Source organism: Ranitomeya imitator, chromosome 1 (genome assembly GCF_032444005.1).
Source record: "Ranitomeya imitator isolate aRanImi1 chromosome 1, aRanImi1.pri, whole genome shotgun sequence".
NCBI classification, from domain to species: Eukaryota; Metazoa; Chordata; class Amphibia; order Anura; family Dendrobatidae; genus Ranitomeya; species Ranitomeya imitator.
The window spans coordinates 892,051,845-892,196,023 of NC_091282.1; the positions used below are offsets into that span (position 1 = coordinate 892,051,845).

The 144,179-nt window shown below is 44.4% G+C and overlaps 1 protein-coding gene across 1 annotated transcript; it reads left to right on the top strand.

The window, feature by feature from the left end:
- Positions 1–13,973: 13,973 nt before the first annotated feature.
- CNOT6L (CCR4-NOT transcription complex subunit 6 like) lies at positions 13,974–119,313 on the top strand. The gene is made up of 12 exons (XM_069743216.1): positions 13,974–14,327; positions 45,901–46,022; positions 50,397–50,583; positions 51,507–51,592; positions 51,665–51,754; positions 69,252–69,320; positions 88,453–88,610; positions 94,064–94,218; positions 94,587–94,738; positions 95,225–95,449; positions 114,207–114,409; positions 115,934–119,313. The coding sequence occupies exons 2-12, from the start codon at positions 45,911–45,913 to the stop codon at positions 116,144–116,146; spliced, it is 1,650 nt and encodes a 549-aa protein (XP_069599317.1). The 5' UTR covers positions 13,974–14,327; positions 45,901–45,910; the 3' UTR covers positions 116,147–119,313.
- Positions 119,314–144,179: the final 24,866 nt, after the last annotated feature.

A 144,179-nucleotide genomic window follows, 5' to 3' on the forward strand; every position in this document is an offset into this window, starting at 1 on the left:
CGTCGGGCCGACGTACCGACGCATACTGTGGAAACGCTGCAAAACGGGGGCAGCGGATGCATTTTTCCAACGCATCCGCTGCCCCATTGTGAGCTGCGGGGAGGTGGGGGCAGAGTTCAGACCGCGCATGCGCGGTCAGAAATGGCGGACACGATGCTCAAAAAAATGTTGCAAGCAACGTTTTTTTGTTCGGACGGTCCGCCACAACACGACGGAACCGTCGCACGATGGTTGCGACGTGTGGCAATGCACCGCAATGCATTGCTAATGTTAGTCTATGGGGAAAAAACGCATCCTGCAGACAACTTTGCAAGATGCGTTTTTTCCCCAAAACTACGCATTGCGACATATCCCAATCGATGCTAGTGTGAAAGTAGCCTTATCTGTGTGCATATCCTCATCTTCTCCCATTTGGTTTTCCTTCCTTTTCTTCCCAGTGTTCCACTGTTTTTCAGTGCATATTTGTATTAGTATTTTCATTTACCCCTGTACATCGTCCCTTCTTAGTCTGGTTTGTGTATTCTTATACACTACAACTCTCCACTTCCCTGGGTGGGGGAGGGGACAGATAAGGGCAGATTTAGGAGTTCAGCAAGGCACGTGGCCCCAGTGTCTTCACCATCGGAAGTAATCTGGGAAGCAAGGATAGCTAGGGCATCTCTAGGCTTGGGATACTCCAGAACAGTGCTGTGACAGATGGGGTTGGAAGTGACCACATAGGAATAGATTGTTGATTAGCTGTGCTGCCAGAACAGAAACAGACTTCCGGGAGAAGTCACTGTTCGGGGTCCTGTGCGGACACCAAACTTTACCGTTTAGTTTATGTTTGCACATCACTAATCCTAATAAATTAATAATTCAAACAATTGAAGTGAAGACGCTGCTATCAAGTGCTTACAAATATGGCTGCCTCAAGAGATAAAACTGCTGGTATTGTATAATGGACCAGCCATATAATATATAACAAGGTAGTACACAAAGCTGCATGAGCCAGTGAGCAACCTGCATCTGCACATTTACAGATCTAAATTACATTCGAGAGCAAAGACTAAGAAGATAAGGTCGTATTCACACAGCGAAAAAGTCAGACTGTCCGTACCAATCGGAACACATAGGCATATATTAGACTGTCAAATTTGGGTCATAGGACCCGCAGCAAGTTCATACATCATGGTCTGTACCCTGACCGCAACCAACTGACATGAATTCAGCAGGCTTCAGGATTAGGAATTATTCCAGTTGTCCGGGACAGGTACAGTATGAGCAAAGTCTTGGAGACAGAAGTGGACGGTTTGGATTTTGGAACATTGACAGAAAAGAGGATTAATAGGCAAAGATGAGAGAAAATATATGGGGAGGTGCAGTATTGGGAAGAGCCTTGTGGGTGAGAATGATATGTTCAAATAGTTTTCTGGAATAACTGGTATAATCATCAGTGCAGATGTTCATGTCTGAAGTACACATGGCCTATTTTTAGGGCCCAAAAAGGGGCTTGCACATGTGTGCTTTGGAACCAACATTTTCCAGTGCAATATGGTTTATCCCTTATGCCTCATTTACACAGAGATGCATTCGGTCTCTACTACAAACAACCAATTTCAATTTTTTTTATGCAAAAGGTAATCACATTTGTATATTGCTGGGGAAAGCAGACTATTTTTCATAGTTCAGTGTATCTGTTTTAGACAGTTTTTATTCCACGATGACATGCAGATACCATTCTCATGCAGCAAGTTATTTTTGCAGACAGATTCACTTGCATGAGAAAGTTCGCCCAGCAAATCGCAAAAGAGTAGATCATGCATTATTTTCATGCATTATTTTTTAATTTACCAAATTATGACCATCAGTCCACAAAGAAACATGGTGGTGTGAAAGCCCCATAAAAAATACAATCTGCCTTGAAAAACAAGGACGATAGGTTCTGCCTTGTGGTCGATGCCTAGTTAATTACTGTATACAGAATGTGTAAATAGAGGCAAATATCTAGGTATAGCTCACATAGAAAAAACTCAGAAAAAATACATACCATGAGATACGGCCTTCCCAAAAAGCAAGTGCTAAGTGTGAATTTGTCATCAGACAGGGTTTTCGGAAAGCCGTTGTAACGGGGAAACGGGGTCAGTGGGTTCTCTCGTTCGCTGGCCCAGCTGTCTTTAGCATGACTGCATGTACCACGCCTCATACCACTGAACGCCTGCTCTATCTCCCAGTGGGCAATACACTACACAGACAACACAGGGTTAAGGTAAAACAGTGTGGCAATACTTTATTGAACCACAGCACACAATAGGAAACAGAACAATCCCAACATGGCTGCAATTGCTTGATTACATGGGCGCATATAAAATATCACTGCATCTCCACGTATTTCCAGTATGACATGATGTCAGAGCTCCCAGGGTCTCTGCTCCATCTGTGGATGCACGCACAGAGAAGGGGTAACGACAAGCATAGGGAGATCGCCAAGAACTGTCCATAGAGTCCATACAAGGTCCAAAGCCAGTTAACATGATGTCAGAGCTCCCAGGGTCGCTACTCCATCTGTGGATGCACGCACAGAGGAGGGGTAACAACAAGCATAGGGAGATCACCAAGAACTGTCTATAGAGTACATACAAGGTCCAAAGCCATTTGACATGATGTCAGAGCTCCCAGGGTCGCTACTCCATCTATGGATGCATGCACAGAGAAGAGGTAACGACAAGCATAGGGAGATGACCAAGAACTGTCCATAGAGTCCATACAGGGTCCAAAGCCAGTTGACACGAGAGTCACCACCTGGCTTATCTGACCATCTCCATGGAACAAGGTGACCAGCGGGTCCCAGACCTGGCTTTCTCCAAACATATCCATGGTTCAGAGATGGTCACTGTATCAGATCTGTGTCCTTCCAACCGGAGCCGAAAATAGAATTATTCTTACCGTTAATTCGGTTTCTAGGAACCTTCCACGACGGCATATGGACGGCATATGGCATATGGAGGTTGTCTCTTTGCCCTAATGGGGAACAGGAAACACAGAGAGGTTTAAAAGGACCTCCCACCTCCCACCTGCCAGTGACTTACAACTGAACCCATAGCACCGGTTTACCTTCCGAATCCCAGAACTAATCCAGGAATATATATCGGGTGGGAAATTAGTGCCGTCGTGGAAGGTTCCTAGAAACCGAATTAACGGTAAGAATAATTCTATTTTCTCTAGTCACCTTCCACGACGGCATATGGAGGAATACCAACTAATTTGGCACTAGGGAGGGACAACGGCCTGCAGAACTTTACGGCCGAAGACTAAGTCCTTATTGGACAATACATCTAATCTGTAATGTTTAGAGAAAGTATGAAGTGAAGACCACGTTGCTGCCCTGCAGATCTGCTCTGGGGATGCACCTGCTCTTTCTGCCCAGGAGACTGACGTAGATCTTGTTGAATGGGCCTTGATCCCTACTGGAGGTATTTTGTTTTGAGCAAGGTAGGCTTCCGTTATAGCCTTTTTGATCTATGTAGCAATGGTACTTTTAGCTACTTTTTTACCCTTATTTTGCCCAGAGGAATGGACAAAGAGGTTATGATCGATTCTGAAAGCACGGGTCTGATCTAAGTATTGCAGCACAATACGTCGGACGTCCAGAGTGTTGAATCTTCTTTCTTCCGAATTTGCAGGACTATGGCAAAAGGTTGGTAGAACAATCTCTTGGGAACGATGAAAATCAGAGACTACCTTCGGAAGAAAAGAAGGATCTAGACGAAGTACTATTGAGTCATCTCTCACTAGAAGATACGGCTCTCTTATAGATAAGGCTTGTAGTTCACCCACTCTTCTAGCCGAAGTTATGGCTACCAAAAACACAGTTTTGTATGCAAGATTTTGAAGAGAGCAGGAGGAAAAAGGTTCAAAAGGCGGGCCTGTAAGACCTTGAAGCACCACATTTAGATCCCATGGGGGAACTATTATCTGTTTTCTAGGATTCATCCTAGTTGCTGATGTTAAAAATCTTTTGATCCAGCGATGGCCTGCTAGATCTTGATCAAAAAAGGAGCTAAGTGCCGAGACCTGGACTCTGAGAGTACTGGGCCTAAGACCCATTCCTAAGCCTTTTTGCAAAAAATCTAAGATGTTAGGTATATTAGGCTTGAGAGGGTCTGGAAGGTTAGGTAAACAAAAAGACGAAAACTTTTTCCAGATTTTGTTGTAGATGGCGTTGGTTACTGGCTTTCTCGATTTTTGGAGAGTAGCTATGACAGAGTCCGATAGTCCTTTTGCTTTCAAGACCTGGGCTTCAGTAACCACGCCGCTAAATTCCATTTCTGAGGGTCTGCATGGAGAATAGGACCCTGAGAGAGAAGATCGTTTTTTAGAGGTAACATTACTGGTCCATCCACTTGTAGTTGGATGATCAAGTTGAACCAACTTCTTTTGGGCCAAAAAGGGGCTATCAGGATAGTCGGAGTTCCTTCTATTCGTATCTTCCTTAGAACCTTTGCCAGGATTGGGATTGGTGGAAATGCGTAGACAAGCTGGAAGTGCCAATCTTGGACTAGGGCATCCACTCCTCTGGGATTGCCTCTTGGGTTCAAGGAAAAAAAGGTTTTGACTTTTGCGTTCTGGTGAGAGGCAAAGAGGTCGACTTCTGGAAGACCCCACTTTTGTACTAGCATATTGAACGTTTGAAGGTCCAGGCTCCACTCGCCAGGATGAATGTCCTGGCGACTCAGGTAGTCTGCTTGAATATTTGCAGTCCCTTTTAGATGAATTGCTGTCAGTGACAGTAAGTGTTTCTCGGCCCAATAAAAAATTCGAGCGGAGATCTTTTTCAAACTGAGGAATTTTGTGCCGCCCTGACGCCTGATATGCGCCACCGTGGTCATGTTGTCTGAATAGATCTGGACATGTTGACCGGAAATCTGACGGCTTGCTGCTAACAGGGCCTCTTCCACAGCTTTGAGTTCTCTGAAATTTGACGATTTCTCGCTGATCGACTGGTTCCAAAGACCTTGGTAAGGAACATGATTTACTATGGCTCCCCAGCCTCTCCTGCTGGCATCTGTCTTGATCGTAGTTATCGGGAGCTGAATCCAGCTCACCCCCTTCAGGAGGTTTCTGGAATTCATCCACCATGTTAAGGATGCTTTCACTCGACCTGGTGTGTGAATCCTTCTTGTTAGAGTGCCAGGTTGACCATCCCACCTGTCTAGAATGTGGGTTTGGAGAATTCTGGAGTGAGCTTGAGCCCAAGCCACTGATTGTATACAGGCTGTCATGGAGCCTAAGAGAGACATTCCTTCTCGAAGAGTAGGACATCTCATCTCCTTGAATTTTCTGACTTTTGCTACTAATGGTAGCCTGTGATCGTCTGGGAGAAAGGACATCTGTTTTGTTGAGTCCAGAACCACCCCCAAGAACTTTCTGGTTCTTGAGGGTTGAAGCTGAGACTTCTTCATGTTTGGAATCCAACCCAGAGACTTCAATATCTCCAAAGTGGTTGACACATGGGATATCAGGGTCATCTCGGTGGGGGCAACTACCAGTAGATCGTCCAAGTAGGGCACTATACAGACACCTTGACTCCGGATAAATGACACTGCCTCTGCCATGATCTTGGAGAATACCCTTGGTGCTGAGGAAATGCCGAAGGGAAGGACTCCATACTGATAGTGCTCCACTCGATGACTCCCCCGTATCGCAAACCTGAGGTATTTTCTGTGTCTCGGGTGGATAGGAATGTGAAAATATGCATCCCTTAGGTCGATGGTTGCCATAAAGGACTGATGTCCTATCAGAGGAATTGCAGATCTTACAGACTCCATCTTGAACTTGCGATATTTCACATGTCGGTTTAGACCTTTTAGGTTTATAATAATTCTTACGTCCCCTGAGGGTTTGGGTACTAAGAATAGACGGGAATAATGTCCTTTTCCTTGTTCCAGATGTGGAACTGGTGAGATCACATTTGATTTCATAAGATCTCTGAGACCCAATGTCAACAAATTGTGATCTCTTGAAGACGTAAGGGTAGTAACTTTCAGACCCTGAGGGGGGGGAAGAAATTAACTCTATTAATAGGCCCTCCTTGATGACATTGAGGACCCAGTGGGAACTGGTGATATTTTCCCACTGACCCACATATTTTGAGAGTCTCCCCCCTACCGGGTCGGAGTCATTGCTTGTCCTGTTGGGACTGTTGTTGCTGCTGCTGGGGGACAAAAATATTTTTCCCTCTACCTTTGGCGTAACTCCACCTGCCGGTTTTGCCTTTCCCTCTTTGAGGGGGCTGAGACTGTGGGGCACGAATAAAACGTTTTCTCGGTTGTTTTTGCTCCGGGAGTGCCTTTTTCTTGTCAGTAGCCTTGTCAAGAATATCGTCTAAGGCTGGACCGAAAACATAATCTCCCTTAAAAGGTATAGCACACAACTTGGCTTTTGAAGTGATATCACCGCTCCATATTTTAAGCCAGAGGGCTCTTCTAGCAGAGTTGGAGAGTACGAGAGATCTGGCGGCCACTCTAACAGATTCCAGAGAAGCGTCAGCCAGAAACCCAGAGGCTCTATGCAGGATGGGAAGTGAATCTAATAATTCACCTCTCGGGGTACCCTGAGATATATGAGACTAATTTCTCCAACCAGCAGGAGAGGGCCCTGGCAACACAAGTGGAAGCGACATTGGCCTTAAGGATAGACGTTGAAGTTTCCCAAGACTTTTTTAGGAGGCTTTCAATCTTTCTGTCCATAGGATCCTTTAATTGTGAGGAATCCTCAAAAGGGAGTGCTGTTCTTTTGGCGACTCTAGCCACCTGCACATCCACCTTTGGAATGTCCAATTTGATTACTTCACCCTCTAGAGGAAATCTATGCTTCATTTCTGCAGGGGTAGTGAGGCGTTTCTCAGGCTGTTCCCATTCCTGATTAACCATACTAACAATGTTAGCGTGCACCGGGAACCCCACTCTTTTCTCCGATCTGAGTCCGCCAAACATCTGATCCTGTACGGACTGTGGCTCATATTCCTCTTCTAGGCCCATAGTATTACGGACAGCAGATACTAAATCCTCAATGTAATCTGAGGAAAAGAGGTATTTCCTGACCTCAGCTTTAGGTGATACAGGATCTTCCCAGCCCACAGATGAAGTATGGGAGAGGTCTGAATCAGAGTCTGATTCGACCGCCTGAATTTTTCTCTTTTTAGCTGGGGAATGCGGCGGCGGAGGTGGAGGAGTAGTAAAAGCTGCTAACGAAGATTGCACCTCCTGTTTTACTAAGGAGCGAATTTCATCCAGCAGAGATGGTTGCTCAGCTTTTACAATCTTGTCAGTACATGGCTGGCAGAGTCTTTTGTCCCAGTTAAGAGGGAATTTAGTAGAACAGACTGGGCACTTCTTTTTAATAGTGGCTTTAGGGGCAGACTTCTCTCCCTGAAATGACAAGGGAGAGGGGAGTGAGGACATTAAAACCCCCTATAGGTACTACCTCCCGGATCCTATCTCTGCAAAACACTTACTGTAGCAGGGGTAGCGCTGGGCTCCGCAGATGCAGGGCACAAGGAACCATCCATACTGGGAAAATTAGTCTTACCTCAGTGGTGGTTCAGCAGGGTTTAAGAACGCTGTCCGCACCTGCCTCCAGCAATCAGCAGTTCCCCCTCCCCCTCCGGGATCCATGTGAGGGGACGCCATCAGTCCGACACGCCGGCCGGCGAACCCGGAAGAAGCGGCTTCCAGGAGAACGAGGGACCGGAAGTGATGCGCGAGACCGCCGACGTCACATCCGGAACGCCGAGCCGGCAATGGAGGGGGAGAACGCTGAGCAGCTCATGGAGGAGCCCGGCGAGGGATCCCAGGCCTGCTTTGCCCTCGTGGGGGCGCGGGAAGGCCGGGAGGGGGTCCCTGAGGCACCTGCATAGCAGGACGACGGGAGCAGCAGGGGAGGAGGCGGAACGCGACCACCAGCTGCCCGGCTACAACAGGCAGAGCCTGCACAAAGGTACCGCAGTCGCCGGCCAAAACAGCACCTGGAGACCTCTCCCTGTCCCATGGGGAACAGGAAAGACACTGGCAGGTGGGAGGTCCTTTTAAACCTCTCTGTGTTTCCTGTTCCCCATTAGGGCAAAGAGACAACCTCCATATGCCATATGCCGTCCATATGCCGTCGTGGAAGGTGACTAGAGAAAACCCCTAGGTTGTTTCCTATAGAATCATAGATCAGTGTCCCTCGTGATGGTGCCATGATGAATTGGCTGCAGTCCGTTCTCTTGTCTGTTGGGGTGGTTTGCAGAATGTCTGGCTGGTAGCTCTGTGTTACTTCAGTCCCCCACAGGATGTGATCTCTGAGTCTTTTTATACCCAAGGCATTAAGCTATTCTTAGAATTACCCAGTGTCCTTTAGTTCAACATCAAGATATGGCAAACAATGGTGATGAGATTACGTAGTACTACTTGACCATTCAATCTATTTGCACAGTCACTCCTTTAAGGTACCGTCACACATAGCGACGCTGCAGCGATACCGACAACGATCCGGATCGCTGCAGCGTCGCTGTTTGGTCGCTGGAGAGCTGTCACACAGACAGCTCTCCAGCGACCAACGATCCCGAGGTCCCCGGTAACCAGGGTAAACATCGGGTAACTAAGCGCAGGGCCGCGCTTAGTAACCCGATGTTTACCCTGGTTACCATCCTAAAAAGTAAAAAAACAAACGCTACATACTTACCTACCGCTGTCTGTCCTCGGCGCTCTGCTTCTCTGGTCTGGCTGTGAGCGCCGGGCAGCCAGAAAGCAGAGCGGTGACGTCACCGCTCTGCTTTCCGGCTGACCGACGCTCACAGCCAGAGCAGGAGGAGAGCAGAGCACAGCGATGGAGGACAGACGGCTGTAGGTAAGTATGTACTGTTTGTTTTTTTACTTTTAGGATGGTAACCAGGGTAAACATCGGGTTACTAAGCGCGGCCCTGCGCTTAGTTACCCGATGTTTACCCTGGTTACCAGCAAAGACATCGCTGAATCAGTGTCACACACGCCGATTCAGCGATGTCTACGGGGAGTCCAGCGACGAAATAAAGTTCTGGACTTTCTTCCCCGACCAGCGATCTCCCAGCAGGGGCCTGATCGCTGCTGCCTGTCACACTGGACGATATCGCTAGCGAGGACGCTGCAACGTCACGGATCGCTAGCGATATCGTCTAGTGTGACGGTACCTTTAATTCCAAAGACGAATAAAATCCACAGACATGGAATAACCAAGCTCCCTCCGGTAGGTGCCCCTGCACATGAAGGGCTATATGGCAACGCGTTTCGATCTGACGATCTTTTTCATAGCCATGGCTTGGTTATTCCATGTCTGTGGATTTTATTCGTCTTTGGAATTAAAGGAAAGACTGTGCAAATAGATTGAATGGTCAAGTAGTAGTGTTGAGCGATACCGTCCGATACTTGAAAGTATCGGTATCGGATAGTATCGGCCGATACCCGAAAAATATCGGATATCGCCGATACCGATATCCGATACCAATACAAGTCAATGGGACATCAAGTATCGGAATGTATCCTCATGGATCCCAGGGTCTGAAGGAGAGGAAACTCTCCTTCAGGCCCTGGGATCCATATTAAAGTGTAAAATAAAGAATTAAAATAAAAAATATTGTTATATTCACCTCTCCGGCGGCCCCTGGACATCAGCGGGAGGATCCGGCGTCCGGCACGGCTTCTTTCTTCAAAATGCGCGCCTTCAGGACCTGTGGAATGACGTCCCGGCTTCTGATTGGTCGCGTGCCGCCCATGTGACCGCCACGCGACCAATCAGAAGCCGCGACGTCATTCCTCAGGTCCTAGAAGGCGCTCATTCTAGGACTTTAGCTGAGGAATGACGTCGCGGCTTCTGATTGGTCGCGTGGCGGTCACATGGGCGGCACGCGACCAATCAGAAGCCGGGACGTCATTCCACAGGTCCTGAAGGCGCGCATTTTGAAGAAAGAAGCCGTGCCGGACGCCGGATCCTCCCGCTGATGTCCAGGGGCCGCCGGAGAGGTGAATATAACAATATTTTTTATTTTAATTCTTTATTTTACACTTCCGATACCGATACCCGATATCACAAAAATATCGGATCTCGGTATCGGAATTCCGATACCGCAAGTATCGGCCGATACCCGATACTTGCGGTATCGGAATGCTCAACACTATCAAGTAGTACTACGTAATCTCATCACCATTGTTTGCCATATCTTGATGTTGAACTAAAGGACACTGGGTAATTCTAAAAATAGCTTAATGCCTTGGGTATAAAAAGACTCAGAGATCACATCCTGGGGGGGACTGAAGTAACACAGAGCTACCAGCCATGGCTATGAAAAAGATCGTCAGATCGAAACGCGTTGCCGTATAGCCCTTCATGTGCAGGGGCACCTACCGGAGGGAGCTTGTTTATTCCATGTCTGTGGATTTTATTCGTCTTTGGAATTAAATAAAAATTACCGAATTTTAGGAGCTGGATCTCAATCCCTTTTTTTTTTTTCTTCGGAGGACTTGTTCGTATACCTGCAATGGAGATCCGTGCACCTGTGATCGCCATCGGTGAGCTGGCTAATTTCTTTTCTCTTGTTGTATTTACAGTCTTTCCTTCTCTGCTTTAGAAGTCACCAAGCTAGTTCTGGAATTCAATGCACAATTAGCATATCAGCACACATCAATAAGCAAAGATAAACACACACTATGTACAAGTCACTATTACAGACTTAGGCCATGTGCACACGTTCAGTATTTTTCGCGTTTTTTTTGCGTTTTTTTCGCTATAAAAACGCTTACATATGCCTCCTATTATTTAGAGTGTATTCCGCATTTCTTGTGCAAATGTTGCTTTTTTCCGCGAAAAAAATCGCATTGCGGAAAAAAAAGCAACATGTTCATTAAATTTGCGTTATTGCGGGGATTCCGCACACCTAGGAATGCACTGATCTGCTTACTTTCCGCATGGGGCTGTGCACACCATGCAGGAAGTAAGCAGATTATGTGCGGTTGGTACCCAGGGTGGAGGAGAGGAGACTCTCCTCCACGGACTGGGCACCATATAATTGGTAAAAAAAAAAAAAAGAATTAAAATAAAAAATAGTGATATACTCACCCTCTGATGGCACCGGAGTCTTCCCGCCTCTCATCGGTGCACGCGGCCGGTTCCGTTCCTATAGATGCTCTGTGTGAAGGACCTGCGATGACGTCGCCATCTTGTGATTGGTCGCGTGACCGCGACATCATCGAAGGTCCTGCACTCACACACCACCTATAGGAACGGACGCCACTGAGGAGATCGGCTGTCTGCAGATAAGTATAACCATTTTTTTAATTATTTTTAAACATTCTATGTTTTACTATTGATGCTGCATAGGCAGCATCTATAGTAAAAAGTTGGTCACACTTGTCAAACACTATGTTTGACAAGTGTGACCAACCTGTCAGTCAGTTTTCCAAGCGATGCTACAGATTGCTTGGAAAATTTTAGCATTCTGCAAGCTAATTTTGCTTGCAAAATGCTGAAAAAAACAGGAAAAAAAACGCAAAAAAAAAAAAAATGCGGATTTCTTGCAGAAAATTTCCGGTTTTCTTCAGGAAATTTCTGCAAGAAATCCTGACGTGTGCACATACCCTCACACTGTATGTTAAATTGTATCAGTTTGCAAGTCTGTCTTCTTGAACCACCAGACATAAACACTTAAATCCACAAGCCAATATACAAATGAAAAGTCAGTTCTTATTGGTTTGCAAAAAGGTAGCTGTCTGGGTAATTAAGATACAATCTGGTTTCTTCACAGCCATATCTCATGTTATTTAGATATCTAGGTATGTAGAATATAATGCAGCACATGGATTCTGTCGCTTTCATTGAGCATAAAGGGCTGGTACGGGACAATCTTTTACAATTTAATTGAACAATATTACATATACAGTGGTGAAAAAAGTAATTAGTCAGCCACCAATTGTGCATGTTCTCCCACTTAAAAAGATGAGCGAGGTCTGTAATTGACATCATAGGTAGACGACAACTATGGGAGTCAATATGAGAAAACAAATCTAGAAAATCACCTTGTCTGATTTGGCAAGATTTATTTTGCAAATTATGATGGAAAAGTATTGTCATTTACAAAAGTCCATCTCAATATCTATATACATAATTGTCTAAGGGGTACTTCCGTCTGTCTGTCTGTCACGGTTATTCATTCGCTGATTGGTCTCGGCAGCTGCCTGTCATGGCTGCCACCACCAATCAGCGATGGCCACAGTCCGATTAGTTCTTCCCCTACTCCCCTGCACTCACTGCCCGCTCCATAATCCCCTCCACTCACACAGGGTTAATGGCAGCGGTAACGGCCCACGGTGTAACGCACTCAGTTACCGCTCGCTATTAACCCTGTGTGTCCCCAACTATTTACTATTGATGCTGCCCATGCAGCATCAATAGTAAAAATATGTCATGTTAAAAATAATAAAAAAATCAAAAACCTGCTATACTCACCCTCCGCCGCCTTTCCCGCTCCCGGGACCGCTCCATCGCAAGCGGCAGCTACCGGTCCCAGGGCTGGTGTGCGACAAGGGCCTGCCGCGCGACGTCACGGTCATGTGACCGCGACGTCATCATAGGTCTTGCTCACACCAGCCCTGGGACCGGAAGCTGCCGCTTGCAATGGAGCGGTCCCGGGAGCGGGAAAGGCGGCGGAGGGTGAGTATAGCAGGACTTCAATGGGCCTTCGGAAGGTGAGTATATATATTTTTTTTTTTAAGTCTCTATACTACGTGGCTCTGTGCTGGGCAATATACTACGTGACTGGGCAATATACGTGGCTCTGCTACATACTATGTGGCTGGGCAATATACTACTTGACTGGGCAATATACTACGTGACTGGGCAATATACTACGTGCCTGGGCAATATACTACGTGGACATGCATATTCTAGAATACCCGATGCGTTCGAATCGGGCCACCATCTAGTTTTGTAATATATATCCTTTGTTGGCAATGTCAAACATTTTCTGTAAGTCTTTACAAGGTTGGCACACACTGTTGGTGGTATGTTGGCCCATTCCTCCATACAGATCTCCTCTAGAACACTGATGTTTTGGACCTGTTGCTGGGCAACACTGATATTCGACTCCTAAGGTTTTCTATGGGGTTGAGATCTGGACACTGGCTAGGCCACTCCAGGACCTTCATGTGCTTCTTACAAAGCCACTCCTTTGTTGCCCTGGCGGTGTGCTTGGGATTATTATCATGCTAAAAGACCCATCCAGGTTTCATCTTCAATGCCCTTGCTCATGGAAGGAGGTTTGCATTCAAAAAGTCAAGATACATGGCCCCATTCACTTTTTCATGTACACGGATCAGTCGTCCTGGTCCCTTTGCAGAGAAACAGCCCCAAAGCATGATGTTGCCACCCCCATGCTTCACAGTAGGTATGGCGTTCTTTGGATGCAACTCAGTATTCTGTCTCCTCCAAACACGAGTTTTGCGTCTACCAAACAGTTGTACTTTGGTTTCATCAGACCACATAACATTCTCCCAATATTCTTCTGGATAATCCAAATGCTTTCTAGCAAACTTCAGATGGGCCCGGGCATGTACTGGCTTAAGCAGGGGGGCACGTCTGGCACTGCAGGATCTTAGTTGACCCCCTTCCCTTATGTCCTCATGCTGACAGGTGAGAGTTGTCCCCTTGCCTCATGCTGACAGGTGAGAGTTGTCCCCTTGCCTCATGCTGACAGGTGAGAGTTGCCCCCTTGCCTCATGCTGACAGGTGAGAGTTGCCCCCTTGCCTCATGCTGACAGGTGAGAGTTGTCCCCTTCCGGTATGTCCCACGCTGACACGTGAGTTGCCCCCATGCTGCCGCCCAGGACCCACAACCTGAGCACTACGTAACCCCAGCGCCTATAAATAGAGGCGGCAGTGCGGGCCGGCCATGTCTCCTCCTCTTCCTCTGTCATCATCACCTCCTCATCAGCAGAGCCCGCCTCGGCCTGTGAACGCCCCTTTTATCCCTTAGTGTACACACACAGCCTCCTCAGCCTGATTATTCATCTCAATATTTATATCCCTGCACTCTGCGGCCATCGTTTATAAGCTGCCGGTGACGTGAGCAACCGAGTGCGGTGTGTGGAGCAGAGCCCAGTATCACCGGGAGCTAGCGAGCTGAGCGCGGCCAGTCCCCGCACCTCCTGCCGCCGTCGCTGCCTGCATGTATTTACTGTCTAGTGGCTCCCGCTTAGCCCCTAGCCGCCGCCAGCAGCCAGGCCCGAAAGGACCGCGACCAGAGAAGCGACTGAGCCCGTGCTGTGAGGCGCTGAATGCAGGTGAGGGGGATGTGCTGCTTTGTTTGGCACGCTCTTATGTATGTGCACATGTGCCCGGGCCCTACCAATTTGTGCTCTCCCCGGGTAAGGCCCCGCCACGCTTTACTTCCCGTGCAGAGGTGTGAATGGAGGTGAGGGCCCCACCGCCCACCCCCGTCTCCATACGGCGAGCTCCCCATTGTCCCCCTCCCCGCATAAGTTTTGTGCCTTTGTCTGCACACGTCAGTATGGCAGCCTCCATCAGGCGGCCTGTATGTGGGCCCCTCTTCCCTCAGGAGCTCTTCTCTGGTGGGCCCCCCCCCCCCCTTCCCTCAGGAGCTCCTCTCTGGTGGGGCCCCCCCTTCCCTCAGGAGCTCCTCTCTGGTGGGGCCCCCCCTTCCCTCAGGAGCTCCTCTCTGGTGGGGCCCCCCCTTCCCTCAGGAGCTCCTCTCTGGTGGGCCCCCCCCCTTCCCTCAGGAGCTCCTCTCTGGTGGGGCCCCCCCCCCTTCCCTCAGGAGCTCCTCTCTGGTGGGCCCCCCCCCCCCCCTTCCCTCAGGAGCTCCTCTCTGGTGGGCCCCCCCCCTTCCCTCAGGAGCTCCTCTCTGGTGGGGCCCCCCCCCCTTCCCTCAGGAGCTCCTCTCTGGTGGGCCCCCCCCCCCCCTTCCCTCAGGAGCTCCTCTCTGGTGGGGCCCCCCCTTCCCTCAGGAGCTCCTCTCTGGTGGGCCCCCCCCCTTCCCTCAGGAGCTCCTCTCTGGTGGGGCCCCCCCCCTTCCCTCAGGAGCTCCTCTCTGGTGGGCCCCCCCCCCCCCTTCCCTCAGGAGCTCCTCTCTGGTGGGCCCCCCCCCCTTCCCTCAGGAGCTCCTCTCTGGTGGGGCCCCCCCCCTTCCCTCAGGAGCTCCTCTCTGGTGGGCCCCCCCCCCCCCTTCCCTCAGGAGCTCCTCTCTGGTGGGCCCCCCCCCCCCTTCCCTCAGGAGCTCCTCTCTGGTGGGGGCCCCTTCTTCCCTCAGGAGCTCCTCTCTGGTGGGGGCCCCTTCTTCCCTCAGGAGCTCCTCTCTGGTGGGGCCCCCCCTTCCCTCAGGAGCTCCTCTCTGGTGGGGCCCCCCCTTCCCTCAGGAGCTCCTCTCTGGTGGGGCCCCCCCTTCCCTCAGGAGCTCCTCTCTGGTGGGGCCCCCCCCTTCCCTCAGGAGCTCCTCTCTGGTGGGGGCCCCCCCTTCCCTCAGGAGCTCCTCTCTGGTGGGGGCCCCCCCTTCCCTCAGGAGCTCCTCTCTGGTGGGGGCCCCCCCTTCCCTCAGGAGCTCCTCTCTGGTGGGGGCCCCCCCCTTCCCTCAGGAGCTCCTCTCTGGTGGGGCCCCCCCTTCCCTCAGGAGCTCCTCTCTCGTGGGCTCTTTGTTCCTCTTCCCATTCTGACCCATGAGGAGATTAGTGGGAGTCTGACTGGGGGCTGTAGTGTATGGTGGCAGTATAGCTACACATGGCGGATCCAAATCTACAAAGTATTTCTCTGGGTCTTCACACGTGTACATCGCAGCGGAGTATGTTGTGCGATTATATCGTGTGCTATAGGTTATAATCAAGGAGCCCGTGGTATCAGTGACCATCTGTACATCACAGCGGAGTATGTGGCCGCTATGTGAATAATGTGCACTGTATGGGGTAATCACTATTATATGGGATATCATTGACCATCTGAGTACATCGCAGAGGAATGTGTCCGTACGTATGTAACTCATCACCTGTGTACGGCACATCAGACTATGTTGTCGCTATGTGTATAACTTGTGTACTATATGAGCGAATGCCCTCGGATAAGGTGCTAAGGCCGGTTTCACACTAGCGTTGTGTACGCAGCGTATGACTGCGTACGTCTTTCCTTAAGATCCGCATGCATCTTTCATACCTATATTTAAAATTAGGTACACAGGGACATGCGTGGTATGTAGATGCATCCCCGTGCGTTGACATGCCCACCAAACGTACGGGGGTGCAACATGTTGTGTTCGGCGGGCACGTCAAAACGAAGCACAGGGGCGCATCCGCATGCAACGCATGTCCCTGCGTACCCAATGTTAAATATAGGTACGCAAGATGCATGCGGATCTTAAAGAAAGAAGTACGCAGCCATACGCTGCGTACACAACACTAGTGTGGAACCGGCCTTAGCAACTGAGCATACTCAGATAGCACCTTATCCAAGCACGATCGCTCATCACTAGTTATAATCCCTATGTAGGATATGGCTGAGCACCTGTGTACAGCACAGCAGACTATGTTGTCGTTATAATCCCTATGTAGCATATAGCTGATCGCCTGTGTGCAGCACAGCAGACTATGTTGTCTCTATAGGTTATAATTCCTATGTGGGATATGGCTGATCACCTGTGTACAGCACAGCAGACTATGTTGTCGTTATAATCCCTATGTAGGATATAGCTGATCACCTGTGTACAGCACAGCAGACTATGTTGTCGTTATAATCCCTATGTAGCATATAGCTGATCACCTGTGTACAGCACAGCAGACTATGTTGTCTCTATAGGTTATAATCCCTATGTAGGATATAGCTGATCACCTGTGTACAGCACAGCAGACTATGTTGTCTCTATAGGTTATAATTCCTATGTAGGATATAGCTGATCACCTGTGTACAGCACAGCAGACTATGTTGTCGTTATAATCCCTATGTAGCATATAGCTGATCACCTGTGTACAGCACAGCAGACTATGTTGTCGTTATAATCCCTATGTAGCATATAGCTGATCACCTGTGTACAGCACAGCAGACTATGTTGTCTCTATAGGTTATAATTCCTATGTAGGATATAGCTGATCACCTGTGTACAGCACAGCAGACTATGTTGTCGTTATAATCCCTATGTAGGATATAGCTGATCACCTGTGTACAGCACAGCAGACTATGTTGTCTCTATAGGTTATAATTCCTATGTAGGATATAGCTGATCACCTGTGTACAGCACAGCAGACTATGTTGTCGTTATAATCCCTATGTAGCATATAGCTGATCACCTGTGTACAGCACAGCAGACTATGTTGTCTCTATAGGTTATAATTCCTATGTAGGATATAGCTGATCACCTGTGTACAGCACAGCAGACTATGTTGTCGTTATAATCCCTATGTAGGATATAGCTGATCACCTGTGTACAGCACAGCAGACTATGTTGTCGTTATAATCCCTATGTAGGATATGGCTGATCTCCTGTGTACAGCAGACTGTTGTTGCCATATGTATAACGTGCATGCTACAGGTTATAATCGAGCACCTTACAGTGCACATGGCGTTTGGTCTCTTGTATACATTAGTTTGCCAGCTGCTAATAGTCTTAATGACCAGGGGCCTGTATTTCGGCGTCATCCCTGGCTGTTATGGCGCTGTACACCGGCAAGCTATGATCCATGTGTGCCGAGATCCCTTTCTATCTGCCACTGTGTTGTGCCCCTGCTCCCATATAGTAGCAGCACTTAGTGTTGCATTGTATTCCAGGCCTACATTCACTTCCTGGTCCTCTGGAGTTGAGGCCTTTGGAAAATGCCTGAAGTGCAAATACAAAATATTTTTCTCGTGGTGATTGCATAACATGAATGCTATTGTCTATATATAATCACATGGTGTATATGTGGGAACTGTAGGAAGGAAGAGGAGGTGGCTGAGACACAAACACACAGCCTTGGCCTAGCAAGCAAGAGAAAAACAAAACCAGCGGTGGGATTATTCAGCCAGCAGTGCATTCTCTTCTATTAGCCCTCACTTTATTCTCCACTGGAGGATTTAGACTTCTCTCTTCGGTTTCTTACCCACCTTGTGCATGTATCCCTATTGCTGTGCCGCTTGTCGTATGTATCTGTGGGTGTGGGATCACACAGGTTGCCAGTGGCGCTTTTCCCTCTATCGGTTATTTTTCTTTCGTAGCTAACTTTCCAATTTTTTTTTTACTTTAGAGAAGGTAGGTGTTATATATGGAACTTTAGCCTCTAAAATGTAGTACTCTGCTCTGTCTTGTTAGGCCTTTTTCACGCATCAGTTTTTTTTAGAATCGGTCACAATCCATCAGTGTTGAAAAGACGGATCCTGTGCAGATTGTAAAATAAACTGATGCTCTGGATCCATTTTTTTTGACTGATCCGTCGAAGCAGCTGCCGTAGGAATTTACTGGAACAAAATTCGAGAGATTTTTTTTTATTTTTTTATTCAGTCTTTTGACGGACAGCGACGGGTCCATAGGCCTCCATTATAGCCAATAACGGACAGCGTAGGATCCATCACTGGCTGATTTTTCGACGTACACAAACGTTACAATGTGTGTCTGGATGGACACAGAATTTACGACGGATCCTTCAAACGACGGATGAAACGGAAGGCCATCCGTCGCTAATAAGTCTGAGGGGAAAAAAACGGATCCAGCAGCAATATTTGCCAGATCTGGTTTTTTTTTTTTTTTTTTTTTTCTTTTTTTTCACAAAATGGATTTTGACGGAAGCAAAGACTGAAGTGTGAAAGGCCTTAGGCTACTTTCACACTAGCGTCGGACTCGGCCCGTCGCAGTGCGTTGGGCTGAGGTTCCGACGCTAGCAGTGAATGCGCCGCACAACGGAGGCAGCGGATGCATTTTTCCTGCGCATCTGCTGCCCCATTGTAAGGTGCGGGGAGGTGGGGGCGGAGTTCCGGCCGCCCATGCGCGGTTGGAAAAAGCGGTCCGTCGGCAGCAAAAAAACGTTACATGTAACGTTTTTTGCTCCTGGCGGTCTGCCACAACACGGCGCAATCGTCGCACGATGGTTGCGACGTGTCAATGCGTCGCTAATGTTAATCTATGGGGCAAAAACGCATCCTGCAAACTACTTTGCAGGATGCGTTTTTTCCCACAAACGACGCATTGCGACGTATTGTGAAAGTAGCCTTAGTTGGAATAATGGTTGATGTTAGAATACTAAAATGATACAATTTAGAAAGCCTGTATTGAACAAGTAAAAACTCCTTAACCTGTCAATTTCAGTTTCTAAAGGCAACAATGCTTATGATGGGGGTTTTCATGCCACCTGCTGGCTAAGGCTACTTTCACACTGGCGTTTTTGCAATACGTCGCAATGCGTCGTTTATGGGAAAAAACGCATCCTGCAAAGTTGTTTGCAGGATGTGTTTTTGCCCCATAGATTAACATTAGCGACGCATTGACACACGTCGCAACCGTCGTGCGACGGTTGCACCGTGTTGTGGCGGACCGCCGGGAGCAAAAAACTTTACATGTAACGTGTTTTGCTGCCGACGGACCGCTTTTTCCGACCGCGCATGCGGGGCCGGAACTCCGCCCCCACCTCCCCGCACCTTACAATGGGGCAGCGGATGCGCAGGAAAAATGCATCCGCTGCCTCCATTGTGCGGCGCATTCACTGCTAGCGTCGGAACCTCGGCCCGACACACTGCGACGGGCCGAGTCCGACGCTAGTGTGAAAGTAGCCTTAGACTAAACTCGTACTTTGTCACTTCAAGCTTTTGTGATCTAGTACATCTGATGTTAACCAATCCTATTGACATCTAATAATGTGTTGGTTCTATAGAGAGTTTAGTGGGATCCTATGTCTTATTCCAGAGAAATCCACATTTTCTTTCCCCATTATAGCACGATAGAGTATTCACCACCAAGGACAACCTACTGATTTTAAGAGAGCCCCTCCTCCCATTTCAGTGACTTTCTGTCCTTGGAAGGAGGTCTACAGTCCTTGGTGATGCCAGGGATAGTCAGGACTTGACTAATTTTTTGGTTAGGGGTGGATTCCACAGGTTGGCACAGTCACGGAGATTTTTGGCAGAATGCTCAGCTGAGACTATATGGCTTGCATGCTGCTGAGCCAGTGTCTATTGAGGCCTGGCTCAGGAGGATGCAGCAAAGTCTTCTTTGATGGCCAGTGATGGAGTCCAGGGTAATTGGCACTCGTGTGAAGATTGTGACCAGGTGCTGGAGAGTCTGACGTAACTTCTGGTTGATGTGGCCTACTGTGTGGTCTGTCCTAAGGGCAGGAGATTAAAAATACTGGTAAATAAAATTTCAGAAGGCGGAGTAAAGTGGTATGAGGTGCATATCTTATACTGTTCCTTGCCTGCAGAATGGAAGAAGAAAGCCAAGCCATGGATCATGTTGCAGAAGCAGCCCCTCTGCATTGTGGTTCTGGCCTACTGGGGTGGGCAAGTCAAAATTCCCTTCTTGCTTCAGGACGTGCCCCAGGTAGATAGGAGGCTAAAACTTTTCATCTTGTCTGGTTAGGCTACGTTCACATTTGCGTTGTTGGGCGCAGCGCCGTCGACACTACCCACAACGCATATACACAACGCTGCATTTTTTGACGCATGCGTTGACATAAACTAGTAATGTTCATGCATTTTCCCTGCGCCAAAATTCTACAAGTGGCATCGTCCGTGCCCTGTCTGGTGCGTCAAATTGACGCATGCATCGTAAAACGCAATACAACGCATACCGGCGCAGGTCCATGCGCCCTCCCATGTTAAAGATAGCTGCACATGACGTTTGTGTCGATGACGCTGCGCCCAACAACGCAAATGTGAACGTAGCCTTAGAAAGCTCATGAAATGAATGGATTTTAAATACAGTAGGTCATGGTTTAAAGTTAGAATTCAGATCCCATCCGCCAGAAAGTATCTTGGATAAATCCAGTCCTGGAAAGTGAGGCACCAGACCTTAACAGGAGATTTTGTCCTTGGTGACTTGGGGTACCGTCACACACTGCCATTTCGATCGCCACGACGGTACGATTCGTGACGTTCCAGCGATATCGTTACGATATCGCTGTGTCTGACACGCAGCAGCGATCAGGGATCCTGCTGAGAATCGTACGTCGTAGCAGATCGTTTGGAACTTTGTTTCGTCGCTGGATCTCCCGCTGTCATCGCTAGATCGGTGTGTGTGACACCGATCTAGCGATGCGATGCGTTCACTTGTAACCAGGGTAAACATCGGGTAACTAAGCGCAGGGCCGCGCTTAGTAACCCGATGTTTACCCTGGTTACCAGCGTAAATGTAAAAAACAAACAAACAGCACATACTTACATTCCGGTGTCCGTCAGGTCCCTTGCCGTCTGCTTCCCGCACTGACTGCCGGCTGTAAAGTGAGAGCAGAGCGGTGACGTCACCGCTGTGCTCTGCTTTCACTTTACGGCCGTCAGTCACAGTGCGGGAAGCAGACGGCAAGGGACCTGACGGACACCGGAATGTAAGTATGTGCTGTTTGTTTGTTTTTTACATTTACGCTGGTAACCAGGGTAAACATCGGGTTACTAAGCGCGGCCCTGCGCTTAGTAACCCGATGTTTACCCTGGTTACCTGGGGACCTCGGCATCGTTTGTCGCTGGAGAGCTGTCTGTGTGACAGCTCCCCAGCGACCACACTACGATTTACCTACGATCACGGCCAGGTCGTATCGCTGGTCGTGATCGTAGGTAAATCGTATAGTGTGACGGTACCCTTAGGTTCCAGAATCGGGGGGGGGAACTGGTTTGAGTATTTTACAGGAAAGTTTACAAATGCACAGCTACACAACTTTGCTAGTTTGGCTAAGGTACAAAAATAGCCTAAAACCCTTAATAGATGTGATGAAATGGTTTTCTAGTAATTAATAATATGCAGAGAAACAGTCACCATGTTTGGCAGATACGCGTTAAGGCCATCACTTTTCAGGGCTTACATACAGCATTCTATAATGCCGTATATCTGCCCCCAGCCCGACCTGTAAGAAGAATAATAACTTCTATTATATTCACCTGTGGGGTGGTCCAATCTGAGGGGTGTCACTCTTCTTGGTCCGGCGCCTCCTATCTTCTTGTGATGGCGCCCTCCTGCCTGGTTCGTGTAAATGACGCGCGTCTCTGCATCATCCAGTCTCCCCGGCATCGCGCTCCTGTGCAGGCATACATCTCTGCCCTGTTGAGGGCAGAGCAAAGTACTGCAGTGCACATATGTTGGAAAAGGTCAAAGAGCCCTGGCACCTGCTCACTGCAGTACTTTGCTCTGCTCTCAGAGCAGAGATGTACGCCTGCGCTGGAGCTCAGTGCCGGGGAGACAGTGGATGATGCAGAGATGCATCTTCCACATGAAGCAAGCAAGAGGGTGGTGATCATAAGATGGGAGGCCTGGACCAAAAAGAGCGATACCCCTTGGACCGGACTGCCCCGCAGGTTAGTACAAAAAAAAAAAAAAAATTCTTGCAGGTTGGGTTAGGGGCTTATATACAGCATTACAGATTTCTGTATATAAGCCCTGAAAGGTGTTGGCTAAAACTGGTGACTGGTTCTCTTTAGGCTATGTGCACACGTTCAGGATTTCTTGCAGAAATTTCCTGAGGAAAAACCTGAAATTTTCTGCAAGAAATCTGCATGCGGTTTTTGCTTGTTTTATTGCGGATTTTTCCAGACATTTCCCAATGCATCATATAATCCACAAAATTAATGAACATGCTGCGTTTTTTGCCGCGATGCGTTTATTTCGTGGAAAAAACGCATCATGTGCACAAATTGCAAAATTAATTCTTCTGTAATCGGCCATGGAAGTTTTGTGCCAATGAGGCTGGAAGTTGCACTTTGGGTTTTCTCCTTGTAGTCTGGGTATCGTGCACCCCTCTGGCCTTCCTCCAGCTTATTCATTGATAGTTCACAGCCTTTTCAGCAACCTGCCTCCTGTACCTCAAAGTTTGTGCAGGCGCTAGAATTGTCTGGTTTGATGCATGGGCAGATTAGTTTTTCAGCGTAATGATGTCATTTGAAAGTTACTGAATAGACCCCCCCTCAGAAATGGCTGCAACTGCATGAGTTTTCAGCCAGACTGGGCAGTGACCTGTCAGCAGATCTTGCTGACAGGTCTCCCATAAGTCAGTTTCTTGTGTGTGATCAAGGGTAAAGGCACTACTAAGCTGCCTTCTATTCAGTTCTAGGAGTAGGTCACCTGTAGCAGTTTTCAGCTTAGGCTGCTTTCACACATCAGGTTTTTGGTTTCAGGCTCAATCCAGCAAATTTGCTAAAAAAACGGATCCGGTGTAAATAGTGAAAAAACGGATGCAAACTGATGCACCGGATCCATTTTTTAGCTGGATTCGGCTCTATGTACTGCACATGTTTTTTGAGTTCCCGGGCATGGTTTTTTAGGAGAGAGAGAGATTTCTCCATGCTAGAATCAAAAACAAAGCTTCTGGGCATGCTCTGTGTGTTAAAAACTGATTCGGTTGCCGAAAATGTTCTTTAACACATCAGTTCCATGCGTTTATTGCCAGAAATGTCCCTTCAGGCTTTTTCGCTGGACACAAAAAACTTTGCAGGAGACGTTTTTTGTATCCAGCAAAAAAGCCTGAAGGGACGGATCCGGCACAAAACGGATGAAACGCATGTCCTTCAGGCACAATCCGGCAGTAATACAACTCTATGGGGGAAAAACGGATCAGGCACCAGAAAAAAACTGATCCAGATTGTGCCTGAAACCAAAAACCTGATGTGTGAAAGCAGCCTTGCAACCTGGGAATTGTCCATATTGTCATTGTATCATAACATGCTTCCATACTATGTTTGCTGATCAGATCATAGTGACTGGTATGAGCAGGTTTGCACGAATGGGATGTAAATGATTCCTTTAGAACTTTAAAGTGACAGTCAGGGACATAATGTTGATGTATAATATTTATTATTATTATTCCTATATATTCATAGACTAAAATACCAGTCAAATGTTTGGACACTTGTTCATGCAGTGGTTTTTTGTATAGAACCATGTACCTACACTACTGGAGTTAAAATCACCTGATGATTGCAAACTTTGTAAAAATTGATGGCACAAAATAAAAATCTTGACGAGACCTACTTGTTCATTGGAAGCCATTCAAGGTGACTACCCGTTGAACCTGCTAGAATGCATAAGTAAAACTGTCATCAGGAGGGGAGTACTGACACTGGTATAACCATATTCTGGTGTCTAAAATGAGCTTAATGCTTTGTTTCTATGTCTTCCTTGCTTTTGTTGCCTTCAGTCTGAATCCACAATGTGCTCTTTCGCTTAAACAAGGCCATTGCATGAACAGCTCTGTAAAGTTTTGACCTGTACTGAAGCTTGTTGGGCTGAATACCTAAGCCCATCGACTTGCATATATTATGTGGATTTTTAACCACACTTTATCTTTGGGCATGGTAGGAACTGCTAACTAGACTAACAGGCAATCCCTGCATGTGTTACGGCTGTCAAACAGATGTGGGACATGCAGCTGTGGGGTCTTGAGCATATACACTGCGTGCAGAATTATTAGGCAAGTTGTATTTTGATCACATGATACTTTTTATACATGTTGTCCTACTCCAAGCTGTTCAGGCTTGAGAGCCAACTACTAATTAAGTAAATCAGGTGATGTGCATCTCTGTAATGAGGAGGGGTGTTGTCTAATGACATCAAAACCCTATATAAGGTGTGCTGAATTATTAGGCAACTTCCTTTCCTTTGGCAAAATGGGTCAGAAGAGAGATTTGACGGGCTCTGAAAAGTCCAAAATTGTGAGATGTCTTGTAGAGGGATGCAGCAGTCTTGAAATTGCCAAACTTTTGAAGCGTGATCACCGAACATACGTTTCATGGCAAATATCCAACAGGGTCGCAAGAAGCATGTTGAGCAAAAAAAGGCGCAAAATATCTGCCCATGAATTGAGGAAAATCAAGTGTGAAGCTGCCAAGATGCCATTTGCCACCAGTTGTGCCATATTTCAGAGCTGCTGGAGTAACAAAAAGCACAAGGTGTGCGATACTCAGGGATATGGCCAAGGTAAGAGGCTGAAAAACGACCACCTTTGAACAAAAAGATAAAACGTCAAGACTGGGCCAAGAAATGTCTTTAAAGGGAACCTGAGGGAGGAGGCGGTGCCCGGCGCCAAGAAGACTTGAGTGACGGCTGTGAGGAGTCTGCGGCACAGGGGGAAAGACCTGCCTCCAGGACTGAAGACAGGTATTTCAGACAAATTACAAAACGGATTATTTCTGCATTTACAGCACCAATAACTAAAAGCCACCTTGTCAGAATACAGCATTACTGCTGCACAAGGTGGCTCTTTTAGTTTCAAACGCCCGGGGGAGGGGGGGAGGCAGACAGATTATGGGACAATTTGTCTGTATACAATGCATAATACTGACAGATCAAAGTCTGATTTGATGCACATTATTTTCCATACTGAAGAAAAAAAATCGCTTAATGTGGTCTCATTAATTTTGCAGACAAAGTGCTACTTTTAGTAGCCGCGCCTGCCACCTTGTAGACAAGAGGACAAAGCTGCACATGAGCCTGGCTTCTTCCACAACTTGTGAAATGACTGGTCTGGGAAGAGCAATGAAGCTGCCTCTGGAGGTTCTGATCTGCATATCTGGTCCCCACTGGTGTTAACTTCCTGTTAACTCACACCTAATTCCCACTCTGCTCATCCCTCCCTGTAGTAAACATCTGTGTCTAGACAGGGCCTAGAAGTAAATGCCAATCAGGACTTATAAGTATCAGACTCCTAGCTGCAGGATTCTGGTAAGGGTGAAAATAGATACACACACTGCTTAAAAAAATATTCCAAGTAAATCAACCTTCTGTGAAATTGAACTGTCCACTTAGGAAGCAACACTGTTTGACAATCAATTTCACATGCTGTTGTGCAAATGGAATAGACAACAGATGGAAATTATTGGCAATCACCAAGACACACTCAATAAAGGAGTGGTTCTGAAGGTGGGGGCCACATTTCGGTACCAATGCTTTCTGGCTGATATTTTGGTCACTTTTGAATGTTGGTTGTGCTTTCACACTTGTGGTAGCATGAGACGGACTCTACAATCCACACAAGTGGCTCAGGTAGTGCAGCTCATCCAGGATGGCACATCAATGCGAGCTGTGGCAAAAAGGTTTGCTGTGTCTGTCAGCATAGTGTCCAGAGGCTGGAGGCACTTCCAGGAGACGTGGAGGGGATTGTAGGAAAGCAACAACCCAGCAGCAGGACCGCTACCTCTACCTTTGTGCAAGGAGGAGCACTGCCAGAGCCCTGCAAAATGACCTCCAGCAGGCCAGATGTGCATGTCTGCACAAACTGTTAGAAACCGCCTCCATGAGGATAGTCTGAGTGTCCGATGTCAAAAGATTGGGGTTGTGCTCACAGCCCTACACCATGCAGGATGCTAGGCATTTGCCACAGAACACCAGGATTGGCAAATTCGCCCCTGGCGCCCTGTGCTCTTCACAGATGAAAGCAGGTTCACACTGAGCACATGTGACAGTCTGGAGATGCCGTAGAGCGATCTGCTGCCTGCAACATCCTTCAGCATGACCGGTTTGGCAGTGGATCAGTAATGGTGCGGGGTAGCATTTCTTTGGAGGGCCGCACAGCCCTCCATATGCTCGCCAGAGGTAGCTTGACTGCCATTAGGTACTGAGATGAGATCCTCAGACCCCTTGTGAGACCATATGCTGGTGCGTTTGGCCCTGGGTTCCTATTAGTGCAGGACAGTGCCAGACCTCATGTAGCTGGAATGTCAGCAGTTCCTGCAAGATGAAGGCATTGACGCTATGGACTGGCCCGCCTGTTCCCCAGACCTGAATCTGATTGAACATACCTGGGACATGTCTCGCACCATTAACCGTCACGTTGCACCACAGACTGTCCAGGAGTTGGTGGATGCTTTAGTCCAGGTCTGGGAGGAGATCCCTCAGGAGACCATCTGCCGCCTCATCAGGAGCATGCCCAGGCATTGTAGGGAGGTCATACAGGCGCGTGGAGGCCACACACTACTGAGCATCATTTCCTTGTCTTGAGGCATTTCCACTGAAGTTGGATCAGCCTGTAACTTCACTTTTCACTTAGATTTTGAGCATCATTCTGACTCCAGACGTCTGTGGGATATTAGTTGTGATTTACGTTGACGATTTTTGGTTTTATTATTCTCAATACATTCCACTATGTAACGAATAAAGATTTACAACTTGAATATTTCATTCAGTGACATCTAGGATGTGATTTTAGTGTTCCTTTTATTTATTTTTTTAATACATAATTTTTTTTCCCCCTCAATTAACCCCTTCATGACCCAGCCTATTTTGACCTTAAAGACCTTGCCGTTTTTTGCAATTCTGACCAGTGTCCCTTTATGAGGTAATAACTCAGGAACGCTTCAACGGATCCTAGCGGTTCTGAGATTGTTTTTTCGTGACATATTGGGCTTCATGTTAGTGGTAAATTTAGGTCAATAAATTCTGCGTTTATTTGTGATAAAAACGGAAATTTGGCGAAAAGTTTGAAAATTTTGAATTTTTATTCTGTTAAACCAGAGAGATATGTGACACAAAATAGTTAATAAATAACATTTCCCACATGTTTACTTTACATCAGCACAATTTTGGAAACAAAATTTTTTTTTGTTAGGAAGTTATAAGGGTTAAAATTTGACCAGCGATTTGTCATTTTTACAACGAAATTTACAAAACCATTTTTTTTAGGGACCACCTCACATTTGAAGTCAGTTTGAGGGGTCTATATGGCTGAAAATACCCAAAAGTGACACCATTCTAAAAACTGCACCCCTCAAGGTACTCAAAACCACATTCAAGAAGTTTATTAACCCTTCAGGTGCTTCACAGCAGCAGAAGCAACATGGAAGGAAAAAATGAACATTTAACTTTTTAGTCACAAAAATTATCTTTTAGCAACAATTTTTTTATTTTCCCAATGGTAAAAGGAGAAACTGAACCACGAAAGTTGTTGTCCAATTTGTCCTGAGTACGCTGATACCTCATATATGGGGGTAAACCACTGTTTGGGCGCACGGCAGGGCTTGGAAGGGAAGGAGCGCCATTTGACTTTTTGAATCAAAAATTGGCTCCACTCTTTAGCGGACACCATGTCACGTTTGGAGAGCCCCCGTGTGCCTAAAAATTGGAGCTCCCCCACAAGTGACCCCATTTTGGAAACTAGACGCCCCAAGGAACTTATCTAGATGCATAGTGAGCACTTTGAACCCCCAGGTGCTTCACAAATTGATCCGTAAAAATGAAAAAGTACTTTTTTTTTCACAAAAAAATTCTTTTAGCCTCAATTTTTTCATTTTCACATGGGCAACAGGATAAAATGGATCCTAAAATGTGTTGGGCAATTTCTCCCGAGTACGTCGATACCTCATATGTGGGGGTAAACCACTGTTTGGGCACTCGGCAGGGCTCGGAAGGGAAGGCGCGCCATTTGACTTTTTGAATGGAAAATTAGCTCCAATTGTTAGCGGACACCATGTCGCGTTTGGAGAGCCCCTGTGTGCCTAAACATTGGAGCTCCCCCACAAGTGACCCCATTTTGGAAACTAGACCCCCCAAGGAACTTATCTAGATGCATATTGAGCACTTTAAACCCCCAGGTGCTTCACAGAAGTTTATAACGCAGAGCCATAAAAATAAAAAATAATTTTTCTTTCCTCAAAAATGATTTTTTAGCCTGGAATTTCCTATTTTGCCAAGGATAATAGGAGAAATTGGACCCCAAATATTGTTGTCCAGTTTGTCCTGAGTATGCTGATACCCCATATGTGGGGGTAAACCACTGTTTGGGCGCAGGGCTCGGAAGGGATGGCACGCCATTTGGCTTTTTAAATGGAAAATTGGCTCCAATCATTAGCGGACACCATGTCACGTTTGGAGAGCCCCTGTGTGCCTAAACATTGGAGATCCCCCAGAAATGACACCATTTTGGAAACTAGACCCCCAAAGGAACTAATCTAGATGTGTGGTGAGGACTTTGAACCCCCAAGTGCTTCACAGAAGTTTATAACGCAGAGCCATGAAAATAAAAAAAAAAAAATTATTTTCTCAAAAATGATCTTTTAGCCTGCAATTTTTTATTTTCCCAAGGGTAACAGGAGAAATTTGACCCCAAAAGTTGTTGTCCAGTTTCTCCTGAGTACGCTGATACCCCATATGTGGGGGTAAATCACTGTTTGGGCACTTGCCGGGGCTCGGAAGTGAAGTAGTAACGTTTTGAAATGCAGACTTTGATGGAATGCTCTGTGGGCGTCACGTTGCGTTTGCAGAGCCCCTGATGTGGCTAAACAGTAGAAACCCCCCACAAGTGACCCCATTTTGGAAACTAGACCCCCAAAGGAACTTATCTAGATGTGTGGTGAGCACTTTGAACCCCCAAGTGCTTCATAGAAGTTTATAATGCAGAGCCGTGAAAATAATAAATACGTTTTCTTTCTCCAAAAATAAATATTTAGCCCAGAATTTTTTATTTTCCCAAGGGTTACAGGAGAAATTGGACCCCAAAAGTTGTTGTCCAGTTTCTCCTGAGTACGCTGATACCCCATGAGTGGGGGTAAACCACTGTTTGGGCACACGTCGGGGCTCAGAAGGGAAGTAGTGACTTTTGAAATGCAGACTTTGATGGAATGGTCTACGGGTGTCACGTTGCGTTTGCAGAGCCCCTGGTGTGCCTAAACAGTAGAAACCCCCAGAAATGACACCATTTTAGAAACTAGACCCCCCAAGGAACTTATCTAGATATGTGTTGAGCACTTTGAACCCCCAAGTGCTTCACAGACGTTTACAACGCAGAGCCGTGAAAATAAAAAATCATTTTTCTTTCCTCAAAAATGATGTTTTAGCAAGCATTTCTTTATTTTCACAAGGGTAACAGGAGAAATTGGACCCCAGTAATTGTTGCGCAGTTTATCCTGAGTATGCTGGTACCCCATATGTGGGGGTAAACCACTGTTTGGGCACACTTCAGGGCTCGGAAGTGAGGGAGCACCATTTGACTTTTTGAATACGAGATTGGCTGGAATCAATGGTGGCGCCATGTTGCATTTGGAGACCCCTGATGTGCCTAAACAGTGGTAACCCCTCAATTCTACCTCCAACACTAACCCCAACACACCCCTAACCCTAATCCCAACTGTAGCCATAACCCTAATCACAACCCTAACCCCAACACACCCCTAACCCTAACCACAACCCTAATTCCAACCCTAACCCTAAGGCTATGTGCCAACGTTGCGGATTCGTGTGAGATATTTCCGCACCATTTTTGAAAAATCCGCGGGTAAAAGGCACTGCGTTTTACCTGCGGATTTCCAGTGTTTTTTGTGCGGATTTCACCTGCGGATTCCTATTGAGGAACAGGTGTAAAACGCTGCGGAATCCGCACAAAGAATTGACATGCTGCGGAAAATACAACGCAGCATTCCCGCGCGGTATTTTCCGCACCATGGGCACAGCGGATTTGGTTTTTCATATGTTTACATGGTACTGTAAACCTGATGGAACACTGCTGCGAATCCGCAGCCAAATCTGCACCGTGTGCACATAGCCTAATTCTAAAGGTATGCGCACACGCTGCGGAAAACGCTGCGGATCCGCAGCAGTTTCCCATGAGTTTACAGTTCAATGTAAACCTATGGGAAACAAAAATCGCTGTACACATGCTGCGGAAAAACTGCACGGAAACGCAGCGGTTTACATTCCGCAGCATGTCACTTCTTTGTGCGGATTCCGCAGCGGTTTTACAACTGCTCCAATATAAAATCGCAGTTGTAAAACCGCAGTGAAATGCGCAGAAAAAAACGCGGTAAATCCGCAGCGGTTTAGCACTGCGGATTTATCAAATCCGCAGCGGAAAAATCCGCAGAGGACCAGAATACGTGTGCACATACCGAAGCCCTAGCCCTAGCCCTAGCCCTAGCCCTAGCCCTAACCCTAACCCTATTCTAACATTAGTGGAAAAAAAAAAATTTCTTTTTTTTTATTGTCCCTACCTATGGGGGTGACAAAGGGGGGGGGGGGGGGTCATTTATTATTTTTTTTATTTTAATCACTGAGATTATATCTCAGTGATCAAAATGCACTTTGGAACGAATCGGCCGGCCGGCAGATTCGGCGGGCGCACTGCGCATGCGCCCGCCATTTTGGAAGATGGCGGCGCCCAGGGAGAAGACGGATGGGACCCCGGCTGGATCGGTAAGTATGATGGGGTGGGGGGGGGGGGATCGGAGCACGGAGGGGGGAATCGGAGCGCGGGAGGGGTGGAACGGAGCACGGGGGGCGTGGAACGGATCACGGGGGGGCTGGAATGGAGCACGGGGGGGTGGAACGGAGCAACGGGGGGGGGGGGAGCGGAGCACAGGACGGAGGGGAGCCGGAGCAGTGTACCGGCCAGATCGGGGGGCTGGGGGGGCGATCGGTGGGGTGGGGGCACATTAGTATTTCCAGCCATGGCCGATGATATTTCAGCATCGGCCATGGCTGGATTGTAATATTTCACCCGTTATAATAGGTGAAATATTACAAATCGCTCTGATTGGCAGTTTCACTTTCAACAGCCAATCAGAGCGATCGTAGCCACGAGGGGGTGAAGCCACCCCCCCTGGGCTAAACTACCACTCCCCCTGTCCCTGCAGATCGGGTGAAATGGGAGTTAACCCTTTCACCCGGCCTGCAGGGACGCGATCTTTCCATGACGCCGCATAGGCGTCCTGGGTCGGATTGGCACCGACTTTCATGACGCCTACGTGGCGTCATGGTCGGGAAGGGGTTAAAAAGCTAAAAAAAAACTCAATGTTGGAATCCTCCTTTTACAGTTTCATAGAAATCTTTAAAACTCCTTTATTCCATAAATGGGCCAGACAAGGTTGTTGGCATCTTCAGCTTAGTATTTGGTTGTATACTCGTTGGAATACATATTTGTAATGAAGCACTTCCCAAAACAATCAACAAGCTTCTTAACCTCTGTACTGGAATTTTGGACCATTCTTTTGCAAACTCTTATTTGAAGGGTGCCTTCTCCCAACAGCTATTTTAAAGGCAATCTATCACCCCATTTTTCACCTATAAGCTAAGGCCACCGCCATCCGTGGCTTACCTACAGCATTCTGTAATGCTGTAGATACACCCCCAATGTAACCTGAAAGAAAAGAAAAACAAGTTGGATTATACTAACCCAGGGGCCGTCTGGGGCCTCCCATCTTCATACGATGTTGTCCTTCCTGTCGTGGCTCCTGCGCAGGCGTACTTTCTGTCCTGTGAGCGCAGAGCTAAGTACTGCAGTGCGCTGGGCCTCTGTCCTTTCCCAGCACCTGTGCACTGCAGGACTTTGCTCTGCCCTCAACAGGACAGATAAGTATGCCTGCGCCTGAGTGCGATTCTGGGGAGCCTGTGTGGATGACGAAGGGACACGTCATACACCTGAAGCAAGCAGGAGGACAGGGATCGTAAGATGGGAGGTACAGGACCAAGAGTGACACCCCTGGGTCCAGACCGCCCCGCAGGGGAGTGTAATAAGTTATTTTTCTCCTCTTACAGGTCGGATCGGGGGGATTATATACAGCATTCTATAAATCTGTATAAGCCCTTAAAGGTGGTAGCCGTAACTCGTATTGGTCAAAACTAGTGACAGGTTCCCTTTAAGATCTCTCAACAGGTGTTCAATGGAATTTAGATCCGGACTCATTGCAGGCCACTTCAGAACTGTTGTGCCAAGTCAGAAACATGAACCACACTTTCAGACTCATTGGTATATGGACTATTGACAAGTGTTGGGACTACAGTGTTGACATCACATTCTAAAGCTATCTTATATATAATTGTCTAAGGGTCACTTCCGTCTGTCTGTCCTTCTGTCATGGTTATTCATTCGCTGATTGGTCTCGCCAGCTACCTGTCATGGCTGCCGCGACCAATCAGCGACGGGCACAGTCCAGAAGAAAATGGCCCCTCCTTACTCCCCGCAGTCAGTGCCTGTCGCCCGCATACTCCCCTCCGATCACCGCTAACACAGGGTTAATGCCGGCGGTAACGGACCGCGTTATGCTACGGGTAACGCACTCCGTTACCGCTGCTATTAACCCTGTGTGTCTCCAACTTTTTACCATTGATGCTGCCTATGCGGCATCAATAGTAAAAAATGTAATGTTAAAAGATATATATATATATATATATATATATATATATATATATATATATATATATATATATATATATATATCCTGCTATACTCGCCCTCCGTAGTCGCTCGCACTGGCCACCATCTTCCGTTGCAGGTTCCGGTGGCAAAGATGGTATGGGAGAAAGACCTGCCATGACGTCACGGTCATGTGACCGCAATGTCATCACAGGTCCTGCGCTCATACCAACCCTGGGACCGGAAGCTGGCGTGGACTACAAGGGGCCCTCGGAAAGGTGAGTGTTTATTTTTTAACCTGTGACAAACCGGGCTGGGAAATATACTACGTGGCTCTGTGCTGTATACTACGTCACTGGGCAATATACTACGTGGCTCTGTGCTGTATACTACGTCACTGGGCAATATACTACGTGACTGGCCAATATACTACGTGGCTCTGTGCTGTATACTACGTGGGCTGGGCAATATACTACGTGGCTGGGCAATATACTACGGGGACATGCATATTCTAGAATACCCGATGCGTTAGAATCGGGCCACCATCTAGTACATACATAAAGGGGTTGTGCACTGCTAGGACAACCCCTTCTTGAACTACATGTTCGTCCCCAATAAAACAAACCCATACTCTCCCGTGCCAGCTCTGTTCCAGCGGTGACTGCACTCATGGTCTCTGGGCTGTGATGCGGTGGAATGAAATGTAGTGCCCAGCGCCCAATCAGTGCTGGTGTCGCTGTCCCTGCCTCCTATCGAAATGAAGGTCTGAAATTGGCTGCAGCCTGGACTTCCAATTCATGTTCAGTTTATACGAAGGCAGGGACAGTGATGCCAGCGGTGATTGGGTGCCAGTGTCACAACACCGTATCTCAGCCTCAGGGCCGCGAGTGCTGACATATCTGGAATGGTGCTATAGCTTTGTTTTATTGGAGCTGAACATTTTAGTTTAAGAAGCTGTTGTCCTAGTAGTGGGCGACCCCTTTAATATCTTCTGTTTTTCTAGATCTGATACTTGCAGATGCAACAATAGTAATGTCTATTCTTTAATCCTGCCAATACACCTCTTTACTGATGGGAGGCAATTCCTCCGATGGGCTAAAATGCAGTGTCCTTTGTATACTTCAGCGAACTCCCTGCTTCAATTGCCACAATCATTCATTCTAGACACAAATTAAGGCCATTTAACTCCCTAGATGTTGCTGTGAATTGAAAAAGGTGGCATCTAGATGGTTAACAGAGGGAGAGGGCACCCTGTAATCATGAGGGTATGGTCCTAATGGTTGCCATGGCAACTGAAGGCCAGGTAATGGTGTCCTGCTGAAGTGTTGGCAACAATGAATATTTTTTTTTTTTGTATAAAAAATTTAATTCTCTACTTAACCCGTCTAGAGCTTTACATGTGAGTTAACATTACTTGAAAGCAGTTTAATATTTGAGGGGTGCGATTCTTAATGAGATATATATATATATATATATATATATATATATCTTTTTTTTTTTTTTGTGTGTGGTGGGTTTTTCTAATATAGGCTCCTCAGTCATTTTAAACTGAATTATTTATATAGCACCATTGATTTCATGGTGCTGTACATGAGAAGGGGATACATACAAATTACGGATATCACTTACAGTAAGCAAACTAACAATTACAGACTGAAACAGAGGGTTGACGACCCTGCCCTTGCGGGCTTACATTCTACGGAAAATGTCCCCTTAGAAAAAAAAACAAAACATAAAACTTTGTTTTTGTTTTTTTTTTAACACTAGCCTTTAATCCTTGGAATGTCCTAACAAAAGGATATTTTCATAATAACATATGGGAAATATTGAAATAACAATAGACTGACTGGCACATCCAAGGTAGGGTGAATAGGTGCAGCCACCTCCATACACAATATACAAAAAAAGAATGTCTGTATGAAATAGTTGTGGCCAAAAGTATTGACACCCATGCAGTTCTGTCAGATAATACTGTTTCTTCCTGAAAATGATTGCAAACACAAAATCTTTGTTTATTATCTTCATTTGATTTGTCTTAAATGAAAAAAACACAAAAAAAATTGTCCTAAAGCCAAATTGCATATAATTCCACACCAAACATAAATTTGTGTAATTAACAGCACTTGTAACTTACCTGTGGCAACTAACAGGTGTTGGCAATAACTAAATAACATTTGCAGCCAGTTGACATGGATTAAAGTTGACTCAACCTCTGTCCTGTGTACCACATTGAGCATGGAGAAAAGAAAGAAGACCAAAGAACTGTCTGAGGACTTGAGAAAACAAATTGTGAGGAAGCATGAGCAATCTCAAGGCTACAAGTCCATCTCCAAAGACCTGAATGTTCCTGTGTCTACCGTGTGCAGTGTCATCAAGAAGTTTAAAGCCCATGGCACTGTAGCTAACCTCCCTAGATGTGGACGGAAAAGAAAAATTGACAAGAGATTTCAACGTAAGATTGTGCGGATGTTGGATAAAGAACCTCGACTAACATCCAAACAAGTTCAAGCTGCCCTGCAGTCCGAGGGTACAACAGTGTCAACCCATACTATCCGTCGGCATCTGAATGAAAAGGGACTGTATGGTAGGAGACCCGGGAAGACCCCACTTCTTACCCCGAGACATAAAAAAGCCAGGCTGGAGTTTGCCAAAACTTACCTGAAAAAGCCTAAAACTTTTTGGAAGAATGTTCTCTGGTCAGATGAGACAAAAGTAGAGCTTATTGGGCAAAGGCATCAACATAGAGTTTACAGGAGAAAAAAAGAGGCATTCAAAGAAAAGAACACTGTCCCTGCAGTCAAACATGGCGGAGGCTCCCTGATGTTTTGGGGTTGCTTTGCTGCCTCTGGCACTGGACTGCTTGACCATGTGCAGCATAATGTAGGGCTCAGTGTGAGAAAGCTGGGTTTCCCTTAGAGGTCATGGGTCTTCAAGCAGGACAATGACCCAAAACACACTTCAAAAAGCACTAGAAAATGGTTTGAGAAAAAGCACTGGAGACTTCTAAGGTGGCCAGCAATGAGTCCAGACCTGAATCCCATAGAACACCTGTGGAGAGATCTAAAAATGGCAGTTTGGAGAAGGCACCCTTCAAATATCAGGGACCTGGAGCAGTTTGCCAAAGAAAGGTCTAAAATTCCAGCAGAGCATTGTAAGAAACTCATTGATGGTTACCGGAAGCGGTTGGTCGCAGTTATTTTGGCTAAAGGTTGTGCAACCAAGTATTAGGCTGAGGGTGCCAATACTTTTGTCTGGCCCATTTTTGGGGTTTTGTGTGAAATGATCAATGTTTTGCTTTTTGCTTCATTCTTTTGTGTTTTTTCATTTAAGACAAATTAAATGAAGATGATGATGCCAAATTTGTTTGCATTCATTTTCAGAAAGAAACGGAGTATCTCACAGAATTGCAGGGGTGTCAATACCTTTGGCCACAACTGTATGAATAGCAATACTGCTTCTGAATGCTAGGAAAGAAGTGAGACGCTTGGCACTTTTTTTGTAGGCACTTCATCACAGGAACATTACATTATCTATGAACGGTATCTGCTATATGTGTATCACACTTGCTGAACATCTATGGACTACAGACTTGTAATCAAAGCCTCTCTGTATGCTGATAACAGATTAAGCAACATGGTCATAGGTTTGCAGTGTTGTCTCTTGTGTAGAGTCTGAGTACTGGTACAGGTGAATGCTTTGTATTCGGGCCTTCTACTTGGCTTAGGGTACCGTCACACTATAACATTTCGATCGCTACGACGGTACGATTCGTGACGTTCCAGCGATATCGTTACGATATCGCTGTGTCTGACACGCAGCAGCGATCAGGGATCCTGCTGAGAATCGTACGTCGTAGCAGATCGTTTAGAACTTTCTTTCATCGCTGGATCTCCCGCTGTCATCGCTAGATCGGTGTGTGTGACACCGATCTAGCGATCTAGCGATGCGATCCAGCAATGCGTTCGCTTGTAACCAGGGTAAACATCGGGTAACTAAGCGCAGGACCGCGCTTAGTTACCCGATGTTTACCCTGGTTACAAGCGTTAAACTAAAAAAAAACAAACAGCACATGCTTACATCTGGTGTCCGTCACGTTCCTTGCCGTCTCTGCTTCCCGCACTGTGACTGCCGGCCGTAAAGTGAAAGCAGAGCACAGCGGCTGTGCTTTCACTTTCACTTTACGGCCGGCAGTCACAGTGCGGGAAGCAGAGACTGCAAGGGACGTGACGGACACCAGTATGTAAGTATGTGCTGTTTTTTTTTTTTTTTTTTTTTAGTTTTACACTTGTAACCAGGGTAAACATCGGGTAACTAAGCGCGGTCCTGCGCTTAGTTACCCGATGTTTACCCTGGTTACCCAGGGACCTCGGCATCGTTGGTCGCTGGAGAGCTGTCTGTGTGACAGCTCCCCAGCGACCACACTACGATTTACCTACGATCACGGCCAGGTCATATCGCTGGTCGTGATCGTAGGTAAATCGTATAGTGTGACGGTACCCTTAGTGTCTCAGATCTCTTGGCAAATTTGAGTCGCTTATCCAGTTTGCACAGCATGTACAATAACTGTATTCTACAAGTTGCATTGTTCTGGCCATGTAGACAGCACGAGCTGCTGAGCTCAGTCTGCAGTGATCATTCGCTCCAGTGACGTTATGTCCCCACTGCAGCCAGAGCAGTGGTGTGGAGCTGGTGCTGGACCTGGGGAGGGTGAGTACCTGATGTCTTATGTTGGGTACATGTTTTTGGGGTCCACTTAATGAATCAACCCCTTTTGACACAATACAGATTACAAACCTCATCCACCATCTTGGGTTGGCTCCTGTTCTGGTGATCTCACTCTGTGGAGGTGTATGTCTACAGCTACAGGGGAAATGCCTGGATCACCTGACTGGTTACACTTCCTAAACCATTAGTCTCACTAGAGTAGAATTAATTTGTCATTACACTCCCAATATGCTCTCAATGTCTGTAGATTAAGATGCTTTCTGGTGGCTGTCTTCTGCACTGCTCTTCTCTCATACATGTAAACGCTCATTGTGTGCTATCACTACCCTTTCTTAATGGATGTCTGAGAACATTGTTTTGAGTATCATTGACTTGCATTGCAAATGTGACTTTGTCCTTACAGTTGGGCCAACTTGTAATGATGCTGCAAGTTTAGGATGCACTTTAACCCCTTAATGACAGCCAATACGTCTTTTAACTGACCTGAGATATAAGAGAATAGCCTCCCCACACAGGTGACAATCCAGCAGCTGTCGGCTGTATACTATAGCTGACAACTTGCTGTATCAGCCACGATCAATGTTGGCACTGTCCATATCTGTTTAACCCCTTAGATGCTGCTGTCAATAGTGACTACATCATTATAAATGGCTAACAGTGTGGGGGCTCCCTCTTCATCCCAATTGGTGCCCTCAGATCATGATTTTGTGGTCCTGATGTTTGCGATGGTAATTCACAACCAAATAGTGGCCTTGGAGTCTGTCGGCTGTTGTAACCTGTTCAGAAGCTACCGAAATTTAGGCGATAAAAATACTTTCATTTCTGTCATACCACTTTGCATTAATTCCTGTAAAGCACCTGAAGGGTTAATAAACTACCTGAAAGCAGTTTTCAATATGTCAGGGGGTGCTGTTTTTAAAATGGTATCACGTTTGGGGGTTTCCCAATATGAGACCCCTGAAGTCACTTCAAACATGGATAGTTCCCTAAAAAAATTAATGTTGTACATTTCCTTGGAAAAAAAATAAAATTGCTGCTACATTTTTTAAACCTCCTAAAGTGCTAACAAAATGAAAGAACATTTTACGAATGGTCCTGATGTAAAACCGACATGTGGGAAATGTTGTTTATTAATGGTTTGCTGTGGTATGACCATCTGCGTTAAAGGGATTATCATTCAAACTTTGAAAATTGCTAATTTTTTTAACATCTTAATCAAATTTTTGATTTTTTTTTTTATAAACACAAAACATATTGACCTAAATTTACTATTGTCATAAAGTATGTGTCATGAAAAAACAATCTCAAAATCACTGGGATTTGTTGAAGAGCCCCAGAGTTATTACCACATAAAGTGACACTGGTCAGATTTCAAAAATTTGGCTCAGTCACTAAGGGGTTAAAAGAAAATAAGCAAAACTCTACTGTATGGTCTAAAGATAAATTGCTGCACCCAGTTTCTCCTTCCTATTATTCCTCCCACTTTACTGACTGCAGGACAGCACATGCTAGTAATGATACAGGTGCGGACACTGGCTCGGTGTACTGTAGGGAGTAGCAGTGAGTTAGATGTAGTCATTTATGGTAATCTAGTACTCTGGAAAGAAGGGATGGAGTTGGCTTCCAGAGGTGTTCGGTGAGCCTGCAATGTGCTCCTTCCCTGTGAATCCAAGCCATGCCTCCCATGACATCGCTGTTCAGAAGAGGCAAAGCACAGACAGGAAATCTGTTCTGTGCTTTGAGTTCAGCAGGAAGTAAAGGGCTGATCACATGACTACATGTGACATCTCTGGAACAGAACTTAATCTAAATAAATCATGACGTTTCTGATAATGTGTACTCCTAAAACAAATTTAAAGGCATTCTCTTCCCATGGAATAAGAGTAAAGGAAATGTAGTAATTGCATATAATTTTAGGTGATAACTATAGAATTAAAAGGGCTGCCACCTTGATACATTGACAGACCTGCCCTAGAATGATTAGTACAATTGCCTGTAAGCATGTGAATTTGGAAGTTCCACAAATGTGACTTGGGTGGGGGGGTGGTTACCTAGAACACTTTTTGGCATGTTGGACAGCAGTGCTGTCATAACCCAGCACCCCTGGTATCTCCTGTGTTCTATCAGAAAGACATGGCAGACAGCAGTGTGAGCAGCCTCTTGTACTGTAGGTCCCAGGGGAGCTGAGGCTAATGGGCACTAGAAGGGGCAGACAGCAGTGTGAGCAGCCTTTCCTCGGCACTTCTAGTATCTCTGGTATTCGAGGAGAATATCTACTGGGAGTATCTCTTCATACATGTGACGAGATAGATGGCAGAGCTGCTTGTGGCAAATGTCCTATTTGCACGGACAGTAACCTATCCTTGTGTTATTAGGCAGTAGCCATTTTAACTTTCATATAGCCTATGAAGGCAATCACTATAAAAATATTCTGACAAACTAAAGGTATTTATGAACTTATACAAATAGCTAAAGGAAATATTATTTCTTGATAAGGTGTTTGCGGTATATTTTAACAGATGCCTGTTTATTTTTTTTAACCCCTTTCTGACATATGACGTACTATCCCATCGAGGTGGGGTGGGCCCGTATGACCACCGACGGGATAGTACGTTATATGCGATCAGCAGTGCTCACGGGGGGAGCGTGGCCGATCGCGGCCAGGTGTCAGCTGCCTATCGTAGCTGACATCCGGCACTATGTGCCAGGAGCGGTCAGACGTCCCCCGGCACATTAACCCCCGGCACACTGCGATCAAACATCGCAGTGTGCCGGCGGTATAGGGAAGCATTGCGCAGGGAGGGGGCTCCCTGCGGGCTTCCCTGAGACCCCCCCGCAGCAACGCGATGTGATTGTGTTGCTGCGAGGGTCTCCCTAACTCCCTCCCTGTAGCAGGCCCGGATCCAAAATGGCTGCGGCATCCGGGTCCTGCAGGGAAGGGAGGTGGCTTACCAAGTACCTGCTCAGAGTAGGCGCTTGGTAGGCCTGCAGTGCTTTCAGACAGATCGGTGATCTGACAGTGCTGTGCAAACTGTCAGATCATCGATCTGTGATGTCCCCCCCTGGGACAAAGTAAAAAAGTTAAAAAAAATTATTTCCAAATGTGCAAAAAAAAAAAATTATTCCCATAAATACATTTCTTTATCTAAATAAAACAAAACAATAAAAGTACACATATTTAGTATCACCGCGTCCGTAACAACCCGACATATAAAACTGGCCCACTAGTTAACCCCTTCAGTAAACACCATAAGAAAGAGGCAAAAAACGCTTTATTATCATACCGCCGAACAAAAAGTGGAATAACACGCGATCAAAAAGACAGATATAAATAACCATGGTACCGCTGAAAACGTCATCTTGTCCCGCAAAAAAACGAGCCGCCATACAGCATCAGCAAAAAATAAAGTTATAGTCCTGAGAATAAAGCGATGCAAAAATAATTATTTTTTCTATAAAATGGTTTTTATCGTATAAAAGCGCCAAAACATAAAAATGCTATAAATGAGGTGTCGCTGTAATCGTACTGACCTGAAGAATAAAACTGCTTTATCAATTTTACCAAACGTGGAACGGTATAAACGCCTCGCCAAAAGAAATTCATGAATAGCTGGTTTTTGGTCATTCTGCCTCACAAAAATCGGAATAAAAAGCGATCAAAAGTCACATGCCCAAAAATGTTACCAATAAACGTCAACTCGTCCCGCAAAAAAACAAGACCTCACATGACTCTGTGGACCAAAATATGGAAAAATTATAGCTCTCAAAATGTGGTAACGCCAAAAATATTTTTTGCAATAAAAAGCGTCTTTCAGTGTGTGACGGCTGCCAATCCTAAAAATCCGCTAAAAAAAAAAAACCCGCTATAAAAGTAAATCAAACCCCCCTTCATCACCCCCTTAGTTAGGGAAAAATTAAAAAAATGTATTTATTTCCATTTTCCCGTTAGGGTTGGGGCTAAAGTTACGGTTAGGGGTAACATAGTAACATAGTTAGTAAGGCCGAAAAAAGACATTTGTCCATCCAGTTCAGCCTATATTCCATCATAATAAATCCCCAGATCTACGTCCTTCTACAGAACCTAATAATTGTATGATACAATATTGTTCTGCTCCAGGAAGACATCCAGGCCTCTCTTGAACCCCTCGACTGAGTTCGCCATCACCACCTCCTCAGGCAAGCAATTCCAGATTCTCACTGCCCTAACAGTAAAGAATCCTCTTCTATGTTGGTGGAAAAACCTTCTCTCCTCCAGACGCAAAGAATGCCCCCTTGTGCCCGTCACCTTCCTTGGTATAAACAGATCCTCAGCGAGATATTTGTATTGTCCCCTTATATACTTATACATGGTTATTAGATCGCCCCTCAGTCGTCTTTTTTCTAGACTAAATAATCCTAATTTCGCTAATCTATCTGGGTATTGTAGTTCTCCCATCCCCTTTATTAATTTTGTTGCCCTCCTTTGTACTCTCTCTAGTTCCATTATATCCTTCCTGAGCACCGGTGCCCAAAACTGGACACAGTACTCCATGTGCGGTCTAACTAGGGATTTGTACAGAGGCAGTATAATGCTCTCATCATGTGTATCCAGACCTCTTTTAATGCACCCCATGATCCTGTTTGCCTTGGCAGCTGCTGCCTGGCACTGGCTGCTCCAGGTAAGTTTATCATTAACTAGGATCCCCAAGTCCTTCTCCCTGTCAGATTTACCCAGTGGTTTCCCGTTCAGTGTGTAATGGTGATATTGATTCCCTCTTCCCATGTGTATAACCTTACATTTATCATTGTTAAACCTCATCTGCCACCTTTCAGCCCAAGTTTCCAACTTATCCAGATCCATCTGTAGCAGAATACTATCTTCTCTTGTATTAACTGCTTTACATAGTTTTGTATCATCTGCAAATATCGATATTTTACTGTGTAAACCTTCTACCAGATCATTAATGAATATGTTGAAGAGAACAGGTCCCAATACTGACCCCTGCGGTACCCCACTGGTCACAGCGACCCAGTTAGAGACTATACCATTTATAACCACCCTCTGCTTTCTATCACTAAGCCAGTTACTAACCCATTTACACAATTTTCCCCCAGACCAAGCATTCTCATTTTGTGTACCAACCTCTTGTGCGGCACGGTATCAAACGCTTTGGAAAAATCGAGATATACCACGTCCAATGACTCACCGTGGTCCAGTCTATAGCTTACCTCTTCATAAAAACTGATTAGATTGGTTTGACAGGAGCGATTTCTCATAAACCCATGCTGATATGGAGTTACACAGTTATTCTCATTGAGATAATCCAGAATAACATCCCTCAGAAACCCTTCAAATATTTTACCAACAATAGAGGTTAGACTTACTGGCCTATAATTTCCAGGTTCACTTTTAGAGCCCTTTTTGAATATTGGCACCACATTTGCTATGCGCCAGTCCTGCGGAACAGACCCTGTCGCTATAGAGTCACTAAAAATAAGAAATAATGGTTTATCTATTACATTACTTAATTCTCTTAGTACTCGTGGGTGTATGCCATCCGGACCCGGAGATTTATCTATTTTAATCTTATTTAGCCGGTTTTGCACCTCTTCTTGGGTTAGATTGGTGACTCTTAATATAGGGTTTTCATTGTTTCTTGGGATTTCACCTAGCATTTCATTTTCCACCGTGAATACCGTGGAGAAGAAGGTGTTTAATATGTTAGCTTTTTCCTCGTCATCTACAACCATTCTTTCCTCACTATTTTTTAAGGGGCCTACATTTTCAGTTTTTATTCTTTTACTATTGATATAGTTGAAGAACAGTTTGGGATTAGTTTTACTCTCCTTAGCAATGTGCTTCTGTTTCCTTTTTGGCAGCTTTAATTAGTTTTTTAGATAAAGTATTTTTCTCCCTATAGTTTTTTAGAGCTTCAATGGTGCCATCCTGCTTTAGTAGTGCAAATGCTTTCTTTTTACTGTTAAAAAGGGGTGTGTCAGGGTTAGGTGTGGTTAGGGTTACTGTTGGGATTAGGGTTAGGGGTGTGTTTGGATTAGAGTTTCAGTTATAATTGGGGGGTTTCCACTGTTTAGGCACATCAGGGGCTCTCCAAACGTGACATGATGTCCGATCTCAATTCCAGCCAATTCTGCGTTGAAAAAGTAAAACAGTGCTCCTTCCCTTCCGAGCTCTCCTGTGTGCCCAAACAGGGGTTTACCCCAACATATGGGGTATCGGCGTACTCGGGACAAATTGGACAACAACTTTTGGGGTCCAATTTCTCCTGTTACCCTTGGGAAAATACAAAACTGGGGGCTGAAAAATAATTTTTGTGGGGGAAAAAAAGATTTTTTTTTTTTTTTCACGGCTCTGCGTTATAAACTGTAGTGAAACACTTGGGGTTCAAAGTTCTCACAACACATCTAGATAAGTTCCTTGGGGGGTCTAGTTTCCAATATGGGGTCACTTGTGGGGGGGGTTTCTACTGTTTAGGTACATTAGGGGCTCTGCAAACGCAATGTGACGCCTGCAGACCATTCCATCTAAGTCTGCATTCCAAATGGCGCTTCTTCCCTTCCGAGCCCTCCCATGCGCCCAAACGGTGGTTCCCCCCACATATGGGGTATCTGCGTACTCAAAACAAATTGGACCACAACTTTTGGGGTCCGATTTCTCCTGTTACCCTCGGGAAAATACAAAACTGGGGGCTAAAAAATTTGTGGGAAAAAATTTTTGTTTTATTTTTACGGCTCTGCATTATAAACTTCTGTGAAGCCCTTGGTGGGTCAAAGTGCTCACCACACATCTAGATAAGTTCCTTAGGGGGTCTACTTTCCAAAATGGTGTCACTTGTGGGGAGTTTCAATGTTTAGGCACATCAGTGGCTCTCCAAACGCAAAATGGCGTCCCATCTCAATTCCTGTCAATTTTGCATTGAAAAGTCAAACGGCGCTCCTTCCCTTCCGAGCTCTCCCGTGTGCCCAAACAGTGGTTTACCCCCACATATAGGGTATCGGCGTACTCAGGACAAATTGTACAACAACTTTTGGGGTCCATTTTCTCCTGTTACCCTTGGTAAAATGAAACAAATTGGAGCTGAAGTAAATTTTTTGTGAAAAAGTTAAATGTTCATTTTTAAACATTCCAAAAATTCCTGTGAAGCACCAGAAGGGTTAATAAACTTCTTGAATGTGGTTTTGAGCACCTTGAGGGGTGTAGTTTTTAGAATGGTGTCACACTTGGGCATTTTCTATCATATAGACCCCTCAAAATGACTTCAAATGAGATGTGGTCCCTAAACCAAAAATTGGTGTTGTAAAAATGAGAAATTGCTGGTCAACTTTTAACCCTTAGGAAGTTGTTACAAAAAAAATGTTGTTCCAAAATTGTGCTGATGTAAAGTAGACATGTGGGAAATGTTACTGATTAAGTGTTTTGTGAAATATCTCTGTGATTTAATTGCATAAAAATTCAAAGTTGGAAAATTGCGAAATTTTCGCCAAATTTCCATAAAAAAAAAATAAAATAAAATAAACGCAGGTAATATCAAAGAAATGTTACCACTATCATGAAGTACAATATGTCACGAGAAAACAATGTCAGAATCACTGGGATCCGTTGAAGCGTTCTAGAGTTATAACCTCATAATGGGACAGTGGTCAGAATTGTAAAAATTGGCCCGGTCATTAACGTGCAAACCACCCTTGGGGGTAAAGGGGTTAATGGACAGACATGACAGCGTAGTTGAAATAAAATTGCATTTTTATTTTTTATTTTGTGCGTGTATTAAAACATTTAAAATATCTTAAGAGTTTAAGACCTTAATAAAAATCATTGAGGGGTAAAATATCTGTCTGCAGTTGTCACCCTTCATATTTTCTGGATCCTGGAAATAGATTTTGACTTGCTTTTCTCTTCACTCTTGTTTTTTAGATTAACAGGGATGCCCAAAGAAAAATATGACCCTCCTGATCCTCGTAGAATATATACCATCATGTCAGCAGAAGAGGTGGCCAATGGCAAGAAGTCTCACTGGGATGAATTGGAAATTTCTGGTGAGGTGGTTTTGCTCCCATTTGCTTTAATTTTGAGTCAAATGAAATATATTTAGTGAAGTCAATCACTAGTCTTCACAGATTTGTATGTGTATTAAAATGCCTTCAGGTAATACCAGCTGAAATTTTTGTACTTCCTCTGTTTTGGACATTGCATGGTGTAACTTTCAGTTAAGTCATGGGAACACGTGGTGGCTCCACAGGAATTCACATTTTGTTCTCTTCATGGGGTCACCATTTAACTTGCCACAACTTCCTATGATATTGGATGGGAAGTTCCCCCTGTAGTTAACATGTGAGAAACAGTTGATTGTTGGTATACAGTAAGGGAGGTGAAGTGTGACACTTAGGAGCATATAGAGGTGAGGATATTACCACAGCAGGCAGAGGTGGTACTGGCGCGATCTGCCCTTGTGCTGCTTTGCTGATGCAACATGGGATTAAGAGTAGATAGGTTTTGATAGAGTGGAGTTGACCAGTGTAACAACCCTGCCGACATCGCTGCATGGCCCCCCATCCCCAACCTGCCTTGCACACAAACTTACTCTCTATCCCAGGCCATGCTGTGAGTCCTGTCTTTTGCCGGCTCCATGATGTGTGCCTCATGTCTCCTGCTTGCTCTGTGCACGCTTCCTGGCTGTGTGCATAGGGAGGCGGCGCTGGCAATTCCTGCTTCTTAGTCAATGTGCACCTTCCTAAGGTGTCCCCTTTCCAATGGCCAAGAGTTCTCAGGTACTTAAATCATTCCCACCCTTAGCGGAATGCCTGAGCAACTTACTCCCTTAGTCAGTGTCTTGCTGCTGAGGTGTCAGGTCCAGTCTTATTTCCGCCTTCTCTGGGGGCTGCATTCCCAGACCTGTTACCTTGTGCATTGTGTCCTATGTTCCACCTCCCTGACGGCTGCATACTCAGGCTCGTGTCCTTGTCTTGTATCTTTTTAAATGTCTGTCCTTTTCTGTACTGTTTTATTCTTGTATCCTATATCCTATCCCTGTACCTGAACTCAGTCCTAACCTATATCTGCTTGTTTCTCAGTGGCTTTCTTTCCCTGCTTGGTGTATCGTTGTCTTCTACGTATGCTCTGCGGTTACCACTCGCTCCTAGCGGTTCTACCCTGCTCCGCTCTCGTTTAGCACCTCCTGGGTCTTTGTCCTAAGTCTGAACAGGTCCCTACCTATTCCCATATACCACTCACATCTGCCACCGTCGTAGCCGTGCCCACCTGCCTGTCAGTGTTCTGTCCCCCAGTGGGATCAGCAGCCACAGCCAGACACCACCCTGGAGTGTTACCTGGCAGCTACCTGCCGCACAGTGAGCACCAAGGAAGCTGCTTAGTCATGCCCCTTCCAGGGAAGTCTGGTTTGTGGCACAGTGGGGCCACACCCCCGCATGTGCCAGCCAGTCAGGGTGCGAGCATTACAACCAGTGTAGGATATCAAGCTCGTATACGGATCACAATATTTCAATGCTCACATCTGACAATATAAGTTGGTTATCTAAAAATTAACAACCCAGAAAGTTAAAGGGGTACTCCAATTTGTAGTAGGTGTAATGAGAATAGCAAATACCTACAATTAGAAATGTAGCATAGTTCTTCAGATTTTTGGTCACTTAACCTATGTGAGGGGGTTACAGTAGCTTAAGTATCCACTGTTACAACCGTTCAGTGGGTTAGTGGCTGCAATCATGGATACATAAGCTACTGCAATGCCCTGCACTTGGGACAAGTGATGCAGCAAATCGGCTCTATACTACATCTCTAATTAAAGGTATTTGCTAATATTACACCTACTACATAATGCAGTAGGATCTTGGAGATGGGAATACCCCCTTAAGTGTTCTTCCTGCCAAATGCACAAACTCAACTCTTACAATTTGAAATTCAACTATTCCCAAATGGAGCAATTAAACTATTACCGCATGTGTAATGGCAGGTGCAAGCAGACTTGAACTCCCTTAGTGATAACAGTAGTTAGTAGTCACCAGGTTTCACAATAAAAACTGCATACATTGCATATGTTAGACTTTATGGGGCTGGTATAATAGGTCTGTAAATTCTTTCTAGAATGGCTAGTTTTTTTTTTTTTATCAAAAACTTCCTGCCAAAAACAAACTAGTTTGTCGCCTCTTTAACCTTCACTGTATATATTATATATTGTCTTCCTAACTTTGCGGGCTCAGACGCTGAGCCGGCATCTCTCCCAGCACATGATAGCTGATTTAATAGCAGTTGGTGGATGCTCCGCATGCAGGTGTAAACCAGTTAAATCTTGGTCAATCTGACAGTGGTATTTTACACATGCCAATCTGAAGTTATTCCAGCCGTTGTCGCACAATTGTGGGGTGCTGATGGGTTGTCATGACAGCAGGGGTTCTGCAGAAGACTATCGCAGCTTCAAGTCTCCTAACGGGGCTATTAAATTAAGTGTAGAATTTTTGTGTAAATGAGAACTTAAAAGGCCAGTTCAAATCGCCCACCTTTTTGCCCCATTGAGAATAAAAACAATTAAAATGCACATTTGGTTTCACTGCACTCAGAAATGTCCAATCAAAAATATAAAATCAGATTCGTAAATCGCATAATAAAGAAATTCTTTCCATCTCCGAAAAAGTGTAATAACAAATGGTCAAAAAGTTGTACATAAACAGCAGTGGTATGAATGAAAACTAAATCTTGTTGTGAAGTCTTCCCATAGCTGACTCTTCACTAGCGTATAACTTGCGGCATAAGAGTTTAACAAGACAAACGTTTTGTTTCAAACAGTGTTTTCTTGTGAATAATACAAAACGATAAATTTGGTATTGCCAAACTGACCCACGGGATAGTGGGGGGAGAAACGATTAAGACTGTGTGCAAACGTTCAGAATTTTTCACTATAAATACGCTTAAATGCATACATATGCATCCCATCATTTATAATGCATTCTGCAATTTTTGTGCACATGTTGCTTTTTCCGCGAAAAAAACGCATCATTAATTTTGAAGATTTTTTTTTTTTTTTTTGCGGATTTCCCACTATTTGCATTGGGAAATCTCCAGGAAAAAACCCCGCAAAAAACACATGCTGATTTCTTGCAGAAAATGTCTGGTTTTGTTCAGGAAATTTCTGCAAGAAATCCAGACATGTGCACTTACCCATACAACGTTTTTGTGGAATGTGTTTTAGGCTATCTGAATGCAACAGTGAAAAAACTGAACATGAAAGAAAAAAAATAACTGGTCCTTAAAATCCATAATGGGTTGGACTTTAAAGGGAAGGTACCGCGTTTGTAGGTCATTAATAAATCGCTGTAATGTAGCATAACATGCTGCTATAAGCAAGTTTGAAATGCATGTGAAACAGATTTCATGTGTTATGAGTTTAAAGAATGCACTGGGGGCTGACATCTTGGTTTTGCAGCAGTAGCAGGGCACTATCAGTGTCAGATTACGGCACCCCATGGACATGGGGTCCATGCCGGTCTATTATCTCCTATCTGTAACATTGCAGCAGCATTAGTAGTGAGCCGGGCACGCCTCTGTGGGCTGCACAACTCACTGCTGTAGGTGTGACTAGCTGCCATTTTATTATAGCCCTGTGCTCTCTATCACAGGACAGATGAAGCCCTCACTGCTCCTCTGTACTCCAGACAGGCACGTCCTCTGCTCCTCACACGCTGCCCTGTGTGCTTCTCCTGCTGTGTCTCCCCCTCGCCCTCACACACAGTCCCTGTGATCTCTGGTAAGCTGCACTCACAGCCTGCAGAGAGGGAGGTGACACCTGGAGAGAGCAGGGCAGCTGACAGGATAGGGATTAAGGTGGGGGAAGGGGGATGGCAAGAATGTTGTTCACATAAAATGCTGCTGAGCCCACTGTGTTCTGCTCCTCTGTAAACAAGCTGTGCCTCTGATGCAGTAACTGCTGGTGATAGCAGGTCACAGGGCAATCACACACAAAATGGTGCTGCCCTGTGATGCTGCTCTTCATTCTTACTGTTAGAAGCAAAGTTGGGGCAGTAACTGCTGACATCACCATTTCCCTCCCCTTTTGGGTGGTCTAATATCCCTGGGGCAGAGCTGCTAAATCTTACTATAGCTGCTTGGGGTCTAAAACGGAAAATGCTCCCCCCTAGTGGTAAATATGTATATTTGTAGAAAAATATATACTATTTTTCATATAGAAATGTTTGCAAACATTGCATTAATACATTTTAATTACTATTTTAAGCTTAATTTCACAAAAAAACAAAATACAAGAAAACTGGTGGCACCTTCCCTTAAAGGGTTTACTGACTGTTGGATATGCTCACACTAAGGTGTGTTCCAAACCAGGATGTTTGATTGTCTGCAGTATTTCCTATTCTAGTTGTTTTTCACTCATTTATTTTTTGCAGGGAGGGTGCGCAGTTTAAGCACATCGCTTTGGTCATTGACGCACTTAACGGTGCTGCACCTCAGTGATAACAACCTCTCTCGTATTCCACCTGATATTGCCAAGCTCCACAATCTGGTTTATTTGGACCTCTCTTCCAATAAGCTCAGAAGTTTACCAGCAGAGCTAGGGAACGTTGTGTCTCTCAGGTGAGTGCTCGATTTGCCTTTTTGTGGATGAACACTGCTTTCTAGGTTGGGGTTTCGCAGTGTGGTGTTTGTAAACTGTTATCTGCTCATATATTTTTGTTTTTTCAACCCATTTTGCCCTATTTCTATTGGAGTGGTGCCACCAATGTTGGATCCCTGACCCTAGTATTATACTTACCAGCTGCCTTCTTCAGCAGTCTCTGGTGCCTCTTCTGTCCCGTGCTGCTATCTTGTGACCCCCAACTTCTGACTGAAGTGAGAGGTAACTGTCACAATCTGTAAGTGCGAGCCTCGTTCCGTTCGGAGTTTACTTCCAGCTTGCCCACCAAATACTGTATCCTCCTGGTGGGTTACAAACTGACTGGAGTGGCGCAAAGAGTGTGGCGGCTGGAAAATATAAGACTATGTGCAGGGAACTTAAGTAGTGGCACCGCTCCAGGACTGCAATAAAAAAACAAACTCACTCTGGAGTGATGCTTTAAGACAGGGGTGGGGAATCTCCAGCCCCAGGGCTATTTACGGCCCTTGATCACCTTTTATCAGGCCCCAGAGCAGATTCTCAGGGACTGCATTCTTGGGCAGGGAGGTGTGTTTTGATTACAAGCAGCTCATTAACTTCTTCTTCTGTTCGCACACACTCGTGTTCACTACTGAAAACTGAAGGGCATGCAATGAAAGATTACGTCCTGACACCAGAGTCAGGATGTACTTTGTGGGCAGAGTTTGTACGGCCCCCGAAGGATGGTATAAATATCCAAATGGCCCTTGGTAAAAAAAAAAATTCCCCACCCCTGCTTTAAGACAATTTGTTTTCATTTCAATGTGTCTTAACTCCAGAGCGAAAACCTTGTAAGATTTCCCATGTCACTAAGGTGGAGGTGTGAAATAATTTCTAAACCTGGTTTGTGGCTCTTTCCTTACAGGGAATTGCTTTTAAATAACAATCTGTTACGGGTTTTACCTTATGAGCTGGGGCGACTGTTCAGGCTTCAGACCCTGGGGTTAAAAGGTAAGTTATTTACAGTGTGTGTGTGTTTCAGTCTTTCAGTCTGTTCTCTGATCATATTTCTTTTCTCTCCAGGCAATCCTTTATCGCAGGATATTCTCAGTCTGTACCAGGAGCCAGATGGGATCAGAAAGCTACTGAACTACATGCTTGACAATCTAGCAGGTGTTTACTTTACCTTAACTCTTCCAGATAAATCCACCAGTCCCCTCCCAACTGTGGGAGGATTGAAAGTCCTAGATTTCGAAAAACACAATTGGGCTTGGAAATTAGATTTATGGTGTTGCATACCCCATTCTGCAGATCAGCAGATGTCTTTATGAACAGCAATGCGCTAACTATGGGAATCTGTTCCTCTAGATACGATGTGAAGGACTGTCGTTTAAATCTTCATCCGTGGTATTAATGTAAACTATTGTCCCAAACTAGCTTTGTAGGTAATGCCCGTTTAGAGGAAAACCAAAAGCTTTACTATTGGTTATACTTAAATATTTTCAACTTCACTCAAAAGCAGCAAGGGCTTTATAACACGAATATATAGGTCCAAAATGTTGTGCTGGTAGACTTGGTGGAGATGTGGCTAGTGAATTCAGTGGCTGAGGCTGTACGGTACATGGTGGTTACCAGCTGTGCTCTACAAATGGCGCTTTACTTTAATGGAGTTAATCACTACAGATTAGCCCTATCTAAATTTGGTTGTCTGACCTGAGGTCAGGTTACCTGTTCATTTTTTACAACAGTAGGCTGTATAATCGCCCCACCTGGAATTCTCAATGCTCCATTCACTCATTCCTGCAAAGAACAAGTCCTCCTGGAGCGATGTTGACAAAATAAAAATAATTCACAACTTTCTGACCTTGGACGGGATAGTACGTCTGAGGTCAGATCCCCTGCTTTGATGCGGGCTCCGGCGCTGAGCCTGCATCAAAGCCGGGACATGTCAGCTGTTTTGAACAGCTGACATGTGCCCATAATAGGCGCAAGCAGAATCGCGATCTGCCCGTGCCTATTAACTAGTTATATGCCGCTGTCAAACGCAGACAGCGACATTTAACTACCGCTTGCGGCCGGAAATAACGTCATCGCCGACCCCGTCACATGATCAGGGGTCGGCGATGCTTCAGAATTGTAACCATAGAGGTCCTTGAGACCTCTATGGTTACTGATCGCCGGCAGCTGTGAGCGCCACCCTGTGGTCGGCGCTCACAGCACACCTGCATTTCTGATACATAACAGCGAACAGCAGATCGCTGCTATGTAGCAGAGGCGATCGTGCTGTGCCTGCTTTTAGCCTCCCATGGAGGCTATTGAAGCATGGCAAAAGTAAAAAAAAAAAAAAAGTTAAAAAAATGTGAAAAAAATAAAAAAATATAAGTTTAAATCACCCCCCTTTCGCCCCAATCAAAATAAATCAGTAAAAAAAAAAATCAAATCTGCACATTTGGTATCGCCACGCTCAGAATCGCCCGATCTATCAACTAAAAAAAAGCATTAACCTGATCGCTAAACAGCGTAGCGAGAAAAAAATTCGAAACGCCAGAAATACGTGGTTTTTTTTTTTTGGTCGCCGCGACATTGCATTAAAATGCAATAACGGGCGATCAAAAGAACGTATCTGCACCAAAATGCTATCATTAAAAACTTCATCTCGGCACGCAAAAAATAAGCCCTCAACCGACCCCAGATCATGAAAAATGGAGATGCTACGGGTATTGGAATATGGCGCAATTTTTTTTTTTTTTTTTTAAGCAAAGTTTGGAATTTTTTTTTCACCACTTAGGTAAAAAATAACCTAGTCATGTTAGGTGTCTATGAACTCGTACTGACCTGGAGAATCATAATGGCAGGTCAGTTTTAGCATTTAGTGAAGCTAGCAAAAAAGCCAAACAAAAAACAAGTGTGGGATTGCACTTTTTTTTGCAATTTCACCGCACTTGGAATTTTTTTTCCCATTTTCTAGTACACGACATGCTAAAACCAATGAAGTCGTTCAAAAGTACAACTCATCCCGCAAAAAATAAGCCCTCACATGGCCAAATTGATGGAAAAATAAAAAAGTTATGGCTCTGGGAAGGAGAGGAGTGAAAAACGAACACGGAAAAAAGAAAAATCCCAAGGTCATGAAGGGGTTAAAAAAGTTGTCCACTACTTGGACAACTTCTCATACCCCTCGCTTGGCTTCCATGAAATTATAATAAAACTTAAATTCCCCTCCTGTGTTGGCGCCATTCATGTGGTATCAGCACTCTAACTCCCAAGGCATTTGTGCGGTTGTGACACTAGACGCCGGTGCCCAATCAGCTCTGGTGTCACTGTCCCTGCCTCCTGTCGAATTGAGCAGGAAGACGAAGTCTGGGATCAGCTGCAGCCCAGACTTCCTTTTCATGTTCGTGTTTTTTTTTTTTTTTTTTTCATTTAAACGGCAACAAACAAATGTACACATTTTGTATATAACCAATATAACATATGCACTCATCATAATAAGAAAACAGCAAGTTTTCATAATGAGTGATTTGTACAAACTTCAATTCCACAAGTCCATATTCTTTTGCAAGGCTTATGGAACTATTAAGCTGCAATTGGAATACTGTTGAAATTTATACTTCCTCTTCATGTTTAATTTGTCCAAAGAATAAAACTCGTACTGGACGTTGCGTATGTGTATATAAACCAACTCAAAGTGAGAATAACTGTGTCCGTGATGTATATTGGCAAAGAAATGAATGGCATTCGGAAACCTAAAGTGCACCAATAGAAGAAAAAAAAAACCATATGGACCTAAAGTATATGGGACAAATATTAGCTTCACCCCGAAGCCTGTTTTCAACTTCCTGACAAGGCCATTTTTTTTCAATTCTGACCACTGTCATTTTATGAGGTCATAATTCTGAAAAGCTTCAACGGATCCTGGTTATTCTGAGATTGTTTTCTCGTGACATATTGTACTTTATGATAGTGGTCAAATTTCTTCGGTTTGACCTGCGTTTATTCGTGAAAAAAAAATAAAAATTTGGCAAAAAATTTGAAAATTTTGCAATTTTTTAACTTTGAATATTTATGCCCTTAAATCGGAGATATGTCATAAAAATTAGTTCATAAATAACATTCTCCACATGTGTACTATACATCAGCACAAATTTGGAACCAAACTATTTTTTGGTTGGGAAGTTATAAGGGTTAAAATATCATCATCTATAAAATTTAGGAAATATATATATATATTTTTTTTTTTTTTTGGGACCACCTCCACACTTGAAGTTACTTTGCGGGATCTATATAACAGAAAATACCCAAAAGTGACACCATTCCAAAAACTGCACCCCTCAAGGTACTCAGAACCACATTCAAGAAGTTTATTAACCCTTCGGGTGCTTCACAGGAGCTGAAGCAATGTTGAAGGAAAAAATGAACATTTAACTTTAGTCACAAAAATGATCATTTGACATCAATTTGTTTGTTTTCGCAAGGGTAAATGGAGAAAATGGTCAACTAACATTGAGAAATTTCTCCTGAATACGCCGATACCCCATATGTGGGGGAAAACCACTGTTTGGGGGCACAGCAGGGCTCGGAAGGGAAGGAGCACCTTATGACTTTTTGAACGCAAAATTGGCTGGAATTGATAGTGGACGCCATGTCGCGTTTGAAGAGACCCTGATGTGCCTAAACATTGGAAAACCCCCACAAGTGACCCCATTTTGGAAACTAGACCCTTTAACGAACCTATTTAGCTGTGGTGAGCACTTTGAACCCCCAGGTGCTTCCCAGTAGTTTATAATGTAGAGCCGTGAAAAATCAATTGTCACAAAAATGATCTTTTAGCAACAATTTTTTTTATTTTCACAAGTGTAAGGAGAAAATGGTCCACTAACATTGTTGAGCAATTTCTCCTGAATACGCGGATACCCCATATGTGGGCGAAAACCACTGTTTGGGCGCACAGCAGGGCTCAGAATGGAAGGAGTGACGTTTTGGATTGCAGATTTTGATGGAATGGTCTGCAGGCGTCACATTGCGTTTGCAGAGCCCCTGATGTGCCTAAACAGTGGAAATCCCTCCCAAGTGACCCCCATTTTGGAATCTAAACCCCTGAATTTATCTAGAGGCATAGTTTTATAGTATTGATTATAATGCTTTTTGTTTTACTGGTGTATGAATTTATAATGGTGTTTTTATAAATCTGATGTACGCCGCACATCTTGCATAAGTGTTGTCAACAGGGTATAAACAAATTTTATTTGTGTACGTGTGGTATGCTTTGAAGCAATCCTTAATGCAAAGGCCAGGTTTCTCAGGGCAGGTTTCATAATGGTAAATTGTGTGCTTTTGGATTCCCCTCTTGGAACATACTCTGCACCGTTTTTGTGATCGTCCTGTCCTTGCTGTTTAAGGAACCTGTACTGGGAAATGTTGACCTGGGACCAGGGCCGGCTCCAGGTTTTTGTGGGCCCCGTGCAAAGGAGTCTCAGTGGGCCCACATATCACGATATATGATGCACAGATACGGAGGAGAAATATAGATATACTACACAAAGCCTAGCCTTCCCCTCATCCTTCACATAGGCAGATCTGCACGCACACACGTACGTACATACATACATATACACGCGTATGAATAACACCAAAATGTGAGCAATGGATAAACAAGAAACCAGTCAAGCAAATAGGTGATGTTTAAAAATTTAACGTTTTATTTTAATGAAACATGGTAAGCAATAATCCACAAGAATAAAAAATATACTACTAATATAAATATAGATCACGTGAGGTTTGATCACACAATTAGAAATAAAGTGACCTAGACCATGGTACTGATAAAAACTAACAGTTTATTGAGAAAATAACTCTTAAAAACAAGGTATATTAATGGAAAAAGAGGCCTCCCGAAGCAGTGCGAAACGCGCGTCGGGGCAGAGGGACGCCGAGGACTTCAACCGTGTGACTGACCTTCAGGTAATTCACCCATGTCTGCACAAAACATAGTGCCTATTGTTTAGAATCATGTGCCACATCAGAGGATGAGTATAGCCCACCTCAGAATAGTATGGAAACATGAGCATGCTTCATTAGATGATTTTTTTTCATCACGTGTACCACACAATTGGTGGTTTTGTGCATATGACATATATTGTACCGGTGTGTTTTCATGCCAGTATGCTGTCGGTCCACTGTTGGGATGTAGCCTATGGCCTTTTTTGTCCCTCATCTTCATGGTCCAGTACCCTCTTTTTCCATTAATATACCTTGTTTTTAAGAGTTATTTTCTCAAACTGTTAGTTTTTATCAGTACCATGGTCTATCACGTGATATAGTAGTTGTTACGGTACTAAGTCCTCCAGTGGGGAAGGACATTAATAATATAATATTGAGCAAATTATTGTGAATATATAATACACAAACTACGCACGTATGCTGGACCGAAAAAAAACCGTGCCAACTACATTAGTGTATATGTATATATATGTGTGTATATATGTATATATATGTATATATATGTATATATATATATATATATATATATATATATATACAGAAAACCCCTGAAGGAAAAAATAATAGATATAATATAGTTGATAAAAAATCCATATACTGTGTAAAAACGAAGGATGGAGGAGGACAAGGTAAAGGTGTATAAAAGGAATTATTTCCACAAATAAGAGGGTGAGGGCTAAAAAATATATATGAATAAAAAAACAAGCCTCACAAAGTGCAGTGTCAAATATTTAACAGATATTGCAATATAGAGTGAAGGTCCGCTGACCCAAAACAGGGGGTGAGGGGCATTACACCTCAGAAGCAAATAAAGTGAACAAGTGCATATAATGAAAACAACAAGGATCGTTTACACATTAAATAAGGTATACCTTTCAGGGGTTAATGGGTCCAGTAGAACGTGGCCCCTTGAGTGTTCTTGCATATACACACACACACACACACACACACACACACACACACACACACACACACATATATACACATACCCACACATTTGAAGACAAATACACAAAAATGCATAAATATATAGTCATACACACTGATATGCACATCATACATGCATACGCAGACAGACACAAGCCTCACTCACCTCCCCCTGGCTTGTCGCTCATCAGGCTGCTCTGGCATGTGGCTATGGAGGGCGCGCTGTCTGGCAGTCAGACATGGCCGCACACAGTGCACTCTGCACCTGTGTCCGCTGCTAAATGATGCGGTCGGGCCGGCACTGTACCTTTAACTTTGCTTGTCTGCCCGGCCGCGTCATTACTACAGCTGCAGAGTGCACTGTGCGCGACCATGTTTAAGTGATGGCTGAGCTCAAGTAGTGCCGAAGCTGCTGGGGGAGCAGACTGGGCTCCCTGGTGTCCCGGCCACCAGTGGGCCCCCCCATTTGTTCAGGGCTCCGGCAGTTGCCCGGGTACGCCAGGTGCGGACGCTGGCCCTGCCTGGGACAATACGGGCACTATCAGATTCAGAAGTACTGGGGCCCTCACCTCCCCGAGTGCCAAACATTAGGGCCTTGATGATTTCGTCCTGAAACTGAAGGAAGGTCCCCGTATTGCCTGCAGATTGGGACAGCACAAAAGCATTGTACAGTGCCATCTGTACAATGTGCACGGCCAATTTTTTGTACCATACTTTGGCCTTTTGCATGGCACTGTTTGGTTGGAGGACCTGATCTGAAAGATCCACACCCCCAAGTACCGATTGTAATCCAATATGGTTTTCGGACTTGTGCTGTGGTCCCACGAACAGTGACAAGGGTGCTGTTGTCATGGTGTATGGTGGTCAGGATAAGGACATCCCTTTTGTCCATATACTTGATCACCAGCATGTTGTCGCTGCATTAGGCTCTGCTTTCCCCTTTTCTCAGCATTTGCCCAATTAGCAGCTTAGGGAGGCCTCGCTGATTTTTTTTTTTATATATTTTTTTTTCCCCGCACGGTGCCACATGCAGCTGTACCTCTGGCAGAGAGGGCCTTAGAGTGGGATGCTGGTGTAAAAGTTGTCAATGTAGAGGTGATAACTCTTATCCAGCAGTGGGTGCAGCAATTTCCACACAATTTTCCCACTCACCCCCAGGATGGGGGGGGGGGGGGCGTTCGGGGGGGTTAATTTGGATGTCCTTCCCCTCGTAGACCCTAAATCTGTGGGTGTACCCTGGGGTACTCAGGCAGTTTGTACAGCTTTATTCCGTACCTGGACCTCTTACTGGGCAGGTATTGTTGGAATTTTAGCCTCCCTTTGAAATGAACGAGAGATTCATCAACAGTGATGTCCCTCTGGGGTGTGTACGCCTCAGCAAATTTTCAGCTGAAGTGTTCAACCACTGGCCGAATTTTATATAGACGATCAAAGTTAGGATCGTCTTGGGGAGGACACTGCGCATTATCACTATAATGCAAAAATCTGTGGATTCCTTCAAATCGTGTCCTTGTCATGGCCATGCAGAATACCAGTGTACTGTAGAGCATATCAGTACTCTAGTACTGACAAATCTGTTTTTTTTTTTTTTTTTATTATGCCCTTATGCAGCACAATTCCCCAAAATGTCATAATCTCTGCTGCATTTATGGGGGTCCATCTGGCATATGATGACATGGGATTTTGGGTGAAAAATTGTTGGGCATAAAGGTTTGTCTGGGCCACCATAAGATTCATTATTTCCTCACTGAAAATTTTAAGAAGTCAATTTCAGTGAGGCCAGTGGTGTCAAACTGGATTCCTGAGCTGCTGCTGAAATCCGGAATGACGGGCTGAAAATTTTCGTGGGGTGCAATCCATACGGGATCGATTGCTGCAGGAGCTGCCTGGGTCCTAGGGCGCCTTGTTAGGGGTCCTTCCTCACCAGATGAGGAGGAATGTGGGATCTTCCTCACTGGCTGTACCCGTGTCGGACGCAAGGATGGCGTAAGCCTCCTCTGGTGAATAGCGCCTTGTTGACGAATGGGCCATTTTTATTATTTTTTTCCAAACCCTGGGGATGTGTGTAAGTGGTGCTTTTACACGTGTAATGTGTGGAGCTTGTGTATAGGGTACTCTTTATTATAAAAACAGAGAAAAAAGAGAGGAAAAATGTAAAGAAAAATCAGATTAAAAAAAAAGTTTGGATAAAAGTTCACTACAATAATGCCCTCCCTATAAACTTATCCGACAAATTCTTTTTTACAAAAGAAAAACAGACCTCACCAACAATGTGACATACGCTCCCCTAATGCACTTTTTATGCAAGAAAAAAAGCTACCTCCCTACCTATAAAACTACTCTACTTTTTTTTCTAAAACAAGATCGGTCGTCACGAACTATGTGATGCCAGCTACGCTACCTTGCTATGCCTAAAACTACACTATACTAACTAAGATGATTTTTTTTTTTTTCTAAAAAAAAAAAACTTGGACTTTGCTTAGACGGTAAAGTCCGCTACACTAACAAGATAAAAAAGAAAAATTCCCGTGACGCTGTCTCTGATCAGCAGCGATACTGATCAAAGCGCTGCGGACACAGGAAGAACACGAATGCTCTGCGCGGGAAAAGCGCAAAAAAAGTGTGCTAAAAATTCTGTTGTAGGGAGGGGGGTACTGGAAAAGGGATGGGATAGGGGTGGGGGAGGTGCTGCTGTGATCACAGGCCTCACCTCACACAGCAGATAAATGGCAGCACACAGCACAGGAGGGCAGGAGATCACCAGGTTGATCACACTGGCCACCAATGGATTCTCTATCTCAAGGTACACAGAGGGGCTTAGACCACCGCTCTGCATGCCAAATCTGAGGTAAAGATGGCGTGCAGGGCGGTGATCTGTATTTTAAATTAACGCCTTTGGCACTGATTGGCTAGAAGCTATTGTTCAGCCAATCAGCGCCATAGGGGTTAATCAGGTGAGGTGACATGGCGATCACCCCACCTACTGTGACGGCTGTGATGTCGCACCAATCACAGCCTGTCACATGTGTTGTTTTTGTTTTTTTATAGCAACTTTATTGGCAGCTTTGCTGTGATTGGCTGGTGAGAGTTCACCAGACAATCACAGCGATCGCTGACACAGGGGGGGGGGCAGATCAGCCCCTCGTGGTGACGTGCCTGGATGGCCTGCTGTTAAAAACAGCAGCCATCCTCACCCGGTTACCGCGCGGTGACGGAAATAGCAGCGCCGTACTAGTACTGCGGTTTGCGGGAACGCAGTTCCTGCAACGCAATACTAGTACGGTGCATGTCAGGAAGGGGTTAAAATACCTTTATTAATGCAAAAAAACAATAACCTGACAACACACAAGGGTGTCCGCACAGAAATAAAATAGAATAATTCTACAATAAAAAATTGAATTCAGCCAAAACGCAAACCACCAGGTAATCGAATAAATCCTAAAGTAGAAAAATGTATGTATATGTGGCCACTAAAAATGAAAAATACACCAGCAAATGTATAACATTGGAAAAGGATGATTTAAAATACAATTTTCTATAGTTTCATAGAATAGTGGCACTGTGTAAATAGATCACCTATAAATAGCCAATAATGAAAGGCATATGCTGTCATATTCTAATATAATCGCCAAAAAGCGCACCACTATCAAAATAAGAAATGGGCAATACCAATGCAAAAAATACCTGGTGGGTGATGGCTGGCTGTGTGATACACTTCCCGACGCGCCTTTCAGTTCAGTCCTTCGTCAGGTGGTCAAACCCCCTGATAGTGGCACGGTTTCGGTCACCCTTGTGTGATGGTGTCATTTGTTACCATATTTTTGTATTAATACAGGTATTTTAAACTATTTGTCCAATATATTTTTTTTGTACATATGTTCATTTTTTTTCCTTCTATTGGTGCACTCAATTTGTCTAAAGGCAGGGACCGTGATGCCAGCGCTGATTGGGTGCTGGTGTCATGACAACGGCAGCAACCAGGAGGACAGCAAGTGCCTATACCACAGGAATGGCATGGGAGGAGAGTATAGGCTTTTTTTTATGGGGGCCAAACAACAAATAGATCAGAGTTGTACTAGTAGTGGACAACCCCTTTAAGTTACAACTCCTGTAGGAAGGTGGGGAATTGACCCTTTTGATATTGGACATATCTCCATATGACCTGGGCCTAGTTGTTCAGGGACAGATTATTACAGGTGATGCGTGGGCAATTGCTGCCGGGTGTCAGTTGATTCTGACACCCGGCACTAGGTGCCAGGTGCAGTCATGCATGGCTCCTGACAATTTAACCCCTATAACGCTGTTTGAACACAATTGCAGCATCCTGGGAGCCGGCAGAGGGCTGACGGCCCCTCTGCCTTTGGATCGGAGACCCTGTGTTGTGACGCGGGGTTCTGATCATTGCCATGGTGACTGGATGCCGTCAGGACGACATCCAGGTTACCTAAGGTAGGAAACGTGCTGATCATGCACACTGCATCAGCAACTTTCCCTGTCAATACAGAGCTGACAGTTGTTACGTCATGAAGATGCTGCTGCATCACCATGCTGTTGAAGCGATGAACTTGCAAAAATGTTAGTCCCATAGTGGGACAAAATAAACAGGTTAGTGAGTTGTTTTTTTTTTTTTTTTTTTTGAGACATATATGAACAATTAAAGTTAACTTTTGGTATCATTTCCGGGCACAATACCAAAAGTCAAGTCATTCTGCAAAAAACAAGCCCCCACATGACTGCCAAAATATGGAAAATTATAACTCTCAATGTGGTGACGCAAAAACTTTTATTTTTTATTTTCTTTGCAATTAAAATTGTCTTGGTGTGCAACAGCAACCAAACATTAACCTCATATATTTGGTATCACTGTAATAGTACCAAACTGAAGAATAGTCTCCTAATCACTTATACCACACGAGGAACGGTGTAAAAAATGAATAAAACCAATTCTTCACCTACATCGGGTTTCCATGTAAATAAGTGAATTCAGTCAGGACCTCTGGCGGAAGATTCCCTATCATGAGGCACTTTGTGCGCCCTCTGACCTGTGATCCGGCAGTGTCAGTCTTTTTAGGATGGCATAAGTGCTGTCGGACAGTTTTGTGCACTTCTGAAAAGGACACCATTGAACTGAAGCCAGACTGAGTCCAGAGTAACCCTGCTGCCTCATTATAGGGATTGGATCACTTGGGGGTTTTACCTGAATCGGATCTCTGATTTAGATGGAAACCCCAGTGGTAGAGCACCAGATAAATGTGATCCCAAACTTTTCGTAAAATGTTCCCAAAAAAAGCTTCAACTCAATCCACATAAAAACAAGTCCCCACTCAGATCTGTCATCTGTTAACAGTAATATAGGGGGCTTCCGCCAAAAGAAATTTATTTTCTGTGCTCCCAAATGCCCCCTCCCTTCTGAGCTCCAGTGTACCTAAATCACATATAGCGCCCACATTTGGCATCTCTGAAGTGATAAGAGCCCACCTAACTTAACCCCTTCATGACCCAGCCTATTTTGACCTTAAAGACCTTGCCGTTTTTTGCAATTCTGACCAGTGTCCCTTTGAGGTAATAACTCAGGAACGCTTCAACGGATCCTAGCGGTTCTGAGATTGTTTTTTCGTAACATATTGGGCTTCATGTTAGTTGTAAATTTAGGTCAATAAATTATGCGTTTATTTGTGATAAAAACGGAAATTTGGCAAAAATTTTAAAAATTTCGCAATTTTCACATTTTGAATTTTTATTCTGTTAAACCAGAGAGTTATGTGACACAAAATGGTTAAATAACATTTCCCACATGTCTACTTTACATCAGCACAATTTTGGAAACAAAATTTTTTTTTGCTAGGAAGTTATAAGGGTTAAAATTGGACCAGCGATTTCTAATTTTTACAACGAAATTTACAAAACCATTATTTTTAGGGACCACCTCACATTTGAAGTCAGTTTGAGGGGTCTATATGGCTGAAAATACCCAAAAGTGACACCATTCTAAAAACTGCACCCCTCAAGGTGCTCAAAACCACATTCAAGAAGTTTATTAACCCTTCAGGTGCTTCACAGCAGCAGAAGCAACATGGAAGGAAAAAATGAACATTTAACTTTTTAGTCACAAAATTATCTTTCAGCAACAATTTTTTTTATTTTCCCAATGGTAAAAGGAGAAACTGAACCACGAAAGTTGTTGTTTAATTAGTCCTGAGTACGCTGATACCTCATATGTGGGGGTAAACCACTGCAGGGCTTGGAAGGGAAGGAGCGCCATTTGACTTTTTGAATGAAAAATTGGCTCCACTCTTTAGCAACACCATGTCACGTTTGGAGAGCCCCCGTGTGCCTAAAAATTGGAGTTTCCCCACAAGTGACCCCATTTTGGAAACTAGACGCCCCAAGGAACTAATGTAGATGCATATTGAGCACTTTGAACCCCCAGGTGCTTCACAAATTGATCTGTAAAAATGAAAAAGTACTTTTTTTTCACAAATTATTTTCGCCTCAATTTTTTCATTTTCACATGGGCAATAGGATAAAATGGATCATAAAATTTGTTGGGCAATTTCTCCCGAGTACACCGATACCTCATATGTGGGGGTAAACCACTGTTTGGGCACTCGGCAGGGCTTGGAAGGGAAGGCGTGCCATTTGACTTTTTGAATGGAAAATTAGCTCCAATTGTTAGCGGACACCATGTCGCGTTTGGAGAGCCCCTGTGTGCCTAAACATTGGAGCTCCCCCACAAGTGACCCCATTTTGGAAACTAGACCCCCCCAAGGAACTAATCTAGATGCATATTGAGCACTTTTAACCCCCAGGTGCTTCACAGAAGTGTATAACGCAGAGCCATGAAAATAAAAAATAATTTTTCTTTCCTCAAAAATGATTTTTTAGCCTGGAATTTCCTATTTTGCCAAGGGTAATAGGAGAAATTGGACCCCAAATGTTGTCCAATTTGTCCTGAGTACGCTGATACCCCATATGTGGGGGTAAACCACTGTTTGGGCGCACGGCAGGGCTCGGAAGGGAAGGCACACCATTTGGCTTTTTAAATGGAAAATTAGCTCCAAGCATTAGCGGACACCATGTCACGTTTGGAGAGCCCCTGTGTGCCTAAACATTGGAGATCCCCCACAAATGACCCCATTTTGGAAACTAGACCCCCAAAGGAACTAATCTAGATGTGTGGTGAGGACTTTGAACCCCCAAGTGCTTCACAGAAGTTTATAACGCAGAGCCATGAAAATAAAAATAAAAAAATTATTTTCTCAAAAATGATCTTTTAGCCTGCAATTTTTTATTTTCCCAAGGGTAACAGGAGAAATTTGACCCCAAAAGTTGTTGTCCAGTTTCTCCTGAGTACGCTGATACCCCATATGTGGGGGTAAACCACTGTTTGGGCACATGCCGGGGCTCGGAAGTGAAGTAGTGACGTTTTGAAATGCAGACTTTGATGGAATGCTCTGCGGGCGTCACGTTGCGTTTGCAGAGCCCCTAATGTGGCTAAACAGTAGAAACCCCCCACAAGTGACCCCATTTTAGAAACTAGACCCCCCAAGGAACTTATCTAGATATGTGGTGAGCACTTTGAACCCCCAAGTGCTTCACAGACGTTTACAACGCAGAGCTGTGTAAATAAAAAATCATTTTTCTTTCCTCAAAAATGTTTTAGCAAGCATTTTTTTATTTTCACAAGGGTAACAGAAGAAATTGGACCCCAGTAATTGTTGCGCAGTTTATCCTGAGTATGCTGGTACCCCATATGTGGGGGTAAACCACTGTTTGGGCACATGTCGGGGTTCGGAAGTGAGGGAGCACCATTTGACTTTTTGAATACAAGATTGGCTGGAATCAATGGTGGCGCCATGTTGCGTTTGTAGACCCCTGATGTGCCTAAACAGTGGAAACCCCTCAACTCTACCTCCAACACTAACCCCAACACACCCCTAACCCTAATCCCAACTGTAGCCATAACCCTAATTACAACCCTAATTCCAACCCTAACCCTAAGGCTATGTGCCCACGTTGCGGATTCGTGTGAAATTTTTCAGCATCATTTTTGAAAAATCCGCGGGTAAAAGGCACTGCTTTTTACCTGCGGATTTTCCGTGGATTTCCAGTGTTTTTTGTGCGGATTTCACCTGCGGATTCCTATTGAGGAACAGGTGTAAAACGCTGCGGAATCCGCACAAAGAATTGACATGCTGCAGAAAATACAATGCAGCGTTTCCGCGCGGTATTTTCCGCACCATGGGCACAGCGGATTTGGTTTTCCATAGGTTTACATGGTACTGTAAACCTGATGGAACACTGCTGCGAATCCGCAGCGGCCAATCCGCTGCGGATCCGCAGCCAAATCCGCACCGTGTGCACATGGCCTAATTCTAAAGGTATGTGCACACACTGCGGATCCGCAGCAGTTTCCCATGAGTTTACAGTTCAATGTAAACCTATGGGAAACAAAAATCGCTGTACACATGCTGCGGAAAAACTGCACGGAAACGCAGCGGTTTACATTCCGCAGCATGTCACTTCTTTGTGCGGATTCCGCAGCGGTTTTACAACTGCTCAAATAGAAAATCGCAGTTGTATCGGTGGGGAGGGGGGGGGGGGGGGGGGGGGCACATTAGTGTTTCCAGCCATGGCCGATGATATTGCAGCATCGGCCATGGCTGGATTGTAATATTTCATCAGTTATAATAGGTGAAATATTACAAATCGCTCTGATTGGCTGTTGAAAGTGAAACTGCCAATCAGAGCGATCGTAGCCACGGGGGGGTGAAGCCACCCCCCTGGGCTAAACTACCACTCCCCCTGTCCCTGCAGATCGGGTGAAATGGGAGTTAACCCTTTCACCCGATCTGCAGGGACGCGATCTTTCCATGACGCCACATAGGCGTCATGGGTCGGATTGGCACCGACTTTCATGACGCCTACGTGGCGTCATGGGTCGGGAAGGGGTTAAGAGTGCTTGTCTCCAGAAGTACTTGTCACTACGGCAGTTTGCAATTTTCACTCTGGAACAGTCAATGCTGCTTGTTTTTGGAAAACACCCATGGAGTCCAAATGAGCACTAGAGCTGTAGATAAATTCCCTAAGGGGTATAATTTGCAGAATGTGGTCACTTGAGGGGGTTTCTGCTCTTCTAGCTATTAGGGGCTCTGTATATGGAGTCCACAAACTCTTCTTGGAAAATCTGCGCTGCAGGAGGCAAATGGCGTTCTGTACATACAAAGTCTCTCCGTATGGCTAAGTAGGACTGCACAGCCACATATGGGGTATTGCCACATTCAGTAGAAACTGGGGGACAAATTTAGGTCCCATTTTTACCCACTTGTGTGAAAATGTAAAATCTGGGGCTAAAACTAGATCTTCACTACTCAGTGATATAGAATTCTATGATGTGGTGCCAATATGATCACTGCACCCCTAGATGAATTCATTGAGAGGTGTAATTCGTAAAATAGGGTCACTTATGGGGGTTCTGCTGTTCTGGCACCTCATGGGCTCTTCCAGTGGGTCATGGCACCTGCAAACAAGAACGGTGAAATCTGGCGCTCCTTGCCTTCTGAGCTTTACACTGTGCCTGAAAAATTTCACGGTTACATGTAGGGAATTGGCACACTCATGAATGTATTTATTTTAACTGAGGTGTTTTTTTTTCCCTATTGGCCCTTGGAAAAATTAAAAACTTAAGGCCAAAGTAACATTTTAGTGTTTAAAAATGTAATGTATTCTTTCTTCACTGCTCAGTGGTATAAAATTCTGAGGCACATGTGATGTCAATATGATCACTGCACCCCTAGATGAATTCATTGGGGAGTATAGTTTGTAAAATGAGTTAACATATTAGGGTTTCTGTTCTGGCACCTCAGGGGCAATGCCAATGAGAAATGGCATCGTCAAACCATTCCAGCAAAATCTGAACTCCAATTTAGCGCCTCTTCCGTTCTGATCTTGGCACTGTGCCTCAAAAGTAGTATTCCCCCAAATATGTGGTATCGGCGTACTCGGGAGAAATTGCACTACAAATAGTAGGTGCAATTTCTCCTGTGACCCTTATGAAAATGTCAAATTTAGGGCTAAAATGTTGTTTTTGTGAGGAAAATGCCCAACAAACGCAACATGTTGTTCGCCAATTGTTCCAGCAAATTTTGAATTCAAAAAGTCAAATGACGCTCCTTCACTTCTGAACCCTGTGGTGACGCACAAACAGTGGTTTTCTCCCTCATGTGGGGTATCTGCGTACTCGGGAGAAATTACATTTTTGTTTCCCCCTTAACCATGTCAAAATAAAAAAAAACAAATTAAATAAATAAATTAACTTCGATTTCTAATTTTTTTTTTTTTTTTTTGTAAGTTAAATGTTAGTTTTTGTTTCTTTAAAAAAAAAAATCCTGTAAAGCACCTGAAGGGTTAATAGACTTCTTGACAGTGATTTTTGAGGGGTGCAGTTTTTAAAATAGAAGATACCCAAAAGTGACACTATCATATAGACCCCTCAAAGGGACTTCATTGTTTAGGGACCACATCACACTTGTGGTTTTTTTTGTTTGTTTGTTTGTTTGTTTTTTCTTTAAATTTAGTTGGACAAATTAAGTCAACTTTTAACCCTTATAACTTTATAACAAAAAACATTTTGGTTCCAAAATTGTTGATGTAAAGTAGACATGTGGGAAATGTTAATTACCTCTTTTGTGACATATCTCTGATTTTAAGGGCGTGAAAATTCAAAGTTGGAAAATTTAAAAATTTTAGCCAAGTTTCGTTGTTTTTTTTTTTTTTTTTTTTCACAAATAAATGCAAGTCATACTGAAGAAATTTTACCACTATCATGAAGCAGAATGTCACAAGAAAAGTCTCAATCAGGATCCGTTGAAGCGTTCCAGAGTTACCTCATAAAGTGACAATGGTCAGAATTGTAAAAATTGGCTCGGTCATTAACGTGCAAATCACCTTTGGGTATAAAGGGCAAATAGGAGCTAATGTGATAGTTGGCAGCTGTTTCTGTATGTTGCATGGAGCTACATAGCACAGCTATGTTCGATGCTTACATTCCACAGATTCCCCATAGATCAGCTGTTATTGGTTGGGCTATAGATCATATCCCTGATTATGTGGTAACTGCTGGGACTGAAGCTGGCTTTGGTCTCAGCAGGCTAACCCCCATAGATGCCAGTATCCATAATGAACATCCGTTAAGTAGTTGCCCAGAAGGGTAGGTCACCCCCAATGCTCTAAAATTCAAATCCCAAAATAGGTCTAAAAAGGTTAAAATGAAAATCCCAATATAAATGGTTTTATTGCATAAGATATTAATGTCAGAATTGTCACTGTTATGATGCAAAACTTGTAACCTCTTCAATACTATAATCAATGAAGAGGATAAAAAACAATGGCTTTATTCTTTTATCAATTCTTTGTGGTGCACAACCTTGTTCATTCCACAAGTGAGTGATAAAAACGTTAACTCTTCAAGTATCCTCTTGAATGTCAGCTTACTTTATCCACTGTCCTACTAGAAGTTGGGGTGAGGTGAGGGACATCAAACATCTTGTCCCCATGGCCTTGAGTATGTGAAGATGTATTAATCCAATAATTCTTGTCTATGCCCAACTTCATTGTTTGAGGATCCAAAATTTGAAGTTCATGTAGCCTTATTTTCAGTCCTTTCACGTGCGATGATTATTTGACTCTTCAGGACCAGGTGTAATGGCGACTTCTCCTGACTACTCTTATTTTACACTTGCAGTTCATCCAGAACAGCTTCCTCAGAGGCCGTGGATAACTTTAAAAGAACGAGACCAAATTCTCCCCTCAGGTATTGTACATCAGTATTGTGAAGGTTCTGCTTGGTAATAAAGGAGACTTTGTCCATCCTGAATTAATGTACAGAGATGTTATTCGTTGTAGGCACATAGATAAGTCTACTGCACATTTCAAGAGCCATTTACTCCTGGTACCTTCTGGCTTCATTGCTGGTATTTGCAGACCGGTAGACCATCATGGGTTGTAACTGTTGGTTTTGATGCTTATCGGAAATGATTGGCATTTATTGAAACCATAACTGATTTCTTTGCTTACCAGTTGCTTGGATTAATTTAATCTATATCCCCTCCGTGGGAACGATTTACTTAGTGTTGTGTACTTGGCAGCTTGTAAAGGCAAGCACTTATGTAAGGTTCTGTCAATGACAGGAATGACATTTATCTCTGCACGTACCATTCAGTATGTGCTGTAAAAGAAACGATTAGAGCCGTGGGGCTTTAGGCTTTCTTTCCTTCAGGGACTGATTATAGAATACAAATTAAAGTTTCTAATCTGCTCATTAGCAGTATTAGCAGACCTCAAAGAACCTTATCGGTAACGATTTCACAGTGAAAATAGATGCTCAAAATTTCACTGGGTTTTTCTTTTCTTGCTGCATTCGCGCATCGTTCACCATGGCTTTATCAGTGATTGTTCTGTGATGTACATTTCTTGGTGGTCTTTATAGAATTCCCCAATGCAGTTCCATCATTCATGTGGTGTGCATGGGGCTTGGTTGTCCTCAGAGCTCCGGCTTTTGCATTGCAGTAGTTTGGATAGCATAATTTTATTACACCGGCCCAGGGGTATCTCCTACATAAAGAAATATCTTAAACCTAAAGATGAGCTGGAGTATAAGTCCGCAGGCATGCAACATGTAGGCGCGTGTTCACATTGGCCATTAAACACAAATTGGCATTTGACTTATGGAAAGGTTTTTAATACTAGACGTTGGGACCATCCCGAATGGGGACACGGTGATGTGGTGGGATGGCTTTAACCCCTTCCCGACCTGTGACACAGCGTATGCGTCATGAAAGTCGGTGCCAATCCGACCTGTGACGCATATGCTGTGTCACAGAAAGATCGCGTCCCTGCAGATCGGGTGAAAGGGTTAACTCCCATTTCACCCGATCTGCAGGGACAGGGGGAGTGGTAGTTTAGCCCAGGGGGGGGTGGCTTCACCCCCTCGTGGCTACGATCGCTCTGATTGGCTGTTGAAAGTGAAACTGCCAATCAGAGCGATTTGTAATATTTCACCTAAAAAAATGGTGAAATATTACAATCCAGCCATGGCCGATGCTGCAATATCATCGGCCATGGCTGGAAATACTAATGTGCCCCCACCCCACCCCTCCGATCGCCCCCCCAGCCCCCCGATCTGTGGCCCGCTCCCCTCCGTCCTGTGCTCCGCTCCCCCGTCCTCCTGTCCGCTCCCCCGTGCTCCAATCACACCCCCCCGTGCTCCAATCAAACCCCCCCGCACTCCGATCCCCCCCGTGCTCCGAACCACCCCCCCCTGCACACCGATCCCCCCCCCCTGCACACCGATCCACCCGCCCGCACACCGATCACTCTCCCCCATGCTCCGATCCCTCCCCCCCCGTGCTCCGACGCCCCCCCGTGCCCTGATCTCCCCCCCCCTGTGCCCTGATCTCCCCCCCTTATACTTACTGATCCTGGCGGGGTCCGTCAGTCTTCTTCCCCGAGCGCCGCCATGTTCCAAAATGGCGGGCGCATGCGCAGTGCGCCCGCCGAATCGGCCGGCAGATTCGTTCCAATGTGAATTTTGATCACTGTGATATAATCTATCACAGTGGTCAAAATAAAAAAACAGTAAATGACCCCCCCCATTTGTCCCCCATAGATAGGGACAATAATAAAATAAAGAATTTTTTTTTTTTTTCACTAAGGTTGGAGTTAGAACTAGGGTTAGGGGTAGGGTTAGGGGTAGGGTTAGGGTTAGGGTTAGGGTTAGGGGTAGGGTTAGGGGTAGGGTTAGGGTTAGGGTATGTGCACACGTATTCTGGTCCTCTGCGGATTTTTCTGCAGCGGATTTGATAAATCCGCAGTGCTAAACCGCTGCGGATTTATGGCAGATTTACCGCGGTTTTTCTGCGCATTTCACTGCGGTTTTACAACTGCGATTTTCTATTGGAGCAGTTGTAAAACCGCTGTGGAATCCGCAGAAAGAAGTGACATGCTGCGGAATGTAAACCGCTGCGTTTCCGTGCAGTTTTTCCGCAGCATGTGTACAGCGATTTTTGTTTCCCATAGGTTTACATTGAAATGTAAACTCATGGGAAACTGCTGCGGATCCGCAGCGTTTTCCAAAGCGTGTGCACATACCTTTAGAATTAGGCTATGTGCACACGGTGCGGATTTGGCTGCGGATCCGCAGCGGATTGGCCGCTGCGGATCCGCAGCAGTGTTCCATCAGGTTTACAGTACCATGTAAACCTATGGAAAACCAAATCCGCTGTGCCCATGGTGCGGAAAATACCGCACGGAAACGCTGCGTTGTATTTTCCGCAGCATGTCAATTCTTTGTGCGGATTCCGCAGCGTTTTACACCTATTCCTCAATAGGAATCCGCAGGTGAAATCCGCAGTAAATCCGCAGGTAAAACGCAGTGCCTTTTACCCGCGGATTTTTGAAAAATGGTGCGGAAAAATCTCACACGAATCCGCAACGTGGGTACATAGCCTTAGGGTTAGGGTTGGGTTGGAATTAGGGTTGTGGTTAGGGTTAGGGGTGTGTTGGGGTTAGGGTTGTGGTTAGGGGTGTGTTGCGGTTAGGGTTGTGGTTAGGGTTACGGCTACAGTTGGGATAAGGGTTAGGGGTGTGTTGGCGTAAGAATTGAGGGGTTTCCACTGTTTAGGCACATCAGGGGGTCTCCAAACGCAACATGGCGCCACCATTGATTCCAGCCAATCTTTTATTGAAAAAGTCAAATGGTGCTCCTTCCCTTCCGAGCCCCGACGTGTGCCCAAACAGTGGTTTACCCCCACATATGGGGTATCAGTGTACTCAGGACAAACTGGGCAACAATTACTGGGGTCCAATTTCTCCTGTTACCCTTGAGAAAATAAAAAATTGCTTGCTAAAACATCATTTTTGAGGAAAGTAAAATGATTTTTTATTTTCACGGCTCTGCGTTGTAAACGTCTGTGAAGCACTTGGGGGTTCAAAGTGCTCACCACATATCTAGATAAGTTCCTTGGGGGGTCTAGTTTCCAAAATGGGGTCACTTGTGGGGGGTTTCTACTGTTTAGGCACACCAGGGGCTCTGCAAACGCAACGTGACGCCCGCAGACCATTCCATCAAAGTCTGCATTTCAAAAGTCACTACTTCCCTTCTGAGCCCCGACGTGTGCCCAAACAGTGGTTTACCCCCACATATGGGGTATCAGCGTACTCAGGAGAAACTGGACAACAACTTTTGGGGTCCAATTTCTCCTGTAACCCTTGGGAAAATAAAAAATTCTGGGCTAAAAAATTATTTTTGAGGAAAGAAAACGTATTTATTATTTTCACTGCTCTGTGTTATAAACTTCTGTGAAGCACTTGGGGGTTCAAAGTGCTCACCTCACATCTAGATAAGTTCCTTTCGGGGTCTAGTTTCTAAAATGGGGTCACTTGTGGGGGGTTTCTACTGTTTAGCCACATCAGGGGCTCTGCAAACGCAACGTAACGCCCGCAGAGCATTCCATCAAAGTCTGCATTTCAAAATGTCACTACTTGACTTCCGAGCCCCGACATGTGCCCAAACTGTGGTTTACCCCCACATATGGGGTATCAGCGTACTCAGGAGAAACTGTACAACAACTTTTGGGGTCAAATTTCTCCTGTTACCCTTGGGAAAATAATAAATTGCAGGCTAAAAGATCATTTTAGAGAAAATAAAATTTTTATTTTATTTTCATGGCTCTGCGTTATAAACTTCTGTGAAGCACTTGGAAGTTCAAAGTCCTCACCACACATCTAGATTAGTTCCTTTGGGGGTCTAGTTTCCAAAATGGGGTCATATGTGGGGGATCTCCAATGTTTAGGCACACAGGGGCTCTCCAAACGTGACATGGTGTCCGCTAATGATTGGAGCTAATTTTCCATTTAAAAAGCCAATTGGCGTGCCTTCCCTTCCGAGCCCTGCCGTGCGCCCAAACAGTGGTTTACCCCCACATATGGGGTATCAGCGTACTCAGGACAAACTGGACAACAACATTTGCGGTCCAATTTCTCCTATTACCCTTGGCAAAATAGGAAATTCCAGGCTAAAAATCATTTTTGAGGAAAGAAAAATTATTTTTTATTTTCATGGCTCTGCATTATAAACTTCTGTGAAGCACCTGGGGGTTTAAAGTGCTCAATATGCATCTAGATAAGTTCCTTGGGGGGTCTAGTTTCCAAAATGGGGTCACTTGTGGGGGAGCTCCAATGCATAGGCACACAGGGGCTCTCTAAACGCGACATGGTGTCCGCTAACAATTGGAGCTAATTTTCCATTCAAAAAGTCAAATGGCGCGCCTTCCCTTCCGAGCCCTGCCGTGTGCCCAAACAGTGGTTTACCCCCACATATGAGGTATCGGCGTACTCGGGAGAAATTGCCCAACAAATTTTAGGATTCATTTTATCCTATTGCCCATGTGAAAATGAAAAACTGAGGCGAAAAGAATTTTTTTGTGAAAAAAAAAAGTACTTTTTCATTTTTACAGATCAATTTGTGAAGCACCTGAGGGTTTAAAGTGCTCAATATGCATCTAGATAAGTTCCTTGGGGGGTCTAGTTTCCAAAATGGGGTCATTTGTGGGGGAGCTCCAATGTTTAGGCACACGGGGGCTCTCCAAACACGACATGGTGTCCGCTAACGATGGAGATAATTTTTCATTCAAAGAGTCAAATGGCGCTCCTTCCCTTCCGAACCTTACCATGTGCCCAAACAGTGGTTTACCTCCACATGTGAGGTATCGGTGTACTCATGAGAAATTGCCCAACAAATTTTAGGATCCATTTTATCCTGTTGCCCATGTGAAAATGAAAAAAATTGAGGCTAAAAGAATTTTTTTGTGAAAAAAAAGTACTTTTTCATTTTTACGGATCAATTTGTGAAGCCCCCGGGGGTTCAAAGTTCTCACTATGCATCTAGATAAGTTCCTTGGGGCGTCTAGTTTCCAAAATGGGGTCACGTGTGGGAGCTCCAATTTTTAGGCACACGGGGGCTCTCCAAACGTGACATGGTGTCCGCTAAAGAGTGGAGCCAATTTTTCATTCAAAAAGTCAAATGGCGCTCCTTCCCTTCCAAGCCCTGCCGTGCGCCCAAACAGTGGTTTACCCCCACATATGAGGTATCAGCGTACTCAGGACAAATTGGACAACAACTTTCGTGGTTCAGTTTCTCCTTGTACCATTGGGAAAATAAAAAAAATGTTGCTAAAAGATAATTTTTGTGACTAAAAAGTTAAATGTTCATTTTTTCCTTCCATGTTGCTTCTGCTGCTGTGAAGCACCTGAAGGGTTAAAAAACTTCTTGAATGTGGTTTTGAGCACCTTGAGGGGTGCATTTTTTAGAATGGTGTCACTTTTGGGTATTTTCATCCATATAGACCCCTCAAACTGACTTCAAATGTGAGGTGGTCCCTAAAAAAAATGGTGTTGTAAAAATGAGAAATCGCTGGTCAAATTTTAACTCTTATAACTTCCTAGCAAAAAAAAATGTTGTTTCCAAAATTGTGCTGGTGTAAAGTAGACATGTGGGAAATGTTATTTATTAACTATTTTGTGTCACATAACTCTCTGGTTTAACAGAATAAAAATTCAAAATGTGAAAATTGCGAAATTTTCAAAATTTTCGCCAAATTTCCGTTTTTATCACAAATAAACGCAGAATTTATTGACCTAAATTTACCACTAACATGAAGCCCAATATGTCACGAAAAAACAATCTCAGAACCGCTAGGATCCGTTGAAGCGTTCCTGAGTTATTACCTCATAAAGGGACACTGGTCAGAATTGCAAAAAACGGCCAGGTCATTAAGGTCAAAATAGGCTGGGTCATGAAGGGGTTAACATGTTGGATAACCATGTATTTGCTCATTTTGTTTTTCTTAGTTTGATTTGTTTTAAGATAGATTCTAAAACATATCAGCCAGCACATGGTCACACACATAAAAAATATATATATATATATATATATATATATATATATATATATATATATATATATATATATATATATATATATATATATATATATATATATATTCTTCATATTAAATACTTTATATATTCTTCATATTTCTTCATATTAAATACTTTATATATTCTTCATATTTCTTCATATTAAATACTTTATATATTCTTCATATTTCTTCATATTAAATACTTTATATATTCTTCATATTTCTTCATATTAAACACTTTCAGACAACAGGCATATGGGTTTTCCAACACTCTAAAGATACCCAGATCAAAAGAACAGTCTAACACCCATCAATTACCTCTCATGTCAGTAGCCGGGTGTAAACGGCCTATTGAAAATGGATACTGATCTGTGGTACCCACCAGCAGCTATTAAACATTGAGAAAGCTGTTACCCTCCATACAGGGTTTACATCCGGCCACTGCTGGAGTGACTAGACTGATGGGAGTTCTGCGTGCAGATTGAGGGAAGCAGTTTGAGAATCCTAATTGAATTTAAATTTGCTGAACAATTAGTTCTAACATTCATCTCAAAATGTTTTGACTATCAAAACTAGATATATATTTTTTTTGAATGCTCAGATTGTATTATGTATTCAGGTTTGAAATGTGTAATTTTGTAGACTTTGTTGAAAAACTGCATTGGGTTCAAGGTGAAATCAGGGGATGTGCTTCTCGCCAAGTGTTTAAAAGGCAAAGTACATGCATTGATTTTAGACCTCATGAGGCAGGTGCCTTTACTTGAATGTCATGGTTTTTCAAATATTAAAATATGCAAATTCTCTTCAGAGAAGAAAAGGAATTCAACTCTAGTGCCACCTATTGGAAAGTAGCAAGCTTATAAGTCAATATCAACCCTTTAAAGGGCCACTGTCACCTCCCTCCAGCCGTTATAAACTAAAAGAGCCACCTTGTGCAGCAGTAATGCTGCATTCTAACAAGGTGGCTTTTATTTTTAGGTTCAAGTATACCCCAAATAAAGCATTTTTACACTTAGCCACAATTCCTGTCTCTAGCCAGGGAGGCGGGTCCTCACTCCCCAGCTCTAACCGCTCCTCTGCCGTCACTCAACTCTTCCTGCGCTTTCGGCGCCGCCCCCTCAGCGCGGTGTACGTTTCAAAACCGGCACCTGCGCAGTGTACTGCTGTGCTGCGCAGGCGCAGTAAGCTCTGGCCGTCTGACGTCCCAGCCAGGCTTGCAGACTGCGCCTGCGCGGGCATTGCGGCCAGCCACCTTTGGAATCCCCGCCCCGCACTGTGCATAATGCATAACACAGTGCGGGGAGGGGATTATGTATGTACATATTGGGAAAAACCCTCTTGCAGACTGGTGCCAGCCATGGTACCTGTGCTGCAGCATGATCCCAAATGTACTGTGTATATAATTAATGTGGTTGATGTTATCCTGAAGTTCCAAAAAAAAAAATCCATTTGAAAATGGCGCCGGCCACATCTGCACAGTAGCAGCTATTGGTGTATATAGAGGTGGTCCGATACCTGCTACTGCACAGATGGTGCCATCTTGCTAGAGGGAAAAAAAATCATCCTCCAAGATGGCAGCGCCTGCACAATAGCAGCTATCAGATCACATCTATATACACAGATAGCCGCTATTGCGCAGATGGATTTTTTTTTTTTTATTTATCCGGTTGACCTCACCCACACTAATTATATGCAGGGCACATGAGCGGAGAAGGAGTTTTTCAGTATGTGTATATATTCATTATGTGAACTAGGCAGCCTCAAAGCATGAGAATATTAACTCAAAACTGAAAATAAAGATTAAATAGACACAAGACGGAGTTCATCAACCAAGGTATCATTGTAATCAATATAATGGTGCTGACCTGACACTGTAGGCTACTGTGCACAATCCCGCTGACTGGTTCCCTTTAACCCCTTAATCCCATTGGACGTACTATCCCGTCAAGGTGACCTGGGACTTCATTCCCAGTCACGGGGGGAGCGCAGTCGGATGTCATCTGACTATCGCAGCTGACATCCGGCACTATGTGCCAGGAGCGGTCACGGACCGACCCTGGCACACTAACCCCCGGCACACTGTGATCAAACATGATCGCAGTGTTCCGGCAGTATAGGGAAGCATCGCACAGGGAGGGGGCTCCCTGCGGGATTCCCTGAGACCCGCGGAGCAACGCGATGTGATCATGTTGCTCCGAGGGTCTCCTACCTTCCTATCCCTGCAGACCCCGGATCCAAAATAGCCATGGGGCTGCATTTGGATCCTGCAGGGAGGTGGCTTACCAGCGCCGGCTCAGAGCAGGCACCTGTAAGCCTGGAGCTGTGCACGTCAGATCGCTGATCTGACACAGTGCACAGCAAAGTGTCAGATCAGCGATCTGTCACTTTACTGTGATGTTCCCCCTGGGGCAAAGTAAACAAGTAAAAAAAAACAAACACAAATTGTTCTAATAAATACATTCCTTCATCTAAATAAAAAAAAACATAAAAGTACATATATTTAGTATCGCCGCGTCCGTAACGGCACGATCTATAAAACTGTCCCACTAGTTAAACCCTTCAGTGAACACCGTAAAAAGAGGCAAAAAACGCTTTATCATACTGCTGAACAAGAAGTGGAATAGTACGCGATCAAAAAGACTGATATAAATAACCATGGTACCGATGAAATTGTCATCTTGTCCCACAAAAAACGAGCCGCCATACAACATCAGCGAAAAAAATAAGTTATAGGCCTCATAATAAAGCGATGCAAAAATAACTTTTTCTATAAGTTTATCGTATAAAAGCGCCAAAATATAAAAAAATGATATAAATGAGGTATCGCTGTAATCGTACTGACCCAAAGAATAAAACTGCTTTATCCATTTTACCAAACACGGAACGGTATAAACGCCTCCCCCCAAAAGAAATTCATGAATAGCTGTTTTTGGTCATTCTGCCTCACAAAAATCGGAATGAAAAGCGATCAAAAAATGTCACGTGCCCGAAAATGTTACCAATAAAAACGTCAGCTCGTCCCGCAAAAAACAAGACCTCACATGACTGTGGACCAAAATATGGAAAAAATATAGCTCTCAAAATGTAACACCAAAAAATATTTTTTGCAATAAAAAGCGTCTTTTAGTGTGACGGCTGCCAATCCTAAAAATCCGCTAAAAAACCTGCTATAAAAGTAAATCAAAACCCACTTCATCACCCCCCCTTAGTTAGGGAAAAATTAAAAAAATGTATTTATTTTCATTATCCAGTTAGGGTTAGGGCTAGGGTTTGGATTACATTTAGGGTTGGGGTGTGTCGGGGTTAGTGGTTTAGTTAGGGTTATGTTTGGGACTAGGGTTAGGGGTGTGTTGGGGTTTCAGTTAGAATTGGGGGTTTCCACTGTTTAGGCACATCAAGGGCTCTCCAAACGTGATAGTGTCCGATCTCAATTCCAGCCAATTCTGTATTGTAAAAGTAAAACAGTGCGCTTTCCCTTCCGAGCTCTCCCGGGTATCAGCATACTCAGGACAAATTGTACAACAATTTCTGGGGTCTAATTTCTCTTGTTAACTTTGGGAAAATTAAAATTTGGGGGGCTAAAAAACCATTCTTGCAGGAAAAAAATGATTTTTTTTATTTTCACGGTTCTACGTTATAAACTATAGTGAAATACTTTGGGGTTCAAAGTTCTCACAACACATCTAGATAAGTTCCTTGGGGGTCTAGGTTCCAATATGGGGTCACTTGTGGGGGGGTTTCTACTGCTTAGGTACATTAGGGGCTCTGCAAACACAATGTGACGCCTGCAGACCATTCCATCAAAGTCTGCGTTCCAAATGGCGCTCCTTCCCTTCCGAGCTCTGCCATGCGCCCAAACAGTGGTTCCCCCCCACATATGGGGTATCAGCGTACCCAGGACAAATTGGACAACATCTTTTGGGGTCCAATTTCTCCTGTTGCCTTTGTGAAAATACAAAACTGGGGGCTAAAAAATAATTTTTGTGGAAAAGAATTTTAATTTCTTTATCGCCTCTCATTGGGGGACACAGGAACCATGGGTGTATGCTGCTGCCACTAGGAGGCTGACACTATGCAAATAAAAAAGTTAGCTCCTCCTCTGCAGTGTACACCCCACCGACTGGCATTATACTCTTCAGTTTAGCTTAGTGTCAGTAGGAGGTGGACACGGGTCTTTCATTAGACCCTTATCTACCTCAATGTGCGTCGTTTCCTTTACAGGTTTCCCGGAGGGATACAGGGTGAGCAGTCACACCTGTAGTCCCACAAAACGGACTATGAGTACGGCGTGTACTGCTACCCCGTATCCTCATAGATCCCTCTCCAGGACCAAGATCCTAGCACAGAAGCGTGCTCAGAAGTCCGGTCCTGGTTCTGTCCCCCACCCACTCGCCCACCAGAGCCTGTCGGTCGGCGGAGACGAGGACGTCCATTAGCCCCTGGACGTCTCACCCCCTTTTAAGGTTAGTACCGGCGTGGGATGTTTTTAGGTGAGTATTCTCTCCCTTCTCATCCCAGATCTTTGTTAGGGGGGTTCTTGTTAGAGGCTCCCTGTCGTTTTCTTACCCGGTCATTGACTGTATCTTCCAGTGACGGCCGGTATTCTTTCTCCTCCCTTTCTGACAGGGGCCTTCTGTCTCAGCGCGGGGCCCCTTTTAGGCCACCGCGCTCTTATCCCCTGTGGCCGGATCCCTAGACCGGCGGGGACACATCCTCAGCGCAGCAGCCCTGCAGGCGGTTGCACCGCTTCTCGCTGCGGCGCATTGTTCTGGCGCCGCAGGGGGTTGTTATCTGCGGCCCCTTCTGCGGCGCAGCTCTGCAGGCGCTCGCGCCGCTTTCCCCTGCGGCGCATCGCTCTGGCGCCGCAGGAGGGTGTTTTCTGCGGCGCCCTTCAGCGGCGCAGCCTAGCAGGCCGCGGCGCCTGCGGCTCAGCCTTCCTCTCGCCGCATCGTTCCGGTGCGCTATTTCGGCGCCGCGGCTTCTTTTCTCGGCCGCCGGTGCCTAATTTAGGCCCCGGCTTCGGCCGGGGCCTACTTCCGGTTTGTCGGCCTCCATTTCCGCCCCTGCAGGCGGGCTTTTTCCCGCCCGACATTCTGCGCCCTGCCCACCGGCGCCTCTGCATCTGGCTCCACCCCCTTCCTCGTGGATCTCTCGGCCGGTGTGCACCGCTTCTCTCAGCAGCAGCAGCAGCCCTCGCAGTGCCTCACACAGCGCGCCACGCTCCTTCACTCGCATCTTCTGTGGCTCAGCATCGCAGAATCAGCACCTCAGGGAAGTCCTCTGCCGAGGACAAGTGGGACATCTTCCAGGACCGGGTCCGTGAGTAGCTGCACTGCAGACTGACACCCTTCTCTGTCCCACTGTCCCCTAACCCACTGGCATCTTCAGGGATCTCTCAAAATGTCTTCTAAAGGGGGCCGCTCTCGTCCCCCTACTTCTTCATCTTCTGCCTTAGTCACGTACTTTGCATGTTCGTCCTGTAACAGCAAACTTCCCTCAGGTCAGTCCTCCCCGCTGTCAGTCCTGCAGCAACCCAATTGTTCCCACCGCCCAGGATCCTCCGGCTGTTCCACCCGAGAGTGATCACCCCATCACAGGCTGGGCCGCCTCTCTGTCCCAATCGGTGGCCGATTTAACACGGGTATCTCAAACCCTGGTGTCCGCGCTGGATCGGTTACCCCTGCAGACCCCTGCCGTGGCCAGCGGGTCGCAGGAACCGCCGCCCGAGACCTCCTTGCTAAGCTACAAAAGGTCCAGACAGGAACATCGGTCTGAGTCCTCTTCGCGTTCCATCTCGCCGCACGGCCCTCCCCCGCGGTTGGTGTCCCACCGATCCTCCTCCCCTGAGTCAGGCGAGGCATTATCTGATGCGCCCTCAGAGGATATTTCGGAGTTGGATCCTAACCAGATCGCCACCATGAGTGAGACTGTCCAGAACCTCATTCGGGCTATAAACCAAACCTGTGGCATTCAGGATCCCGCTACGGAACCCGCAGATCAGGCGGTTTCGTTTAGACGGGCCAAACCACCTTCAAAATTTTTCGCTCCTCATCCTGAATTCGAGGAAATCCTGGCCAGAGAGAGGGAGAATCCAACCAGACGTTTTCAGAGGGGAAAACGCCTGGGGGTGTTATATCCATTTTCACCAGAACTTACCGCCAATTGGACGGTCTCTCCCTCGGTGGATCCCCCTGTTTCCAGGCTGTCCACCAACACGGTGCTTCCACTGTCCGGCGGAGCGTCTCTGAAGGATTCTAACGACAGAGTTATAGAATCCTTCGCGAAATCTGCCTTTGAAGCGGCTTCAGCAGCGCTATGCCCAGCCTTTGCTTCCACCTGGGCTTCAAAATCCATCTCAAAATGGGCCAAGGATCTACGGCGAGGTATCCTTGACGGGGCACCTCCCGCGCAATTGGCGGAACTTGCCAACCAGATTTCCCACGCTGGTGAATACCTGGTTTCCGCCTCCCTGGATGTCGCGTCTTGTGCGGCTCAGGCTTCCAGCAATGCCGTTGCCATCCGCCGGACCGTTTGGCTCAAGCCCTGGCAGGCGGACTTGTCCTCCAAAAAGTCCCTCACTAGTCTGCCCTTCCAGGGCTTTCGTCTCTTTGGTTCCCAGCTGGACCAAATCATTAAGGACGCCACCGGGGATACAAGTTCTCTTCTCCCCCAGGCTAAACCTCGTCGCCCTCCTCCTAGACGGCAGTTTCGCTCTTTTCGGCCTTTTCGGCGCTTCGCTGCGTCGAACTCCTTTTCCCAGCAGCAACAGAGGCCACAGGCACGTCAAGAGAGGAAGGCGGTGTCCTTCAGGCCCACTCCGTCCTGGCGTCCTCGCTTTTCCCAGGGTAGATCGTCCAGGCCCAGGACTGGAAGATCCACCTCCGCATGACTCTTGGCAAGACTCCAGCCCAACTCCCAAGTTGGGGGGCCGTCTTCTCCGTTTCAGGGACGTCTGGATTTCCGCAGTAGAGGATGCATGGGTCAGGGAAGTTGTATCCTCGGGATACAAAATAGAGTTCGCCTCCCGACCCAGGGATCGTTTCTTCCAATCCCGTCCTCCAAAAGATCCCGCTCTGGTTCCGGGCTTCTTCGCAGCCATCGCTTCTCTGCTCAAATCCGGGGTAATCGTTCCCGTCCCAGAAAAGGAACGGTACACAGGCTTCTACTCGAACCTCTTTGTGGTACCGAAAAAAGACGGCAAGGTTCGTCCCATTCTGGACCTCAAATTGCTGAACAGGAGGGTTCACCTGAGACACTTCAGGATGGAATCCCTTCGTTCAGTAATTGCTTCCATGGAGGCTCAGGAATTTCTATGCTCTATAGATATCCAGGACGCCTACCTACATGTTCCGATATTTCCCGGACATCACCGTTTCCTGCGCTTCGCAGTGCAACAAGATCATTTTCAGTTCGTCGCCCTGCCGTTCGGCCTCGCAACCGCGCCAAGGGTGTTCACGAAAATCATGGCGGCGCTGATGGCCATCTTAAGAGTCGGAGGCTTGGTTCTGTTTCCATACCTCGACGACATCCTCATCAAGGCTCCGTCCTTTGCTCAGGCCCACGAAAGCCTGTCCATTGTTCTCGACACGTTATCCCGTTTCGGGTGGCTGGTCAACCGGAAAAAGTCCTGCCTTATTCCTTCTCAGCGCATCATCTTTCTGGGCATGCTTTTCGACACTCATCAGTCCAGAGTCATCCTTCCCAAGGACAAGAGATCCACCCTTTGTCGGGACATACGCTTGCTCCAGGGTCCTCGGCCTCCCTCCCTCCGATCGGCCATGAAGGTTCTGGGGAGGATGGTAGCTACCTTGGAAGCGATTCCATTCTCGACCCCTTCAGCAAGCCATTCTGTCTCAGTGGGACAGGTCGATCTTCTCCCTGGATCGGCCGATCAGACTCTCCTTTCGGGTCAAGCGGTCTCTCAACTGGTGGCTGACGTCACCTCTCATCTCCCAGGGCAGGTCCTTCCTTCCGGTTCACTGGCAGGTGGTGACAACGGACGCCAGCCTGATCGGCTGGGGTGCGGTTTTTCGCCACCTGACGGTTCAGGGCCGTTGGTCGCCGCAGGAGTCTTCTCTGCCGATCAACGTCCTCGAAATTCGGGCCATCTTTCTGTCCCTCCGCCATTGGGAAAGGATCCTCAGGGGCCTTCCAGTCCGGGTCCAGACGGACAACGCCACGGCTGTGGCATATGTCAACCATCAGGGGGGGACTCGGAGCTCCTTGGCCCTTGCCGAGGTATCCAAGATCCTCCTTTGGGCAGAGGCAATGGTTCCGGTGATATCCGCGGTGCATATCCCCGGCGTGGAAAACTGGGCCGCCGACTTCCTCAGCCGCGAGGGTCTCGCGGCAGGGGAATGGTCCTTGCATCCGGAGGTCTTCCATCAGATATGTCTTCGATGGGGAACTCCGGATGTGGATCTCACGGCGTCTCGAATCAACAGGAAGGTTCCGCAGTTCGTCTCCAGGTCCCGCGATCCTCTCGCAGTGGGCGTCGATGCTCTGGCCATTCCTTGGTCACAGTTCGAGCTGCCCTACCTGTTCCCACCCCTTCCATTACTTCCCAAACTTTTGAAGAAGATCAAAGCGGAAGGGGTGCCGGTCATTCTGATCGCCCCGGATTGGCCCAGGAGAGCTTGGTTCGCGGAGCTCGTCAACCTTCTCGCGGACGCTCCCTGGCGCCTTCCAGACAGGCCCGATCTGCTGTCCCAGGGTCCGATCTGCCACCCGAATTCTCGGTCGCTCAGTTTAACGGCGTGGCTGTTGAGACCGCGGTTCTAAGAGTGTCCGGCCTTTCGGACCGGGTGATTCACACCATGATTCAGGCTCGGAAGCCTTCTTCCAGGATCTACTACCGCACCTGGAAGGCCTACTTCCGTTGGTGCGAGTCCAACCGCGTTCCGCCTATGGTTTTTTCCCTGCCTTCTCTTTTGGCCTTCCTTCAGGCAGGGCTGGATTCGGGCCTGGCTCTTAGTTCCCTGAAGGGTCAGGTCTTGGCGCTTTCCATCCTCTTTCAGAAGACCTTGGCCTCTCGGCCACAGGTTAAGACCTTCTTTCAGGGGGTAGCCCACGCCGTCCCGCCGTACAGGGCCCCTGTGGAGGCATGGGACCTAAACCTGGTACTGGACGTTTTAAAGGTTTCTCCCTTTGAACCTCTTAGGGAGATTCCTCTATCAGTTTTATCTTGGAAGGTGGCTTTTCTTGTGGCCATCACGTCCATTCGCCGTGTTTCCGAGCTGGCGGCACGGTCTTGCCGCCCTCCGTTTTTGGTCATTCACCAGGACAAGGTGGTCTTCCGACCCCCACCTTCTTTTCTTCCTAAGGTGGTTTCCACCTTCCACCTCAACGAGGACATCGTTCTACCTTCCTTTTGTCCAGCTCCGACTCATCCTCTGGAGCGATCGTTGAACAAGCTAGACCTCGTCAGGGCAGTGAGGATTTATCTGGATAGAACATCCTCTTTCCGGAAGACTGATTCCTTTTTCGTCATTCCTGATGGCACGCGCAGAGGCCAGCCGGCTTCTAAAGCGACTATTGCTCGATGGATCAGAATGGCAATTTTGGAGGCTTACCGGGTCAAGAACAGAGTGCCCCCTCCTGGGATTAAGGCTCACTCTACCCGGGCAGTCGGCGCCTCCTGGGCGGTGCACCACAGGGCTTCCGCCCTACAGCTTTGCAAAGCGGCAACTTGGTCTTCCATCCACACGTTCGCCAAATTTTACAAGGTCCATACCTATGCATCGGCGGACGCCAGCCTAGGCAGAAGGATCCTGCAGGCGGCAGTGGTGAGTCCTCTGACCTGATGGAAGTCTGTTTTTCCCGCCCTTGGGACTGCTTTGGGACGTCCCATGGTTCCTGTGTCCCCCAATGAGAGGCGATAAAGAAAACAGGATTTTTGGTTGCTTACCGTAAAATCTGTTTCTTGAAGCCTCCATTGGGGGACACAGCTCCCTCCCAATGTTTTCTGTTATCTGTTCTATGACTGTTCTCACGTTACAGTTCTCAAGTTTGTGGTTATGGTTTTTCAACCTTGTTTCATTATCTCCTACTGCTTTCTCACTAACTGAAGAGTATAATGCCAGTCGGTGGGGTGTACACTGCAGAGGAGGAGCTAACTTTTTTATTTGCATAGTGTCAGCCTCCTAGTGGCAGCAGCATACACCCATGGTTCCTGTGTCCCCCAATGGAGGCTTCAAGAAACAGATTTTACGGTAAGCAACCAAAAATCCTGTTTTTCACGGCTCTGTATTATAAACTGTAGTGAAACACTTGGGGGGGTCAAAGCTCTCACAACACATGTATATAAGATCCTTAAGGGGTCTACTTTCCAAAATTGTGTCACTTGTGAGGGGTTTCAATGTTTAGGCACATTAGTGGCTCTCCAAAAGCAACATGGCGTCCCATCTCCATTCCAGCCAATTTTGCACTGAAGTCAAACTGTGCTCCTTCCCTTCCGAGCTCTCCCATGCGCCCAAACAGTGGTTTACCCCCACATATGGGGTATCGGGGTACCCGATAAATTGTACAACTTTTGGGGTCCATTTTCCCCTGTTTCCCTTGGTAAAATAAAACAAATTGGTGCTGAAGTGTTTTGTTTTTGTTTTTGTTTTTTTGTGGGAAATTTTTTTTTAAACATTCCAAAAATTCCTGTGAAGCACCTGAAGGGTTAATAAACTTCATGGACGTGGTTTTGAGCACCTTGAGGGGTGCAGTTTTTATAATGGTGTCACACTTGGTTATTTTCTATCATATAGACCCCTCAAAATGACTTCAAGTGTGATGTGGACCCAAAAAAAAGTGTTGTAAAAATAAAATTGCTGGTGAACTTTTAACCCTTCACTCCCTAACAAAAAAAATTTGTTTCCAAAATTGTGCTGATGTAAAGTAGACATGTGGGAAATGTTACTTATTAAGTATTTTGTGACACATCTCTGTGATTAGGGGCATAAAAATTCAAAGTTGGAAAATTGCGAAATTTTCGCCAAATTTCCATTGTGTTTTTTTCACAAATAAATGCAGGTAATATCAAATGTTACCAAAATCGTGAAGTACAATGTCACGAGAATACAATGTCAGAATCACTGGGATCCATTGAAGCCACAAAAAACTGGGAAAACTTATTGACTCGAGTATAAGCCTAGGGTAGGAAATGCAGCAGCTACCGAATTGAATTTCAAAAATAAAAATAGATGCTCCATACCGTTCATTATTGCCCCATAGACGCTCCACATAAAGCTGTGCCATATATAATGCTCCATACCATTGATTATTGCCCCATAGATTATCCATATATAGCTGTGCCATATATAATGCTCTGCACCGTTCAGTATGGCCCCATAGATGCTCCTTATAAAGCTGTGCCCCATATACGGTATATTGCTCTGCACCATTGATTATTGCCACATAGATGCTCCTTATAAAGCTGTGCCATATAGAATGCTGCTGCAATAAAAAAAAATCATACTCTCCTCTCTTCGCTGAGGACGCCGGCGCTTTCATTACCTGCTCCTCGCGCAGCTCCGTCTCCAGCACTGACGCTCAGCAGTGGGCGCGCACTGACTACGTCACCGCGCCCTGAACTGAGCGTCACAGCCAGAGGACGCTGAAGACTGAGCCGCATCGGAGCGAGGAGCAGGTAAATATCGCGCAGAGCTCCCCTCCCCGTATACTTGCCTACTCCTGGCGCGGTCCCTGCAGTCCCGGCTTCTCCCGGCGCTACATCTTCCTGTATTGAGCGGTCAGTTACCGCTCATTTTCAGTCATGAATATGCAGCTCCACCTCTATGGGAGGTGGAGCCGCATATTCATAACTGTAATGAGCGGTACCAATTCTCAGAGAGGAGGAGGACTTGAACTCCAGTGCCATCTATTGGAAGTAGCAATTCTGGTTTGGCTTTTATTTGAAGTCATATTTAAAGGCTCGATAGAGGGTCGATATTGACTTTTAGGATTGCTACTTCGAATAGGTGGCACTTGAGTTCCAGTCCTCTTCCTCTCTGAGAATTGGCATATTTAATTTCCCAGAGGAGCGTGCAGCATGCAAGGCGTGAGTCTCATACTAGCGTGTCAGACCTGGCATGTTATGCTCCACAAAAAAAACCTTACACCTTAGATCCCAAATATTAAAATAAAATGCTAAAATCACATTTTGAGCCAAGAGTAGGTCTCGGTGTCTGCCCTCCAACAGCAAGGACATTGAGGAGCTGTCGGGCTAGCTGATCAAAGGTTGAGTGAAACCTTCATGAAGGCTCATACAGCCATTTTGACTGATAAGGATTAGGTGTTTACTTTAAAAAGCCAACTAGTATTGTGTGCAGTTTATATTGTGAAATCTGGTTATAGATGGTCTTTAAAATAGTTAATCATTCGCGATATAATTTATCAGTTTTTGGGATGACCCTACTTGCACATAAATATTTCCACTTGCCTACCAAGACTTGTACATTCAGGGTTCCCCTGCAAGGTCAATCAAGTTGTTTGATCTGAAGAGCAATGCTTTTATTACAGCTGTTTATTTGGCTTGTCATTGTATCCCTGGTGTAAAGGAATTCTGTTGTCTTTATTATTTTCTCTATGAAAGAATTGTACTAGGATGAATCTTGGATTTGGAACCCAGGGCAGAGGAAGTTAAGGGGTGATGGACAAAGTCGCGGTCTACAAGAGCACCTACTATTGACTATACAGCTGATTGTAGGAGCCAAAAATGATAGGTTTGATTTAAAGAGAAATTCTGTGAAGTCCTGGAATGTCTAACAGCTTGTTTTGTTGTATTGCACGATGCTGTAAATCTTGGGGCGCTTTCAGATTTCTGAACACCATGCAAGGACTGTCCTGACCCAGAGCGTGACAGCCTCATATAGTGACAGCCGTGCGTTCTGATCAGAGATCGCAATGTCTGAAACCTATTAGGCGATATTCACATTTTAGAGTTTAGCTGATTGTTACAATATTTCTTTTGTTTTTCAGTTTCCTTCACAGTTATGTGCTACAATGTCCTTTGTGATAAATATGCTACAAGGCAGCTTTATGGCTATTGTCCTTCTTGGGCATTAAATTGGGAGTACCGGAAGAAAGGAATCATGGAAGAGATTGTCAGCTGCGATGCGGATATCATCAGCCTTCAGGTACGGTACAAAAAGCTATAAGCAAGTTATTCAGATCAGGTAATGTGTGATGCTGTACTGTTCCTATCCACAAGAGGTCAGAGTTGCAGAAGTAATCTGATGTAAGAAGCATTCGTTCAATTAGATCAGCTAATATCTAAGAGTACCACCATCACCAAGATCAGGTGCTACAGCTTCAGGTGAGAAATGTATGACACTGCCTAAGGGAAGACCACGGCTTTTAGCTTTGTGGCCACTTTCCGAACTTTGAATGTTAAACGGATGGTTGTCAGACAGGAACTCAATTCCTACTAAAGACCAGGAGTCATGGGAGTGTATGGTGGACTGCTTAGGTTTTCTGTATGTTGCCAGTGTGGTGAGTAGGTTACTAGGTGAATCTGTTTTGGAGGCCATTCCATAAATAAATGCAAAAATAAGCATCTTGACTAATTTCAGTTTAGTAGTTTTGATTTACTCTAAAGCTTCCACATGTATTACACATGGAACTTCAATAACAATTAAAACACCATCACACTTGAGGAAGACAGCATTCAGAAGAGAGCCATTGAAAACTAACTTTATTTAATTATATAGAACAAGTTAAAAAGACTTTAAAAAAGCAAAAATGCACCACAGGGGACGCTAGTGTGGCCAGTTTAACCCCTTCCCAACCCATGACACCACGTAGGCGTCATGAAAGTCGCTGCCAATCCGACCCATGACGCCTATGTGGCGTCATGGAAAGATCGCGTCCCTGCAGATCGGGTGAAAGGGTTAACTCCCACTTCACCCGATCTGCAGGGACAGGGGGAGTGGTAGTTTAGCCCCCCCCCCACCCCACCCCCCGTGGCTACGATCGCTCTGATTGGCTGTTGAAAGTGAAACTACCAATCAGAGCGATTTTGTAATATTTCACCTATTATAACTGGTGAAATATTACAATCCAGCCATGGCCGATGCTGCAATATCATCGGCCATGGCTGGAAACACTAATGTGCCCCCACCCCACCGATTCCCCCCCCCCCAGCCCTCTGATCTGTCCGGTACACTGCTCCGGCTCCCCTCCGTCCTGTGCTCCGCTCCCCCCGTGCTCCAATCACCCTCCCCGTGCTCCAATCACCCTCCCCGTGCTCCACTCACCCCCCCTGCACTCCGATCCACCTCCCCCGTACTCCGTTCCACCCCTCCCGCGCTCCGATCCACCCCCCCCACCACCCCATCATACTTACCGATCCTGCCGGGGCCCGTCCGTCTTCTCCCTGGGCGCCGCCATCTTCCAAAATGTGCCCATCTTCCAAAATCTTCCGGGCAGTGTGCCCGCCGAATCTGCCGGCAGATTCGTTCCAAAGTGCATTTTGATCACTGAGATAGATTATATCTCAGTGATCAAAATTTCTGCGCATTTCACTGCGGTTTTACAACTGCGATTTTCTATTTGAGCAGTTGTAAAACCGCTGCGGAATCCGCACAAAGTGACATGCTGCAGAATGTAAACCGCTGCGTTGCTGTGCAGTTTTTCCGCAGCATGTGTACAGCGATTTTTGTTTCCCATAGGTTTACATTGAACTGTAAACTCATGGGAAACTGCTGCGGATCCGCAGTGTTTTCCGCAGCGTGTGCACATACCTTTTAGAATTAGGCCATGTGCACACGGTGCGGATTTGGCTGCGGATCCGCAGCGGATTGGCCGCTGCGGATTCGCAGCAGTGTTCCATCAGGTTTACAGTACCATGTAAACCTATGGAAAACCAAATCCGCTGTGCCCATGGTGCGGAAAATACTGCGCGGAAACGCTGCATTGTATTTTCCGCAGCATGTCAATTCTTTGTGCGGATTCCGCAGCGTTTTACACCTGTTCCTCAATAGGAATCCGCAGGTGAAATCCGCACAAAAAACACTGGAAATCCACGGAAAATCCGCAGGTAAAAAGCAGTGCCTTTTACCCGCGGATTTTTCAAAAATGATGCTGAAAAATCTCACACGAATCCGCAACGTGGGCACATAGCCTTAGGGTTAGGGTTGGAATTAGGGTTGTGGTTAGGGGTGTGATTAGGGTTATGGCTACAGTTGGGGTTAGAGTTAGGGGTGTGTTGGGGTTAGTGTTGGAGGTAGAATTGAGGGGTTTCCACTGTTTAGGCACATCAGGGGTCTCCAAATGCAACATGGCGCCACCATTGATTCCAGCCAATCTCGTATTCAAAAAGTCAAATGGTTCTCCCTCACTTCCGAGCCCCGATGTGCGCCCAAACAGTGGTTTACCCCCACATATGGGGTACCAGCATACTCAGGATAAACTGCGCAACAATTACTGGGGTCCAATTTCTTCTGTTACCCTTGTGAAAATAAAAAAAAATGCTTGCTAAAACATCATTTTTGAGGAAAGAAAAATGATTTTTTATTTTCACGGCTCTGCATTGTAAACGTCTGTGAAGCACTTGGGGGTTCAAAGTGCTCACCACACATCTAGATAAGTTCCTTTCGGGGTCTAGTTTCCAAAATGGGGTCACTTGTGGGGGGTTTCTACTGTTTAGCCACATCAGGGGCTCTGCAAACGCAACGTGACACCCGCAGAGCATTCCATCAAAGTCTGCATTTCAAAACGTCACTACTTCAATTCCGAGCCCCGGCATGTGCCCAAACAGTAGTTTACCCCCACATATGGGGTATCACCGTACTCAGGAGAAACTGGACAACAAATATTGGGGTCAAATTTCTCCTGTTACCCTTGGGAAAATAAAAAATTGCAGGCTAAAAGCTCATTTTTGAGAAAATGTTTTTTTTTTTTTTTTATTTATTTTCATGGCTCTGCGTTATAAACTTCTGTGAAGCACTTGGGGGTTCAAAGTCCTCACCACACATCTAGATTAGTTCCTTTGGGGGTCTAGTTTCCAAAATGGTGTCATTTCTGGGGGATCTACAATGTTTAGGCACACAGAGGCTCTCCAAACGTGACATGGTGTCCGCTAATGATTGGAGCTAATTTTCCATTTAAAAAGCCAAATGGCGTGCCTTCCCTTCCGAGCCCTGCCGTGCGCCCAAACAGTGGTTTACCCCCACATATGGGGTATCAGCATACTCAGGACAAACTGGACAACAATATTTGGGGTCCAATTTCTCCTATTACCCTTGGCAAAATAGGAAATTCCAGGCTAAAAAATCATTTTTGAGGAAAGAAAAATTATTTTTTATTTTCGTGGCTCTGCGTTATAAACTTCTGTGAAGCACCTGGGGGTTTAAAGTGCTCAATATGCATCTAGATAAGTTCCTTGGGGGGTCTAGTTTCCAAAATGGGGTCACTTGTGGGGAAGCTCCAATGTTTAGGCACACAGGGGCTCTCCAAACGCGACATGGTGTCCGCTAACAATTGGAGCTAATTTTCCATTCAAAAAGTCAAATGGCGCGCCTTCCCTTCCGAGCCCTGCCGAGTGCCCAAACAGTGGTTTACCCCCACATATGAGGTATCGTCGTACTCGGGAGAAATTGCCCAACAAATTTTATGATTCATTTTATCCTATTGCCCATGTGAAAATGAAATAACTGAGGCGAAAAGAATTTTTTTGTGAAAGAAAAGTACTTTTTCATTTTTACAGATCAATTTGTGAAGCATCTGAGGGTTTAAAGTGCTCAATATGCATCTAGATAAGTTCCTTGGGGGGTCTAGTTTCCAAAATGGGGTCACTTGTGGGGGAGCGCCAATGTTTAGGCACACAGGGGCTCTCCAAATGTGACATGGTGTCCGCTAAAGAGTGGAGCCAATTTTTCATTCAAAAAGTCAAATGGCGCTCCTTCCCTTCCAAGCCCTGCCGTGCGCCCAAACAGTCGTTTACCCCCACATATGAGGTATCAGCGTACTCGGGACTAATTAAACAACAACTTTCGTGGTTCAGTTTCTCCTTTTACCATTGGGAAAATAAAAAAATTGTTGCTGAAAGATAATTTTTGTGACTAAAAAGTTAAATGTTCATTTTTTCCTTCCATGTTGTTTCTGCTTCTGTGAAGCACCTGAAGGGTTAATAAACTTCTTGAATGTGGTTTTGAGTACCTTGAGGGGTGCAGTTTTTAGAATGGTGTCCCTTTTGGGTATTTTCAGCCATATAGACCCCTCAAACTGACTTCAAATGTGAGGTGGTCCGTAAAAAAAATGGTGTTGTAAAAATGAGAAATCGCTGGTCAAATTTTAACCCTTAAAATTTTTTTTTGCTAGGAAGTTGTTTCCAAAATTGTGCTGATGTAAAGTAGACATGTGGGAAATGTTATTTATTAACTATTTTGTGTCACATAACTCTCTGGTTTAACCGAATAAAAATTCAAAATGTGAAAATTGCGAAATTTTCACCAAATTTCCGTTTTTATCACAAATAAACGCATAATTTATTGACCTAAATTTACCACTAACATGAAGCCCAATATGTCACGAAAAAACAGTCTCAGAACCGCTAGGATCCGTTGAAGCGTTCCTGAGTTATTACCTCATAAAGGGACACTGGTCAGAATTGCAAATAACTGCAAGGTCTTTAAGGTCAAAATAGGCTGGGTCATGAAGGGGTTAAGGACAATTGCCAAAATGCATAAAAAATATTTCTAAATCACGCTTGTAGTTTAAAGGCTTGATGGATAAATAAGGTGCTTTTTAGTATTTAATATGGGTACTATACACAGGGGGTAAAAAATATAGTAACTTTAAAACCTATAAATTGGATCCCTGCTGAATCAAACATGGCTTCTCAGTTTGCATCCTATCTGAGCGAAATGCTATTAATTTCAGTTCCCCACAGAATCCATGGTAAACGCAACATAAATTATATAGTGAATGAGAAGTATTGCCACAATACAAAAATTCCCCCATAGGACAGCCCTTGAGAAGTGGCGTAAAATATGTACTATGAGGAATACTTGAGTAGAGTGCCGTAGTTGGTCGTCCACACGTGCATCCCCTCACCTGTAGCGCATTTCGCCACCTTCTTCTGGAGGTGAAACGCAGGGAACATATACAAGAGATATTGTGTGCAGTCTTAAGAATGTTTCCTTTACAATTAGAAGCATTTTTCCAAGTTTCCTTCCTTATCATCTTATTCTTTCTTCACCTTTTTGGTCTGTCTACTTGTCCTCTGTATCCACTGTTTCTCCCTACTACACTACAACCAAGCTTAGCAGGAGTCCGTCTTCTGCGTCTTCCCCCTTAGGGTGGCAGTATGGCTGGACTTGGCTTCAAGCTCCCTGACGCTTGAACTCCTGCCCGGGAAACTTTAAATGCACTCATTCCTGTCTGGGTCCATTACCTGGGCCTTTCTGCCAAGTGTCCCTTCCCAGGACCCGTCTCCACTAGTTCACTTGGTCTCAGTTACTTCTGCTCTTGGAATATGCTGTATACCTCTCATCTGAGTCTACATTTATAGTAGGTCAGAGTCAATGGATTGGTCACTGTACCGCTATAATCTATTGTGGTGTTTTTTTGTTTGTTTTTGTTTTTTTAGGAAGTTGAAACCGAGCAATATTTTTCCCTTTTCCTGCCAGCATTAAAAGAACGTGGATATGATGGTTTCTTTTCTCCAAAGTCGCGTGCCAAAATAATGTCAGAGCAAGAGAAGAAGCACGTGGATGGGTGTGCAGTATTTTTCCGAACTGAAAAGTAGGTGAACCGTATGGGGGTTGAAACACAAAATTTTGTCCATTCGATCTAGCAGGCTGGCATTAAATGACCCAGAGGATCAGACACCGATGGTTTATCTCCTGTGGTGGCGATGCTCTGGATTGAGGGCAAGATGTCTGGCTATATTACCTTTAATACACAGGTCTCCTGAGGGTCAATCCATTGTATGTTCAATTTGCACATCGGTGTGTAAAGAGAAATCTTGGAGGAAATCCTTATGCACAGAGCATACAATGCAGAAGTCATAGTCTAACCCAGATCGCAGGCTGTAATGCGTTTTCAGAGCACCTCTCTATTGCACTGTTAATTGTAACGTGTTTGTTTTTTTTGTTTTTTTTTTAATAAAGATTTTCCTTGGTGGCAAAACACACTGTGGAATTCAACCAGGTAGCGATGGCAAACTCCGAGGGGTCAGAAGCTATGCTGAACAGAGTTATGACAAAGGATAATATTGGCGTCTCTGTTTTGTTAGAAGTCCACAAAGATCTCCCCGGGGGAGGTAGGTTCTTCACAACTGGTGGTTTTAACGTATGGCTCTTATGGAGATAATGGTAGCTTATCTATGCTTAGACATGCATTTACTTCTTTCTCCACCACATACTTTAATTACAAGCCAGTTATTACATGAAGTGATTAGCTGATCTTAAAGGGGTTGTCTGGCATTAGTGACTGGAGACGTGAGGACTCTCCAGTTCTGGGAGTGGGTCATCATGCGACCTTACATGTGTTTTGCATACTTCTGGCCACGCTGTCCGTTTTCACTTAATACATTTGCATTGAGCGAGGCTGAACCCATCTAGTTGGCACATGGCCGCATTGCTTTCAATTTGAGAAGTGACTGCAGGCTTGAAGCTTAAGACCAGACCACCCCTTTAGGAACAAAAATTGTAATCCTATGATTATTTTTTTCTTTTTTAAGAATGGTTGTTTGTCTTTTACAAATTGAAATGATAACTTTTTTTTTGTTTCGTTTTTTACCACTCAGGCCTGAAAACTCATCATTCGGATAAACAGTTTCTTATGGTAGCTAATGCCCACATGCACTGGGACCCAGAATATTCTGATGTCAAGCTTATCCAAACTATGATGTTTGTCTCAGAACTTAAAAGCATTATTGAAAAGGCAGCAAGCAGACCTGGCAGCCCTGCACCTGATCCAAATTCCATCCCCTTTGTCTTATGTGCTGATTTGAACTCGTTGCCAGATTCAGGTAAAATTGTCACCTACTGAGGTGATCTCTTCCTGAAGATCTACTTGGGTTGTGATATCCTCCTTAGTGCCATCTGCTTTATATTCACTCTTCACAACATTTGATGTAAGTTTTCCTGATGATCTGGAAGGAGTGCCTTCAAATTGGCATAAACATCTGAAACCATAAGCTGTGCCTACACCATTTCTGCCGGCAGCTCTGCTTAAAACAAAAGCTGGAGTGGTGCTTTATTTTTTTTATTTTTTATAATTGCATTTCTGAAGTGGTGCTTTTAAATGTAACTTCCATGTCTCATACTCTTCTGCCAGTTCTATTTTCTAGCAAAGTGACCTGTCAGCAGCTCGTTCTGTGGAGCTTGCACGGTGGTCACTTTTCAATAAAATTCTGAGAGCCTTGTTCTGGCTCTTAGACTTTCATTGAGAGCTTGACGTAGCTTTTGACTTCTGGCCAGTCAGAAGCTGCGCTTACAAGAGAACACTGCATGCTGGGAGCGGAACCAGAAAACTGACAATGCCAGTGGGCGAGTATGACCAAGGGCAGGGATCTTGCTTTTAAAGCGCCACTCCTGAACTGGGAAATAAATGCCTGAGTGGTGCTCTAATTGATAGCAGAGCTCTGGCTGTCACAGCTTGGGGCAGTGTGGGCATTTACCCTTCTAAATGAAGCGATTGCTGCATCTAGGAGTACGACTCCCTCTCCTACCTGACTGCAAGGGCCAGAGGTAGCTATGACAGCAGGAGGTCAAATGACCACCTGGTCTGTCAGCTCAGTGGCCTGATAAACCAGGCCAGGAGCATGATCTACAGAGCAGGAAGGCGTTCTGCCAGTGTCAAACTGATGGGTATAGTGTGGTGCATTGCTTGCAATGTATTATACCAGAGATCAAAGTGTGTGTGTATTTTGTACTCAAATAAATGCATATGTTTATGTAAAAAAAAAAAAAATTGGCATGTACATCTATAAAACTGTCACTATTTAACCCCTTCAGTGAAGTCAGTAAACTAAGCTTTTTCATTAAAATGTGTTAGCCAGATGTAAACAAAAATGGTATAGCTGAAAACAATCAATGGTAGTTTCGGTCACCCCATTTTTCGCCTATAAGCCAAGGCCTCCACCATCAGGGGCTTACCTACAGCATTCTGTAATGCAACCCCGATGTCACCTGAAACAGGAAAAAGTTTATATTATACTCACCCAGGGGCGGTCCCGGTGCAGTCCGGTACGATGGGCGTCGCTCCAGGTCCAGCGCCTCCTATCTTCATACGATGACGTCCTCTCATCTTCACGCTGTGGCTCCGGCGCAGGCGTACTTTGTCGCCCTGTTGAGCAGGGGTGTCAAACTGCATTCCTCGAGGGCCGCAAACCATGCGTGTTTTCAAGATTTCCTTAGCATTGCAAAAGGTGCTGCAATCATTGTGTGTAGGTGATTAAATTATCACCTGTGGAGTACAAGGAAATCCTGAAAATATGACCTGTTTGCGGCCCTCGAGGAATGCAGTTTGACACCCTTGCTGTTGAGGACAGTGCACAGTACTGCAGTGCGCAGGCGTCGGGGAAAGGTCAGAGGCCTGGCACCTGCGCACTGCAGTACTTTGCTCTGCCCTCAATAGGGCAGATAAAGTACGCCTGCGGCGGCAGGAAGCAAAGAGGTCGTCATCGTATGAAGATGAGGGAGGACCTGGACCTACGACATCCATTGGACCGAACCGCCCCTGGGTGAGTATAATCTAACTTGTTTTTCTTATCTTGCAGGAAAACCAAATCCAAAAGTGTTCCATCAGGTTTACAGTACCATGTAAACCTATGGAAAACCAAATCCGCTGTGCCCATGGTGCAGAAAATACCGCGCGGAAACGCTGCATTGTATTTTCCGCAGCATGTCAATTCTTTGTGCAGATTCCGCAGCGTTTTACACCTGTTCCTCAATAGGAATCCGCAGGTGGAATCCGCACAAAAAACACTGGAAATCCGCAGTAAATCTGCAGGTAAAACGCAGTGCCTTTTACCCGCGGATTTTTCAAAAATGGTGCTGAAAAATCTCACACGAATCCGCAACGTGGGCACATAGCCTTAGGGTTAGGGTTGTGATTAGGGTTATGGCTACAGTTGGGATTAGGGTTAGGGTGCATACTCAGGACAAACTGTGCAACAATTACTAGGGTCCAATTTCTCCTGTTACCCTTGTGAAAATAAAAAATTGCTTGCTAAAACATCATTTTTGAGGAAAGAAAATTTTTTTATTTTCACAGCTGTGTTGTAAACATCTGTGAAGCACTTGGGGGCTCAAAGTGCTCACCACATATCTAGATAAGGTCCTTGGGGTTCTAGTTTCAAAAATGTGGTCACTTGTGGGGGGTTTCTACTGTTTAGGCACACCAGGGGCTCTGCAAACGCAACGTGACGTCCGCAGGCCATTCCATCAAAGTCTGCATTTCAAAACGTCACTACTTCATTTCCGAGCCCCGGCATGTGCCCACAGTAGTTTACCCCCACATATGGGGTATCACCGTACTCGGGAGACACTGGACAACAAATATTGGGGTCAAATTTCTCCTGTTACACTTGGGAAAACTAAAAAATTCTGGGCTAAAAAAATCATTTTTGAGAAAAAAATTTTTTTTTTAATTTTCATGGCTCTGCGTTATAAACTTCTGTGAAGCACTTGGGGGTTCAAAGTGCTCACCACACATCTAGATTAGTTCCTTTGGGGGGTCTAGTTTCCAAAATGGGGTCATTTGTGGGGGATCTCCAATGTTTAGGCACACAGGGGCTCTCCAAACCTGACATGGTGTCCACTAATGATTGGAGCTAATTTTCCATTTAAAAAGCCAAATGGCGTCCCTTCCCTTCCGAGCCCTGCCGTGTGCGCAAACAGTGGTTCCCCCCCACATATGGGGTATCAGCGTACTCAGTGCAAACTGGACAACAACATTTGGGGTCCAATTTCTCCTAGTACCCTTGGCAAAATAGGAAATTCCAGGCTAAAAAATCATTTTTGAGGAAAGAAAAATTATTTTTTATTTTCATGGCTCTGCGTTATAAAGTTCTGTGAAGCACCTGGGGGTTTAAAGTGCTCAATATGCATCTAGATAAGTTCCTTTGGGCATCTAGTTTCCAAAATGGGGTCAATTGTGAGGGAGCTCCAATTTTTAGGCACACGGGCTCTCCAAACGTGACATGGTGTCCGCTAAAGAGTGCAGCCAATTTTTGATTCAAAAAGTCAAATGGCGCTCCTTCCCTTCCAAGCCCTGCCGTGCGCCCAAACAGTGGTTTACCCCCCACATATGAGGTATCAGCGTACTCTGGACAAATTGGACAACAATTTTCGTGGTTCAGTTTCTCCTTTTACCATTGGGAAAATAAAAAAAATTGTTGCTAAAAGATCATTTTTGTGACTAAAAAGTTAAATGTTCATTTTTTCCTTCCATGTTGCTTCTGCTGCTTTGAAGCACCTGAAGGGTTAATAAACTTCTTGAATGTGGGTTTGAGTACCTTGAGGGGTGCAGTTTTTAGAATCGTGTCACTTTTGGGTATTTTCAGCCATATAGACCCCTCAAACTGACTTCAAATGTGAGGTGGTCCCTAAAAATGGTTTTGTAAATTTTGCTGTAAAAATGAGAAATTGCTGGTCAAATTTTAACCCTTATAACTTCCTAGCAAAAAAAGAATTTTGGTTCCAAAATTGTGCTGATGTAAAGTAGACATGTGGGAAATGTTATTTAACTACCGTATAGACTCGAGTATAAGCCGACCGCCCCCCCCCCTAATTTTGCCACAAAAAACTGGGAAAACTTATTGACTCAAGTATAAGTCTAGGGTGGAAAATGGAGCAGCTACCGGTTAATGTCTAAAATAAAAATAGATACCAATAAAAGTAAAATTAAGTAGGTTAAGTGTCTTTGAATATCCATATTGAATCAGGAGCCCCATATAATGCTCCATACAGTTCATTATTGCCCCATAGATGCTCCATATAAAGCTGTGCCCCATATACAATGCTCTGCACCATTCATTATTGCCCCATAGCTGTGCCATATAGTGCTCTGCACCGTTAATTATTGCCCCATAGCTGTGCCATATAGTGCTCCGCACCGTTCATTGTCCCATTGATGTACCATAGAAAGCTGTGCTATTGCTGCTGCTGCAATAAAAATAAAAAGCCATACTCTCCTTTCTTGCTTGCAGCTCCCCAGCGTCCGGTCCCGGCGTCTCTCCGCACTGACTGATCAGGCAGTGGGCAGCGCGCGCACACTATACGCGTCATCGCGCCCTCTGACCTGAACAGTCAGAGCGGAGAGACGCCGGGAGGATGGAGCGACGCCCGGCGTGTGGAACGTGGACAGGTGTATATGCGATACTTACCTGCTCCTGGCATCCCGCTCCTTCTCCCAGACAGCTGGTCTTCGGTGCCGCAGCCTCTTCCTCTATCAGCGGTTACCGCTGATTAGAAAAATTAATATGCGGCTCCACCCCTATGGGAGTGGAGTCCATATTCATTTTTCTAATGAGCGGTCCCACGTGACCGCTGAAGAGGGGAAGAGGTGCAGCACGCAAAGACTGTGGGACGGCAGGGGGAGCGTCAGGATCGCCGGGACTAGGTAAGTATGCCTCAGCGCCCTCTCCCCCTCACCCGCCGACCCTGCCACCCACTGTGACTCGAGTATAAGCCGAGAGGGGCACTTTCAGCCCAAAAATTTTGGCTGAAAATCTCGGCTTATACTCGAGTATATACGGTATTTTGTGTCACAACTCGTTTAACAGAATAAAAATTCAAAATTTGAAAATTGCAAAATTTTCAACATTTTAGCCAAATTTTCATTTTTTTCACAAACGCAAAAATTATCGACCTAAATTTACCACTAACATGAAGCCCAATATGTCACGAAAAACATTCTCAGAACCACTAGGATTCGTTCAAGCGTTCCTGAGTTACCTCATAAAAGGACACTGGTCAGAATTACAAAAAACGGCCAAGTCTTTAAGGTCAAAATAGGCTGGGTCATGAAGGGGTTAATAAACTTCTTGAATGGTTTTGAGCAGTGCAGTTTTTAGAATGGTGTCACTTTTGTTTTATTTGCCACAAAAGGCTCCTCAATCACTTCAATTGTGTTGTGAAAAAAGTTTGTTAAATTACTAACAAAAAAAGTTTCAAAAATAGTGCTAATCTAGCCCCTTAGTGACGGAGCCAATTTGGTACTTGATGACCAAGCCAATTTTTACAATTCTGACCATTGGTACTTTATATGTGGTTATAACTCTGGAACGCTTTAACCGATCCCACTGACTGTGTTTTTTTTTGTTTTGTTTTGTTTTTTTCCTGACCTATTGTACTTGACCTCACCTCCTTACTTACCAGAATCCCACACTGTCTTTCTGCTATCTTGGCCTTCTTTTGTGCTCGCTTTCTACAACTGAACATGGACAAAACAGAATTCACCATCAATGTCAATGGCTGCTCACTTTCCCCAGTCCCTCACGCCTGGTGCCTCAGGGTGATCCTCGACTCTGCCCTCTTTCAAGCCACATATCCAAGCCCTTGCCTCCGGCTATCTGAAATTAAAAAATATTTCCTGGATCTGCGCATTGACTACTGCAACCTCCTACTCTCTGGCACCACTCCAATCCATCCTATACTCTGCTGCCTGACTAATATACCTGTTCCCTTTTCCCCCCTCCCCTGCTATTCCCCAGCCTCTCCCCTATGCCAAGCCCTTCACTGGCTTCCTATCACCCAGAGACACTATAGCCCCCACAATGGATCTGCCCCATCCACCTCCCCTATGCCATGGACTATAGCCCCCACAATGGATCTGCCCCCATCCACCTCCCCTATGCCATGGACTATAGCCCCCACAATGGATCTGCCCCCATCCACCTCCCCTATGCCATGGACTATAGCCCCCACCCTGGATCTGCCCCCATCCACCTCCCCTATGCCATGGACTATAGCCCCCAACCTGGACCTGCCCCATCCACCTCCCCTATGCCATGGACTATAGCCCCCACCCTGCATCTGCCCCATCCACCTCCCCTATGCCATGGACTATAGCCCCCACAATGGACCTGCCCCATCCACCTCCCCTACAGCTCCTACCCAACATCCCCACAGTCCCTATCCCTATTGCCTTTATACACTTGCTTTGGCAAAACTGATGTATTTGGTCCTGCCAATAAAGCTTCTTTGAATCTTGAATCTTGACTCCAGTTCAAAACCCTTACAATGATGTACAAAGCCATCCACACCCTGTCTCCTCCATACATCTGTGACATGGTCTCCCGGTATTTGCCTACACGCAACCTCTGATCTTTCAAGATCTCCTTCTCTACTCCCCTCTCATCTCTTCTTTCCACAACTGCATCGAAGACTTCTCCCGTGCTTCCCCCATACTCTAAAAGTCTCTACCCCAACACATCAGACTCTCGCCTACCATAGAAACCTTCAAAAAGAACCTGAAGGCTCACCTCTTCCGACAAGCCTACAGCCTGCAGTGATCCTGAACTTACTGAACTGCCGCACAACCTGCCCTACTCTCTCCTAGTGTATCTGCACCCATCCCCTGCAGACTGAGCCCACGCGGGCAGAGACCTCCCTCCTTATGTACTTGTGTGCCTTGTTTTTTTGCTCATGTTTAACCCCTTAGTGACCGAGCCAAATTTTTGAAATCTGACCAGTGTCACTTTATGTGGTAATAACTCTGCAACGCTTCAACAAATCCCAGTGATTTTGAGATTGTTTTTTCGTGACACATTATACTTTATGATAATGGTAAATTTTGTTCAACATTTTTTGTGTTTATTTATAAAAAATATCAAAAATTTGAGAAAAATGTTAAAAAATTAGCAATTTTCTAAATTTGAATGATTATCCCTTTAATCCAGATAGTCATACAACAGCAAACCATTAATAAATAACATTTCCCACATGTCTGCTTTACATCAGCACCATTTGTAAAATGTTATTTTATTTTGTTAGCATTTTAGGAGGTTTAAAAATGTAGCAGCAATTTTTCATTTTTTCAAAGAAATTTACAAAATTTATTTTTTTAGGGACTTATCCATGTTTGAAGTGACTTTAGGGGTCCCATATATTGGGAAACCCACAAACGTGATACCATTTTAAAAACAGCACCCCTAAACATATTGAAAACTGCTGTCAGGTAGTTTATTAACCCTTCAGGTGCTTTACAGGAATTAATGCAAAGTGGTATGACAGAAATGAAAATGTGTATTTTTACCACCTAAATGTTGCTAACTTCTAAACACATTACTACAGCCGTCAGACTCTAAGGCCACTATTTGGTCATGAATTGCCATGGCAAACATCAGGACAACAAAATCATGATCTGAGGGCACCAATTGTGACAAAGAAGAAGCCCCCACACTCTGTTAACCATTTATAATGATGTAGTCACTATTGACAGCAGCATCTAAGGGGTTAAACAGATTTAGATGGTGCAAATACTGATCGTGGCTGATACAGAAAGTTGTCAGCTATAGTGTACAACCGACAGATGCTGGATTGTCACCTGTATGGGGAGGCTATTCTCTTATATCTCAGGTCAGTTAAAAGACGTATTGGCGGTCATTAAGGGGTTAATTGTCTACGTTTGCCCCCTTTTTTCACATGTAAAGCGCCATGGAATAAATGGCGCTATAAAAAACAAATATGGTGAAAATTTTGCAATTTTCAAACTTCGATTTAAGGGCATAAAAATTATGTCACAATAACATTTCCCACATGTGTACATCAGCACAATTTTGGAAACACTTTTTTTTTTTTTTGGTGAGGAAGTTATAAGGGCTAAAAGATTACCATTTTTCCAACAAAATGTACCAAACCTTTGTATTTTTTTTCTTTAGGGACCACCTCACGTTTTGAAGAGACTTTGGGGGGTGGTTATAACTGAAAATACCCAAAAGTGACACCATTCTAAAAAACTGCACCCCTTGAGGTGTGCAGAACCACATTCAAGATGTTTATTAACCCTTAAGGTTCTTCACGAGAACCAAAGCAGTGTGGAAGGAAAAAATGAAAATTTTTTTAACGTATTTCAGAAATTTTTATTTTCACAAGGGTACCAGGAGAAAATGGACCACAAAGTTTGTTGTGCAATTTCTCCTGAGTACACAGATACACTATATGTGGGGAAAACCCACTGTTTGGGCGCACTGCAGAGCTCAGAAGGAAAATCGAATATCTTCGATGCTAATATGACATATTATATATGGTTTTGTTCAGAATACAATTTTGCATTCTCTCCCTGTAATATTTTTAGCTTTTGAAGCAGTTTTGCCTGAAATTATTGCAACAATATGGGAATTGAAAGCAGAACTAAATATTGTACCGCTTCAGATCCCAAATTAGCCAATCACAGATGAGGTTCTTGTGACCAATCATAACCTGGATATGACAGCCAATCACATTGCATCACATCTGCTGCTTTGTTTGCTTGCTTTATCTGTTGGTCTATCTAGTGAATCGTACTGTAGAGTTTTATGATGGGAGCCTTCAGATTTGTCAGCAGAGGATCGTGTGCGAGTTGTGGTGCTACATGAAAAGGGATATACTGGCCCCCAGACCGCAAGGAAGGTCGGCTGTAATCCGAGTACAGTCGTAAGAATTTTGCAGAACATAAGCAGCTTGGAATTACCCAGGACAGGCCCAGAAAGTCAACTAAAAGTGAGGATAGAGTACTGATAAGAACATCCCTTGCCAATCGAAAGCTCACCTCTCCTCAGCTTCTGCGAGAATGGCAAGAAAAGTGCAATATTAAGGGAGCAACATCAACTGTTAGGAAGAGATGTTTGGAAGCAGGATTGAGAGGGTGCAAGGCCCGAAAGAAGCCATTGATGACAGCCATACAAAGACAAAGGCGAAAACTGTGGGCATTGAAATATTTAAAATGGAGGAAGGAGTGGTGGGAAAGTGCTATTTTTAGTGACGAAAGCACTTTTTGCATTTTAGGAAATGATGGCAAGTCTTATGTGAGAAGGTTCCCACATGAAGAGTACAAGCCAGAGTGTTTAAGCTTCTGAAACATCTGATGAAAGTAATGGTCTGGGCTGTATGGCAGCCAATGATGTTGGAAGGCTTCATATTGTGGAGGGTATGGTTAATGCAAAAAATAGACATCCTTAATAAGAAAATGCTGCCTTCTGCTCAACACTCTGAATTAAATAAAAATAATAAATCTTAAAGTAAAACTTAAATCTGTGAACTTGCATTGGAAGTTTATGAACTTAGAAACCTGTTCACCATTCTACACACTCTACTGATATAGGTATGGTTATGCAGTAAAAAAAAATTATCAAAAATGCGCATACCATAACAATTAATACACTTGGGACATTCAAAAATGAGTATGGCATACAATGAGGGGTTACAAAAACATATATCTTCTACCAGTTTCACTGTAGAGATGCAGAAGTATGAAACACATAGTCTTCTTCACGCCTATGCAGGACTTTTGAACACCATTGTAACTTCAACTTTAACCCCAACACACCCCTAACCATAACACACCTAACCATAACTCTAACCACAAACTTAACCCTAATCCCAACCATAACCACAACCCTAGCCCTAACCCCAACACAGTAACCCTAATCACAACCCTAACTTTAGCCCAACCCTAACCCAAATGGAAATTAATACGTTACTTATTTTATTATTTTTACCCAACTAAGGGGTTTTATTTACACTTTTTTTATTATATATATTTTGATCACTGTGATCAGGTCTACCACAGTGATCATAATGAACAAATAGGAAAAATTTCCTGTTGGTGCTGGCCAGCGCACTGCCATTTTCACCCGGAAGAAGACGCCGGTCTGAGGGACTTCTGAGGGGGGGGGTTTGTGATCGGGGGAACCCATTTCTCTCTCTTGTGATGTGCGATTACATCAGAGAAGAGCGAAATTAAATGGAAAATCAGACTTTTTTTTTTTTTTTTTTTTGCCACTCGCCATTATACTGTTAACAACTATCGCAACACCAGGGTCGGTAAAAACCGACCTGAATTATGTTCTCTGGGGTCCCGTTAGCAGAGACCCCGGAAAAATTCAGACTCTGGGGGGTGCTATACACTTAAACCTCACCGCCATTAAAAAGCAGCGGTGTGGTTTAAGCACCCTTAACTGCCGCCGTTAAAAGGCGTATCAGCGGTCGTTAAGGGGTTAAGTTTGACAATGTGACAATTTCACAATTTTCAAATATTTTGATAGCTTTTGCTTTCATTAAAATATCAACCTAATTTTACCACTAACATGGAGTACAATATATCTCAACAAAATTCAACGGATTCCACCGGTTGAGAATCGTTCCTCATAATGTGATACTGATCAGAATTGTAAAAATGTGGCCTGGCCAAGATGGTGAAAATTGGCTCGGGATGAAGGATTTAAAAGCTGTTATATGTAATGGTAAATTGCAAAGGGGTAATAAACCGGAGTCTGTGCCATTTGGCGCAATCCAAATATCCTTTCCACTGATTAACACCACAAACAGACAACTATTCTTTAAAATTCAGTCTATAGTGACTTTACGTTTCTAAAGCTGGGGTGCTCACTCTTGCCCCAATGTCTTTGTCGTGATGACTTAAGATTATTCTATATAATGTGAAGGTCTAGATTTGCCATTTTTGCACTTGCCAGATGCCTGTCAGTATTACAAGTGCAAAACAGGCCTGTAGTGGTAAGTGGTGAAACTTTACATATAGCATTGTTTCCTCAAGGGGGGTGGGTGTGTGGGTTTTTTTTTCTTTCCAAAATAAAGTGAGCACTAGTAAGCTAGTTAAACCATGAGCAGAGCATGATCTTACGAACGTGTGAAAGTGCTGCACTGACAGATATAAGGCTACTTTCACACTAGCGGTTTTTTTAATACGTCGCAATGCGTCGTTTAGGGGAAAAAAACACATCCTGCAAAGTTGTTTGCAGGATGCGTTTTTGTCCCATAGAGTAACATTACCGACACGTTGCGACATATTGACACATGTCGCAACAGTCGTTCGACGGTTGTGCCGTGTTGTGGCGGACCGCCGGGAGCAAAAAAGTTACATGTAACGTTTTTTGCTGCCGACAGACTGCTTTTTCCGACTGCGCATGCGCGGCCGGAACTCCGGCCCCATCTCCTGGCACCTCACAATGGGGCAGCGGATGCGCCGGAAAAATGCATCCGCTGCCTCCGTTGTGCGGCGCATTCACCGCTAGCGTCGGAATCTCGGCCCGACGCACTGCGACGGGCCGAATCCGACGCTAGTGTGAGAGTAGCCTAAGCCATTGCAATGCTCCTCTTGGTGTCTGATTTGTTACTCTGTAATGTCTATATTGTCTGTACAAGTCCCCTCTAAAATGGAAAATACTGCAGGATATTTTCGCGCTATAGAAATAAAATGTACTATTTTGTTTCTATATTTGAAATTTGATTCAGACTGTAATCCCCCTCCTCCACAGAAGATTCTCTAATGAGGCAGATGGAGGCACTGTGGACGCCATAGGACCTTTGATTCGGCAGGTCTGTCATCTGTTAATGGAATCTGTTAATGGAAATATAGGGGGTTCTGGAAAAGTGAAATGGTTCCTCGATCCTCAAAAGTAATTCAGCAAATTCTACACTTCTCAAACCAAATGTCTCTCCCTTCTGAGCCCTAATGTGTGCCTTAATATTTTGCATGCACATGTTTGGCATTTCTGTAAAGATGAGCGCCCACCTAATTTATGGGTGGGTACATGTCTGCAGAAGCTGGGCATAATGTTCTGGGCACTACAACGGCAGTTTGAAATATCACTCTGCAAGATCCACTGTTGCTTGTCTGGAAAATGCCCAGAGTTAAATCCTCACTACAGTCATGGCCAAAAATTTTGAGAATGACACCAAAATTATATTTTCACATGATCTGCTGCCCTCTGGTTTTTATTAGTGTTTGTTGTTTATATCACATACAGAAATATAATTGCAATCACATTATGAGTACTAATAGGTTATATTGACAGCTAGAATGAGTTAATGCAGCAAGTCAATATTTGCAGTGTTGACCCTTCTTCTTCAAGACCTCTGCAATTCTCCCTGGCATGCTCTCAATCAACTTCTGGACCAAATCCTGACTGATAGCAGTCCATTCTTGCATAATCAATGCTTGCATTTTGCCAGAATTTGTTGGTTTTTGTTTGTCCACCTGTCTCTTGATGATTGACCACAAGTTCTCAATGGGATTAAGATCTGGGGAGTTTCCAGGCCATGGACCCAAAATCTGTTTTGTTCCATGAGCCATTTAGTGATCACCTTTGCTTTATGGCAAGGTGCTCCATCGTGCTGGAAAAGGCATTGTTGGGTGCCAAACTGCTCTTGGACGGTTGGGAGAAGTTGCTCTTGGAGGACATTCTGGTACCATTCTTTATTCATGGCTGTGTTTTTAGGCAAGACTGTGAGTGAGACTATTCCCTTGGCTGAGAAGCAACCCCACACATGAATGGTTTCAGGATGCTTTACAGTTGGCATGACTGACTGGTGGTAGCGCTCACCTCTTCTCCGAGTTAGCTGTTTTCCAGATGTCTAAAACAATCGAAAAGGGGATTCATCATAGAAAATGACTTTGCCCCAGTCCACTCCCTGTACCTTTTTGCAGAATGTCAGTTGGTCCCTGATGTTTTTTCTGGAGAGAAGTGGCTTCTTTGCTGCCCTCCTTGAAATCAGGCCTTGCTCGGAGTCTCCGCCTCACAGTGCGTGCAGATGCACTCGCACCAGCCTGCTGCCATTCCTGAGCAAGCTCGGCACTGCTGGTAGTCCGATCCCGCAGCTGAAACAGTTTTAAGATACGGTCCTGGCGCTTGCTGGTCTTTCTTGGGCGCCCTGGAGCCTTTTTGACAACAATGGAAGCTCTCTCCTTGAAGTTCTTGATGATGCGATAGATTGTTGACTGAGGTGCAATCTTTGTAGCTGCGATACTCTTCCCTGTTAGGCCATTTTTGTGCAGTGCAATGATGGCTGCACGTGTTTCTTTAGAGATCACCATGGTTAACTGAAGAGAAACAATGATACCAAGCACCAGCCTCCTTTTAAAGTGTCCAGTGATGTCATTCTTACTTAATCATGACTGATCGCCAGCCCTGTCCTCATCAACACCCACACCTGTGTTAATGGATCAATCACTAAAACGATGTTAGCTGCTCCTTTTAAGGCAGGACTGCAATGATGTTGAAATGTGTTTTGGGGGTTAAAGTTCATTTTCTGGGCAAATATTGACTTTGCAAGTACAGTAACTGCTGTTAAGCTGATCACTCTGACATTCAGGAGTATATGCAAATTGCCATTAGAAAAAATGAAGCAGTAGACTTTGGAAAAATTAATATTTGTCTCATTCTCAAATTTTTGTCCATGACTGTACAGCTGTAGATAGATTCCCTATGCAGTACAATTTCCAAAATGGGGTCACTTGATGGGAGATTCTGCTCTTCTAGCGATTAGGAAGTGTATGTAGTCTGGAAAATCTGTGCTTAAGGAGGCAAATACCTTTTGCCGTATGGCTATTCAGTATGGTACAGCCACATATTGGGTATTGCCACGTTCAGCAGAAATTGTGATGCAGCTTGATCCATTTTTGCCCATTTCCATGTGTGAAAATGTAAAACCTGTGGCTAAGTTTGTTATAAATGTAATATTTTCTTCACTGTCCAATGGTATAAAATTCTGTAACACCTGTGGTGTCAATATGATCACTGCACCCATAGATGAATTAATTGAGATGCTTTGTAAAATGAAGTCACATATTGGGATGGGGGTTTTAAGGGGAGAGTCTGCTGTTCTGGCAACTCCAGGAGCATTCCCAGTGGGTCATGGTATCTGCAAACCAGAGCAGTAAAATCTGCACTAAATGATGCTCTAAATGGTATTGTGGACTCTGAGAAATTTCGCAACAAGATCCGTGTTTTCAGATTCCCATAAAAAAAACTAAACCTTTTGGGCTAAAACCTTTTCGAGTTAAAACTAATTAATTATTCATTCTTTGTTTCCCATTACCCAACCATAGATTAATTCTTTGGGTGTAATTTCTAACTTGACGTCACTTATGGGGGGGTCTCTGCTGTGCTGGCGCCTCAGGGGCTCTGCCAATGTGACATAGCACTCAATCCATTCCAGCAAAATATGTAGTCCAATATGGGGCTCGTTCCCTTCTGAGGTCTGCACTGCACCTCAAAAGTAGTTTTCAATCACATATGGTGTACTGAGGAGAAATTGAACAACAAACTGTTTCACTTTGCTCCTATTATCACTGTGAAAAAAAAAAAATTAAGGCAAAACTAACATTTTTGCAGGAATTTTTTTTTCCATTTTCATGGTTTCAATGTTATAAACTTATTTGAAGCACCTGTGAGTTGAAGGTGCTCACCATACATCTAGATTCCTTGAGTGGTCTAGTTTCCAAAATGGAGTCAATTGTGGAGGGTTTCCACTGTTTAGGCACATCAGGGGCTCTCCAAACCAGACATGGCGTCCATTAGTGATTCCAGCAAATTTTGCATTCAAGTCAAATGGCACTCCTTCCCTTCTAAGCCCTGCTGTGCTCCCAAACAGTAGTTATCCCCATTAGTGATGAGCAAGTGTACTCGTTGCTCGGGTTTTCCGGAGCACGCTCGGGTGATCTGCGAGTATTTGTTAGTGCTCGGAGATTAAGTTTTCATCGCCTCATCTGAATGATTTACAGCTATTAGCCAGGCTGAGTACATGTGGGGGTTGCCTGGTTGCTAGGGAATTCTCATATAATCAAGCTGTCTAATAGCTGTAAATCATTCAGCTGCGGTGATAAAAGCTTGATCTCCGAACACTAACAAATACTCGGAGATCACCCAAGCGTGCTCTGGAAAACCCAAGCAACGAGTACTTGCTCTTCACTAATCCCACATATTGGGTATCTACATACTAAGGAAAAATTGCACAACAAATTTTGGGGTCCATTTTCTCCTGTTACCCTTGTGAAAATAAAAGTTCAAGCTGAAGTAAAAACAAAAAAACTGAAGGGTTAATACACTTCATTTTAGCCGAAGTTCACACTAGTTATTTTTCCAGCTTTTTATTTTTTAAAATGCTGTTTTCAGTACCCTCAAAGTGTGATCTTTCAGAAATCTTATGTGCACAGCTTTTTATTTGTTTTGTCAGGATTTTGGGCTTTTCATGTTTTATTTTTTTTTATTTTTTTTGCACAATGGAGCTTGTCACTACCTTCAGCATTTGCGTTTTTCACCCATTGAAATGAATGGTGAAAAAAAAAAAAAAAAAAAAACCACACCAAAAACGCAGGTATCAGGTTTTTCTGCGCTCTTGTGCTAAATCTAGCATGCCAAAACTGCAGCAAAATACCAAGTTAAACTCTTTTCTGCAGCTTCTTTCCTGCCAAGAGAACAGGTTTTGCTGCAGGAAAAAAGCTAAAAACTTAGTGTGAACTTGTTTTGTTGGGTGCAGTTTTTAGAATGGTGTCACTTTTGGGTATTTTTTTGTTGTCATATTAGCCCCTCATTCACTTCATATTTTTAAGGGACCACATCACATTTGGCTGTGTAAACTTTGTTGGAAAAATGAGAAATTGAAAACAAAAAACTATTTCAAATTGAGATAAGAAAACATGTGGAAATGTTAGTTATTAACTATTTTGTGTGAGATAACACTCTGGTTTAAGGGCATAAAAACGAAGTTTGAAAATTGGGAAACAATGGAAATTTGGCGAAAATTTTTGCAAACTCGTTATATCTAAAATATATTTTACCACTATCCTTAATGTTGCGAAAAGTTTCAGAATCTGTGGGATCCACTGAAGCATTCCAGAATTCAGAATTGTAAAATTTAGGCTGGTCATGAACTCAAACAGGCTTGGGGGAGTGAAGGGGTTAATGACCAGGTCAAATTTTCAAATCAAACCAGTGTCACTTTGTGGTTATAACTCTGAAGTGTTTCACCATATTGGGAATTGTGGTGGGTTTTTAGTTTTTTTTTTTTTTCTCCCCATCCACTGACCCTAAGAATAAAGCGTTCTTATTACTTTTACACTAAGATTAATGCCACACTTTTCCTTTTTTGGATTTTTCCACTGACCGAACAGTGTGGTGGTTTTTGCAGGACAAGATGAAGTTGACATGGATGCAATCTCTATTTCCAGATTACTTTTTGATTGTTTTATTCCACTTCATTTGGCAGTTTGAATAAATATAGTTTATGCCAAGTTATTTTTTTTTTTTTTTTTTAAAGGGAACTTGTGACCAGTTTTGTCAGTTTTAGTTGATGTATCAACTTATGGATTGCAGCACATGCACCGATTAACTAAAGAACCCCCTGACACCACATGGTTTTTGTGGGTTTACAGGAGAAGTTCTCCCGTGTTGTATGGTAATCATGTCTGTCCAGTCTGATAGGCGTCCTTTCTGGCCTCTCCATCCCTCTTCCTGGCTGCAGCTCATATCCTCCTTTTTTTTTTTTTTTTTGATTGGCGTGGATGACGCATCTTGCATCATCCACTTTGCCAGGTGAAATATCACATCTGTGCAGGGAAATCGTGACTCATGCCTGTGCACTATACTTTAACCTACTGCTGGCAGAGCCAAAAACGTAATGCACAGGTGTGAAACTTTGCCCAGCAATGTGGATGGTGCTGTAGGAGTCATTCATGTCAGAAGACAGCGAGCAGCAGCTGGCAGGGGAGTGATGGAGAGGCTAGGGGGGAAAAATGCCTATCGGACAGACAAAATTGCCATACAGCGTGGAAGAACTTCAAAAGGGTCTTGAGGGATATACAGAGGTTGTATAACTAGTTATGGAGTGCAGTACAGGAGCTGAGTAACGTGATGGCTTTAGTTGATATGACAAAACTGACAGGTTCCCTTTTAATGTGTTCTCTGTAGGGGTTAAACAAAGTACACATTTGGTACAGGGGTGGGCCATTTAAATGGATACACCTAAATAAAATGGGAATGGTTGGTAATATCCACTTCCTGTTTGTTGCACATTAGTATATGGGAGGGGAAAAACTTTTCAAGATGGGTGGTGACCATGGTGGTCATTTTGAAGTTGGCCATTTTGGTTCCTAATTTATTTTTTTCTATGGGAAGGGGGTCATGTGACACCTCAAGAAAAACAATGGTCTGCTTGGTTTTAACGTAACTTTATTCTTTCATGAGTTATTTACAAGTTTGACCACTTATAAAATGTTATATAAAGCGATAACCTTCAGCACTCAGTAAGTCACAAGAAAAGGTGAGGGTTCCAGTTAATTAGAATTTATTGAACAGCTGACGAGTAGGTTATACAGACATCGTTCAACGTTTCGGCAGTATTGCCTTTATCAAGGTAGTCTATATTAAATTAAACACAAATTGCCAAATAGTTAGTACCATCATATGAAACACACAAATTGGGGAAAAACCATAGTGAGGGAACAGGAGCCAATCACTGGTCAGCAGCTGTATTTTCGCTGTATGAGAACCAAAACCATGAAAGAAGAAAATCAAGTGACCAGAGTCAATTTACATCCATAGGGTATGAGTTATGTGCTAGAGGCTATAATAGATGCGAGCCACGTGGATACATGGGTAGTATGAAAATATTCTGGCCCACAACAACTAATTCATTTTCCAGGAAACTGTTCATGTAGGAATGCTCAGACCTGACTCCCATAATGTGGTGGTGCACCATCTTGCTGGAAAAACTCAGGGAATGTGCCATCTTCAGTGCGTTAAGAGGGCAACACATCATGATGGTCGTCGTGGGCCAGTTGATTGGCCACCAAGGTCTCCCGATCTGGCCCCCTTAGATTTTATTTTTGGGGTTATCTGAAGACAATTAACTATGCTGTGAAGATCCGAGATATGCAGCATCTGAAACAGATACTGGAAGCCTGTGCTAGCATTTCTTCTGCGGTGTTGCCATCAGTGTGTCAAGCGTGGGAGAAGAGGGTTGCATTGACCATCCAACACAATGGGCAGCACTTTGAACACTTTTCATAAGTGGTCATAAACTTGTAAATAACTCATGAAAGAATAAAGTTAAGTTAAAACCAAGCAGACCATTGTTTTTCTTGTGAAATGTGCCACAAACAGGAAGTTGATATCACCAACCATTCCCATTTTATTTAGGTGTATCCATATAAATGGCCCACCCTGTATAGCTCACACTGTTCTTGCATCAATGTTTATTGGCAGAATATTTACAAAAAATATTGAAATCAAGGAAAAAGAAAATTAACTATTAGACCCTGTCCTGCTGTGTCTAACAGGCCTTCATAGCTCACAGACCTGGAGATCATTACTTGACCTCTGGCTGCCATGACTACCATTGGCTTTATCACGTTACTGGGGTGCTGATCTGGAATCAGGGAGCCCCATCCTTCTCAGCCTTCTACATTCTTCAATCCCTATTGATTGCAGCATTTAGATGGTTTAACAGCCAGGAGTATGGTTGAGTTAATCCTGAGCTCAAAGTGGTGATTCTGGGAACACAGTTCCTGTGCCCGCATAACCACCAAGATGTACCAATAGTTATTTGCGGGAACGAACTGCAAAATGGGACATACCAGAATGTCCTGTCCTGTTTCCAACCCAGTTCTGTCTTTAGTTATCTGCTGCCGATTTTGAAGATGTATTCTCTCTGCGTTCCTGTTTAAAAAAAATAAATAAATAAATAAAAATAAAATAACTTTTGGGGCCTATATACCATGATAAAGTTCTGCTGTGAAAGTCCTATTTTTATTTATTTTTCTTCACTTTCCCATATTAGGTGTGGTGGAATATCTAACCAATGGAGGAGTAGCTGACAATCATAAGGACTTTAAGGAGCTTAGATACAATGAGTGTCTCTCAAACTTCAGCTGCAATGGAAAGAATGGGACCCCAGATGGAAGAGTTACACATGGCTTTCAGCTGAGGAGCGCCTATGAAAACAACTTGATGCCTTACACCAATTACACCTTTGATTTCAAAGTAAGTTTCCAAAGGATCCCTCCAAGGCGGTTATCACATATTGCATTTTTGCTGCTTATTTTTATGCAAATTTTCCCATTGGTCCCATTGTAATATACATGCTGTTTAGAACACTGGTGGTATTTGCTTACCTAGAACTGCATTTTTTAGCCTCCTTTGTCCCCTTCTGTGTTGGAGAAGGACATATGGCATTGAGATCGGCAAGGTGCAGCAAATGGTGTGTTAACACCGGTGCAATGAATGGCATGTTCATTATAAAAGGAACCAAAAACGTAATCTATTTCTCCAGGGTGCTCCTTTAGCTAACTTGTAAAGGGTTAATTTCCAGATTTTTTTAATGTAAATGCTTAGCCCATTATTGGAAACTCTTAAACTCTTGTATGCATTGGGATAGAGGACCTGTCTCCTGCTCAAAAAATTAAGTTAAATACCCTGTAAGAATGCCTGAAGTCCATGAATTCTGCTGCTCTTATCCTTTTGCTTTTAAAAAGCAATATGTGAAATCTCTTCCTCCAAACCAACTAAGCATTTCTTCAGTGTATACTGTAATAGGCGTGAACCTTCAACCCCTCCCTCCCAGACACTGCAATTCACTGTTCCGCAGCTGGTCTAGCAAACTAGCAGTCTCACTGTCAAGCTGTGATTGACAACTGCTTAGAGGGAGGGTGTGAAAGTGTGCACCCTTAGGCTATGTGCACATGTAGATGGAACCCCTGCGGATTTTTCTGGACCTGTTTTGAGAAATTCACAGGTAAAAAGCACTGCGTTTTACCACAGATTTTATGCGGTTTTTGTGCGGATTCCACCTGCGGATTCCTATAATGGAGCAGGTGTAAACCGCTGCGGAATCCGCACTAAGAATTGACATGCTGCGGAATAAACAAAGCAGCGTTTCCACAGGGTTTTTTTCCGCTGCATGTGCACTGCGGATTTTGTTTTCCATAGGTTTACATGGTACTGTAAACTCATGGAAAACAGCTGCGAATCCGCAGCGTCCAAGCCACTGCGGACCCGCAGCAAAATTCGCAATGTGTGCACATACCCTTAGAGTAGACACTGGAGAAATGCCCAATTGGCCTGTGAGATGAGATTTCTCACTTGCTGCATTTTAGAACACCATCTTCAATTAAGCAATTTAGTGCAAAACTGAAGAGGTAGAATCAGTGAAGTGCAGGTATGTTTAATACCCCTTGCTCTATTACTAGGTGCTCGAATAGCTGCCTGATTGGTCCTTCAGATATTTTTATTTGGTGTACACATCCTGGTGACTTTCTAGAATACTGTGGGAACTTGGTTTTTGGAAGGCAAGATGAATACATTCAGTGTGCTAGTACTGGTGACAAATACCTTGGTAACTTTTTGCCAAGTAAGGCATCTACATTTCTCTTCGGTCAGTTGCAGTTTTGGTTTGACACATGAGGAACAATTAAACTTCATATCCTGCTTGCTTGTATTGATCAATTCTGTAGTGATAATGTACATTATGTATTTATAGACTGTATATATATTTTTTTTTTCTTTTAGGGTGTAATTGACTACATCTTCTACTCCAAGACACACATGGATGTTCTTGGCGTCCTGGGGCCTTTAGATCCTCAGTGGATGGCAGAGAACAACATCCCTGGCTGCCCTCACCCCCACGTACCCTCTGACCACTTCTCACTGTTAACGCAGCTGGAACTCCATCCTCCACTTCTGCCTCTCATCAATGGGGTACACTTGCCAAGCAGGAGGTAGTGCCGACTGAGGCTTGGCAATCTTTCTCATGGACCTGTACAGCTGTAAGAGTCTGTAGGAGTGAAGTATGGCCAACCTAAAGCTGCTTTTTCACGGCTCCTTCCCTTCTGTCAAAGCCGTGGTTCTGCATTTTATTGCAGGGAGGCAATATTTGGCATTGGGGTTGGTACAGAATCTGTCCTCCACCCCAACTGTATTTTTGTTACTTTTTAAAAAAAAAAAATTTTTTTTTATTTTCTCTGTCCATATTTTCTTTGTCTTGTAAGAAATACCGATGACAGCAGCTAGATACCAGGCTGTTTTCCCTTTTTATTGAGTTGACTCCTTCCAATGTGTAGTTAATAAGGACACCCGACTTTGTAATTGTCCCAGGGAAAACAAGCAACAATGTTTTTACCCTTCTCTGTAAAGGCTACCTTGGCTCTCCTAAAAGTAAAGCACAATCTTGCTTTTACGCCCTTCTCAGACTCCATTCAAAAAATTGAATTACTTTTAAAAGTTTACAAACGCTTAGCTATTTTTGTTTTCACCCATTGTTGGCTGAACACCGACTGGCTATTAAGAGAATTGTTGAGATGGACTGATTGCAGCTCTGTCATGAATTTTACATTTTTTTTTTTTTCCACAACCTGATATCTGGTTGGTCAACTCCCCAACACTGCTCTTGTGTATTGCCACATTTTACATTCGGTTATCAATGCAGTTAAGCTATTCGTATTTTCATATCCTTAAGGATTCCTAATGGAGGAAAATGATTGCCAGTCTAAAGTTGTAACCAAAGATGCCACTTGCCAATCCAATTTTGACTATTACTCCAGTCCCAAACCCAGTCTTTCTGGCTTAATCAGTCCTGATTACATTCATTGTTCTCTTAAAAGCCAGTCGGTTGGAAAGACGCAATAGCGTTAAATGTAAGACTTGGCGCAACCCAACCAACACAAAAAAAAAAAATTGGAAATATTTTAAAACCTTTATTTTTTCACACTCCTTTTTTGTTTTCCCTCTTATCCCCCAATTTTGTAGCCATAAGGAGTGGGTAGCAGTAGTTTACCTCTTTGGGGTTTCACAAGCTCTCATTGGCCAATTATCCTGCATTTTCAAGACTCAACACCCAAATTCTCCTCTCCCATCTGAGAAGTTTCACAATTCAAAATGTAGAGTAGCTTGGTAGCCCAATGTACCTTACCTATAAGGAGGGTCTTCAACTTTGTTTTCAGAACACCTGGCTATGAAGGGGTTAGTCTTGCTGGTATATATAAAGATTTTTTTTTTTTTTTTTCGTTGAAAAATTTGTATTGCACTGGTTAAATGGCCTCTAACTGCAACATTTTCTTGTCTCTTGCTGCTATGTTTTTAAAACTGCTTTTAAATGAATATTCTCAATGCACTTTATTGCTTTGTCTCAAAATGTGGTCGCTTCTCAAACACAATCTTATCTAAACTTTTTAGCAAAGGGCCCTTTTGAAAATGTTACTGCTGCATGTTAAGTAGTCAATTTGATAAATCATAACACATGACTTTCCCTCTCTTCCACCAATAAATGACTCCATTCCTTTTCTTCGTGTGGGTTATGCCACATGCATATATCTTCTATAGAAACTATATTTTCCTTAAGGTACATATCAACTGTAGTCTCTACTAAACTCCTAAAGTGCCTCCGTAGATATGTTTTCAATAATAAACTTTATTCCATATGACTGAAATTTGCAGAAAAAAAAAGTAAAATGCCTTGTAAAGCCCTGCCTCACTTGGTCCAGACCTGCTCCTGTAAGGCCTTGTTCACATGTGATCTTTGTACAAGTTCCCCCCTTCCGATTTTAGCCAAAAAAAAAAAGTTGAGCCAAAATGCTTTTTTTTGTTTTTTTTGTAGCTGTTTTTGGCTTGATACGCTAAACATGCAGCCGAACAAGGGCTTAATGCAGTCTCTTTGCATCAAGTTTAGCTTTGAATGTAGAGGCACACTAAGTCTTTGCTAACACAAATGTGCATCCAGTCTCCCTAGTCTGTGACATTTATCTCCTCGTTGTAGGGTCATCCACTCTTGTCCCACATGTGCTTTGCTTTACTGTGGTGCATAGGTGTCCTCAGCTGTTCAAACCTTGTTACTGTCCCAAGAGGAACTAGGAAGATATATTACATCCACTTGGGAACTGTTTGGTTACTACAGACACATTCAAATCATTAAATGTTGAGCTAGATTATCTGCATTTACAACTTCTCAGGTACTGTATATATTAAACTGTAAAGCATCAGACAAAGGATTACTGTTTTTGTAGTCTGCTTCTTTCAAGAGAAGTGACATGTAGCAGCACAAAGTACTTTAAACATGAGAAGGCCTAACCCTGACCAATGGCCATTGGGGTCATTGTTGGTGAAAGAACTTGGCCCCTCCATTTTTATTTATTCGTTTTTGGTGGGGGCTGTCAAATGGCCATGTCGCATTGAGCGATAGGAATCACTGCATATGTGTAAGTCATTTAGTGAATACCAGCCGACTTTATAAACCATAAATGCTTAGCTGTTGCAGTGTTGACTATCTGCGGAGGTGGCACTATCTTCTCTTCTTTTTTTTTTTCTGTTCACCCTTTAACTTAAATGAATTAGATCATGTTAGTAAATACATTCTTTAGGTTGCTACTACATTTACCACTTTTTTCTGTTTAAGTTATTATCTTGATACTGGCTGAACTTTACCCCCTTCTTTTTTCCCCCTGACGCCTCTTCTTTATCCCCCTCCCCTGCTTATATTTGTTACTTTTCAACATGGCCCCTTGTCATGGACAAAGTAGCTGAATGCAAAAACAAATTAATTGCCTATTTTTATTTGCAGTATGTGTGGCCAGGACTATCCAACTTTAAAGTTTTAACATTTATACCTTCAGAGTTAAAATTGTGAAAGGATATTTTATTAAACTATGTCCAGTTTTTATTCATAAAAAAAAATGTACTCTGTAAATTTGTAAGAATAAAAATTGTTTTTGTTTTTTTTTTTATTTTTAACTTAAACCCCTTCACCGCCAGAGGTTGGAGCAATTTGAAGACCCCTCTTAAGGTCAAAGGGATACATTTGCTTTTCAAACATAGTTTGTTTTGCACTCAGATCTGTCTGTTGGTATTTTCTTGTCCTTGCATATAAATGCCATTAAACCCATTATACATTGGTAAAATGCGGAAGCACTGATTTATTTACTGTTTGGTAACATAACTTGAAGCTTGTCTCTAATATTTTTTTTTTATTCTGTTATTGAGTTGTAAAATTTCTGCTGTAACTTGTCCACCTCTTTCTGCAGAAGTTGTAAAAATCCTATTTTGTGATCTATGCATCAAGTCAACTGCAGTCTTTGGTAAATTTAGAGATACGCTCAACCAGAAACCAAACTTTTTTTTTTTTTTTTTAATATATAGGGGTTGACTTTCCAAATATACTTTATGGCATTTCCCCAGCTTGGCAAATGTGTTTGACCACCGCTGAGTGGGGAGGGGGCGGTCCATGTGCTCTGACAATCTCAATTTATTGCTATGTGAATTCCAAATACATATTCGGATTTCCTGAGCACTGCCAATCGCTTTCACTATGGAACGCCTATAGCAATGGATGGAGACAGCCACACGTGCTGCCACCTCTACACACTGGTAGTCACATGTCAGGGACTCCCTTTCTGGAGACTTGTCACATATTTTATGCCATAAAGATCTCGAGACAATACCGTTAATGTTTCGACAACCATTTAAAGTATCACATTGCTGATTATTCATGGTTTTGTCTCTGACCATTGGTAGCATTAGGGATGTAAATGCCACATGTCATACCATTGTTCAGACTCTCATATCAAGTTCCTGTTCCAGTTTTCTGATGTAGAACATGACTTTTCTTGCCTGACATCAATTTTTTTTGTGCTCCCTTATTAAATACTGATATGGCATTATCCCAGGTTTGATTTAGTGATTAAACCAAAACATAACCTTATACCCACGTGAGTCTTGTGCACTAAGGTTTGGGATGACTGGCATTCCAGAAAATTTGATGCTTCTCCCATCTAGTAGTGATCATTTGTTACCAGTTCATTTTTTTTTTTTTTTTTTTTTTTACAAGAAATTTGGAAACTGTAATTACCCTAGTTTGTCTACTTCACAATCTTGTTGGTAAATGTAACTAGCTGTTAGATTGGTATCCAGCAGCACCCTCAGGGCCTGTCTGATTACTGGAATTGGGGATTGATTAGCTCCATTCTCTCAACTGTCTCACAAGTTTCTGGTTGATCATGATTTAACCAGCAGCACTGCCTATAAAAGCAGATAATACAACAAAATCTTAGCCCTGTTAAAGGGCAATGATTTTTAAAGTAGTTTTATGTAATAAAATGTATGAGATGGCTATTTTCTATTTTCTGTGTATTGGTGAAGATTGTCGATTCTGTAATACAGTATCCTCTGAACTGGCGCAACAGTCAACATCTTTTTGATATACGTTCATCTCCAAGAGTTATATATAAATATATATATTTTTGTTTTACACCCAGGGCTCAATTTTTTTTTTTTTTTCAATAAAAGCATAAACCCTGTAAAAAAAATAAATAAATAAATAAAATAAAAAAATGGTGGGGGGTACTTGTAAGCATTTGAGCCAGCTCAGATTCCACTATCCTCGTGCTTGTATATGATGTAGATGTAAAAGTGAGATTGTACAAATACTTTTTTATAAGCAAAGTTTCATATTGCAGTGATTAAGAAACAAAAAACCTCCCACAGTGGTTTTCGTATTGGATCTTCACATGCCATGCATTGGTGTTAGACTTCAATGAAATGGCTTCATGTGAAGCAATGTATCACATTCAGCACTCATGTCTTGGTATCCTCACTAGGAATGATTTAGCCTGATAAACTTTAAAATGTCTGCAGCATGTAACTCTCAAACCCTTCCCACTTCTATAACTTATGCTTTTACAATGTGTTCACTTCCTTTAGCTAATCACTTTAGTTATCTTCGCTCTAAAAAGTAGTCCTCCAAGAAATGACTATTGCAGCTACCCGATTTCTAATTTGTGTGCAGTCTATGTAAACTAATTGGTAACACACTAGTATGGTTTTAGTATGGTGGTATTTGTCACAACAGTGGAGAAATGTTTTAATCTGATTATACTGAAGATACTCCAATAATGCTCGATTCTGTGTTAGACGTCTTGGAAGCCTCTTTAGATTAGGAGTTTCTTTAGCAGATATAGCCAAAATGGGGCTCATCATATGTCTATGGGAGCAGAACTGTGTTCTTCCAATGAGATGTGTATCATTTATATTATTATTTTTTTTTTACTATTACTGAATATACAGTGAGGGAATCTAAAAATCAGTAAATCCTAAGTAAGTATTATGGCCAGATTAAAACGCCATATGTGGCTTGATCGTATACCCCATGAACAATTTTTTATCTTTTAAGAGTTCTCAATTTTAAATAATGTCACTCATCCTTTGGGGTCTTATGCACACACTTAAGTTGTGTAGTTGTGACTTTTTTTTTACTTTTATTTTTTTTCTTCTGGTTCTGTTTAAAAGGTACGTTTGCACCAAAGATCACCCTAGGAAAGCTCGTTTTCATTATCTTGCAGTGTAAACGGGCGTCCAAAGGGGGAAAAAAAAAAAAATTCACCCACTGAACGAGCACTTTGTATAAGCAGGCTTTAAAATTCTGTTTTGGTGGCGCATCGTCCTGTTTAAACCGGACTCCCCCCTGTCAAGAACTATTGCAACCTTTGTGCACTGAGCGATTTTATTAGATTGTTCAGTATGCATCGTTTTGAGTGCAGCGCTGTGTAAAGCTTTTTGACAACTGCAGATATTTGCTTACGGGCAGCTGATTTGTCCGTGTGACTCTTAAAATGCAGCAGTCATTTCATTTTTTAATGTAGAGCAAGGTATTTTAATCATTAAAATATACCACCTCAATGAAACTTGAAAGGGGAGCATCTTCTAGAAGGTTTTCTATGCTTATGCTGAAGCAAATCCTTATTCCGTTCCACAGAAGCTGATTACAGCTGCTAAGGGTAGGAGCAGAGCCTACAGTGTGCACACTATGCAACAGCAGCTTACTTCGATCTCTGTGCACAAGTTGTCGGCTGGTTTCGGTGTGCTCGGTAACCCTGGCAGTTTTCCTGTGTATAGCAGACACATGGAACGATCAGCTGACAGGGCAGAAGGAGCTTTTGAAACATCGGCACTTCCCCCAGTGTTTACCACACTGCTCCTTCGAACATGTTGGATGGTTCCTCTGTGCTCCATCACATCACCACTTCTCAATATTATTGATCGTCCTTATGCACACTTACTGGAATTTATTAATTACAGGCAGCTCAGGAGCCAGCAGCTGTTAGTGACATCGGCACTTCTTAGTATTATTCTACCAGCTGTTGGCTCCTGTGCTGCCTGTAAGTCATAAATTCCAGTAAATGTACCTAAGGACTATCAATAATACTGAGAATTGCTGCTGTGACAGAGCACACAGGAACCATTCAACAGGGTAGAAGGACCAGTGTGGTAAACACTGAGGGGAAGTGCCCATGTCTAGCAGACGGGACAATCAACGGACAGGGCAGAAGGAGCTGTTTGGTGAACACGAAGTGCCCATGTTACAGAGCTCCTTCTGCAGTCAGCTAATTTTCCGGTCTGCTATACACTGAGGAAAACCGCCAATCTCAAAGAGCACACAGGAACCAGCTGACGGGCAGAGAAACCGTGTGGCGACAACTGACAGCAGCCAGAGCTCAGCACTGTGCTGAAGACCCGGGTAAACTGCTGATACTTACACACAGTGCATGGGTTCCAAACAGGAGCATGCACACTGTATATGCTATATGCTCCACATCCATCCTAAGACATTTGGTAACCAACGGAATATAGATTTGCTTCAGAAAAGAGACCTCTAGAAAGTTTTCGAAAGTTTTCGTTCAGATATCGGACTAAATTGGAGTCTTGTTGTAGAGATACATTTGGAAATCCTGCCATTGTACAATTCAATTTTAGATGGGTTCGACATGTAGGCATATATAGTTGCCTATAGATTGCCATCAAAAAGTATATTGGGCTGTACCCCCCTCCTCCCCCCCCCCCCCCTCAGTTTCCCATATTCCTCTGCATAGAAAAGAACAGCACTGCAATCTATGCTTTTCAATACAATACAAAAAAAACCTCTTCCAGACCAAAAGAATCTCTGCCTCGGTCAGGTAAAAGTTTGGGCATCAGTAATTTGCTGTTTGCACCAGAATTTACCTTCATTTACTATAATTACATTGTCCGACTCTCCTAACTTTATATTATGTTTCACGGCAGAGCATTTGACTAGGGAATCAACCTAAAATTTATATCCAACTTTTTCTTTCTGCATCGTTTCATTTCAATCAATTATTTTTGAAGGAGGATGAAGTCTATTTACATGCAGTTACTGACCAAACTGAAGTATTGGGATTTTTATGCTAACATTTATTTTTGGTCTTAACTGTTTATATAAGGCACTGATTCCATGCTCTTCTCCTCCCATCTCACTCCCATTTTATTTTATTTTTTTGTAGTAACTGTATTGCAGCAATTTTAATATTTACCACAGTATTTTGTCTGGCCTCCCCTTTTCCAAGCTTTGCCACTATTAAGTTTTAATCATTTACTACAAAGTTGCATAATAGTGATGTCGTCTGTTGTGCTAAGCTCAGGACCAGAAAACAGACTTAACCAAAAAAAGCGTGTTTTCTTTTTTTTTCTTTAAGCAATAGCTTCTTTATGTTAAAGATTAAGCACAATTTCCTGCTGGTTTATATTGCCAAAGCTTTTGTTTTAACCACCAGCAATGGGAGTATTGAATTCCACAATGTTACAGGGGTTAAGATAGAATGTATGTTTTAGGTCTTCATTGTACTTTTCTATTGCACTAGGTATATATTTCCATTAACACCTGCATAACTACTGTGGCTTCCAAACTCCTCACTGCTCCAATCATCGGTAGTCTGACATTTTTATTTTAATCCTCACCCCCACTCATTCTTGTGCACTGCTCTCCCTCAGTTGCTGATATACACCTATAGCAGGCTTGATTGCCTTGATTGGATGTATGAAATGGTCCCTGAGCTTACCACTCAATACCTTGTATAGCACTGTCTAAAGCTCAAGAATTAAATATCTATTGCTTGGTGTTGCTTTTCATGTCTGTCACACAGTATGAATATGCAAAACTAAACATTTCCTTAAATTTATGGCAAAGGATTTTTTGTTGCAGTGTTCAGGAATGTATATTTTAAGGGAAAGCTATCACCAGCCGTTTTGAACTCTTTTGTATTTATGGAGTTAAACCACGTTCAGGATTGCACAGCTAATGTATTTTGGGCAATATTTGATGTATAAAAATGTGCTGTGTTCTGGAAATTTCATAGTATTACAAATGTGAACATTACAGAATCCAGCCTAAAAAGTTGCACTGTTCGTCCTGCTTTCTAGACCTGTGGCAGCTGAAGAGGAGAGGTGATGAAGAACCTCGCTATTTCTGACAAATTACTTTCATCCATTTTGGAGATCGGGTACTGCTTACACCTAATGTATAGGGCTAAATAATTGCTTGTATCCTTGTGTACTTTTTAAATTTTTTTTTTTTTTTTTACCCCATCTATGTAGGCAATAAAAAGCCATTTTGCAACTGCTTACTTGTCATTTCTCTTGTGTTTATTAACAAAAGAAAATCGTCCTATTGTCAATAACATATCTGTGTATTGTTGGTCTAATCAAAATGTGGTAAACATTTTGTTTTACTCACTTATACTGCTCCATTAATTCCACAGCATATTATTCACTATTCCCATTGGGGCTCACAATCTCTAGATTTCTTATTTGGTATCCTCTGGGCATGGGTTTATTCCAGGTTTCTTCCCACACTCCAAACTCTTTGCAGATGTTGTCCTTGGTGGGGATTTGAACCTAGGACCCCAACCCTACAAGGCTTCAGTGCTAACCACTGCTGCCCACTTCTCTACTTCTGCCTTGCATGTACAGCAAAAAGTTCAGTGCTGTGTATATATGGAGCTAGCACTTTATAGTCTTACTTTTCTGTGAGAGTTGGTTTCTACTTGGGAACCCAGAAACCCATGTTTTTGCTGACAAATCTAATAGGCTCACACAGATTGACTGAAAACTGCTCTGCAGTGGTCAAACGCTTCAGTGGCCACTAGGCAATGTACAGGGCTACAAAATCTTGTGCTTTGTCTCCCGTTAGTGTACTGCAGTACTTGGCAAAATCTTGCATTGCTTAGCAGCTGTTCCGCCTGTACATCGCTTACTTCTCTCCGGAGCAATTTTCAGGTGATTGCTGGGCGTGTCGAACCTCAAATTGGGAGGTCAATTGTTAAATCCTGAGCAACCCATTTAATAAGTTCCTGTATGTGTCTCTACAGATGCTGGGCACTTGCATTGCATATCTACAACATTCACTGAGCACTAGTTTTGGACAAATGCTAGTAAGGAATTTATCTAAGAATAAGTTTTTAACCTCAGTATAATTTTCAAAATAGGTTTAACTTGTAACATACAGTGGTTAGCAAGGCTGAAAATACATTTGTCCATTCAGTTCAGCCTATATTCCGTCAGAATAAATTCACAGATCTACATCCTTCTAAAGAACCTAATAACTGTAAGATAAAATATTGTTACGCTCTAGGAAGACATCCAGGCCTCTCATGAACCCCTCGACCGAGTTCGCCATCAGCACCTCATGTGGCAAGGAATTCCAGATTCTCACTGCCCTAACAGTAGAGAATCCTCTTCTATGTTGGTGGAAAAACCTTCTCTCCTCCAGACACAGAGAATGCCCACTTGTGACCATCGCCTTCCTTGGTATAAACAGATCCTCAGAGATTTGTATAGTCCCCCTTATATACTTATGCATGGTTATTAGATTGCCCCTCAGTTGTCTTTTTTTTTTTTTCTTCCCTGGACTAAATAATCCTAATTTTGCTAATCTCTGGGTATTGTTGTTTCCCCAGCCCCTTTATCAATTTTGTTGTCCTCCTTTGTACTCACTCTAGTTCTATTATATCCTTCCTGAGCACGGGTGCCTGAAACTGTACACAGTATGCAATGTGCAATTGAACCAGAGATGTATAAAGAGGCAGTATAATAGTAACATAGTAACATAGTTAGTAAGGCCGAAAAAAGACATTTGTCCATCCAGTTCAGCCTATATTCCATCATAATAAATACCCAGATCTACGTCCTTCTACAGAACCTAATAATTGTATGATACAATATTGTTCTGCTCCAGGAAGACATCCAGGCCTCTCTTGAACCCCTCGACTGAGTTCGCCATCACCACCTCCTCAGGCAAGCAATTCCAGATTCTCACTGCCCTAACAGTAAAGAATCCTCTTCTATGTTGGTGGAAAAACCTTCTCTCCTCCAGACGCAAAGAATGCCCCCTTGTGCCCGTCACCTTCCTTGGTATAAACAGATCCTCAGCGAGATATTTGTATTGTCCCCTTATATACTTATACATGGTTATTAGATCGCCCCTCAGTCGTCTTTTTTCTAGACTAAATAATCCTAATTTCGCTTATCTATCTGGGTATTGTAGTTCTCCCATCCCCTTTATTAATTTTGTTGCCCACCTTTGTACTCTCTCTAGTTCCATTATATCCTTCCTGAGCACCGGTGCCCAAAACTGGACACAGTACTCCATGTGCGGTCTAACTAGGGATTTGTACAGAGGCAGTATAATGCTCTCATCATGTGTATCCAGACCTCTTTTAATGCACCTCATGATCCTGTTTGCCTTGGCAGCTGCTGCCTGGCACTGGCTGCTCCAGGTAAGTTTATCATTAACTAGGATCCCCAAGTCCTTCTCCCTGTCAGATTTACCCAGTGGTTTCCCGTTCAGTGTGTAATGGTGATATTGATTCCCTCTTCCCATGTGTATAACCTTACATTTATCATTGTTAAACCTCATCTGCCACCTTTCAGCCCAAGTTTCCAACTTATCCAGATCCATCTGTAGCAGAATACTATCTTCTCTTGTATTAACTGCTTTACATAGTTTTGTATCATCTGCAAATATCGATATTTTACTGTGTAAACCTTCTACCAGATCATTAATGAATATGTTGAAGAGAACAGGTCCCAATACTGACCCCTGCGGTACCCCACTGGTCACAGCGACCCAGTTAGAGACTATACCATTTATAACCACCCTCTGCTTTCTATCACTAAGCCAGTTACTAACCCATTTACACACATTTTCCCCCAGACCAAGCATTCTCATTTTGTGTACCAACCTCTTGTGCGGCACGGTATCAAACGCTTTGGAAAAATCGAGATATACCACGTCCAATGACTCACCGTGGTCCAGTCTATAGCTTACCTCTTCATAAAAACTGATTAGATTGGTTTGACAGGAGCGATTTCTCATAAACCCATGCTGATATGGAGTTAAACAGTTATTCTCATTGAGATAATCCAGAATAACATCCCTCAGAAACCCTTCAAATATTTTACCAACAATAGAGGTTAGACTTACTGGCCTATAATTTCCAGGTTCACTTTTAGAGCCCTTTTTGAATATTGGCACCACATTTGCTATGCGCCAGTCCTGCGGAACAGACCCTGTTGCTATAGAGTCACTAAAAATAGTAATGTAATAGATAAACCATTATTTCTTTAGTTCTCTTAGTACTCGTGGGTGTATGCCATCCGGACCCGGAGATTTATCTATTTTAATCTTATTTAGCCGGTTTCGCACCTCTTCTTGGGTTAGATTGGTGACCCTTAATATAGGGTTTTCATTGTTTCTTGGGATTTCACCTAGCATTTCATTTTCCACCGTGAATACCGTGGAGAAGGTGTTTAATATGTTAGCTTTTTCCTCGTCATCTACAACCATTCTTTCCTCACTATTTTTTAAGGGGCCTACATTTTCAGTTTTTATTCTTTTACTATTGATATAGTTGAAGAACAGTTTGGGATTAGTTTTACTCTCCTTAGCAATGTGCTTCTCTGTTTCCTTTTTGGCAGCTTTAATTAGTTTTTTAGATAAAGTATTTTTCTCCCTATAGTTTTTTTAGAGCTTCAATGGTGCCATCCTGCTTTAGTAGTGCAAATGCTTTCTTTTTACTGTTAATTGCCTGTCTTACTTCTTTGTTTAGCCACATTGGGTTTTTCCTATTTCTAGTCCTTTTATTCCCATAAGGTATAAACCGCTTACACTGCCTATTTAGGATGTTCTTAAACATTTCCCATTTATTATCTGTATTCTCATTTCTGAGGATATTGTCCCAGTCTACCAGATTAAGGGCATCTCTAAGCTGTTCAAACTTTGCCTTCCTAAAGTTCAATGTTTTTGTGACTCCCTGACAAGTCCCCCTAGTGAAAGACAGGTGAAACTGCACAATATTGTGGTCGCTATTTCCTAAATGCCCAACCACCTGCAGATTTGTTATTCTGTCAGGTCTATTAGATAGTATTAGGTCTAAAAGTGCTGCTCCTCTGGTTGGATTCTGCACCAATTGTGAAAGATAATTTTTCTTGGTTATTAGCAGAAACCTGTTGCCTTTATGCGTTTCACAGGTTTCTGTTTCCCAGTTAATATCCGGGTAGTTAAAGTCCCCCATAACCAGGACCTCATTATGGGTTGCAGCTTCATCTATCTGCTTTAGAAGTAGACTTTCCATGCTTTCTGTTATATTTGGGGGTTTGTAACAGACCCCAATGAGAATTTTGTTACCATTTTTCCCTCCATGAATTTCAACCCATATGGACTCGACATCCTCATTCCCTTCGCTAATATCCTCCCTTAAAGTGGACTTTAGACAAGACTTTACATAGAGACAAACCCCTCCTCCTCTCCGATTTTTACGATCCTTTCTAAACAGACTGTAACCCTGTAAGTTAACTGCCCAGTCATAGCTTTCATCTAACCATGTCTCGGTTATTCCCACTATGTCAAAGTTACCTGTAGATATTTCTGCTTCTAGTTCTTCCATCTTGTTTGTCAGGCTTCTGGCGTTTGCGAGCATGCAGTTTAGAGGATTTTGTTTTGTTCCAATCTCCTCACTGTGGATTGTTTTAGAAATGTTCTTACCTCCCTTCTGAGTATGTTTTCCTGGGTCGTCTTTGTTCGAGTCTAATGTTTTTCTTCCCGTCCCCTCTTCTTCTAGTTTAACGCCCTCCTGATGAGTGTAGCGAGTCTTCTGGCGAATGTGTGTTTCCCAGGTTTGTTGAGGTGTAGTCCGTCTCTGGCGAGGAGTCCATCATACCAGTAATTCACACCGTGGTCCAGGAATCCAAATCCTTGTTGTCTGCACCATCGTCTTAGCCAGTTGTTTGCATCAAGGATCCTGTTCCATCTCCTGGTGCCATGCCCGTCTACTGGAAGGATAGAAGAAAAAACTACCTGTGCATCCAGTTCCTTTACTTTCTTCCCCAACTCTTCAAAGTCCTTGCAGATTGTCGGTAGGTCCTTCCTTGCCGTGTCATTGGTGCCAACATGTATCAGAAGAAATGGGTGGACGTCCTTGGAGCTGAAGAGCTTTGGTATCCTATCGGTCACATCCTTGATCATCGCACCTGGAAGGCAGCATACTTCTCTTGCAGTTATGTCCGGTCTGCAGATGGCTGCTTCTGTGCCTCTCAGTAGTGAGTCTCCCACCACCACCACTCTTCGTTGCTTCTTGGCTGTACTTTTTGCTGTCACTTGTTGCTCAGCATAATGCTCATCATGTGTATACAGACCTCTTATAATGCATCCCATGATCCTGTTTGCCTTGGCAGCCGCTGTCTATATGTGTGTGTGGTTAGTTATAGCACCTCACTTCTCTTATTTTCCCATCACGCCTCTCATTTTCCCAATCACATCTTTCATTTTCTGATCACTCCACTATTTTTCCTCACACCTCATTTTCACCTCAGTATATACATGTTTGTCATCTCTCTTGTATACTATATATATCTGTATGTCATCTCCTATATATATATATATATATATATATATATCTGTATGTCATCTCCCCTGTATATAGTATATACCTGCTGTCATCTCCCCTATATATAGTGTATATACCTGTAGGTCATCTGATCCTATATATATATATCTGTCATCTCCTGTATATAGTATATACCTGTGTGTCATCTCCCCTGTATATAGTATATACGTGTGTCATCTCCTCCTGTTTTAGACCTCGTTCACACGTTATTTGCTCAGTATTTTTACCTCAGCATTTGTAAGCTAAATTGGCAGCCTGATAAATCCCCAGCCAACAGGAAGCCCTCCCCCTGGCAGTATATATTAGCTCACATACACATAATAGACAGGTCATGTGACTGACAGCTGGCGTATTTCCTATATGGTACAGTTGTTGCTCTTGTAGTTTGTCTGCTTATTAATCAGATTTTTATTTTTGAAGGCTAATACCAGACGTGTGTGTGTTTTAGGGCGAGTTTCGTTTGTCAAGTTGTGTGTTGAGTTGCGTGTGGCGACATGCATGTAGCGACTTGTGAGATGAGTTCTGTGTGGCAACATGCGTGTAGCAACTTTTTGTGTGGCGAGTTGCATGTGACAGGTTAGTGTAGCAAGTTGTGTGCAGCAAGTTTTGCGCGTGGCGAGTTTTGTGTGGTGCCTTTTGAGTATGTGCAAGTTTTGTGTGAGGCAACTTTTGCATGTGTTGCAACTTTTGTGCATGTGGCAATTTTTCCGCGTGTGCAAGTTTTGCATGAGGTGAGTTTTGCGTGTGGCGAGTTTTCCATGAGGTGAGTTTTGCACTTGTGGTGAGTTCTGCGCGTGGCGAGTTTTGAGTGGCGACTTTTATGTGGCGAGGTTGGTGTGTGACTGGGTGTACGGCAGAGCAAGAAGGGACAACAGGCCAAGGGATGATTCCACAGATTTATTATCAAGAACGCTGGAACAACACATGCAGGTAGATCTACAGAGTCCACAATTAGTCCAACGGAACAGGTTCGGGGGCACCTCCCGATAATCCTTGTGCCAGGTAACAAAGCAATAGGCCACACGAGTCCAAGGGATCCCAAAAAAATCTCACGAACGACGAGATATGTCCTCAGCTCAAGTCTCGCCCCGTTTGCTTCCGCAGTCCCAGATGGGCGTGGGGTCTTGCCTCAGCTAAGAATCCCCATTCCTTCTTCAAGGAACAACTCACATCTGATCTCAAAATAAGAATGGATTGTCTGAGCTCCTGGGATCCGCCCATGAAGGGGGGTAGGGGTCACACCTATTCAATGGTTGGGTCCACCAGAAGATTCTAGACTGGTGGGCTCCAAGTAGTCTATGCAGTATGTACGTTTGACTAGCCACCTGCTGTGAGGAAGAATGGCTATTCCTCCACTAGTGATGTTGACAAAGCTTAATTACATTATAGCTTAGAGCTGCAAGTATTGGGGGAAGGAGACCTATTGTTACAGGTGAACTCCCAGCACAAGAAAATACATAAATTACAGCTAATAGAAACCAGAGAACAGTTACATCAAATGGCATATTATTCAAATACAGGACAGGGCAAAAGTACATATGACAATCCCTTCCCCTCCCAATTTGTGTACGTACTAGGGACCTCTACAGGTCGCTGGTTAAGTACACACAGGCAGAGCGTAACTTACATGTGGCTTCATGCAGCCACGAATTGCCATCGTAGCTCTCCCACATCATTGCCCAGGAGAACATCTGCAGGCAGACCACCCATCACCCCAACCACACATCGCCTGACCCCAAAACCAAAGTTCAGATCCACAGTGGCTGTGGGAATACTCCTCCATTGTCCACCAGCCAGTTCAATGACAATCCCAGGTCCTCGATGGATTGCCTCAGGCCGAACCACTGGGGAATCAGCCAGTGTGAGGAAAGCCCCTGAGTCACAAAATCCAATAAGTCTCTGTCCATCCAGCACGACCTCCTGCAAGTGCTTACCTCGATGAGCAGAAGTGGTGTATTTGTGGTGAAATGTGTGCTGAGGGTAATATGTGTTCAAGCACGTGGTAGTGTGTGGCGCATTTTGTGTGTGTTTATATACCCGTGTGTGGTGAGTATTCCATGTCGGGGCCCCACCTTAGCAACTGTACGGTATATACTCTTTGGCGCCATCGCTCTCATTCTTTAAGTCCCCCTTGTTCACATCTGGCAGCTGTCAATTTGCCTCCTACACTTTTCCTTTCATTTTTTCCCATTATGTAGATAGGGGCAAAATTGTTTGGTGAATTGGAAAGCGCGGGGTTAAAATTTCACCTCACAACATAGCCTATGACGCTCTGGGGGTCCAGACGTGTGACTGTGCAAAATTTTGTTAATGATAAATCAACGTGTGCACAACCTACAGTGGTGCATGGGTAGGTTCCCAAACCGTAATACCAAGCAAGTAAGAAACCCAGCACTCAACTTTGCGGTGAGAAGAAAATTGGGTAGTTTATTGTATCCCAAACAAAACATTTCGGTCACATACAAGACCTTCGTCAGTAGCAAATGTCGGGATAGAAGATGAATGCTTATTGGCTATACACGCTGCCGATGAAATAAAGGTACAGCGCTAATTCCAAATAGAAGATGTATCCTAGATCAGCCTTACAGATGGCCGGAACCGCGGTGGTCTTGTATGTGACCGAAACGTTTTGTTTGGGATACAATAAACTACCCAATTTTCTTCTCACCGCAAAGTTGAGTGCTGGGTTTCTTACTTGCTTGTGCAAAATTTTGTGGCTGTAGCTGCGACGCCTCCAACACTTTTCCTTTCACTTTTTCCCCATTATGTAGATAGGGGCAAAATTGTTTGGTGAATTGGAAAGCACGGGGTTAAAATTTCACCTCACAACATAGCCTATGACGCTCTCGGGGTCCAGACGTGTGACTGTGCAAAATTTTGTGGCTGTAGCTGCGACGGTGCAGATGCCAATCCCGGACAAACATACACACACACATATATATATATATATATATATATATATATATATGTATGTATATGTATTTTACCCCTGCGGTACCCCACTGGTCACAGCGACCCAGTTAGAAAGCAGAGGGTGGTTATAAGTGGTATATTCTCTCACTAAGCCAGTTACTTACCCATTTACACACATTTTTGCCCCAGCATTCTTTTTGTGTACCAAACTGTTGTGTGGCACAGGAGCAATTCCTCATAGACCCATGCTGATATGGAGTTAGTCATTCCCATTGAGATAATCCAGAAAAACATCCCTCAGAAACCCTTCAAATATTTTACCAACAATATAGGTTAGACTTACTGGCCTATAATTTCTAGGTTCACTTTTAGAGCCACTTTTGAATATTGGTACCACACTTGCTATACGCCAGTACTGTGGAACACACCCCGTCGCTATTGTCCCTAAATAATTTTTTTGTCTATTACATTACCTGGTACTCGTGTGCCATCCGGACCCAGAGATATATCGATTTTAATCTTGGTTTTGCACCTCTTCTTGGGTTGATTGGGGACCCTTAATATAAGGTTTTCTTTGTTTCTCAGCATTTCACCTAGTGCTGTACTGGCACCTTTTAGGGGCTCTGCAAATGCTTTGGGAAAAATGTGCCCCAAAAGCCAAGTGTTGCTGGCTTTATCACAATAGTCTATGGTCATTTTTACCATGGCTCAGGAGGGAAAACAAAAGTATGAGTCTTGAACTTTTGAGCACAACTGTATACAGTGAGCTGCTGCTGTAACCATGTCCTGGAAATGACTGACAGCTCAGCAGTGCATCAGTACAGTACTGGCTGTCAGTCAGTGACTGGGTGTAGTGCGTGGTTGCTGTAACTATGTATTGTGCTGTGACTGAAGCACCACGTTTGAAGGCCACACGCGGCCAGCAGGAATAGTTGATTTCCTCCGGACAACTGGGTCTTCATTGACCGCACAGCTTCTGAACGCTATTAGGCTACGTGCCCACGTTGCGGATTCATGTACTGATTTTTCCGCACCGTTTTTGAGAAATCCGAAGGTTAAACGCACTGCGGATTACTTGCGTTTTTTGTGCAGATTTCACCTGCGGTTTTATACCTGCGGATTCCTATTGAGGAGCAAGTGTAAAACGCTGCGGAATCTGCACAAAGAATGTACATGCTGCAGAAAATACAACGCAGCGTTTCTGCGCTGTATTTTCCGCAACATGTCACTGCGGATTTTGGTTTTCCATAGGTTTACATGGTACTATACAACAATGAAAAAACTGCTGCAAATCTGCAGCGGCCAAATCCGCAACGTGTGCACAGACCCTTACCCTGCAGATTAACACCATGCCTGAAGGTTAATGGTGTTTTATCGGTCGTCCATGACAGTACTAAGGAGAGAAGGGATCTGCCCTTCAGGAACCGGAAACCTGATACATAAGGGCGGCACCTCTCCCACGCATCAGTTGGTTTCCTGTTCCTGGAGGACAGGATGCCCTACAGATCATATCCGTATTTCATCTGATACCCAGGCTGGCTGTCCGACTCAGGTAGCAAGGGGGTCTCCTACCTCGGGCAGTGCAGATCCTTGGAGGTGCCACTGTGGGTCCGGGTAGGACTCCACATCAGTGAGCAGGGGAGCGGAGTCCAGAAGATGTCCGTCTCCAAGTGCCGGCAACGGTGAGTATTTCCCCCCCCCCCGGGGGTCTGCGCAATCTTCCTGGAGCCTCTGCGGCTCCTGCGTCCTGTCGGTCATCCTGCCAGGGGGCGTGGTGGGGTCGGCCGGCGGCGCCATGCACGGGCTTCCCTGCACGTCCCTGTGCGCTCTTTCCGATACTGGAAGTGATGTGGCAGGGGGTGGGGCCTAAACCGGAAGTCGGACGCCGGCTTCTGCTGCAGACGCCGCTGTGCTGCGGCCATGTGCAGTGATGCCGGGGGCTGTGGGGAGACTGGCGGCCACACGGGGAGGGGGCGGTACCACTGGCCACACACCTGCTGACAATCCGGATTCGGGGGAAGGGCTATATATAGCCGCACAGAAGGCTGCTGAGCTGCTAATGAGCCCATCTGCAGCAATGGATGAGTCAGAAGCTCCCGTCGGTCTGCTGGAGCAGGACAGAGCCTCGGAAAGGTCCCATGCTAACCCCCAGCCGAAGACCAGCGGACGCAGTGATCAGCCCAGTCGCAAGACTTTGTCTAGACTGAAGGATCCGGTACCTACCGCTGCTGCCTGGGTAAGAGATCTTCGTGAACGTGCCCTGATGCAGTCTTTTCCTATGTTTTTTTCCTTAGGGGAAAAAATGCGCTGGTAAAGCAAAGAATAAGGAGTGTGCACTATGTAGTCGCCCTTTGCCAGACGCCTACCCTAAAGACTGTCAGTCATGTGTGCGACGGACGATAGGGAGTAAGAAAAAAAAAAATATATATATATATATAATCGGTAGTACTGGTTAAATTACATAGGGTTTTTTTTCCGCTCCTATAGGTGGCGGAATAATCTGATTTTACTTCAGACCTTAGAGAAATTATCAGGAGAGAAGTAAAAGATTCCTTAAAAGAAGGGAGCCTACCCGTGTTTCCCCGAAAGTAAGACCCTGTCTTACATTAATTTTACCCCAAAAAGTCCCACCCTGTCTTACTTTCGGGGGAGGTCTTACATTAGCCGAAAAAAAAATGACAATTTCTTTTTAACCAATAAATCAACATTTATTAACATGCTGAAGAGTCGGTCATCACCAAACAGTAGAATAAAACAAATGTAGCGTATCAAGAATATCTTGTTACTACCGTACACACTACGGTACGGTACTGTACGGTAATTGCCGTATACCCTCTGCCTGCATACCATAACAGTGCCGTATCCCACTGCACACAGCCCCATACCCCATAACAGTGCCGTATCCCACTGCACACAGCCCCATACCCTATACAGTACATGTTTCCCTACTTGGTTTTTAAATGCTGGACGTTTTCCTCTGCGGTGCGGCTGTGGGTGCGGAAGGCCTGTGCTGCAGGGAACGCTGTGCCAATCAGCAGGGAAACAGCGGTGACGTGGGGCTGGGGCGGCCAATTACAGCTCGAGCTGCTGGGCCAATCAGCACTCGAGCTGATTGGCCAATCAGCGCTCGAGCCGGGGGCCGGCGGTGACGTGGGGAGCAGGGGCGGCCAATGAGCTGTTGAGCTGGGCGGATTGCGGGGTTAACACGGCGAGTTAACCCCATGAGCACTGGACCCGCCCAGCTGCACCTGAGGACACCTCTGGAGCCTGGGGACCCAATGGGGGACAGCGGCGGCCCAAAGGTAAGGGCCTTACATTTCACAGCGGCCCCCCCAACCCTGCCTTACATTCGGGGGAGGCCTTACATTGGAGGACCCCCCCGAAACCCCCACCCTGTCTTACTTTCGGGGGGGTCCTACTTTCGGGGAAACAGGGTAGCATCTCAGATTCGTCTACTGCCCCTAGGAAAGAAAATGATTCGGAAGCCTCCGTCTCCTCTGCATCCTCTTCAGAGGAGGATGCTAATCGATTCTGTTTCCCGCTAGATCAAATAGACTGGTTAAATCAGTCAGATCCACCATTGGGGGTGGCTGATGGAAAAACCAGGACTTTCGGCGCAAGACCTAATGTTCGGAGGTCTAGACCCAAGAAAACGCAAATCATTTCCACTTAATGACAGGGTTCAGAACCTTGTCAAGAGTGGAAAAAGCCAGAAAAAAAGGGCTCCTTACCACCGGCCTTTATGCGGAGATATCCCTTTGACGACCCCTTAGTGAACACGTGGGATAAGGCACCAAAATTAGACGCAGCGGTGGCTAAAGCTTCTAAGAAATTCTCTATTCCCTTCGATGACATGGCTTCCTTAAAAGATACTCTTGATAAGAAAGCAGATTCGTTTCTTAAAGGGATTTGGGAGATGTCGGCTGGTGCTCTAAGACCTGCAGTGGCTGCGACATGCGCAGCCAGATCCATGATGGTCTGGCTGGACCAACTAGGGTCTAATCTACAAGATGGAGCCTCTAGGGAATCCATATTAAAATCCCTACCGACTATCCAGAATGCCGCTGCTTTTCTCGCAGATGCATCCGCAGATTCTGCAAGGATGGCTGTAGGGTTATTGATTGCGGCACGCAGGGCTCTATGGCTGAAGTGTTGGCCCAGCGACATTCAGGCCAGGTCCCGTCTTTGCTCTATCCCGTGCGAAGGAGAATACCTGTTTGGTCCGGTTCTAGACGAACTACTAGAGAAGGCCGGTGGCGAGAAAAAGAAATTTCCCAGTCTACCGACCACTTCTTACAGGCGTCACTTCACAGGGAAAAGATTCTTTCGCAGAAGGCCAGCCAGGGATCAGGGCAGATGGGACAAGAAAAAGAAAAGGGGTACTGGATTCATGTTTGGAGGTGGGGGACGTCAGGAGCCATCCCGTGAGATCAAAAGGCCACCCCAATGACTAGTAGTCTACCTCCCACTGGGTCGATATGCCTTCTACCCAGCCTGGTCCAATATATCCAGTAGCAATTGGATTTTGGGAATAATAGCTACGGGTCTTGGGCTAGAGTTCTCCTCTATCCCTCATAATTTCTTCAGGGTTATCCCACTCAGGTCCTCTGCAGCAGAACAGGTGGCCCTGGAAGTGGAAATTCACGACCTGCTCAGTAAGACAGTCCTATCAGAGGTGTTATAACCTGGTGGTTAGGAGCACCCGACCTGATAGTTAAACTCATACAGGACAAGCTCTGGGATGTGGGAGCTCTGCTGACCGCAAGCCCTAATCCTATCGCACACACTAAAAATAGCCGTGGAGCGCTCCTGAAGCTCTCTAGGCGCCTCGTCACAGCCTAAGGACTAGCTAGCCCTAGAGATAGAAAATAAAGCCTGCCTTGCCTCAGAGAAATTCCCCAAAGGAATAGGCAGCCCCCCACATATAATGACTGTGAGTAAAGATGAAAGTCACAAACGCAGAAATGAAACAGGTTTCAGCAAAGGGAGGCCAGACTTACTAAATAGACAGAGGATAGGAAAGGTAACTTTGCGGTCAGCACAAAGACCACGCAGAGGGCGCAAAAAGACCCTCCGCACCGACTCACGGTGCGGAGGGGCCACTCTGCATCCCAGAGCTTCCAGCTAGCAAGACAAAATCATGATAACCAGCTGGACAAGAAAACAGTGAACAAATAATGACTATCAGGAACTTAGCTTCTGCAGGAGAAGGCAGGTCACCAGAGAGATCCAGGAGCGAACTGAACCAATGCAAAAACATTGACAGCTGGCATGGAGTAACGATCTGAGAGGAGTTAAATAGAGCAGCCAACCAAAGGATAAACCACGTCACCTGTGTAAGGAACCTCAGAAGCAGCAGCTTCACTCATAGCCACCAGAGGGAGCCCATAGACAGAACTCGCCGAAGTACCATTCACGACCACAGGAGGGAGTTTGACAACAGAATTCACAACACAGAGCTTCCGGAAGGAGAACGGGGTAGAGGATTCTACTCTCCTCTATTCCTGATACGTAAACCAGACTGCTCCTTCAGAACTATTATCAACCTTAGGGCTCTTAACAATTTTCTGACGATACAACTGTTTAAAATGGAGACTGTTAACACCGCAATAAAACTACTGTTTAAAAACTGTTTTATGGTGGTGTTGGATTTAAAGGACACCTATTACCATATTCCAATTTATGCAGGACACCAAAGATTCCTGAGGGTAGCGCTCCGGTTTGATGGGGTGGTCAGACATTTCCAGTATAGGGCTCTCCCCTTTGGTATATCGGTCGCCCCCCATGTATTTACTAAGGTTATGGCTGAGGTAATGGCCCACCTACATGAGTCTGACATTCTGATAATCCCCTTCCTGGACGATCTCATAGTGGGTAAAACAGAGGGGCACTGTTTAGAACAACTACAAAAAGTAATGTCAGCCCTGGAGCATCTGGGATGGTTACTAAATGTCAAAAAGTCCCGGCTACAGCCCATGAAGGTGCAGCAATTTTTAGGCCTGACCTTGGCTTCCCAGGATCAGGAATGTCGTTTGCCTCACGAGAAAATAGATCGCCTGCACCTTCAAGTTCTTAACGCCTCTAAAAACCCCATGTCCCTTTGGAAAGCGATGTCTCTGTTAGGGTCTCTCTCTTCCTGCATTCCAGCGGTCCGATGGGCCCAGTATCATACAAGAATACTTCAGAGGGAGGTGTTGTTACAACAAAATTTTGGGGGGGTCCCCTAGAGAGCCAGCTGACCTTGTCCGGAAACACTATTATATCCCTCGAATGGTGGCTAGACCGAAATAACCTATCCACGGGGGTTCCCTGGGAATACAACGTAACCCGTATAATCACCACAGATGCTAGCCCTTCTGGTTGGGGGGCTCACATGGGTGAGATTATAATCCAGGGATTTTGGGACCAGCTTCAAACGGAAATGTCCTCTAATTTGAAGGAGTTAATGGCAGTGGAGCAGGCAGTTAAAAAACTCCTTGTCGGTCTGCAGGGCCACCACGTGCGGATATTCTCTGACAATCGGGTCACCGTGGCATATATCAATCATCAAGGCGGAACCCGTTCCAAATCCCTAATGAACGTGGCAGATAGTCTATTCCAGCTAGCAGAGCAGCACTTCCTCTCATTGACAGCTCTTCACATAAGAGGAATAGAAAACACTACGGCTGATTTCTTAAGCCGCAACACCTTGAGGCAGGGAGAATGGTCACTGAACGTCGCTATCTTCAACCTCATTGTGGAAAGGTGGGGTCAACCGGAGGTAGATCTTTTTGCCACAAAAGGAAACAGAAAAGTGACAAAATTCTGCTCTCTGAACCCCAGAGAAAATCCTCTCAGTAGACTCCCTCCTCATAGACTGGAACTTCAGGCTAGCTTACGCCTTTCCTCCCCTCTCTACTTCCTCTGGTGGTGAGGAAAATCAGGAAGGACAAAGCAAGAGTTATAGTAATAGTAATTACTAATAGTAGTTATAGTAATTGCCCCCTTCTGGCCCAGAAGGACGTGGTTTTCATGCCTCAGGACCATGTCGATATCCGACCCATGGGTCTTACCAGACATCCCAGATCTCCTATCGCAGGGCCCAGTCTACCATCCTCGGGTGGTAGGCCTTCATCTGACGGCGTGGATTTTGAGCGGGTGCTGTTAAGATAGGGGGTTCTCTCCGGGCCTCATTAACACTCTGCTGAAGAGCAGAAAAATAATCACCACAAAAATTTGTCAGGATTTGGAAGAGATTTCTTCAAAACTCAGGGGTAGTAGCTGGTCAGTCTACTCCAATAGACCAGATTTTGGAATTCTTGCAAAAGGGGTTGGATATGGGGTTATCCCCAAATATTCTTAAAGTACAGGTGTCAGCTTTAGGGGCCCTCTTTGGCTGCAATATTGCTGAAAATGACTGGGTCAGCAGATTCATCAGGGCAACAAAACGGTCTAGGCCAATGGTGAAGAATAGGGTCATGCCGTGGGACCTAAACCTAGTCCTCCCAGCCATGACAGAGGCCCCATTTGAGCCAATTTCTTCAGCCTCTATTGAAAATCTCTCTTAAAGTAGCCTTCCTGGTAGCCCTAATGTCTGCTTGTAGGATAGGCGACATCCAGGCGTTATCCAGGGTTCCCCCTTACATGCAACTTAGGGATGATAGTGATACTGTCCCCTGATCCAGCATATCTTCCTAAGGTAGTGTCCAGGTTCCACAGAACACAGGAAATAGTTCTTCCATCTTTCCTCCCTAATCCTACTAATAAGGAAAGGAAACTACACACTTGTAGATGTAAAAAGATGTATCCTAGAGTATCTAGCAGTGACTGATCCTTGGAAAATAGATAGCGCCCTATTCGTGTCCTATTAGGGTAGCAGGAAAGGTCATAGAGCATCAAAATCTACATTAGCTAGATGGATCAGGGAGGCTATCTCGCTGGCATACATCTCAAAGGGCAAGCCTGCGCCTGAAGGTCTAAAAGCGCATTCCACTAGAGCTATGGCGGCCTCGTGGGCGGAGAGGTTAGAGGTGTCGATTGACCAAATATGTAAGGCTGCTACTTGGTCTTCTCCAAACACTTTCTATAACCATTATAGATTTAACCTGGTTGCTTCCTCGGACCTTTCTTTTGGTGTAAGGGTGCTGCAAGCTGTAGTCCCTCCCTAAATAGTTACTCTCTGTAATTCTCTCCGTGGTGCTGTCATGGACGACCGATAAAGTCTTAGTTACTCACCGGTTAACGGTGTTTTTCAGAGTCCATGACCGCACCCGTACATACCCTCCCATCTTCTTAAGTTCTGAGTGTACACCTCTTCCATTTTTTTATATAGTCCACTTGGGATGGATAGTTAAGTTGTAATATTGTTATATATGTGTCATTAACCTAGGTGGTCCTCTTGTGTTCTGTAAACCAACTGATGCGTGGGAGAGGTGCCGCCGTTATGTATCTGTAGGTTTCCTGTTCCTGAAGGGCGGATCCCCTCTCTCCGTGGTGCTGTCATGGACTCTGAAAAACACTGTTAACCGGTGAGTAACTAAGACTTTTCGCATTGCAGGTTGACTTAAAAAAGATGTTCAAACTTTCAGTCTTTTTGAGCAAGTACTTTTTCCATAGAACGGCATATGTTCATTCTTTTGAGTGTTTTGTTTGTTCAAAACGACATGTGCACATGCCCTAATAAAGGAATGTTCAGAGGCAAAAATCTCCATTTGGCTAAATGAAAGTAGTTTTATTTCATTATAGTAAGCACATTTGATGTACATTAGCATTCATATTAATTTTGTGATTAACTTAAAAATGAAGTTAAAGGAGGGCTTGCTTGCACTTTAAGATGTTGCATAGAGCTTGCATTTGGCACTATTAGGTCTGCAAAGAGTGTCACATTAGGACTAAAGGTACCTTCACACATGATATCGTTAAGGATATCGTTGCAACGTCACGCTTTTTGTGACGTAGCAACGATACCGCTAACTATCTCGTTATGTATGACAGCGACCAATTATCAGGCCCCTGCTGGGAGATCGTTGGTCGCTGGGGAATGATCAGGACCTTTTTTTGGTCGCTGATCACCCGCTGTCATCGCTGGATCGGCGTGTGGGATGCCGATCCAGCGATGTGTTCACTTGTAACCAGGGTAAATATCTGGTTACTAAGCGCAGGGCCGCGCTTAGTAACCCGATATTTACCCTGGTTACCATTGTAAAAGTAAAAAAAAAAAAGTACATACTCACATTCTGATGTCTGTCACGTCCCCCGCCGGCATCCACAGGGTTAAAACTGCTTTCGGCAGGAGTGCTGCTAATGCACGCGCTCCGGCCGAGAGCTTCCCTGCACTGACTGTCAGTGCCGGCCGTAAAGCAGAGCACAGCGGTGACGTCACCGCTGTTACTGCCGGCGCTGACAGTCAGTGCAGGGAAGCTCTCGGCCGGAGCACGTGCATTAGCAGCGCTCCTGCCGAAAGCAGTTTTAACCCTGTGGATGCCGGCGGGGGACGTGACAGACATCAGAATGTGAGTATGTACTGTTTTTTTTTTTTTTTCTTTTACAATGGTAACCAGGGTAAATATCGGGTTACTAAGCGCAGCCCTGCACTTAGTAACCCGATGTTTACCCTGGTTACCCAGGGACTTCGGCATCGTTGAAGACAGTTTCAACTATGCCGAAGTCGTTCCCCTGATCGTTGGTCGCTGGAGAGAGCGGTCTGTGTGACAGCTCCCCAGCGACCAAACAACGACTTACCAACTATTACGGCCAGGTCGTATTGCTGGTCGTGATCGTTGGTAAATCGTGTAGTGTAACGGCATCTTAACCCTCATATCGGCTTATTTTGCAGACTTACCGGAGTTGCTGCAGGGGATTTCCAATGTTACTCATTTTAAGACCCCTTTCACACAATTTTTTTTTGCCGTCGGTCACAATCCATTGGTTTGACGTCGTCGATTGTGAAAAACTGATGCAACTGATTTTGTTTTTTTTCGACTGATTCGAGTAGCGGATCTGGCTAATTGGATCGGAGCATGCTTAGTTAAAAAAAAAAAAAAAAAGGAATCAGTCGCCAGATTCCATTATTTGATGGATCCGGCGCCATAGGCTTCCATTCTAGCAAACGACGGATGGCAACGGATCCGTTGCTGTTTTTTCGATGGACATAGTAACTTTTTTTTTATGTCCGTTGTCTCCGGCTGCCGGACAAACAATTTGACAGATTCTGTGAACGACTGATGAAATGTGAGACCATCCGTTGCTAATACAAGTCTATGAGAAAAAAAAATGATCCGGTGGCTTCAGTCGCCAGATCCGTGTTTTGTTGTTTTTTTTCAAAATTTTATGTGTGAAAGGGGCCTAAGGCTGACTCCATTTCGGTTCATTCACACACTGCATTTATTTTTGACACATGACCAAACTGTGACATGAGTAAAACATGTGAATAAAACCTAACATTAGAGTGGTATCTTTATTAGGATATGTCCTAATAGATCATACAGAAACGGGTGATTAAAGCTTCTATAGGGCATTGCTGGGATTTTTCTTGGCTAAAAGTTAAAATGATCATTCCTTGTCTATTCAACTCCCAGTGATCCAACAGTGATGATGTCTCTTGCATCATGCACATGGCCACTGCCTCTAATCACTAGCCTCAGCTTTGTCTTGCATGGAGGATAACTGTCCTTTAAAACTAGTGATTGGCTGAAGTGGTAAAAAAAAATGTTTGTTTTTTTTGTCATTGCAGGAATAGGGAAGTAAAAAAAAAAAAAAAATATTGGCAAAAAATAGATAAAGCGTTCAGGTCTGTAAGCCCTGTCTTTCTATACAACATGAAAGCGTACAGCTGTGGCAGAATGGCTTCCAAAGTCCACGCTCTTCTTTTACTCCACCTTTTGAAAAGGAGTAAAAATATATATATATAATTAATGCCTTTTGTAAATAGTTCTTATGTGATAGGTTAATACCCCTCCCTTCCCTGTCACTGTTACTCTAATTATGCTAAAAAGGTGCATACTGCTAAGAGCGGCAGACTACGCAACTGGTATGGGGCCTGCGAGTTTGGGGGGCGCTCCATCACCAGGCCTCTCCCCCACCCGGCATCACACTTTCAACTGTATTGCCATCCTGAAAGGCGATGGTTGAAAGCAATTATGGAA

Coding starts and splice junctions, on each gene's coding strand:
- CNOT6L (XM_069743216.1), top strand. CDS start 45,911: ATGCCCAAAGAAAAATATGACCCTCCTGATCCTCGTAGAATATATACC. Junction 46,023..50,396: donor GGATGAATTGGAAATTTCTG/GTGAGGTGGTTT, acceptor TATTTTTTGCAG/GGAGGGTGCGCAGTTTAAGC. Junction 50,584..51,506: donor GGGAACGTTGTGTCTCTCAG/GTGAGTGCTCGA, acceptor CTTTCCTTACAG/GGAATTGCTTTTAAATAACA.